The sequence below is a fragment of the Epinephelus fuscoguttatus genome, linkage group LG11 (assembly GCF_011397635.1).
Source record: "Epinephelus fuscoguttatus linkage group LG11, E.fuscoguttatus.final_Chr_v1".
Taxonomy (NCBI): Eukaryota; Metazoa; Chordata; class Actinopteri; order Perciformes; family Serranidae; genus Epinephelus; species Epinephelus fuscoguttatus.
In genome coordinates, this window is record NC_064762.1 from 9,390,454 (window position 1) to 9,506,470 (window position 116,017).

At 42.0% G+C, this 116,017-nt stretch overlaps 9 protein-coding genes and 1 non-coding gene across 13 annotated transcripts; 2 read left to right on the forward strand and 8 right to left on the reverse strand.

Annotated features, from left to right (window-relative positions):
- Positions 1-8,253: 8,253 nt before the first annotated feature.
- LOC125897094 (alpha-1-antitrypsin homolog) lies at positions 8,254-16,820 on the reverse strand. Its single transcript, XM_049590162.1, has 5 exons — positions 16,726-16,820; positions 14,031-14,664; positions 13,529-13,799; positions 13,212-13,359; positions 8,254-8,940 (listed from the first exon to the last, which is right to left on the reverse strand). The coding sequence occupies exons 2-5, from the start codon at positions 14,653-14,655 to the stop codon at positions 8,749-8,751; spliced, it is 1,236 nt and encodes a 411-aa protein (XP_049446119.1). The 5' UTR covers positions 14,656-14,664; positions 16,726-16,820; the 3' UTR covers positions 8,254-8,748.
- A 3,835-nt stretch (positions 16,821-20,655) lies between these two features.
- On the reverse strand, positions 20,656-27,416 carry LOC125897086 (alpha-1-antiproteinase 2-like). Its single transcript, XM_049590150.1, has 4 exons — positions 26,539-27,416; positions 24,640-24,907; positions 21,848-21,992; positions 20,656-21,616 (listed from the first exon to the last, which is right to left on the reverse strand). Exons 1-4 carry the CDS (start codon positions 27,320-27,322, stop codon positions 21,428-21,430), a joined length of 1,386 nt encoding a protein of 461 aa, XP_049446107.1. The 5' UTR covers positions 27,323-27,416; the 3' UTR covers positions 20,656-21,427.
- A 1,599-nt stretch (positions 27,417-29,015) lies between these two features.
- Positions 29,016-40,278, reverse strand: clmnb (calmin b). Its single transcript, XM_049590116.1, has 10 exons — positions 40,069-40,278; positions 39,591-39,652; positions 39,405-39,500; positions 36,935-37,018; positions 36,721-36,813; positions 36,367-36,593; positions 34,438-34,631; positions 34,061-34,143; positions 32,304-33,811; positions 29,016-29,863 (listed from the first exon to the last, which is right to left on the reverse strand). The coding sequence occupies exons 1-10, from the start codon at positions 40,145-40,147 to the stop codon at positions 29,737-29,739; spliced, it is 2,553 nt and encodes an 850-aa protein (XP_049446073.1). The 5' UTR covers positions 40,148-40,278; the 3' UTR covers positions 29,016-29,736.
- A 6,057-nt stretch (positions 40,279-46,335) lies between these two features.
- prkrip1 (PRKR interacting protein 1) lies at positions 46,336-48,515 on the reverse strand. Its single transcript, XM_049590202.1, has one exon. The coding sequence runs from the start codon at positions 48,476-48,478 to the stop codon at positions 47,909-47,911; it is 570 nt and encodes a 189-aa protein (XP_049446159.1). The 5' UTR covers positions 48,479-48,515; the 3' UTR covers positions 46,336-47,908.
- Positions 46,429-46,707, reverse strand: LOC125897647 (small Cajal body-specific RNA 13). Its single transcript, XR_007450453.1, has one exon. It is a non-coding gene; the product is annotated as a small Cajal body-specific RNA 13 (non-coding RNA).
- Positions 48,516-50,269: 1,754 nt separating the features above from the next.
- Positions 50,270-55,720, forward strand: glrx5 (glutaredoxin 5 homolog (S. cerevisiae)). The gene is made up of 2 exons (XM_049590203.1): positions 50,270-50,671; positions 52,993-55,720. The coding sequence occupies exons 1-2, from the start codon at positions 50,374-50,376 to the stop codon at positions 53,163-53,165; spliced, it is 471 nt and encodes a 156-aa protein (XP_049446160.1). The 5' UTR covers positions 50,270-50,373; the 3' UTR covers positions 53,166-55,720.
- A 169-nt stretch (positions 55,721-55,889) lies between these two features.
- Positions 55,890-64,939, reverse strand: ints9 (integrator complex subunit 9). 2 transcript variants are annotated; one of them, XM_049590132.1, is made up of 17 exons: positions 64,788-64,938; positions 64,007-64,134; positions 63,848-63,908; positions 63,590-63,652; positions 63,177-63,316; positions 62,914-63,000; positions 62,520-62,640; positions 62,080-62,214; positions 61,362-61,473; positions 61,092-61,272; positions 60,402-60,462; positions 60,065-60,236; positions 59,839-59,963; positions 57,981-58,148; positions 57,614-57,712; positions 57,389-57,526; positions 55,890-57,084 (listed from the first exon to the last, which is right to left on the reverse strand). In XM_049590132.1, exons 1-17 carry the CDS (start codon positions 64,794-64,796, stop codon positions 56,908-56,910), a joined length of 1,977 nt encoding a protein of 658 aa, XP_049446089.1. In that variant the 5' UTR covers positions 64,797-64,938; the 3' UTR covers positions 55,890-56,907. The 2 variants fall into 2 exon arrangements, 1 of the variants encoding a protein (XP_049446089.1); XR_007450381.1 differs by having other exon boundaries at positions 56,948-57,084; positions 57,614-57,762; positions 64,788-64,939.
- Positions 64,940-65,371: 432 nt separating this feature from the next.
- Positions 65,372-79,696, forward strand: pla2g7 (phospholipase A2, group VII (platelet-activating factor acetylhydrolase, plasma)). 2 transcript variants are annotated; one of them, XM_049590157.1, is made up of 11 exons: positions 65,372-65,519; positions 67,240-67,361; positions 69,675-69,825; positions 70,326-70,419; positions 70,524-70,592; positions 74,092-74,263; positions 75,282-75,395; positions 77,614-77,705; positions 77,982-78,152; positions 78,241-78,389; positions 78,889-79,696. In XM_049590157.1, the coding sequence occupies exons 2-11, from the start codon at positions 67,266-67,268 to the stop codon at positions 78,987-78,989; spliced, it is 1,209 nt and encodes a 402-aa protein (XP_049446114.1). In that variant the 5' UTR covers positions 65,372-65,519; positions 67,240-67,265; the 3' UTR covers positions 78,990-79,696. The 2 variants fall into 2 exon arrangements, with proteins under 2 accessions (XP_049446114.1, XP_049446113.1); XM_049590156.1 differs by lacking the exon at positions 65,372-65,519 and adding an exon at positions 65,539-65,695.
- Positions 79,697-80,320: 624 nt separating this feature from the next.
- Positions 80,321-93,373, reverse strand: tdrd6 (tudor domain containing 6). Of its 2 annotated transcripts, XM_049590085.1 has the most exons (16): positions 87,497-93,373; positions 87,019-87,370; positions 86,702-86,781; positions 86,502-86,582; positions 86,269-86,314; positions 85,205-85,284; positions 84,953-85,007; positions 84,393-84,460; positions 84,243-84,306; positions 83,515-83,618; positions 83,132-83,186; positions 82,918-82,970; positions 82,775-82,829; positions 82,610-82,683; positions 81,079-81,133; positions 80,321-80,853 (listed from the first exon to the last, which is right to left on the reverse strand). In XM_049590085.1, exons 1-16 carry the CDS (start codon positions 93,332-93,334, stop codon positions 80,762-80,764), a joined length of 7,152 nt encoding a protein of 2,383 aa, XP_049446042.1. In that variant the 5' UTR covers positions 93,335-93,373; the 3' UTR covers positions 80,321-80,761. The 2 variants fall into 2 exon arrangements, with proteins under 2 accessions (XP_049446042.1, XP_049446040.1); XM_049590083.1 differs by having other exon boundaries at positions 87,019-93,373.
- A 7,582-nt stretch (positions 93,374-100,955) lies between these two features.
- Positions 100,956-108,862, reverse strand: hey2 (hes-related family bHLH transcription factor with YRPW motif 2). Its single transcript, XM_049590180.1, has 5 exons — positions 107,987-108,862; positions 105,525-105,603; positions 105,339-105,422; positions 103,222-103,303; positions 100,956-102,143 (listed from the first exon to the last, which is right to left on the reverse strand). The coding sequence occupies exons 1-5, from the start codon at positions 108,070-108,072 to the stop codon at positions 101,431-101,433; spliced, it is 1,044 nt and encodes a 347-aa protein (XP_049446137.1). The 5' UTR covers positions 108,073-108,862; the 3' UTR covers positions 100,956-101,430.
- Between the last annotated feature and the right edge of the window lie 7,155 nt (positions 108,863-116,017).

A 116,017-nucleotide genomic window follows, 5' to 3' on the forward strand; every position in this document is an offset into this window, starting at 1 on the left:
AAAAAAACATTTGACACAGTGAACCATAATGTTCTTCTTTCAAAGTTGTCAAATTTTGATTTCTCTGATGATGTAATCAAATGGATGGAGTCCTACCTCACTATGAGAAGACAATGCACCAGAGTTGGGAATAAGCTGTCGTCATTGACTGCTCTGTTGGTGTCCCGCAAGGCTCAATTTTAGGCCCTTTATTATTTAGTTTTTATGTTAATGACTTGCCACTTGTATGTCCTGACGTTGAAACTCAAATGTACGCAGATGACACGGTTATCCTTGCATATGGAAGAGACAGATGTGAAGTGGCAGCCAAATTAACAGCAGCAATGGCCAAAATTTGCACTTGGCTTTCAGAGTCTTGCCTGACACTAAACATCAGTAAAACTGCATGCATGTACTTTTATATAAGAAAAATGGAAATCAGCCAGACATCCTTGTAAAGGGGGAAAAGATCCAGACTGTGTCACATTTTAAATATTTGGGAATTACTGTCGACTCACAGTTGTCCTTTAAGAAACACATAAAGCAGGTGTGTAATATTGTCAAATTGAACCTAACAAATTTTAGATATATCCAAAATCAGCTTCCCTTAGATATCGCCAAACTATATGCACTCAATGATTTTTTCACATATTGCATACTGCATCACAAGCTGGTCACAAGCTGGAAAAACTACACTTACTCAACTACAAACGCTCTATAAACAAACACTCAAGGCACTAGACAAAAAGCCATCAAGTTATCATCATTGTAACATCATACAAAGGCATAAACTCTTGACTTTTGATAGTTTTGTGTGTCTTGCTGATGTTAGTCTAGTGTATAGGGTAATTAATGACTTGGCTCCTCCATTAAAGGAGTTCATATCACCACGTCCAGACAACAGGAGGACAACTAGGATGACCAGCAGAGGTGACTGTGCAGTACAGCACAGATATACTGAGTTTGGCAGATCAGTCTTCTCTGTCAGAGCCACTAATTACTGGAACTCAGTACCAAGTGAGATGAGAGAGAGTAGCACCTTTACTGGCTTTAAATCCAAGATAAAATTATGGCTAAAATCAACCCAATCATGCACCCATCAATCATAAACTGTCAAACACAGGCTCATAATTCACTGGTTTGTAATCTTGTTGTTATTGTCGTGTCTTAACATTGTGATTTTATTGTTGCCGTTGTGTCTTAATAGTATGAAATTTTGTTATTGTTGTTGCCTGAAGATGTCGCTCTGTGACGATGTTTTTATATTTGTTTGTATTCATGTGTGCTTGTTTGTTTTATACTATAGTGTTAGATTTCTGTCTTAACACTATATGTTTTCTGTTCCTGCTCAGGGACTACAGATGAAAATTAGCTAGTAGCTAACTCTGGTATGGCTGAGAGCTGTGCACTGTCCCTGTTAAATAAACAAATAAATAAAATAAAATAAATAACTATGTTCCCCACTTAACCCTGCAAAAAAGGTTCTATGGTTCTAACATAGAACCCTTTTTGTGTAAGCGGGGAACATAGAACCTTTTTTGCAGGGTTAAGTGGGGAACATAGAACCCGGGAAACATAGAACCCCGGAAACATAGGGATGACCCGGCAGAAAAACATTAATTTGCAAAACGTGTGTGGGCGTAAGTAAATGCTACAATTATGGCGACTCTCCCTTTACTGTCAATTAAGGCTGCCCCCTAATAGTCGACAAACGTAAGTCGACCAGAGAGGTCATTATTTGGCAAAATTTCATTGGTTGCTAAAAAAACAAGAAAAAAACAAACAAAAACATGAAACTCTATCAGGAGCTGCGTCTTGTCAGAGTAAATCCAAACCTATATGACTGAACAATGTGGGACTTTAATTTGAAAGGACAGACACAGCAAGTGTCCATGCTCAGCAATTTCCAGGGCTGGCACCTGCCGTTATTCCACAGGCTAGTTAAAAGTTTTGTTTTTTTGGGGGCTTGGTCGTGAGTGCGGTGACCTGTTCCTGGTTTTAACAGCCAACAACATAACATTTATCTTTATTGGATGGCCAAATTATCAAATTAATTTGAACCTAACAATCACATTTCTTACTATAGCCAATATTTACAAAACTAATAAGTGGTCTCATATAATCTCTCTTTGTATTAATGTACAATATGTGTAATCTCAACCCTTTCAAGTACAGTCAAGTAATGAATATCTTTCTTTTTCAGGACAACCTGGAAAATCAGAATATGTATGCTGAAAATTTCAGCATACATATTCATTCAAACAAAAGAAAAAATTTTAAAAAATTAACCGGGAATTGAATTTCACAGAATTTTATTTTTAAAAAACACACATATCAACGGTTATCAATTTATCTTTATTTTATCATGGAGGATTATTAGGCTATTCCTTTCTTTTCAATTCTGGTAGAAAACTATCTTGCCTTAAGTTGATCTTTGGCTGCTCCTGATTGGATGCTACCGTCAAAAAACAAAAGAAGAAGAAATAGTAGCATCTGATTGGTCGAGAGACTGACCAGAAGTCGTCATTGTTTACGTCAAGCCCATAGACTGTTTACATAGACATATATACATAGACGCCGCATTGACTGCCGCTGCCTATTGGAGCCGACGTCCTCGCCGACCGCCATCTTGGATGGGTCTTGCTTCGCCTCCACAGTGCATTCACTTCTACTGAGGAAGGAGCTGCATGCACAAGTAAAATAGAATAACTCACTGAATTTTCAACTGATTTTCACGCGGTTTGGTTTGTTACAAACGGCACACATGTAGTTATGATACAGGATGCTTTCGTACATTAAAAATACGGGATTTCATGCTTTAATACTTTCTGCAGATAGCAACAGCATGTTATTTAGGTCACAACACAGTGCTTTTATTCACCTCAACCCCAGAGTGGGATATATACAGTACAGGCCAAAAGTTTGGACACACCTTCTCATTCAATGCGTTTTCTTTATTTTCATGACTATTTACATTGTAGATTCTCACTGAAGGCATCAAAACTATGAATGAACACATGTGGAGTTATGTACTTAAAAAAAGGTGAAATAACTGAAAACATGTTTTATATTCTAGTTTCTTCAAAATAGCCACCCTTTGCTCTGATTACTGCTTTGCACACTCTTGGCATTCTCTCCATGAGCTTCAAGAGGTAGTCACCTGAAATGGTTTCCACTTCACAGGTGTGCCTTCTCAGGGTTAATTAGTGGAATTTCTTGCTTTATCAATGGGGTTGGGACCATCAGTTGTGTTGTGCAGAAGTCAGGTTAATACACAGCCGACAGCCCTATTGGACAACTGTTAAAATTGATATTATGGCAAGAACCAATCAGCTAACTAAAGAAAAACGAGTGGCCATCATTACTTTAAGAAATGAAGGTCAGTCAGTCCGGAAAATTGCAAAAACTTTAAATGTGTCCTCAAGTGGAGTCGCAAAAAACCATCAAGCGCTACAACGAAACTGGCACACATGAGGACCGACCCAGGAAAGGAAGACCAAGAGTCACCTCTGCTTCTGAGGATAAGTTCATCCGAGTCACCAGCCTCAGAAATCGCAAGTTAACAGCAGCTCAGATCAGAGACCAGATGAATGCCACACAGAGTTCTAGCAGCAGACCCATCTCTAGAACAACTGTTAAGAGGAGACTGCGCGAATCAGGCCTTCATGGTCAAATAGCTGCTAGGAAACCACTGCTAAGGAGAGGCAACAAGCAGAAGAGATTTGTTTGGGCCAAGAAACACAAGGAATGGACATTAGACCAGTGGAAATCTGTGCTTTGGTCTGATGAGTCCAAATTTGAGATCTTTGGTTCCAACTGCCGTGTCTTTGTGAGGCGCAGAAAAGGTGAGCGGATGGATTCCACATGCCTGGTTCCCACTGTGAAGCATGGAGGAGGAGGTGTGTGATGGTGTGGGGGTGTTTTGCTGGTGACACTGTTGGGGATTTATTCAAAATTGAAGGCACACTGAACCAGCATGGCTACCACAGCATCCTGCAGCGACATGCCATCCCATCCGGTTTGCGTTTAGTTGGACGATCATTTATTTTTCAACAGGACAATGACCCCAAACACACCTCCAGGCTGTGTAAGGGCTATTTGACCAAGAAGGAGAGTGATGGAGTGCCGCGGCAGATGACCTGGCCTCCACAGTCACCGGACCTGAACCCAATGGAGATGGTTTGGGGTGAGCTGGACCGCAGAGTGAAGGCAAAGGGGCCAACAAGTGCTAAACACCTCTGGGAACTCCTTCAAGACTGTTGGAAAACCATTTCAGGTGACTACCTCTTGAAGCTCATGGAGAGAATGCCAAGAGTGTGCAAAGCAGTAATCAGAGCAAAGGGTGGCTATTTTGAAGAAACTAGAATATAAAACATGTTTTCAGTTATTTCACCTTTTTTTGTTAAGTACATAACTCCACATGTGTTCATTCATAGTTTTGATGCCTTCAGTGAGAATCTACAATGTAAATAGTCATGAAAATAAAGAAAACGCATTGAATGAGAAGGTGTGTCCAAACTTTTGGCCTGTACTGTATGTATATCTATCCATCCCACTCTGGGGTTGAGGTGAATAAAATAACTGTGTTGTGACCTAAATAACATGCTGTTGCTATCTGCAGGAAGTATTAAAGCATGAAATCCTGCATTTTTAATGTACGAAAGCATCCTGTATCATAACTACATGTGTGCCGTTTGTAACAAACCAAACCACGTGAAAATCAGTTGAAAATTCAGCGAGTTATTCTATTTTACTTGTGCATACAGCTCCTTCCTCAATAGAAGTGAATGCACTGTGGAGGCGAAGCGAGACCCATCCAAGACGCGACCGGCGAGGACGCGCTCAGGCAGTCGATGCGGCATCTGTATATATGTCTATGGACTGTTTATAGACGAATTTGGCGAGCCACTTGTGTATGCCGCCATCTTGCGGCGCCGCCACTGCTGCGGTGACATGTGTCAGTCATCAATTCATTATGCTGTCATTGTGAACTGACTCTCTACAATGATAGCATCATGAATAGCTGGATTGTTAGACAGTGGCCTCCAGTAACTGATGAGGGTATCTTAAATGAGTACCGATATTAATTTAGAAATTAATCATTTGTTTGAGCGATAAGCAGGAAAGATTAGAGTAATAGGGAGATAACAGACTGTATGATTAAACACTGTGTAATATAATGTTGGCATATGTTACGTGTGCTGACGTTTGCAAGCTAGCAGCGTGACATTTAATCATTATGGACAGGCTATGTGACCATCACATCATATTGAAGGTGATCAATATTGATCGCCTTCAATATGATGTGATGGTCGTCTAAAAGGTGGTGTAAAATTTGCCCGACCCATCCGGAGCTCTGGTAATTTTGACCCTCAATCAGAGACCTGTAATTTTTTTTTTGGTCATCGGAGGCCAGGCGATCAATAAAGTATTCTTGAATACCTAAAACAAAACACAAACACGTGTTGTTTTTAGTCACGTAGCCTGTCCATAATGATCACTGAAATCACTGAAAGAAGGTTCATTTGTAGTTCTAAACATATTCAGGGTGTTTTTTACTCAGCTTTTGTCTGTCCCCCAGCGTTATTCCTCTCTCCTATAGCGTCCATTACAATTACATGCATATGGACAATTATGCAAATTAGGTGATGATGTCATTTAGCGTCTTCTAGCGGCTTTTAGGACAGCCAATACTTTTCTTACTGAGGAGTTGGCAACAGCTTGGTCTCTCTGTTAGTTTGGTGCTACAGTATTTACACTGAATCATTCAGCATAACGTTTGCCAACCTTTGTTATCTCTGCCATTACAGATAAGTTCATGAAGCTAAGCTCCAGAAGTTAACGTTAGCTTAACTAGAGCCCTTTGGACAACAGCTAACAATGATGTACCATCACCAAAGTACAAAACTAGAACAAAATAGGCTAATGAACTCCCAGCAAACAAGGTGACATGATGAACAACGCAGCTAGGAGCTAACGTTAGGCTAACTTTAGCTAACGTTAGCTAGAGATGTTAAAGATAACTTTACATTTCTTTCCAGCAAAGTGACAATATGTTGCCTCAAACACGATGTTGACTTACCTTAGAACAGATGTAGACATCATTGTTAATCTTATTCACGTTGAGTTGATGTTGTGGTCTAACGTTACCACACAACTTTATCCAAAGGAGACACTTTTCTCGCTTGAGATGTGGTTTAAAGGGGCAAAAAGCAAATCGTTTCACCGCTAGGTTTGCTGTTGTTCACTGGCTGTCGACCAAAACAAAGTGTGTCTTGAGCCACACCTCCCTCTACCTCTGCTCTCAACCCCCACCCCCCACTTGCCATATTACCTATCTGTGCAGCCGAGCACTGGAGCACCTCCACTGACTACATTCAGACAGTCCCGCTGTTTCCTCCACAGGCTCCACTTAACACAGCTTCACTCAGCTGCCCAATAAACCCGCTGCTTCTTCCCACTTTAACCTGAATAACAAACCAGGGCTCGGTTCTCCGGTTGGATCCAAACAGAGATCCGGGGCTAGCTGGGAAGCTAGTGGAGGCTAACAGACAGTGCTTCCCTCCATCACGCTGCGCTAGCTGCTCCCAGCTAGCCCTGGCTCACCCTTTGGATTCAAACGGAGAGCCGGGGCTAGCTGGGAAGCTAGCGGGGGAGCGTATCTATGTTCCCAGGGTTCTATGTTTCCCGGGTTCTATGTTCCCCACTTAACCTTGCAAAAAAGGTTCTATGTTCCCCGCTTACACAAAAAGGGTTCTATGTTCCCCACTTACACAAACCGCTCAACCAAGCAGGAAACATAGAACCCGGGAAACATAGAACCTTTTTTCTGTAAGCAGGGAACATAGAACCTTTTTTGCAAGGTTAAGTGGGGAACATAGAACCCGGGAAACATAGAACCCTGGGAACATAGGGATGACCCCACTAGCAGAGGCTAACTGGCTGTGCTTCCCTCCAGTCATGCTCCCAGCTAGCTCCAGTTTGTTATTCAGGTTTGAGTGGGAAGAAGCAGCGGATCTGTCAGGCAGCTGAGTGGAGTGGAGCCTGAAGAATGAGCACCGGTTAGCCCCGGTTTCACTACAGGCAGATTCACTCACTACAGGGGCGAGGAAATAAAACCTAAACAGCCAACTTAGTTTGGCTTATTTAGCAGTTAGCGATGTCTTTCACTCACTCTCGGTCTCTGGTGTGTTTAGCTATTCCCCTGCCTACTTCAGTGATGATGGTCCCTGTAATAAATGCAATATATTTGCTGAGATGGAGGCGAGGCTCAGTGACTAGAAGAGCTGGTAGAAGCGCTCCATAACTGTAAGTTACTCCAGTAGCCGGTGGCAGCTGACTCGGCTCAAGCCATTGCCAGATCCCGGCAAGTGCTAACACCGGGAGCTAACGCTAACATTCCTACTCTTCTCCGTGAGTAAGAGCGATGTTGTAGCCTGGCTACATTTTACAATGCTAATTGTAAATGTTAGCTGGGCTGCCGGGCTACTCACCTAACACTGACCCATTGCTGGGACCGAGCCGCTAATAACTCAAGCTCCAAACATTAACCCATGCTACGATTGTAACATTCAATTTAATTGAATCAACATAGCAACATGTGCCTAACGTTGCTGTAGCACTAATTAAAACAGACATTTGACTGACTTTCTGTAATGCATTTCAATGGACATCCAGGCAGAGAATGTCTGAGTGTATGGGAATGGCTATATGCACTGTGATTGGCTCATCGCGTTTGAGGGCGGGACTCAGCCATAGGTCAATTATCACGACTAGAAGCTGTAGTGATTCTTGTTGGTATCATATGCACCAGAACTGTGGTGCTGTCTGCCTTGTGTGTATATCAAGAGAAAGAGGAGTCGCCCAATGACAGTGGACTCCAAAGATGAAAGAAATGTCGATGTGTCAGTGCAAATACCTGAGATTTACATATAAGTTCTCAAAACATGTATAAAATATTCAGTGTATTTCAATAAGGAGCCACTTGCGGTCTGTGTTGTCTTTGCTGCACCTTTGGCAGAAACTTCACCATTAAAAAAAACCTATTGATCCAAGAGTTATCCGACAGTTCTATTAAAAATTAACAAGCCTCGTCTTCTGTCCTGTGCCAAGAGATATTTGGCAGGGTTGCGTTTATTGATGCAACACAAGTCAGTGAACACAACACGGGTACCGCTGGCGCAGAGGGTGTCTAGAAAGAGGGTGTTGCAGAATCAACAGCCTTTGAGGGAGAACTCATTTCAAGTCATTTAAAGAATGACAAACATTGGTGCCTTTTCTCAGTAATTCAGCATTTATTGGTGTTGTGAAAATCATACAGTTAAAATGATTGGATCCATGAACTCAAGATTAAAATATTTCACTCAACATGTTGAAACAGCAATAGCACATTAGCTCAGTGTGTGTGAGCAGATGGTCCGAGTGATATATCTACTAATGCTTTTATTATTTGTATCATATAGTCAGCTGGACACAATATATAATGATGCATGTAGGTATTTATACACCTAGCCAGGCTCAGATGACAGATGGTAATAAATGCCTCACGCTGACAGACTGCAAGCAGATTAATAGACTGACATTTCTGATGATGGATCTGTTGTCTTATCCGTCAAACTATCCCCCATTTATCATTCCCCAATGTTCTTAATATCGCTGTGACATGTCGACAGGGCTCACAGATGCTGAGGTAAAAATGAGCTCTTGTCCCGCAGCTGCTTAAACCGACTACAGTGTGAAAATGTACCCCTCATTATTCCCCCTGCGTCTTTACACAGCTGTGGGGTTATTGATCTTTCCCATGAAGAGGACGCTCCTAGTCGAGTGCTCCAGGATAAAGACCATGAAGGGCCTGTCAAGTCTCATGGTTTCGGGCATGCTCATGGGCATGACCTCAATGGTGGTGGCGGCTGCTGCCTCTGTTCCCTTTTCATCCACGCTCAGCACGGCCTGGTGGGACACCTGGGGGGAAACAAGAGGAGGCAGGCCAAGTTTGAGCGCAGGACTTAGAAAACTGCAGCTAACAAAGGGTCTTTGCAGGTTCCACTCAACACCCTAATATGTAATAATGAAACATTTAGTAAGTGATCAGGTAAAAACATTTTTATCACAACACTTCATTTTAAAATCTTATCAATCAGGTTTTAGACCGGGGCCTAGTGCTGTGATGGGTACATCAGAAGTCTTGAATGATGCTCCAAGTGCATCAGAAAACAAGTAGAGCTGTGCCACCCTTTTTATTGATTTATCTAAGGCTTTCAATACTGTAGATCTGTTGAATCTATTGGATTTGATTAAAAAAGAAAACAAACATGTAATTGTTTTTCAAACGATCTTAGCAGTAGAGCACAAGTTGTTGTTGCCAGTGTTAATTTTGTTGATGAAAACTATGACAAAATGTTTTTGTCAACGACCTTTGTTCTGTGACAAAAACACGATGATGATGAGCTAAAAATAGATATTGATAATAAAAATTAAGATGAAATCTATGTTTCATTTTTGTTGACGGGATGAGGTGTGACAAAAATGTTTGTGGTGGATAAATGGACATTGAAAGCCGAGAACAGCTTTGTTTACACTCATCTTCAAATGCCACATAAGCAACAGGCTGGCAAACTAGCCTGTGCCAAGATAAATCTTTAGCCAGCAAATGCACTCACAGCAGAGCAGATTCAGCCGTTGGTGTGAGTTGTGAGCTGCAATAAACACTGATTGTGGCTTATGGCTATCAGTCTAGTTTTATGGGTGTTAATAAAGGCGTGCCACAAGGTTCTATTCTGGGACCACTTTTATTCACAGTTTTTATTAAACAGTGCAATTCATCTGTATGTGGATGATGCCATTTTATATGCAACAGCACCGTCTGTTGCCCAAGCAGTTAATAACTTGCATCTTGATTTCTGTGCTGTACATCAAACTGAAATTGATCTTAAATTACTGTTAAACTCTGTGACTCAAGTGAATATTAATTGCCTTAATGGGACACTAATTCAAGGAGTATCTTGCCGATAGACCCTTTTACTATTAGAAAAGAGTATGAGGTTTTTTGGTGGGTGGGGCTTAGCTGGAGGCAAAATAATTCTCCACAGACATTAGGTAGCACTAGCTAGCAAGTTCTGTTGTCTTGTTTTTTTCATTCTGAGTGTCGGGTCGCACATTTTTTTTTTTTTTTTTTTTTAAAAACATTTTAAGACTCCTATGTAGCCTACAGCCCTGTGGGGGAGAGGTAGCTTTACCTGCTGATAAAAAAAGTGGCGTCATTGTGACGTCGACCCTATAAGGGTCTATAAAAACCTTGTGTTCTGACCTGATGATGAACTGTGTTTTAAAAAAACCCCATTAATGAACAGTCCTAAAAAGCAAAACATTTCATTTTTATAGAAACAAGGCATGTTAGACTCTGAATTCTAGAGGTAACCTTTCATCAGCTGATGACTGATATAATTTATATGCACTCTCCTGTCTCTACCTCTCATTCCGCCCTTGGGTTTAAAACTGGTGATGGCTTTAGAACGCATGGTTGTTTATTGTATGAGGAAGTTGGGTGGCAGTTGTTGGCGGTGAGAAGAGAACAACACTGCGTGCTATTTATTTATAAATCACTTCTTGGCAATCTACATTAGTATCTCACATGTCTTTAAACTACAGAACAATTTCACACTGCAGCAGGTTCCAAGACTATTTGGTTCTAGAAAATCATCATGTTAATACTGAGACCTGGAAACTGGCTCTTGCATAGCTTTCACCACACCAGTGGAGTAATCTGCAGAAGTCTGTAAAATTCGATCAGCTAATTCTTTTGAATCAATTTAAATCCCATTTGACTGACTTAGAGCAGCGTGAATGCCAACACACTCTCTCTCTGACCTCGTCACATACCAACATTTGGTCATAGACTTTCCACAGTGACATGTGACGTGCAAGGTACCCTGGGTGTGTTGGTTGTTGACCGGTTTTCAATGACTTAAGAGTGAGACCAGGTTGCATTATGATGTCTGATGATCTTTCAGCTCATACAGTTCAAAATAGTTCATGGGGTACATTACAGAAAAGACTTGCAAAGATTGTTGCTCCAAGTTTCTTTTTAATCTCACACATATGTTTTGGTCATGTTTGAGTCTGGGGCAGTCCTGGAAGTCTTAATTCAGAATTATTTCAGTAACATTAGAGCAAGTAATAGAACCTTCCCCGCAGCGATATTTGGTGTACCAAAGGCAGGCAAAGATATGTCCAAAAAACAAGCAAACATAATCTCATTCACATCTTTAATGGCCCGTCAGAGAATACTTTTATTATGGAGGAAATTGTTGCCCCTATCTCCTATTTCATGGCCACTTGATACAAGTTCTTTTTTGGAGTTGGAAAGATCAATTTTTCCATAAGGGGTTTGACAGACAAGTTTTATAGTAACTGGCAGCCCCTGATCAATTATATAAAGAGCCTGCCCTCCCTTTCCCAGAACAAATACCTAGGTGAGAGAATTATTAAATATAGCAGTTGAATCTTAAATTCTGGCAAAATATGCAATGCCCATACCTTTATTTTTATTTTATTTTGTTTTATTATTGATTATTATTTTTTATTAATTTCTGTTATAAATATATTAATCCCTTTTCCCTTCCTTCTTTTTTACACTATGTATCTCATTCATTATTGCTCTTATTAGCTGGTACGTGTTGCTGTTATTATCGTCATTGTTATCATAATTCCTCAACCTTGAAGGAGGGGGATTGGAGGGGATGGGTTCATTATTGGAACAACCTGATAAAAAATAGCAGTGCACACAACTCAAAAAACAATATAAAAAGTTGCATGGTACATAATGGTATATTAACCCGTCACAAATAGGAGTGTCCATAACAATCAAGAAGAAGCCTTTTTTTTTATCTTACTATATTCTTACTATATAATGACGAAAACTCAAGGTCATGGGAGGATGTGAATGAAGCAATATTACATCAACTGGCCAAAGGGGGGCGTGATAGCAACTGATTGAAATTGTAAACTTTGAATGGGCATATCTCATGCCCCATATGTTGTAGAGACATGAAACTTTGCACAGAGGTGCCTCTCCTCATGAGGAACAAATCTGCCTCAAGAAACCATAACTTCCGATTATATAGATTTTCCGCCATTTTGAATTTTTGAAAAACACTTAAAATCGATCTCTTCCTAGGAAGTTTGACCGATCTGCATGAAACTCTGTGAACGTAATCTAGGGACCATTATCTAAAGTTCCCTCTTGGTAAAAGTTGGAAAACTTACTAAAACTGAGCTTCTATAAGGCAATGAATATTGCGGAGGGCGTGGCTCATCACATAAAGGTGTATAACATCTCAAGGGTTTCACCCATCACCACGCAACTTTGTAGGCATATGACCACACATAATCTGAGGGGACCCCTCCATTATTGAGCCCATCAAACAAAATGGGGGTGCTAGAGAGCTAATTTCTTATCTAGGCCTAACCGCCATATCAATTTTTACTAAACTTAGTAGACATGTAGAACAGGATGCCTCAAGGTGACTGGAGAAATTTAACTCTAATTGGCAACTGGGTGGCGTTATAACAACAAAAAAATGCTTAAAAATGGCTAAAATGTGACCGATCGCTGTGGCTCCCCCTGTGGACCAATGTTGTTGTTTTTTTCTAATTTTTGGTATGACTAAGTCATGGTATGGTATGCTGTACTCAATGGGTATGGACCAGTAGAGCATTATTGACAGTTTTTAAGCTTCATTTCTTGGCACCATTTTTCCTGATATTGGTCATAAATATTATATACCAAAAGACTGTTTAAGATGTTTTTTTCATTCGTTTTTTCAACTCCAGGACTTCAAATTGAAATCTTTAACTTTCTAAAATCAGAGCGTAAGTTTTAAAAATCTAATAACTCATTTATGGTGGAGGCAGGGTCATGCATTTTCCGCCAGTGACTTAGGGAGGCTCAAAGAAAACATCTGTAGCTTCAGGGAGGGTCACTAAGAACAGTCATACCCCTGCCACCCCACTTCTCTGATGAATAAAGAACAGTCCCTTACCTGCAATGCTTAAATAAGAAAAACATGATTTGTCAAAAATCTGTAATATTTTGTTCAAAATGATCATGCAAATGTCTTAAGAAGTATTAAATGTGAGTGTCTGATACCCGTGAACACCCTGCCCCATGAGCCACTGTCATTTCAACTCCCACAGCAAACATGTAAAGGGCATGTTTGCTGTGTTGATCCTACCTTTGAGACTTTGAGCTTGATCTCATCAGAGATGCCAGAGAAATCAGCATTGTCTGCAAAAGCGTCAGTTATGCCCATTTCTGTCAGTGTGCTGCCCAGCGAGGCCTCAGCAGAGATGGAAAACTTTGGCAAGGACAGATCCACAGAACTGAGAAACACAGAACATCACCAGTGTCACAATCACTGGAATATACAGCTGACTCAACTGAAGTTGTACATAATAAGGACACCTCATCTATTCAGCATTCCCTCCATTTAGTCCAGTCACTGATTATGCATAAAGGCCCAACATATGACAAATCAAGCTCCTCTCTTACCTCCTGTAGAGTGAGTCATGCCAGTGCCTGATGTAGTCCTTGTTGATGTAGCCCTCCACCTCCTGCATCTTGCCTTCATCGGGCAGGACGATCATCATGGAGGTGTTTCCCTTGTAGGGCAGCATAATGACGGTGGTGTGGTTGTCGAAGTCCTGATAGAAGTCGTAGCGACCCGTCCTCCTCATCATGTCCACCTGAACCTTTGTGGTTTCGTCCACAGTGAAGTCCTCCTTGTGTGTCAGGTTCCCATTGAAGGGTTTCTCCCACTGTCCTGTATGAGACAAATAATGTTAAAATGTTGCACGAAATTGGCCTGACGTTCTTTTAATATCTGTCAGACTGTTTTACATATTCATGGCATGCTTGGTCCTCGAGCTCCTTGAACAGTTTAATGGGTGTCTGAACTTTTGTAAATGCTGCATCTCTATGTGTTGACAGAATGATTGGCTATCTGCATTAACTGCTGTCTTTCAGAACTGATCTGTACTTGCATGCCTCCTACCTCTGAAGAAGACATAGTTGATCAGCACCATGGCCATATCAGGGTCCAGGTCCTTCACCATGTCTTTGATCTTGTCCTGGGTGTTGGTGGCAATGAATCTGTTGATCTCAGCTGCAGCGTCTGCAGGTTTGGTGAAGTCGACCTTGAAGATCTCACCAGAGTAGTGGTGCTTGATGTCGTTCAGGAACTTCTCCAAAGGATTGAAGCCAGAGCGCACAGCCACAGCATTACCGACATTCAGCTGTTGATCTTCCTGGCTGTGTCCCAACATATGGAAGAGATGCTCATATGCTTCGTTGACCTGAGTCTGGGTGAGGGTGCTGTAGCCCAAGCCAGAGAGCAGCTGGCGGTGGGTTTCACCACCGGCCCCTGTAGACAACATGGACAGGGCTGCGGAGATGCCCAGTGGCGAGAAGAAGATGTTCTTTCCAGCAGCAGTGTGGGCATTCAGACTTTTGTAGAGGGCAAAGGCAAAGTCAGCATTGGGAGGAGAGAGCTTGTGGCAGCTCATCTCTCCCTCATGGCTGTGATCAGAGCCATGGTGGTGTTCATGGTGTTGGTGGTCTGCCCAGGCTGCAGCCAGCAGCAGTGCTGCGAGTGCACAACTAGCAAAGATCCCACGCATCTTCACAGCCTGGCCAGGGAAAATCAGAAGAGATTAGTTGAGCTCTGGGGTGTACAAGTTACCCCAGTATTCAAAAAGTATCAACCTGTCCAGCCCAGTAATGTATTGACTATATTCATGCAGTCATAATGCGCATAAAACTGGGCATCGATCAACTTTAACTTTAGCACAACAGTGAACCTCGAATGCAAGAATGCACTGACGTCACATATCTGGGTTCAAATGTTATTGGCCTTTTAAAAACCACCACTGTACTGGGCGACCTCTAGTTTGGGTCGTGGCTAAGCCAGATACCACTTCTGTCAAGACTGTAAAGCAGAAGCTACACAATCCGAAACATTATTTTTATAATATTTTAAAGCTGAACATGGAGGTGACGCTGGGGTGAGCATGGCCTACACTCTACTAATAGGAGTTAACAGTTGACGTTAATTTTTGATTTCTTCAAGTTCAGCACCATATTGACCGATTAATGAAGATAAATTTAAAAAAAAAAAAAGGCAGGTGGATAATATTTTATTAAAAGTCTTCATAGAGGCTTATGTTTTGAACTCAAACCAAAAAACCATTTCAAAACTTATTAGGGGCTTACAACTATCAAATGATATTGTATATAAAACAAAAATGGGAAAAGGAAGGAAACTTAGGTATAACCAAAAAGGAATGGAAGAAATTATGTCAACCAAAAAGTTTTATTGTTGTTGTTCATTGGGGTCTGTATTACTCCAGTTCAAGAGAGTCATATATCAAACTACTGGAGACAATATGACCATCACATATTCTGGTCCTGCCCATTATTAAGTGTACAGTTTTGCAAAAAGTGCACCAGGTGGACGATGCATTTAAATTGAGACCCTATATTTGGACGCTCTACCTTTAGACAATGTTAGCTGTCATGAGAGAGATCTATTTTGAGTCCAAAGTGCAGCCGACAGGAAAGCCATTACTGGAAGATGGCTAAAACCAGTAACACCTACGGTCAGTGATTGGATTGACATTATATGTGACATCTTTAAGGGATTAATTTTTTCTATGAGACTGCAAGTTTTTGAAAATATGGGAAAGTTGGATGGAGCATATCAGGCCTGGATGTTCTTCATTTGTTTAGGGTGAATTCTTGTCTTTTTTTTTTTTTTTTTAAATCCTCTCCATTTTATCTTTTTAATCTTAATGGTTTTCTCATCCTTCTTTTGTAAAATGATTAGAGCAGTGGTTCCCAACTAGTGGGTCATGGTCCAAAAATGGGCCATGGGTCCATTCTGAAGGGACCACCTCTGTAAATAACACAGTACAGTACAGTGAATATCCTTTAGATTAGCCTTTAGATTGAGTGACTAACAGACCGTTACTTGACAGAGACAGCAAAGAAGCTCAACAACACAGCCAAACATGAGTATGAGGCCAAATGTATTAAATGGGACGGACCTTAAACTAATGACAAAATCTGGACCCCATAGCTGGACCAGTTGGGAACCACTGAATTAGAGTATTACAAAGACACATCCATACGTTCTGGTCCTATTTATTAAGTTCAGTTTTCTTTGTTGTATTTGTTTTGCTATCTTCGTACCTGTATCTACATTTACTTTATTGGTCCTTTTTGGCATCTGTATTTTCTACTGTAACCTCTGCTATCACAGTGTCTCACAGAAGGCTTGGAAAGATATAAGGATGATTAAGTTATCTGTTTGGACCTTGGAAATGTCAATAAAGAGAGTTGTTGTTTTTTTGTCAGTGTGTGCACTCAGTCTTCAAAACTTTGGAAACCCCTAATCCAAGATGTGTGTTTCTAAACGTTTAAAATGGTCATTTACTGTTAAGTTTCTAAAAATTAATTCCCTCAAACCTGCCTGGAAGGTTGCATTGCAGAAGGTGTACATTAAAAAGGGTCCCCCCCAATGTTAAATAGGTGATTACGGCCCTGGATGGGCTCAGCAGCATTCTTTTTAAATGGAATTACAAGTGGACAGCGATTTAGCCTCTCAAAAGCTCCACACAATGAATGAAAGTCTAATACATCTAACGTTTCAAGTTATATATTAGTATATTTCAATAAAGTGCCATGCTTACCTTTAACGTCCTCTTTGCTGCAGACAGTTTGCCAGAAACTTGCCCTTTTTATACACAATCTGTGAGAGTCAGCTGACGGTCGGGTCAAATATTAACCAGGATATCTGCACTGATATCTATCTTCACTGATGCAACACAACTGTCTCTGCACAACATGTGGAATGAACCACTGGTGAGATAACAGGCCATTTAAAAAAAAGGGAAGTGTTTAATGAAAAAATAAATGCATCACATGTTAACATTAAAGCTGTGTGACATCATTGGGCAGAAACCCCACAACAACCTTTAGTATATTGTTATTCAAGTGGACTGAGAGAAAACTAGACTTCTCTTAGCTCTGTTTTCAGGATTTAGAAGATCTAACCTGTGAGCCAATCACAGATCATTTCAGAGAGAGGGTGCTCCTATTGGCTGCTCTACAATGCAGATGCACATGCACGTCCCTTCAGATGGTGACAGTCTGATTCAATGGCGGACAATCCTGCAGAGAATGTTACTTTTCCAGCATTAGCAACAACTGCCTACACTGCAAAGAAACCCAAAAAAAAAAAAAAAACCTGCCAACATCAGCTCTTTAATGTCATGGGAAAGGTTACAGTCGGCATTCACTCCCAGGTCAAATGTCTCTGCGGTAATCGGGTATTTATTGGCTCCAGCTGTGATCAGCAGTGATGGTAATACAACATCTGGGTGAACGCACTAATTTGAGCCCCTTTGCCTGCGAGATGCAATGACAAGGCTACTGGCCAAAACTGTGGAGCATGCTCAGAGCGGCTCGGCCAGTTTGGGTCTGATTGACTTTAAACATGCAGGAGGAATTGGTGTGTTAGTCCCACTTTGAGAAATTCAATTTTGTATGATTTCAGTCGGACTGACGTCTTTAAATGTCTATCAAAAGTCCGGTTTTCGTCGGACTGACACAATAAATCCATTCTTTGTAAAGTCATGTAAATGTACTGAGAGCAGAGACGCACCCCCATTCAGCACCCAACCTGAATCCAGCCAGCACAAACCCCAGCTCCTGGACTGGACAGCCCTGACTCCCTGCTGGATCAACAAACTTTCTGTTGCTGCTGTTACACAGGTCAGACCCAGCACTGTCACGTAGAGCGTACAAAGGAAGGTGCTGAGTCAATGCACTGCATGCAACTCTACAATGAAATAAGATGAAATAAATCAGTGTATGGGAAACACTGGGTTACTGTATGAAGTGCATGCATATGCTCGTGGTTGTCCGGTGGGAGGAGCTTAGGACAGAGAGGGCAGAGAGCCCAAATTCGGCCAGTTTTTGCCTTTTGCATATTTCTGCCTACCCCAGCTTTAATCATGACATCCTTTAAGAAATCAAATGACACACCAGAAATCACTGGTCATTCAAACCTGTCAGATCGTAAAGTCATTCTGATCCCTTCAATTCAGTTCTGACAGAAATAAGTGGTAATTTTTTTTTTCTCCGTAAAATAGCATGAACTAGTATTTTAAAATCCTACAGCCATCCATCAGTATTAATGGTTCAGCCATGTGAGGCCTTTCTATGTGGTATTTGTATGTTCTCCCCTGTATCTGTGTGGGTTTCCTCCACATGCACAAACACAACACCACACAATAACATAATAACACCGAACACGGTTCAATGCAAACACAACTTTACTAACTTTACAACATATGAAGTAAACAGTTGAATGAAATATTTAGACTCAGGATGTCCTGATCAAGGTGGTTTTTTTGGCCTTGATTCCTAACTGAGTCCTTCACTCATAATCATCTGCCAATACTGAGTCTGATCTGATAAATAATGATTCAATTTGTATCTGAAACATTGAAAAAAACATCTGCAGTGTCTAAATCTGACATGTCTTATTTTTCACGACATACTTGATTCCAGTACTGAAAGCCTTACTATGAAGTTGATAATGCAAAAGGATCAGCTTCTCTAAGTTCGACCCGTATAGTTTAGTTTATTTGCTCATACATGTAGAGAAAATACAGGAAAAAGAAATCAAATGTTAAAACATTGTGCAGTTGAGAGGCCAAAAATGGCTTATAAAGATACCTCCCGTATTGAATAACGACAAGAAGAAAAAGATAAAGATTGCATAGCTGAACAAGAGTTCCAGACTAAGAAGTAACAGACTAAATTTGACCTGTGAACATCCATTTCTGCTGAAAAAGTCACGCACCTCACCTCTGGGGAGCCTTCAATCCTCCTATCGGCTCTCAAACCTGGGCTTTTAAGGAGTCAGAGGGACCCTTCTTGATTAATAGGCTGACATTTCTGTTACTTGTGATAGATCTGTTGTCCTATTCATCAAACGATCCTCTATTCATCATCTCCTCAGCTCAGCTCAGTATCATCAACAGTACATGATGCTGAGGTAAAAATGTCCTGAAGCTACTTAACTCTCCTGCAGTGTGAAAATGTAACACTTATTTGTCTGAGTTTTCTTCCTGTGTTGGTGAATAAGCCTGGATGGTCTCGCAAAGCAATTTCCGGTAATTGCATAAGACGATAAATTGATGTTAAAGAAGGAAATGAGTTACGGTGTGGAAAAGAAGAAGAGAGGAAATGGATTTGTAATGGAAGAAAAGTGTTTTATGTTTTTGCAAAAATAGCAGACATCCAGTCAGAGGGATAAATTACTGCCATTTGAATGTCTTTTCATCATTTTGCGAAAATGGAAAAATAAACTGTAAATCATCCTATTTGGAGGTAAAACAAAACACACTGAAACTTAAGTGAGATTGCTGGAAATGCATTTCTTTCCTCAAGAATAATCAGCCATACTGGGAAAACAGAAATTATGTTATGTCAACTCAATCACCAGAATAAATGTTGGCATCATACATTTCTGCAAACCACAGATACGTTACATTTGTACATTATTATGTAGCAAATGCAATGAAACTTTATGTTACATTTCAACAATGCAGTGGTTAATGTGTGGTTACATCCATGTTTTGGCTTAAAATCTGCAGTTTTGGGGGCAAACTCCTCACTGGGAATGCAGCACTGGGTTAAAACTGTTTTTCATTGCACTATCCTGGCAGCAACCTGGCGTTGTCTTGGTAAGAAACAACCCATTTTTTTGGTGCTATCTTGGCTGGAAAGGCAGCGACAGCTCGTTACAAAACACCTATGTTAAGTGGATAAAAATCTGCTAGAAAAGCATTAAAGGGATAGTGTACCCAAAAATGAAAATTCAGCCATTATCTACTCACCCATATGTCGACGGAGGCCCTGGTGAAGTTTTAGAGTCCTCACATCCCTTGCGGAGATCCCAGGGGAGAGTGGGTAGCAACACAACTCCACCTAATGGAGGCTGACGGCGCCCCAGATTCAAACATCCAAAAACACATAATTGAAACCACAAAATATCTCCATACTGCTCGTCCGTCATGATCCAAGTGTCCTGAAGCCCGGACATAAAAAGTTGTTTGGAAAAATGTCATTTGAACTCTGATTTTAGCCTCACTGTAGCCTGTAGCTCTAACTAACTCTCTGTGCACCGCACGCTTGCACGCGAGACCAGCGAAAGCACGTGAACACACATGAAGGCGGTGCCCATGTCTCACGGTCTCGTGCAAGCACACACACGAGAGCTCGGTACACAGAGAGGCAGTTAGAGCTGCAGGCTACAATGAGGCTAAAAACAGAGTTCAAATGACATTTTTCCAAACACCTTTTTATGTCGGGGCTTCAGGACACTTGGATCACTACGGACGAGCAGTATGGAGATATTTTCGTGGTTTCAATTATGTGATTTTGGACGTTTTAATCTGGGGCGCCGTCAGCCTGCATTAGGTGGAGTTGTGCTGCTATCCACTCTCCCCTGGGATCTCCGCAAGGGATGTGAGGACTCTAAAACTTCACCAGAGCCTCCATCGACATATGGGGGAGTAGATAATGGATGAATTTTCATTTTTGGGTGCACTATCCCTTTAATGTCTCTGTAAAAAGCGACTGCTTTTCTTGCTACTATCCTTGCTGGAAATGCAGTGAAGGCTCACTACAGAATATCCACCTGTGGTAGCTAAAAATCCGCTAGAAATGCAGTGATATCTCAGTTTAAAAAAAAAAAGAACAAAAAAAAGTTTTCTGTGGCACTATCCCGGCTGGAAGCACAGCAATGTCTTGGCCAGAAACAACCCCTGTTTTTGGTACTATCCTTGCTGGAAATGCAGCGGCGGCTCACTGCAAAACACCCCTGTTTGGTGACTAGAAAGCCATTACAAATGCAGCAGTGTCTCTGCAAAAAGCTTTTTGTGGCACTCTCCCAGCTGGGCCAAAAATGCCTCTAGAAATGCAGCAATGTCTCACTTAAAAAAAAGAAAAAACTTTTTCTGTGGCACTATCCTGGCTGTAAATTTAGGGAAGTTTGATAAAAACAATCGTTTTTAGTGGCACTATCCTCAGCAGAAACACATCAACGACTCAAACAGTGGTCTGCAGCTTGGCAGGTGTCTTACCATCCACTATCTCCTCCACCTCTAGATGACAAAGACGGCTGATATACTACATCACTTCAGAAACACTGATATGACGTGTATTAAACTTACAAAGGTAACATATTCATGGTTAACAGAAATGTACAATGCCAACTTTTTTCTCCTGGAGACTGGGCTGGTAATGTAAGTGAATTCAGTATAAAATCAATAGCAAAAGAAAAAAAGCACAAAAGGAGACTGTGATGCTGACTCCAGTCTAGACATCTGTAGGATCGATAATTCTCCCTATGAGCAGGACGAGCCCTGTGAGGTCGTCATAGATTATGAGCATGAATGGTCTGTTAAAAGTAATTCTCGGAGGGACAAAGAAGTCCAGCGTGATGTCAGGTCTCCCCCCGTCTTCTGACTTGGTCTCTTCCATCTCCAGCATAACCTCATGGGGAGCCTGAGTAATGGCACAGAAACAGGAGTGGTGAGAGAACGGAGACAGAATAAAGACAGTGAATGTGAGCACTGAAGACAGAGAGCTGAGCAAATACAGGACTTCAGCATGCGTGTCCTTTCCACATCATTAATGAAAGTGAAGTTCTGAGGTGTAATAAGGTCCCAGTCACACAATAAGCCTGCAAGTTTCATGCTAATTCATTATGACATAGAAAAAAACTTTTCTCTTAACCTTGATGAGTTTCAGTGTCTTCTGCGATATTCCTGAGAAGTCGGCTGAGTCTGAGAAAACAGACGATACGCCAGAGTTCCTCAGGAGGCTTTCTAAACTGTAGGATTTCCTTAGTTGGAACTTTGGGAAACGGATTTCTGCCCGCCTGTGAAAACAACAATCAATGTTTTAATGGATTTGCTCTAAGTTGTCTTGTTACAACTCGTGGGACCTGTACTGCAGGCTTTCGCTCACTGATGTGTAGAGAGCAGTAATTATTGCTGACTTAGAATCTACTCAGCATCATTCATCATGCTACACAACAACAGAAAGCGAGTGACTGCAGGGGACCAGAGCCGTGACATGGATCGATATACTGTACACTCAGGGGGAAGCAAACACCCTTTATGGAGGGCATGTACTGTTCATGGAGGCACTCAAACCCATATATACCACCACATGCTTCACTACTTGTTCCTCAGCATGCCCAAAACACATCAGTCACCAGAAGAAAATGTTGGCATCGTATATTTCTGCAGCCATGCATACGTTACAATGGTACGTTTCTGAAGTGACGAAGCATATGAGCTGACTTATCTGGTGAGGTAACGTTTCCTGTTGAGATAGTGCCACAAAAGGCAGTTTCTTTTTACCAAGATATTGCTTCATTTCCAATTGGGACTGTGCGATGAAAACAAGGGTTTTTTAAACTAAACATCGCTGCATTTCTGCAGACAGTGTACAAAAAGCACCTGTTTTTTTACTGAGACATCGCTGCATATCCTGTCAGGATAGCGCTACAAAAAGCAGTTGCTTATTACCAAGATATTGCTGTGTTTCCAGCCAGGATAGTGACACAAAATTCTGTTGGTTTTTATGGAGACATTACCGTGTTTCCTATCAAGATAGTGCAACTAAATGCTGTTGTCTTTTTTGATGTGACATCACTGCATTTCCAACCAGAACTGACTTATGGCTAAGTCCCGCCCTCAAACATGATGAGCCAATCACAGTGCATATAGCCATTCTCATACACTCGGACATTCTCTGCCTGGACGTCCATTGAAATGCATTACAGAAAGTCAGTTTTGTTCAGTTTATGAGCTTTTTGAAGATTCGAAGTTTAAAAATGGTCAAACGGTGTGCATGGGGTACATGCAACTCTGACACAAGGTATCCTGAGAGGCTGGGCGACCAGGTGTATTTTTACACTTTAAACCACATCTCAACCGAGAAAAGTGTCTCCTTTGGATAAAGTTGTGTGGTAACGTTAGACCACAACATCAACTCAACGTGAATAAGATTAACAATGATGTCTACATCTGTTCTAAGGTAAGTCAACATCGTGTTTGAGGCAACATATTGTCACTTTGCTGGAAAGAAATATAAAGTTATCTTTAACATCTCTAGCTAACGTTAGCTAAAGTTAGCCTAGCGTTAGCTCCTAGCTGCGTTGTTCATCATGTCACCTTGTTTGCTGGGAGTTCATTAGCCTATTTTGTTCTAGTTTTGTACTTTGGTGATCGTACATCATTGTTAGCTGTTGTCCAAAGGGCTCTAGTTAAGCTAACGTTAACTTCTGGAGCTTAGCTTCATGAACTTATCTGTAATGGCAGAGATAACAAAGGTTGGCAAACGTTATGCTGAATGATTCAGTGTAAATACTGTAGCACCAAACTAACGGAGAGACACTCTTGGTAAAGATGGTAAAAAGGCCGTTATCCTTTTCTCATATTCTGAGCCAAAAACCTTAACTTCAGTGGCACTTTAACTTGTTGTCTTTGATGGTGGCGGCAACGAGATGTGGTTCACAAGCGTACACTGTGACCTGTAAATTTTGGCTTGTAATTTAAGCTTTTCATCGAGCTTCTCAACAATAAAATGATGAATATATCCCTCCAATGCGTAGTTTAGGCCCTTTTGGTTACTTCTCAATGACATCTGATCGTTATGTCCCCAAAAATCATCAATTGCCTCCTGCGAAACTGTGACACCTGCCATAGCGCCGGTCACTGAATGTTGATAGTTTGTCCGAGTGAGTGGAGGGGGGCGTGGCTTAGCCATAGGTCAATTGTGCCATGAAAGCAAGGTCCCCCCCCCCCCAAAACATCGCTGCATTTTTGGGGATAGTGCCACAAAAAAGCACTTGTTTTATACCAAGAAACTGCTGCGTATCCTGTTGGGATAGTGCCATGAAATGCAGTTGTTTTCAACCGAGACGTCACTGCGTTTTCCACTGGAATACTGCTGTGAAAAGCGTCCTATTTTGTACGAAAGCATTGCTTTTTTCTTTTTTTTTTTTTTTACAAAGGCAGTGCTTAGGCTTCATGTCAGGATAGTGCCACGGAAAGGGGTCCTCTTTCTTTACCAAAACATTGCAACATCACTTTTTTTTCTGCCTGGATAGTGCTGCAAAAAGCTGTTTTTTACAAAGACATAAATGTTTCCCTGTTTACTGCTGGTATTGTGCCACTAAAAGCGGGTATTTTAAGCCAAAACATGATCGTTTCCTAACCATAACCAGGTGGTTTTTGTGCCTAAATCTAACCACACTTTAACCACAGCATTGTTGAAATGTAAAGTTTCAGTTTATCTGCTACATAATAATGTACAAATGTAACATATGTGTGGTTGCAGAAACGTACAATGCCAACATTTATTCAGGTGACTGGGTTGCCTGGCCTCACACGTGAATTTTTTCATTTCCACTCATCCTTCAAGCTGCTGAAACAAAAAGTCCATGCAAGAGTGAGAGGATAACTTGACATGGTTTGCAGCTCATTCCAGTTCAACAATTTGGCGTCCCCACCTACCCCGGCTTCAGGTTGCTGAGCCAGAAGCTCATGCGGCTGGCAGAGAGGCAGTCCTCCAGGGGCTGCAACTCGGCTTTAGGGAGCAGGAGCAGTGAGGCCAGCCGCTCTGTGTAAGCCAGCTGCACCACCGTGGCTGAGCAGTTGGTGTCATACAGCATCATCACCTCAGAGGAGTCGTCCCTGAACATCATGGCAACCTCCACGCTGGTCGTGGCATTCAGCTGGAAGCTCCGTGGCACTGTGTGGCGCCGCTCGAACGGCTGACGACCTGATGTATGTGTCATTAATAAAGAGAACAGGTTACGGATGAAATATGACAATAAATTGTCAAAGATAGAGGTCGCACACCTATAAAAAGCACCCGCTGTGTAAATTTACTACCACCAACTGTCACCAGGGAGCATCTGCTCTACATAAAAAACAATGACTGATGAAGAAGCAGGTGCTCAGTATGCTGTGCAGTGGGTGGTCCTGCACTGACACAATGAGCTCGAATTTAGCTGCAGCTCATTTTCATTTGAAGATGTTTTTGACGGTGAATGTTTTTTCTTTTGCAGTGATCTGTATGATTTTTCATACTCTTAAAGCTGGGGTAGGCAGAAATCTGGAAAAGGCAAAAAAAAAAAAAAGCCGTAGAATTAGAGAACACACCGTCCCCTGCAGTCTGCTCTCTCTGTCCTAAGCCCCTCCCACCAGGTGACCACAAGCATATGCACGCGCCTCAGACAGTAAGTATGTATGTGTTTCCCATTTATTGTACAACTGCATTTCACTCATTCACTTAGCCCCTCCTTGCCCCGCTCTCTCTGTTTATCAGAAGACAAATGAGACAAGAATTAGCTGCTAGCCATCCTATGGTTCCTCCACCTTGCTCCCCGCTGCTGTGGACAGCTTCCCTGGGAGGAGAGCGGGCACCAGCACAGAAAAGACAGCTGTAGCAGCTCAACTTTGGCGAGCGTTGGGTGTCACAGTTGGTTGGTGCCCAGCAGCAGTGCATGGTCGTAACTGTGTAACTGCAGCAACAGAAAGTTTGCTGATTTGGCCGGCAGTCGGGGCTGTCTGGTCCCCCGGACCTGGGGTTTGCACTAGCCAGATTCAGGTTGCTGCTGCCGCTGACTGGGGGTCAGTACTGCTGCCTGCTCTCCACCTGGTGAAGTGGTCTGTAGCGCTGGGGAGTAAGGCAGAGAACACTGTGATTTGAGGCTCTCGCTAACATTAGCTACATTAACATAATTGTGAAGCGGCAGCCGTGGGTCAGTCTCTAGAGCTGCTGCCCGCTCTCCTCCCAGCAAGGTGGTCTGTAGCGGAACCCAACTTTCACCATCTAAAGGGACGTCCATGCGGCGGTGAGTGAGGTGGAAGACACACTGTGATTTTAGGCTCTAGCTAATGTTAGCTACAGAAACGTTTACTTGAAGCAGCAGCCAGTAGCCTTGGTTCCAGTTAGCAGATGGCTAAACTATCAGCATCTTTCCATCTCTGAAACACTTCCCCAATACTGACATCTGTTTTGTTTTGTTTATTGACTCTCTATTTGAAAGTCTGTCTCTGTCTGGTTGCTTTGCAGTGTAGGCAGTAGTTGCCAATACTGGAACTTTATGTGAGGGGACGTGCACGCGAATCTGGATTTGTAGAACAGCCATTGGCCATAGTCTACCGCCACAGGCTAGATTTTCTAAAGCCTAAAAACGAAGCCAAGAGGAGGTGCAGAAGCCAATTTTTCTCTCAGATCACTTGAATTTCAATATGCTGAAAGTTTATTGCGGAATTTTTGCCCAGTGACACCAAAATTATACTGCCTTCCCCAGCTTTAAAGTGCAGGAATACTTCGCAACTTGTGTTGACAATACATATGTATAAAAACTGCATTTTTTAATCACCCATACAAGGAGACACTACCTTTGAAATACACATAATTGTTAAGTTCAAGTTTGTCAGAGGCTTCCAAGTCTTTGATCAGCGTGTCAAAGCTGATGTTGAGGGCGGAGGGTTCAGTGTGCTGAGGCCTGGACAAAAAGCTGTCATAGTCTAGTGAGGGTTTTCCATCAATATGTAGGCTGCTCCACACTCTCAGCTGACCCTCAGGATGAACCCCATCCTCAGTTCCATTCCTACCCTCTGGCCCATCATCTACATCAGCTCTGCTTCCAGCATCCGCCCCTCCAGTTTCCACCCCTGGCGTGGCACCAATCTCATCTTCTGTTCCAGGTCCAGCCTCAGACTCTGCCCTTTGGACCCCGCCTCCACCCCCTCCCTCCTGTTCAGTGAAGCTACGTTGCAGATCAGTAAGAGCTGATATGGTGGCCTCAACGCTCTCCTCTGTAGAGTTGGCTGCCAGCCCCAGGGCCTCCAGGGCCTGGCGCCGACTCTCGGACCCAGACACTCGGGACAGCAGGGCCAGAGCTGACGCCAAGCCCAGAGGCGAGAACAAGATGTTGGGCTGTCGCTGGACTTCGGGCTCAGCGGCGGTTCTGGTTGCCAGGTCGCGGTAAAGTTCAAAGGCCAAGGCTGTGTTTAGGGCTGATGTGTTGAAGTGCTGATTGACCTCTTGTTCCTTTTGCAGAGGCCTGCTGAAGAGTTTCTCAGGCTTTGGTGGAAGCAACTCATCTGCTGCGAGACCCGTTAGCAACACCAGACATGTAAAAGAATACATAACAGCCATCGTCGCTTCTTTTCTCGCCATCCTGGATCGGCGCTGCAAGTTGATCTCTCATAAGACCTCCAGATTTGGGGAAGTGTGTTCTTCTCATGGCTTTGTGCGGGGGTTGGTAGTGGTGTTGAAAGCGCATCGATCTCCAGGGGCTGAGCTTTTGACCCATGGGTCGGGCTCCAAGCAAACAACAGCGGCATGTTTTTTAGTTCTTAGAAATTCAGCAATGAATGAGTGTGTGTGTGAGTGTGAGTGTGTATGTGTGGACAGAGAGGACAGGGCACACTCATTCCCCCCCTTTAATACACACTCTGGTCAACATGGATTTTGAACACTTATGCAACGGATTCATACTTCATACTAGATTTTGCTCTAGTTTCACTGTGTGCACACTGGTGATGTAACAAAGACACCGTACATGTGCCTAACATACAGTGAGGGAAAATAAGTGTTCAACATGCCAACATTTTCTTTCATTGAACCTATTTGCAATGCAGCTATTGACATGAAATTTACACCAGACATTTATATTAATTCAGTGAAACTACACAGATAAAGAAGTCCTAACATTTCAATCCAACAACAGAGACGACAGACATCTGGAGATATGAGGAGTCGGACATGTGCTGGAATGGGATTTTGCAAGAGATTACCAATGCAGAGGGATCCACTGTTCTTCCTGTGCGTCTCACCAAGTTATAACTGCACTGAACTGCTGGTGGTGCTGCGAGGTTAATGTTGCACATTAGCATTAAAGTAAATGAGTGTACTCATTACGGGCATTGGCCCAAAGTTCGCTCAGGGTACAGAATGTTCTGTACTGGTCTCTGAGGATGAAAAGGTGTTATGAGGTCAGCATCAGATTGTTTGAACGACATGCGTTAGACCAGTGGTTCCCAACTGGTCCAGATTTCTCCTTAGTCATTCATTCAAGGTCCTCACAGTGTTGTGTTGTCTCTGCCTCCTCTGTGGTCGTCTTGTCCGTGTGTCACTGTCACCACCATGGAGATCCCGTTTCGTCCCACCAAACTCGTATGCTTCTTTGTCCAAATCAGATTCAGAATGTAGATCAAAACAGGAAGTGACAGTGTCCGAGTCCATCAACATCTCCACAGCTTTCCGTCGTCATCCGCATTTTCGTGCAGTCACAAGCTACAACATCTCCTTCCGGTTTCCAGCAGATTGTCTTCTTTATTTGTTTTTGGATACGGGAGTGCTGTTCTATTTTACAAGATGTGTAACAGCGCCCCCATATCTTATAACAGTGAAAACACGGATTGCCGGAATATCTCGTCAATGGTGGGGAAAGAGTCAAAAATAACTGACCCACTTTTGGACCACGACCCACCAGTTGGGAAACACTGAGTTAGAATATCACACCAAATGTATTTAAAGAAAAAAAAAACAAAATGTTGATTTGTACGTCTGTTTTTCTTCTTTATATCATTTCATAAAGTTTCTTTAATACCTGTTTGCTTTATTTAAAGCAGAAATAATGATATAAATGTTTGATTGTTTTAAAAAAAACATTTCAGTTGGTGTGTTCAAAACTTTTTTCCCTATGTTTTTACACTTTATTGCACATATATTTTTATAGTTGGAAATGTTACGATTCCGTTTGCTGTGCAATTTTACTGAGTTAATGTCAATGTTTTGTGTAAATTTCATGTGAATAGCTGCATTGAGAATATGTTTAATGAAAAAAATGTTGACATGTTGAATACTAATTCCCCCATTGCATCTACAGCACCTTCAAACAGAATATTTACAAGGCTGATTTCTGATTTGACCTCATGGAAAGGACCAGAAGATACATGAGAGTACGAATTATTATTTATATCTCATAGTCACAGAAAAGTCAAGTAAAAAGTCAACATTGTTGATCAAAACAATGGCAATGTATACGTTCTGAGTGCGAAATGTCAGAGTGCTCATTAAATATTATCTGCTTAATCTCAGCGTGTCAGTACAGCTTCTAATTAAACAGCAGGTCAGATGGGATTCTCAGCAGTCGACAGAATGCTGCAGAGACGGTCTGTCGTCTGAGACAGTCTCTGCTGTGATGCTGCGCTGCCGCCATGTGGTTGATAAAGTCAACTGAAATTGAAAGGAGGATTTCTGCCAGAAAAAATAAATCAGACAGAATTTTGGAGATGCAGAAAAAATAAAAAACCATGTCTGAAAATTTGAGTTGTGTGAGACCAAGTATCTGACAAACTGAGTCATAATGGAGATAACAGCATTCATGTGTTTTATCTGAAACTATAACCCAAAAGACAAATTATTTCTGCTGGCAGCGAAAAAGCAAACACAATCATTAAATGTTGCCTTGAGGGAAATTTAGTGACACAGATAAAGAGTCAGCCCTGAGTGTCCTTGTTTGGCTCGTTAGTGGGAACTGGGCTAATAAGCATATCTTAATAGGGAGGGAGCACCGCAGGAGGGACTCAGAAGTTCAGCTGAGGTAGGATGAAGCAGCAGAAGAGCAGGATCCACAGGACCACGAGCATTTCCAGCTCTGATGGGGTTATGTCACAAGAGGCGGCTGAAGAGTGAAGAGTGAATCCCTCTGCTCTGTTGGAGAGGAGATAAAACACAGGAGTGATGGATTCAGACTGGAAATAGGCATTTTATTGTCATGTTTATTATGAAGAAATAGAAAGTAATGCAGTCAAACACAGCATGTTAAAGTGTTTTTATGTGATTCTGTAGCTTTCAGAAGTGTTCCTGATGTATTCAAATCCAGAAAATCTGAAGTTTGGCTGAAGTACTTATATTTAAGCACCAAATGCTATTTGCCATGCCCCTCTGAAAACTTTTTCTCCACATGACCTGTGTAGGCTTCTGCATGATGTCGTTGCTGCATATAAACCGACATACTGCTGTGGATGCCACCTTGGCTCTGAAAGTCACTCAATAACACAAACTAAACTAAATTTAAATGCCTTTATTTTATATGGCAATACAGATAAAAAAGACCAGTGCAACCCTAATGAAGACCCGTGAGACACAACGCGTTGGTCTGTTTTTTAAATCTATATTTCCATGTAAAATAAAGGCATTTTAATGTTTTGACAAACCCTACAGTGTGTCTTGTGTTACCAGCTCACCTTTTAAGGGCGGTGTGAGGCTGTGATGTGTGCTTCAGTGTGTGTGTGGAGGAAAGCAGCTCTCTCGGGTGCCGCACACAGCAACGAGTGATGATAGCAGTAGAATAATGTTTACTTTGCAGGGATGACCCCCATGCTTGTGCGCGCGCGCGCGCACACACACACACACACACACACTAACCAGCGGCCAAAATCACCCATTTAGCTCATTTAACCCTGTGTTGCTTGTTCATAAAACGTACAGCCGGTCTTGTGATGAACCGGTCGGAATGTTCGCTCATGTTTTCTGGGGTTAATGTTAGCAAATAAATTAAAAAACAAGTTCCACCAAACCGACCCACTCCCCCACCCCACCCCGTATCGTATCAAGCTAACATTAGCTAACTATCGACTAACCAGATAATGTTAGCTAATTGACAAGCACTTACTGGGCAGAATGGCTCTTCAAATGATGAACAAAGTTTAAAGTTGTCGCCTGGCTGTCCGAGATGTTTAGACGCAAGACGCATGTCTTGCACTGTGCTGTTCGTCTTTTGCCGTAATAATGGTAATTCCAAAAGCCGAAGACAATGACTCTTGGTACCCCTCCTGCTGACATGTTGATGCCTATCTGATATAAGAGGGCCTGTTTCTCCAATAAACACGTAAGGTACGTAGAGAGGGCATGACTGATTGACAGGGTAGTGATCCAATCATGACAACGCCATTCTCAGCCTGTGCTCCTACCGGGTAATCGACATTATTTTTTAAATTAATTTATTAATTTTGTATTCTAACCGAAAACATGATGTGAATAACACTCAAGTCATTCAAGTCGTCATGTCTCAAGTCAAGTCAAGTCCCAAGTCTTTAACTTCCAAGTCCGAGTCAAGTCTCAAGTCTTTTATTTTTTGTCAAGTCAAGTCAAGTCACAAGTCATCAAAACAGCGACTCGAGTCGACTGGAGTCCAAGTCACAATGACTCGAGTCCCCATCTCTGGAATTAAGTGTCTAGATGAGCTCAGGGCATGAACAGCACCCGAATGCCTCGCCATCCTTCCTTTTGCAGACTGGTCCAGACCGCTAGAGGCTAGTTACCAGCTACTGACCAGCAAGGCTTAAATTAATGTTAAAAAGCCAGCCTGTTCCCAACTACGGTCCGGTAAGCTGAGAAAGAGGTTACACTTGGATTGAGGGTCTGGTACTGGCATCTAGAACGGTGGCTCTGAAACTCGCATGTGTGCACGTCTAAAAACGGCAGTTCTCCAGCTCTACAGGTGGATGTTTTCTCTTGTTTGTTGCCAGCCGGCCACCATTGTGTCAGTTCAGCATTACATCACCCACCAGCGGGTGCCTTTCTTTGTCTGGTTTGGTGCAGTGCATTGCCGTAGTTGTTGGTTTTCTACCTATTCAGCAAAAGTGATGCCACAGTCCTCTTTCTCTGTTTCCCCCAGGTAGCACAGATTTCAATTGGGTATGTGTGTCTTTCTACTGCATAGACAGTAGAAAGTGTTTGTTTATGACCTAGCTCCTGGCCTCCTGTCATTAGCCTGAGTGGCCCTTGGGCAAAGCAAGTTAAGTAGATCAGTGGTTCCCAACTGGTGGGCCTTGGGTCCATTCTGAATGGACCGCAAGTGACTCCCAAACGTGTCAAGTTTGTAAAAAACATACTTCATTTTTGAGTACAGTGAATTTCCGGCACTGCACTTTTATTTTGAAGTGCCGTTTCCTGTCGTAGAGTCAGTGACTAATGGACAACTTCTTGACAGAGACAGCAAACTAGCTCGATGACATGGCCGAACACAAGTATGACGCTGAATGTATTAAACTGTGTTGACCTTGAACTAATGGCTAAGGAGAAATCTGGACCTCATGGCTGGACCAGTTGGGAACCACAGGAGTACATCATAAATGCCATGACCTACCTGAATGATGGAGAAGTTGCACCATAGGCAGGAGTCCATCGCTCACCATCATGGACGTTAACACCTCCATTAGTGTCATTTTTTTGGGCTGTTTCATTGGGATGGTCTGTTGTCGCCGTCTTCTCAGTGAGCTTACGTCTTTTAATCCTTAATTCCCCGTCTTTCTCCTCTTCTGTTCTCATTGCTTCAGAGTCCACTGAATTCATGACTTCAGCACCGTATCTGTCCTTGTCTTCATCTTCACAAGTTAAATCTTCCATTTCAGGGGCATCGTCTTTCCCGTCATTTTGTTCTTTTGCATGAGTCGCTCCGGCCCATCTTGCCCCACATACAACCTCGTCAGTTAATATTTTTTCATTTACTCCAACCTTAAAGCTTTCTGAGCTCACAACACTCTGCTGACCATCTTCCTCTTTTACACTATCCTCTTCCTCTTTTTCTCTCCCTAACATTCTGTCCTGGACTTCCTTAAATATCGTCACATTCTCTGCCTCATCTTCTTCGTCCATTGTTCTCTTTTCACTCACTTGTCCACATTTTTCAAAAAGCCCTCTATCAGTGTCATCCTCAACCTCTGTCTTCCAACTAGCTGCTTCAAGAAGCTTTGTGTTCTCGGTTTCATCCACTAGAGCCTCTCTTTCACCACATTTCACCAATCTAGTATTTTCTGTCTTCTCCTCCTCCTCCTTCTCTTCCTCACAATGATTGCCATCATCATTACTCTGTCCTCGAACAACTGTCTCATCTTTACGTTCCTCTGTGCTGTCTTCCTCTGGCTGCACGTCAAACACAGCTATGCCGTTTGCCGTCTCTCTGGAACTACTTTTATCTGTGTCCCTATCAAACGCCCTGTGAAGGACTGACTGAGCCCTGACTTCTGAATCAACATTTTGTTCCAGTGAGCCTTCTTGATGTTTAGATCCGCTGCCGTTTAACGTCTCGAATATCTCCAGATGTTCAGTCTGCTGTCCGTTCAGGAGCATTTCTTCCTCTGTTTCCTCCTCAACTCTTGGCACTTGTCTCTTCAGCTGATTATACGGTGGGAAAACCTCTTTATTCAGATCCAGGATGTAGCTGTAGGCTTCTTCCTCGTCTGAGTCCAGCGCTGACAAGTTGTAGATTCCTTCCTCTGAGCTCAAAGAAAAGTGACTTTCATCCACTCTTGGCTTGCTGTAGCTCTGCTCCGCAGACGCTTTCTCCATCCATGATCGGATCTCCGGGCTGCCAATGCCTGCGTCCAGCGGACTGGGTGGCTGTAAAATGCCTCGACTCCTGCTTGTCTTTTTATTGAACGGTGACGTGGCCTCACTTGCAGAAAGCAGGGTGGTGCGGGGGCTCCCTGAGGATCTTCTGGCCCATCGTTTCCACAGTCCCTGCTCACTGGACTTCTCCATGCCTTGGAGCAAAGCTTGGGCCTCTGGGTCATCAGCGAGGGTCTCTCCAAAGCTGACGGACTCAAGCGATCCAAAATTTGGGATCTCAAGAACTCCAAGATCTGCTGTATGACACTGTAATGTAGAGTTTATTAGTGAGAGTTAGATGGAAGATTGATACATCACCTAGATATTAAAGGACAGGTCCAATATTTCATTTTTTTAAGGTGTTTATATGACTCTGTAGCTCCCCGTCTGTTCCGTCTGGCTGGTGGTAGCTTCATATTCAACTGACTGATATGAGTATTGTATTAATTTTATCATCTAACGCTCAGCAATAAGGATGAAAAGCAACAATGCCAAACTATTCAGAGCCGTACTAACCTTGTCTGTGCCTGAGTAATCCGTCAGGAACATGGACACATAGGTGATGATGGACCGCTCATCTGGTGAAGTGCCCAACACATCTGCGGAAAGAAGAATAGACAGTTTTCACACGCGAGCAAGGTGGACTGTTACTAAAGAGGCCATCCTGCTGTTGGAGGGCCAGTTTGAGCCTCTGTGTGGTACTGAAGATACAATCACACTGGCACACAGCAATGTTGCTCATTTCTGGCAAGATCAACTTCTGAATTGGTTTGCAAGGTGTTTTTGATTAACCTCTAGCACCTACGCTAAGTGGGCGAAGGTGCAGAAGGGTATTTGTCTTTGTGGATGAAAATGGGTCAATGTGAAGTCCTTTCTACTCAGCAAGTCTTTACCTTCAGGCTCCAGCAGAGGTGGAATATCCAAACTGTGACTGGCTATCGTGAAGGCCAGCTGAATGTTTTCTCTTGGCTCTCTGGACAGACTCTCCCTCAGGTCAACCAAGGCTGGGTTTAAAGACTTAATCATGGCCAGGAATGCCAGCCCACTCCTCCAGCTCTTCCCAAAGTCATGCACGTCCACCCCAAACCTGCAGATTGATAATTGCATAAAAGAGAAACATAACTTCAGCACAGTCAGATTATACATTTTGCTTCACGCACTGTGGTTGTATCGAGCAGCGACCTCTGGGGCTAAAAAATGACGCCAATACAGAAATGGCAAAAACTGCAGTTCCTCTAATGTCCACTTGAGGCTGGCTCCAAGAGCAAGTCAATCCTCATAGACCTCTATGTTAAAATGCTTAACTTTACAGCAGAAATAAACATGTTTACAGCCGGGTGCAAAAAACAGTTTGGTCTCTGTGGCTAATTTCAACATTCATGACAACTGTACAGGGGTGAATCTTTAAAGAACTCACCTGTTTAAATGTTGTTAAGGCTTAAAGTTAAGCAATGCGTGGCGGCTTTGAGTGACAGGTGGGTGCCATCCAATGACAAGATGTTGCTACTGCAACAACGTTGGACAGGTAGTGTAGCCTAAACTCATCACGTACAACCACTTTGTCAGTTATTTCATTGTCAGATACCTGCGCACAAAGGCACCTTTCGCGGCAAAATGATATGGCGATGGGCAGTGTCAGCTTGTAACACCGCTGGAAACAATGTCATATAAAGACCAGAAAAGTCCCTGTATAGCGGGGGCGGAGGGGTGTGGGGGGAGGGGGGGTTGGATGGGTCCAACAAAACTTTCACCTGTGAGCCCCGTGTTTACTTTCTGTGTTAAGTCAAAACCATGATGTTTTTTTTCCTAGATCTGACTACACGTTTTTGTTGCACAAGGAAATAAACATAAAAATTAGGTGTTTTGCCAACACTGTAAGTGTATTTTGAAAAAGACTATGCCCCTAATGCAGAATGATACCTAGCGTGTCATATTTAGATATTAATGTCCACTGGCAAAACGATGATATTTGACGAGCTGGGATGCGAATGCATTTGTTAAGCTAAACATTAGCTCGCTAATCACACTTACATTAGCTTTGACTTACTATTCTTTGTGCAAAAGGTCTGCAGAAGATGGAAGACTGTAATTTTTAACCCATACATTTTGTACACTGCAGGTTGTTTTTTGTTGACCATCGTGTAGTTTTTGTATGTCTCTAAAATTATCTTTGGTATAATTTTTTTCCAAATGGCGCTCAGTAGCTTAATGTTACTTCCTTATGGTTCCCTCCTGCAGCTTGACTGGATGCTTTGATTGGTCAAACAAAGTGGATCTGGTAGTTAAGTCTTGCTGGGAATGTTACTTGATTCAGGAAATGAAGGGGTATAAAGTGATCCTTGACACACTTAAAATAGCATACTCTTAAATCTTTAGACTTGGGGTAGGATGTCAAGTGTTGGCTCCAAGTGTAGGCAGAAATCATTGGTGTTAAAGTCCAAGTCAAGTAGCAAATCTTTTTCTGATTTTGTGAAGTCAAATCTAAAGTCATCAAATTTGTGACTTGAGTCCATGTCATGTAACTCAAGTCCACACCTCTGCTATAAATGCACCATGCTAACCAAGCTAGCAGCTAGCAGTGGGGTTATCTCCACCCTCTTGTCCACATATGGACACTTCTAACTCCAAAAAACCAAGATAACGACTGCCAAAATGCCAAGCTTGAGGCTTTAAAATAACAGTCCACAAAGACAAAGGTGACGTCACAGTGGCTACATCCATTATTTTATACAGCCTATGGGATGTAAAGGTATTTGCTTTGGGTTGAGAGATTTTGTTGACAAAGATGGCCCTGTAAGCGCTTGGATCTTTTTCTGACTCACTTTGATGTGCATCTTTGGACCCACTGCAGGAGAGTTTTGATTGCTTTCCCGTGGTACTTTGGCTTTCTGGCAGCCTTTCTGCCTTTGCTTGGCAGGGTGCTGCAGGAGTAGCTGCCAATGTCATTTGGCTGGGGTGAGAGGTCGCCGGAGGAGGGGTAACTGCTCATTGATAAGGAGGAGAGGCTGGAAGACAAATGCCTCTGGAGGTCTCCCGTCACCTCCTTTACCTGCGTTATTAGAGTGAAACAGAGGAGTGTATGTAAGGTCAGTGACAACGACAAACACCCAGGTGAGGTGCGAAATAAAACATGAACACATCAGAATGATAGATGATGGGATAAAAAAAACACCCGCCTGGAAAAATAGGATCATGTTCCAGATTAGGTTCAAAACAACAGCAGGAAGCCCATCAGCAATACCGGAGGCATCGATGCCAAGCAGCTTCACCTGAGGACACAACAGGGAGGAGACATCAGCTGAAATCTAGTCTGTCCAGATTCAAATGTAACACACTGTAATACACGTCAAGGCAGTATCACTGTGTTGACTTGCAAGTTAACAGACTCACATGTCGATCATCCAGGAAAGCCAGGGCCTTGGAAATATTGTTCAGTCTGAAAATGCGGTGAGACGACGCCCTGAACCTGTAAAGCTAATAAAAGATATTACAGAAGGAATGTGTAAGCAGGGGCAGAGATTTCCCCGAAGACATCTGAAAGTAAATGTTCTTCTGTTGGCTGAAAATTCAATTCAGAGCAGTGAAGATTTGCAATTTGATTTGCAATTAAAGCAGCCCAGATTATTATGACTTGAGATTAGCAATGCTTTTTAAGACAAATTACTACTCTACCTATGTTGTGCAATTTAAAAATCAGACAATTTTTGCCTCTTTTTAGGTGGTAGGAGTGAAAATTAGTCATCCTCATTTGTGTTCTGCTCTCAGAATGATGAAGACAGTTGGAGAACAATTGCATACAAAATTGGATGCAGGCTCTTGTCTAAAGGAAGATTTGTTTTCCTTAGAGTGTCCCTAGACACTGTCAGACTTTTTCCCACATCATGTGCAGATTTTTAGGCATCCCATATTCTCAAATGGCTTGAAAAATACTGCATATGTCTGTATAGACAGTATATAAAGATGGACGACACATCTTCACTTCCTCCTGCTGCACGAAAATGAAGCCAAACTATCCTGGATACACTTCCATCCTGCATGGGTGACGTCATTTGGAGTCTGCACAGAAGCGATCGGGAAGTGGAGCTGCAATCAACTTCCTGCCCATTCACAGGTCCAAGCAAACTGACTGATACCCTCAGCTGTGAGTCTTGACCTTAATTCCCTTTTTTATAGCATCAAATAACTAATTAGAACCAAACTTATCAGGACAAATGAACACATGAATTACATAAAATGACCAAGATCATCTTTGGGGAAAATGTATTTCACATCTACTTTGATCTTTCAGTTGGGCCCATGTCCCATCCACAAACATGGAGGGGGCAGGGTTTATGGACTATTTTGCAGCCAGCCACCAGGGGGCATTCCAGATGTTCTTGGCTTCACGTTTATTGAGCTCCATCTTTTTAAACAGCCTAACCTTTGGATGTATAAAGAGAACTGGATACAACGTTGGTGACAGGGCCCTGTTGATTCCTATGAAAGTTAAGAAGCCAAAAAGTTTGACTTTTCTCAGGAGTAAAATCTCCAGATCATCCACATCTTTGGGCTCACAGAGCAGCTGCAGTGGACACTTCCACCATTTGAGAGGCTAACCTCCACCAACCAAGCTGATACTTCTGGTTTAGACCTCTGCTAACTTGAATGGGGATGAAACAAATTTATCCTGCTGCTCTTCTAGACTGAAAATGTTATCTGACCAAATGGATCAAATCCCGACAGTGAAACTGGTCATTTTGCATAGTTGGAGAAACACACTTATTTGCTTAATTGCTGATAGTTAGATGTACTGTCATATACGCAGTAGGCCTATATGAAGCTATACGCCAGCAGCTGGTTAGCACTGTCCAACGTAAAGACAGTGAACAGCTTGGCACTGTCCAAAGGAAACACAAAAAATAGCTATTTTTTAAGTTTTTAAGTTATTTTTTGTTGCTTTTTCTTGGCCGCGCTTTAAAGGGATAGTACACCTAAAAATGAAAATTCAGCCATTATCTACTCACCCATACGCCGAGGGAGGCTCAGGTGAAGTTTTAGAGTACTCACATCCCTTGCGGAGATCACAGGGGAGAGTGGGTAGCAACACGACTGCACCTAATGCAGGATGATGGCGCCCCAGATTAAAACGTCCAAGAACACATAATTGAAACCACAAAATATCTCCATACTGCTTGTCCGTAGTGATCCAAGTGTCCTGAAGCCCCGACATAAAAAGTTGTTTGGAAAAATGTCATCTGAACTCTGTTTTTAGCCTCATTGTAGCCTGTAGCTCTGACTGCCTCTCTGTGCACCATGCGCTTGCACGCGAGACCAGCGAAAGCACATGAACACACATGAAGGCGGTGCCCATGTCTTACGGTCTTGCGCAAGCGCACACACATGAGCTCAGTGCACAGAGAGGCAGTTAGAGCTACAGGCTACAATGAGCCTGAATTAGGTGGAGTTGTGTTGCTACCAACTCTCCCCTTGGATCTCCGCAAGGGATGTGAGGACTCTAAAACTTCACCTGAGCCTCCCTCGGCATATGGGTGAGTAGATAATGGCTGAATTTTCATTTTTTGGTGCACTATCCCTTTAATGGTGCTGGTAGGTGTATTTTGTTACCTACAAACAGAGCCAGACTACTTTTTCAATCTTCTTTCCAGTCTTTGTGCTAAGCTAAGCTAATTGATGCTGACTGTAGCTTCATATTTGCTGTACAGACATGGGAAAGTTATTAATCTCCAACATTATATTTTGGGTGGAAACAGAGTATTATGAGTTTTCCTATAGGCTCACAAACACTTCCAAATGAACCAGGGACACATTGGATAACTTAACAGCACTATATTATATTTCCACTGTGTAACTCGACTCTTACCAGCTTGCATCCGGACAGCTCCTCCAGCAGAGCCATCAGTATCCTGCCATCCTGGATGTCTGTGAACAGGTTGTGCACTTCGACCGGAGGATCACGCTGGAAATAAATGATAAACCTTAGCGATGACTGTATTTATATGAGCTAAAGCATAATGTGACAGTAAATCTGTATTGATTTGTGTCTTACTCTCTGCAAGAACACATTCATCCACCTGGTGAAGGCTCTCGTCCGCACTGCTGTCCTCTCATCTGGGGAGAAACAAGGACACTGAAAATATAGTTCGACAACTGAATGCAGTATTTTCAGTTGATTTAAAAGAGATTTGGTGTTGGATGTGTTGGACAGAATGTAGGAAATGGCACATAAGTGTTAACCCTAAGACTTCATAATTATTTTACTGTCCTTTGTATCATTTATTTTACATGACACACATGAGAATATTTTAGCAGTAAATCATCAACAAGTGAAAAAGAAAAAGTGCATGATTGGGCAATCAGATGCATCAGTGCCAAGAACAGCTACCTGGAGAATGACTCAGGAAATTTAGTTAAGAGACAGACGTTGAATTGTTTAAAACTGTTGTTTAAAACTCTTTTTACAGTACAGTAAAGCGATTTAACATGTTATTAAAAACAGTATCAAACAGAGTTTCTCTTCACAGTACCTTGAGGCTGCTGCACACGTCGATCACTGATCTCTCCCTCTGGTTTGTCTTGTGAATCCGTGTTGGCCTTGTCCTGCATTGTCACATAACTCCAGTCACACGTCTACTGATGATCCAGTGTGGAGATGAGATGGGACAGCAGTTTAAAATGTCAGACGCTTGTGGTAATTAGAGGTGCTCTGAGGTTTCCTCACAGACGGAGGATGAAGCAAAGGCAGAGTGAGGCACTGCGTCCTGCCTCAACACGCTCTGAGCTGTTGATCAACTCTGAGCTTCACTCCACCTGAATCCTATTGGCAGGCTGTGGATCATAAAACTATGTGAAGGCGTTCACGTTAACTGTTCAAATGAAGGAACAGTGTGGTGGGTCACAAGTGTTTGGTTTCCCTGCAGAGGCCTGTTATAAATCTTACTGATTTCTCATAACTCTGACATCAGCATGTTCAGCTCACACTGAAGGAATGAGACATTTGGCAGGAGTGAGCAGATGTAGAAAAATGTTTTTACTAAGAATATTTCACGGTGTTCGCACATAAAAAAACGACTTGTGTTATCTATAGTGATGTCTGAGAGCAGCCAAGTGGACTTTTTTAAATTATAATTATTCTTTTTCAGTTAAATATGGGACTGAAACTGCTTTTAGACCTGCCGCACATCTTGTCCCCACCACCAACAGCTGCTGTGCATCCCAATACCCTCACTACCACACTATACAGTATGCCAGAAATAGATTTAGTATGCCCAAATATATCGTATGTCAATTGCAGTGTGCCAAAAATACCAGGATGTTCTACTACATCCGGTACGATTTTGCAGTCAGGTTGGTTCTGACATTGGGCGAGAGGCAGGGTTCACCCTGGACAGGTCAGCAGACTATCACAGGGCTGACACATAGAGACAGACAACCATTCACACTCACATTCACACCTATGGAGAATTTAGAGTCACCAATTAACCTGCATGTCTTTGGACTGTGGGAGGAAGCTGGAGTACCTGGAGGAAACCCACGTTGACACGGGGAGAACATGTGGGAGCACCTGGAGGAAACCCACACTGACATGGGGAGAACATGTGGGAGCACCTGGAGGAAACCCACACTGACATGGGGAGAACATGTGGGAGCACCTGGAGGAAACCCACGCTGACACGAGGAGAACATGTGGGAGCACCTGGAGGAAACCCACGCTGACATGGGGAGAACATGTAGGAGCACCTGGAGGAAACCCATGCTGACATGGAGAGAACATGTGGGAGCACCTGGAGGAAACCCACACTGACATGGGGAGAACATGTGGGAGCACCTGGAGGAAACCCATGCTGACACGAGGAGAACATGTGGGAGCACCTGGAGGAAACCCATGCTGACATGGGGAGAACATGTGGGAGCACCTGGAGGAAACCCACGCTGACATGGGGAGAACATGTGGGAGCACCTGGAGGAAACCCACACTGACATGGGGAGAACATGTGGGAGCACCTGGAGGAAACCCATGCTGACACGAGGAGAACATGTGGGAGCACCTGGAGGAAACCCATGCTGACATGACACGAGGTCAGGAGCGAGTTAATAAATAAACCTTGATAATTAATACATGAATAATTACCCTGGGCCTCTTTCAGGGGATCTGGAGGAGCCTCCCGTGGCACAAACTCTATTTTGATGCTTATTTTATGCACTATATGCACCTTTTTTATATTCCAGCTCTACGAAATTGCTAAAACACACTCAGTGAAACTGGGATCCACCTGGGGTCTCTGTGTATGTAGGCACACAGCGAGACCTCAAGGAGCTGTACGCCACTTCCCACGCAAAAGTTGTGATCTATAAAAAAAAGACTTGATGGGAGAAACTTTGACCCATGCTTATGAACAGTTTGGAGACGGGAAATTGGCGACACAGATGGTGAGGTGAAAGCCTAACTGTAGAAATTGTCAAACATTTTTTGGCACATGCCATTTTTGACTTTTGTCCATATGTACTTTTTCAGTATGGATCCTACGCAGTTGACGCCCCCGGTCTTGATCACCTAGTACAGCTTTTTCATTAGATTTCACACGTTTTTTCAAAACAGCACAGGCACTGTTGGATTGACTGTGTTGAACAAAAGGAACAAAGGAGGACAAAGACACGTAAATATATAAATAATGGATGTAATAAAAATTAAGAAAATGCCACTTTTTTCTTTTTACAGTATTTCAACAGGAGAATGTGTAAGAGGTGCAGAGTGTAGCAGGCGTCGAGTAAATGATCTTTGGAGAAAAGAATACAGTGAATGCTGTCAGAGATGGGCAAAAATACATCAAAATGTATTTTGATACAAAATACAAAATACTCCTCAAATAAATGTATCAAAATAAAATACATGTATTTTGTATTTTCAAATACAGGAAATACTTTTTTTTCTCTTTTTAGCAGCGACCCGCAGCTCTATAGGTCACTCTGTCGGTCGGTCGACAAAGCTTTTCTTGAATAACTCAAAAAGTCCTTGACCAAAAATGCTCAAAATTTGCACACTGCAATTAGAGACCATGAGTAACTATACCAGAAAGAATGCCCACGATTCGTCCATAGGTGGCGCTATACTAACCAATTCAAATCTTTTTGTGAATAACTCAAAAAGTCCTTGACCAAAAATGCTCAAAATGTACATGCTGCAATTAGAGACCACAAGTAACTATGCCAGAGAGAACAACCATGATTCATCCATTAATGGCAGTAGCAAATCTGGTTGCAGCTATTGCAAATCTGCGCTTGGTGTAGGCTACCCTAAAATATTATTTATTGATTTAGATTTAGATTCAGACAACTTTATTGATCCCACGTGAGGCAATTCATTTGTACCATACTCATCCCAGGCATCAACCACAACAACATACAATGTCCTATGTTATGCACAGTCCAGTAAAACAGACCACTAGGTCAGTGAAGGGCACATTGAATGGCCCAAGTTTAAAAAAACATATAGATAAAAAAAAAAAAATTATAAACAAATAAAAATAAAAAATATTGTTACATCCAATATTATAAGAATGTGTAGCCTGTTATTTTTGTTTTTTGATTCGTGGAGAAAGTATTTTGAGTATTTTAAATACAAAATTACTCCACTCAAAAGTATTTTGTTGCAAATTACATTTGCTTTTTATCGGCCTTATCAAATACAAATTACAAAATACTCAAATGTAATTGAAATACGTATTTTAAATACAAGTAATAGAAATACTGCCCATCCCTGAATGCTGTGATATACCCGCGTGTACTTGTTTGCACATACTATAAGCACGCAGGGCTTATAGGGACCCCATAACTGAAAGAGAAACAACCGGCAGCCATTTTGAATTCGTAAGTCAGGTTTGATGTGGCTGCTCCGAGTTTCCGAGTTGGAAATAAAATTTCAGGGTGCGTTCGAGTTTAAATTTCCGACCTCCGAGTACAAAATGAACGCACCACAACACCTGTCCTCAAGTGCACCCTGAGTTCGGATTTCCAACTCAGAAATTTGGAGCAACAGCATCAAACCCGACTTACGAATTCAAGATGGCTGCCGGTCACATAATAGTAAGTAAACACTCTGCTAAAGTACTGTTTATAGCAATTTTATCGTACAGTACAGGCCAAAAGTTTGGACACACCTTCTCATTCAATGCGTTTTCTTTATTTTCATGACTATTTACATTGTAGATTCTCACTGAAGGCATCAAAACTATGAATGAACACATGTGGAGTTATGTACTTAACAAAAAAAGGTGAAATAACTGAAAACATGTTTTATATTATAGTTTCTTCAAAATAGCCACCCTTTGCTCTGATTACTGCTTTGCACACTCTTGGCATTCTCTCCATGAGCTTCAAGAGGTAGTCACCTGAAATGGTTTTCCAACAGTCTTGAAGGAGTTCCCAGAGGTGTTTAGCACTTGTTGGCCCCTTTGCCTTCACTCTGCGGTCCAGCTCACCCCAAACCATCTCGATTGGGTTCAGGTCCGGTGACTGTGGAGGCCAGGTCATCTGCCGCGGCACTCCATCACTCTCCTTCTTGGTCAAATAGCCCTTACACAGCCTGGAGGTGTGTTTGGGGTCATTGTCCTGTTGAAAAATAAATGATCGTCAACTAAATAAACCGGATGGGATGGCATGTCGCTGCAGGATGCTGTGGTAGCCATGCTGGTTCAGTGTGCCTTCAATTTTGAATAAATCCCCAACAGTGTCACCAGCAAAACACCCCCACACCATCACACCTCCTCCTCCATGCTTCACAGTGGGAACCAGGCATGTGGAATCCATCCGTTCACCTTTTCTGCGTCTCACAAAGACACGGCGGTTGGAACCAAAGATCTCAAATTTGGACTCATCAGACCAAAGCACAGATTTCCACTGGTCTAATGTCCATTCCTTGTGTTTCTTGGCCCAAACAAATCTCTTCTGCTTGTTGCCTCTCCTTAGCAGTGGTTTCCTAGCAGCTATTTGACCATGAAGGCCTGATTCGCGCAGTCTCCTCTTAACAGTTGTTCTAGAGATGGGTCTGCTGCTAGAACTCTGTGTGGCATTCATCTGGTCTCTGATCTGAGCTGCTGTTAACTTGCCATTTCTGAGGCTGGTGACTCGGATGAACTTATCCTCAGAAGCAGAGGTGACTCTTGGTCTTCCTTTCCTGGGTCGGTCCTCATGTGTGCCAGTTTCGTTGTAGCGCTTGATGGTTTTTGCGACTCCACTTGGGGACACATTTAAAGTTTTTGCAATTTTCCGGACTGACTGACCTTCATTTCTTAAAGTAATGACGGCCACTCATTTTTCTTTAGTTAGCTGATTGGTTCTTACCATAATATGAATTTTAACAGTTGTCCAATAGGGCTGTCGGCTGTGTATTAACCTGACTTCTGCGCAACACAACTGATGGTCCCAACCCCATTGATGAAGCAAGAAATTCCACTAATTAACCCTGATAAGGCACACCTGTGAAGTGGAAACCATTTCAGGTGACTACCTCTTGAAGCTCATCGAGAGAATGCCAAGAGTGTGCAAAGCAGTAATCAGAGCAAAGGGTGGCTATTTTGAAGAAACTAGAATATAAAACATGTTTTCAGTTATTTCACCTTTTTTTATTAAGTACATAACTCCACATGTGTTCATTCATAGTTTTGATGCCTTCAGTGAGAATCTACAATGTAAATAGTCATGAAAATAAAGAAAACGCATTGAATGAGAAGGTGTGTCCAAACTTTTGGCCTGTACTGTATTTGTTTTACATTAGGTCAGCCTCATCTGCGGCGCTCATCAGTTGGAGTGCATGATGGTTTTGAAGCTGTCTATACTCTGAAAGTGTAAGGGCAACAAAGGCTTTCTTGCGGGCGTCCATGTTTTTTTTCAACTTGTCCACCGTTGTCAACTAGAAACAAAAACTGTTGTCAACTCGGAGGTGATGTCATTCCCACTTCTGACTTCCAAGTACAAATAAAAAAGGAGAAGAACTTTAACAGTAGTAACCTCGACGTTCTGTGAAATAAACATATACAATGTGCATGTGATTTAAGGCCTGATATTAAGAAAACTTTAAGACTTTTCAAGGACCTATAGACACCCTGCAAGAGCATAAATAAGAGGGATTCCCAGAAATCTGTGGGTGTTAATGACATTAAACAAAACTCTGGATAGAAACAAAAATAAAATGACATTTCCTCATATTTCACTTCCTGTGTGTGTGTGTTTACAAACGGAGTGACACTCCAAGACGCTGTGGGAGAGGGTAGGGTCCAGTTTTGGAAAGACCCCTCTCTCTCTCTGGTTTCTGGCTTTGAGAATGTCTTTCATGATTGCAAATATTTGTAATTTTCCTCGATCATGGAAGTGACATAGTGACACTTTAAAATTCCTCATTTAGGTGTTGTTCCCCTTTAATGTGAGATTTAATTCTTGAAAATAAACCAGTCGGCTGATGGGCTCCCACCTTTCAAACATTTATTAAAGATCACACAGAGAAAGGATTTCAGTCAGTTAAGAAGATCTGTGGAGAGTCTAAATTCTCATTTTGAATCCTTATATGATGTCATGAAATTTGGATAAAACAAGCTGTGGAATGCAGCCTGAGGTTTTTGCAGTGAGCTATATTTTAATACAGTTCAGTCGTATTTGACCTCGGCAGGAAACTTCAGTACGTTTAATGACTGAAATCCTCCATCAGTGAGAAGAATCACTCATGAGAAACGTATTTTTGCTGCGTGTCATTTATAAATCACAACCTGAGCTGATTTCAGCAGAGCAGAAATGTGAAGAAGTTTCAGTAAACGAGTTTAATTTAGGGATGCAAAATATCGACATGTCATCAGTATCATCAGATATCTAATCTAAATGTTGTGTTTGTTAAAGAAAAATGTGACAGTTGACAGTGTTTGACAGGAAGAGCTCCACCTGCCTCAAACAATATCTGACTGCCAGGTGTTTCTCTACCTGCCTCAAGAAAGGTGACGGCTACAGAGCGAGGCCGTCACCGCCGTGGAAAGCAGGAGATGTGTCCAAGGAACATCGCACGTGAATCTCCTGAACCTCCAGGAGCCACGCCTTTTCATTCTTTGAGTTGCTGTCTGCAGCCTCGTTGTGCCCGCGAGCAACAGTCGTCTGCAGGGGGCGGATTCACAAGGCTGCAAAGACTCAAATCAGAATACAGACGGGTGACATGCAAACAGCTGCATTTCTAAAATTACCTCATGACCTCTAACAGTGATGACAAAACAAGGAGGATTTAGTGAACAGACTGCACGACACCCTGATGTCTGTGTGTATTCACAGTTTTATTGAAACTATTCAAATCAATCAGAGTTCTTAATAATTATCACAAATTTTTGACAAACTCGAGAAGCCCTGAAGACGACAGCACACCTGCCCTGCCAGCTGACACATGAAAAACACTGCAGAGAGATCATGGAGAGCATAATCGCAATGACGCACAAAGGGCCCCACCTCTGCTCCTACACACACACAGCACATGTTATGGATCTTTCTGTGAGTTCGTGTCTCTCTGCAGCCCGTTCTGATTCCCAAGTCGTCAAATATTGCCATGTCGTCAGTGATTTCAGCGTCAGACACGAACATAAAAAGGCACCTTTTGCCATCGGGTGGCTTCAGTTTGAAACACTGCTGCTAACAACGTAATATAAGGAGCTGTAAAGTCTCTACAGGGTGTGTGGGAGTGGAGGTGGATGAATCTGACAAGCCCCAGACTTCCACTTGGGAGGCCGCTGTTCACTTCCTGTGTGAATGCTGAGCTAAACCATGATGTTTTTTGCCAGACATAACCACCTTGTGTTTGTTGCACAAGGAGATAAACGTATATATGAAGTGTTTTACTGACAAAGACTGCATGCATCATACGAGCAGAAACTGTCCATTTCCTGTAAAAATGGAGGTGTGATTTGAAAAGAAACAACGCATATAACAAGCGTAATTTGACATGGCCTCACAGAACGGCATCAACAGACACAGACGTGAAAGTGGACTTAGGAAACTTAGGAACATGACACTCTGTGGTCATTTTGAGTCTCTTCCTGGTCAGTCTGTGTGAATTAGACACAATAAGAATAATAAAAAGTGTTAATTTGACATTTTGTAAGTGAAAGTCAGGGGCCCCCTGACACTTCGGGCCGCAGGGCCCCTTCAGAAATCCATCCATCCATTTTTTTCTGGCAGTAAAACAGGAAGCAGATTCTCTTGTACGGGGCTCTTTAACCTGGATGCACATGAGAAGTTGTTGTGTGATCCTGGTCTTCATGTCCGATCATCCACAGTGTCACTAAGAGGCATTAAACCCAGCAGTCCCGGTCCTGGCGTTCACCCTGCAAGACACACAGGACGTCATTTCCTCCCCATGATGAAGCTAGGAGCCTCTGCATCATCCTCAGCCTCTCTCTCCTCCTCTTCCTCCTTGTCCTCCTCGCTGCTGTCCGAGCTCTTGTCCTCTTCGTCCTCCTTGTTCTTGGACTCCAGCTTCGCCTTCTTCGCCATCAGCTTCTTCTGCTTCAGCTTCTCGCGCTTCTTCCGGCGCTTGGCGGTCCGTTCCTCCGCCTCCTGTTTGTTCTTCTCCACCTTGTCCAGGTACTGCTGGTCCTCATCCAGTTTATCTGCTATCTTGTCCAGGAAGTCCTGTCTCTGGTACTCTCTGCGGCGGAGGTGTCGGTAAACGTGGAACTCTCCGCTGCCTGCTCCGGCGCTGGAGCCCATCACGTCCCGGACGAACTCCGGCGGAGCCCGCGGGTTCCACTCTTTGGGCCGGTCCGGGATGGGAGCGGCTTTATCCGGGTTCCGCATCAGCCTCTCCAGCCTCAGACGCTGCTCCTCCGCCGGAGTTTTGGCGATAATCAGAGGCTGAGCCTCTTTTCCTCCGGGTTTCCCCGGCTTGTTATTCTTCTGCGTGTGCGCCGCCATCTTTCAAACTGTCGTCGTCTTCTTCCTCTTTGTCGCCCCGGAAGTTCTTGAAGAGTTCTGTTTTTCTTCTTCTTTGGTTTTTAATGGCGGTTCGCATCCAAAGAGTTGCATTGCTGCCACCTACTGGAATTAAACAAACTATTACTGTACAACAGTAATACAATTAAGGGACTGTTCGTTACTTGTGAGGGGGAGGGTGTTGTAAAAAAAAAAAAAAAAAGAAGGGGGGCATGTTAAATAATTTTTTAAGCGCTGGGGAGGGACTTATTTTTTTGGTTTGGCTTAGGGGAGGGACTACAAATTTAAATGCTTGTATTTTGTATTTATTTTACAGAATCAGAATCAGAAATACTTTATTGATCCCTGAGAGGAAATTATTTACCACAGATTTTTAAAGACAGCATGCCTTTCATGTTGTCTTTAAAAAAAAATGACACTATTTCTCACAGCCTGAAACTGTAAAAAAAAAAAAAAAAAAAAAAAAGAAAAAGAAATTATTGCTGGATATCCAAATACCCAACAGTCCTTGGACACATCATGTGTAACAAACGCTTCCATCAGAAAAAAAAATAGTTAGGGGCGCTGGTGGCTTAGTGGTAGAGCAGGCGCCCCATGTACAAGGCTGTTGCCGCAGCGGCCCGGGTTCAACTCCAGCCTGTGGCCCTTTACTGCATGTCACTCCCTCTCTCTCCCCCTTTCACACTTGTCTGTCCTATTCATTAAAGGCTAAAAATGCCCCAAAAATTATCTTAAAAAAAAAAAAGTTAAAATAGTGATAAATATAGTTTTCAGCTCAAGGAAAAAAATATTTGTGCCTCCGGGGAGGGTTGGGGAAAAAACAGGAAATACAAAAAACAAACACCCCAGCCACCCCCCTTGTTTGATAATTAAAGAGCAGTCCCTTGAAAGACACCCCTCCCCCCTTTATATTTTTAAAGATACTGATTTTAAAAACATGCTTGACTACAGCTGAAAATGTAAAACTCATAAATTGTAAATGGGCAAAAACTACTGGATATTTTGGCCCGTACAGTTTTACTCCATATGTTCAGCAAGCATTTCCTTATTGCAATTGAATTTATTTTTACAGTATTTTTATACCATGAAATATTGTTTCTACAACTTTTGTCACGAAAATTGTGTTAATGTACTGTGCAATTAGTTATTTTTGCATTATTCATTTAGTATAAAACATTTTTCTACAACTTTTATAATTAGAATTGTATTTATTTGTTGTGCAATTACATTTATTTTTACATTATTTTCATACTATTAATTATATTTTCTACATGTTTTATAATGAAAATGTTAATTTGCTGTGCAATTAAATGTATTTTTACATTATTATGTTCATATACATTTTTTCTACAACTTTTACAATTAAAATTGTAATTATTTGTTGTGCAATTAAATATGAAATAATTTTCCAGTATCTTTTATAATGAAAACATAGATATGTTGTTTTTACAACGTTTGTGTTTTGAATTCATTCAATAAAGTTTGGAGAAAAAAAAAAGAAAAAAAAAGCAAATTCGCTTCCTGGAAATAACTTTTTTTTTCATGTCTTTTTCTAAAGAGAAAACATAACTGATTAGATTTGTGATAATGACTGTGATAATGGTGTAAATTATTTTTTAATATTATTTTTTATGAATCGTCACTTTTGACATAATTCCCTTGTGTAACTAAAGTAACTGACGCGTAGCTGAACCAATGAGAAGTCAGATTACATTTTGTTTGGGCGCAGCTGTCCAATCAGCGTTCAGCTCCCGCCTCTTCTCGCGAGGGTTCTGTGTGTTGACGGACTGGTTTCACTCCGGCTCCTTCAGAAACAGGCTCCTGAGTTCCTCCGACATTTTCCTCGCTTTGTTCAAAGACAGAAGTCACCAAAGAGCATGAACAGTTTAATTAGAAGCAGCGCTCGGTGTTTGCGGTCCGGGGCGGCGGTGTACCTGCCCAGACAGGCCGACGGACGCGTGTGGTCGGCCTCGGCCCGGTTCCTGTGCGCGGCGGCGGACCTCCAGAAGGACCTTGGTGAGATGGTGAAGAAGGACAAAGTGGTGGTTTTCATGAAGGGGACTCCGGCTCAGCCCATGTGTGGCTTCAGTAACGCCGTGGTGCAGATCCTCCGGATGCACGGAGTGGACCACTACGCCTCGTACAACGTGTTGGAGGACTCGGAGCTCAGAGAAGGTCAGTTAACTGAGATAACCCGGTCATGACATCACAGCAACAAGTCGCATAACTGTCAGCTGAGCTTCTTCCTCACTGTTAGTGGAGGTGACACTAACTTCAACATGTTGCTTGTAATCAATGTGATCAGATCACTGATCAATCAGCCTCATCAGCTGTCCCAGTTATTTACACCTCTAGTGTTACTGGCACATTTAAACCATCCAATCATATCAGCCTTGTGTCAGCAGCCGTCTCTAACTGCTCTTTATCAGGTCCCTGCAGCAGCACCCCAGGGTGTGGCCCTCCAACACTGTCCCATCAGTTTGAACATGTCTGACTTAAACAGCTAATCCAGACACAACTGGAAGCGCTGCTGCTTTAAACAATGGCAGCACATAGGCCAAGAAACAAGGAAATGTCTGGGTTTGTTCTTTGTATTCTTCGTCACTTGAGTCTTAATGATGTCACAGCAGTGTAAAAATGCACAGTCATGACACACATGCTCAAAAGGGACAGACTGTCTCCCAGCATCAGGTTCATGTGGAGTTCAGAGTGTGTCAGGGCACAACTTCTTTCAGCACATTAGGATGTTAGTGAAGACAATTTACTTAATTAGAGCTGCTGCTGTCAGTTATTTTTATTATCCGTTATTATTTCCTTAATTAATCAATTAGTTGTTCGGTCCATAAAGTGTCAGAACATGGTTAAAAAGGTAGATGAGTGTTTCCCAATGTCCTATGTGACATCCTCAAACCTCTTGTTCAATCAAAGTTTAATATATTAACACACAGGTGACATCATGGTACATATCCAGTGTATTGCTGAGCTTTATAAACACAAGTCGTTCAGTTACAGTCATTCTTGTGGGTTTTAGGGACGTGCGATTTGATTTGGATCGGATTTTTTGCTGATATCCGATATGTCGATATAAACAACCTACTTGGCTGATGACTAATACCAACATCAATATATCCACTCTTTCCCCACACAATTTTAGTGAGCATCACGTCTCTTCTGTAGTGGAATTAACATCATATCATGCATGCTATAACCACTCGGGGCAATTGAACACCGTTTTTGCCACTGACAGGCTTGGGTTGTTATTCCAAGTGTCTGACAATGTTAGGAAATACAGAAGCATATTGCGTTCACTTGACACATAAAAAAAAATCTGTTTTATTGAGTAATTTTTTTATTTTTCTGTTTTTCGTGGTAATTTTGTTTGTTTTTCTGAGTAATTTTTTCTGTTTTTGTGTTTTTCTGAGTATTTCAGACGAAAAGCCCATTCAGATCTGCTGGACATTGCAGTGTTTCTCCAGAATCAGTTGGACACATAACCCAAAACAAAGTAAAACTGGATTAAACTAAACAATGTCATGTTTGCTTCCATTATATCGAGCTCTCAAGAAAGGAATGAAAGCGTCTGCTGAAAAATACTCAGAAAAACAGAAAAAATTACCTTGTAAAAAACAGAAACAAAATTACCACAAAAAAAACAGAAAACTAAAAAAATTACTCCGAAAAACTAAAAAAATTACTCAATAAAACAGATTTTTTTTTTATTTGTCAAGTGAATGCAATAGGCTTCCGTAATGAAAGGATCCCTACAGAGATAGAGCTTTTTGTTAACGAGTAACATCATTTTTGTTTAACCAGAAACAGCCCCGAAATCGATACGTTTGGCGGAGGCGATTTCTAGGCTGTTTCTGGTTAAACAAAAGGATCTTACTCTTTAACACAAAGCTCTATCTCTGTAAGGATCCTTTCATAATGCTGTCCGACACTTAAAATAATGATCTGAGCCTGTCAGTGACAAAAACAAGCACTTTTACGATACTTCAGTCATGATACAATATTATTGGGATGTGTTGCACTATGCTGAGTATTGTGATAAGTTATATTGAGATTTATCACCTTTTCTTTTTTAAACTCTAGATTTATGTCAGTATCTGTTTTATCTAATAAAATAAAGTTTTCTGGCTGTGTTTTTGCAGCAGGAATCTGTTTCTGGTGGACTGAAACAGCAATTAATTATATTATTCTAGTCGGCTATCTAAAGTTTAATTTGTATTTGTAATATTAATAGTTTATATGATAAAAAAAAAGGCACTGTTACAATGAAATATTGCCACACAAAAATACCCCTATACTGTGCTGTATCGAACAGTACTTGCAGTCATTTCCTGGTGCTGGGTGTTAACAGCAGGATATTATGTGACTGGTTTTAAAGTTAAATGTACTCACATTAAACTGTCATGGGTTAGTCTTTCTCCCTCGGTTCCCTAACCCTGACACCTGACTGCTTTTAGTCAATTTCTGACGGCATCTTCCTTCCACAGGAGTCAAGGTGTTCTCCAACTGGCCCACGATCCCTCAGGTGTACTTCAACGGCGAGTTTGTCGGGGGCTGCGACATCCTGCTGCAGATGCACCAGAATGGAGACCTGGTGGAGGAGTTAAAGAAGCTAGGCATCACTTCTGCACTGCTGGAGGCTGAGAAGGAATCCAAGTAGAGGAGGAGGAGAGACTTCAGGACAGAGGACACATTTATCAGGTGTAATCCCCCACTCAGATGATCACACGTGAATATCAACCCTCGAGGCAGCCAAGGGCAAAAGTGACGGCACAGCGAGAGTGCAGAGGACAATGACAATGACACGTTTTGGCTTTACCATGTCCCATACCCACAAAGAGCTCAGAGTGTGATACAGAGCTCCTCTAAATTTGAAAAGATCATGTGACTAACAGGTGAGGACTTAAATTTAGGAAGAAAATAGTGGACAGTGTCTTTACAGTCTGCCCACATTTCTCAGCAAAGATGTTTTTCAGTCTTTTTCAGGGCATCAGAAACAAGTTGCGAACACAACAACATGTTATCACCTTTTAACATTAATTTGGAGTCGCATTTGAGTCCATGTGATGAATGAATTCTGATATTCACTGCCCTGATTTGATCCCCGTCAGCTCCTGAGAAAAGCTCTTGAGGTGCTAAATGCTCCACTGTGTTCACCAGGTAGTTGCAGACTGTCTCGATCAGCTGCTTGGTGCTGGGCAGGTAGCTATACTGGCCTTAGGAGAGCTTTTATCGCTGCCTGCCGCAGCAAAAAAACAAACCAAAACCATGAAGTTGATGCCAAGAAAACCAAAACCAGGAGCTGAAAGCTGCTATAAACCTCTACGTGGTAAACTCTGGTGATCGTTCTCGGTGGGTTTGTCACCAGGAGCGACCTCTTTATCATCACACACAGTCTTTTGATGCATTATTAGAAAAATATTGATTACAGCAGCTTTAATGTTTCCCTGTCACTTAGGACATGGTGGAAAAACTTGTTCCGTAGTTGCTATGTTTTGAATACTTTTCTATTTAAATTCATCAAATTCTAATTACTACCCCTAAAAATATTTGTAAAAAAAAATAAATAAAATGTTTGAACGTCACTTTCACTTCCATGTTGGACACTCACTGCCAGAGGGAGAAGTTGCGATTCCCTCCCTGTCTTTTAATTAGTTTACGCAAAGTATGTCGGCACACCTCGATCATGTTGCCCTCTAAAAGCTCTGCTACCTCTGCTGTCCACCTTTTGTCTGAAGTCACACTCTGACAAGACCAAGCAAGCCTCAGGGTGCACAAAGGGTAACTTAAGGATTTCTTATCCTGGATCCTATATATTGAGGTTTTTGTGTCGAAGTGACAAAGAGGAACAAGACATTTTGAAATTGGTCCAGTATTGAGCGCTGAAATAGAATTCCTACAGGCACTTCACTGTCAGCTGTCAGTGTGCGTCCACTTTAAGTGTTTGTTTTTGTCACTGACAGGCTCAGATTGTTATTCTAAGTGTCTGACAACATTAAGGAATGGATCCCTACAGAGATAGAGATTTTATTTCACCATAAAATGGAGTTTAAATGGAGTCTAGTGGGTTTGGCGACAGTGATTTTCTGGTAAACAAAAAGGCTGTTCTCTGTAGGGATCCTTTCTATAAGATTGTCAGACACTTAGCATAATCTGAGTCTGTCAGTGGCAAAAACAAACACTTTGAGTGGACGTACATTGACAGCACACAATTCATAGATGTTTAATAATGACTAGATACCAGACCCCAAGATGGCACCTATTCAGTCCAGTGGAATTGCTCACCTGGGGCATACCCCATTAATAGTTTTGGAGCCTGTCAGTGACAAAAACAAACTTTTAGTGCACATATATTGGCTCAATACTGGACCAGTTAAAAAAATGTTGCTCCCATTCGTCACGTGGACACAAAGGAGCGGAAAATAGGGTCCAGGTTAAAAAATATTGAAGTTCACCTTTAAGATCTTTTGACCACACCAGGAAACGTCATCAAACTGGAAAGCTTCCAGATGCACACTGCCTGTAAGTACAGATTACTAGAAGGAAGAACAAAGAGGGGGCGATCTGATGTTCATACGTCAGGGATTAATAAAGCTGATGTGGGTTCATAGTAGTAGAAATATATTTTAGTTGAATATCTGGCCAGTTACATCTCGTCGGACCACACCTCACTGACCTCGCAACACTACATGTGCCCTGTCAATATGACTGATGGAACCGACACCAGCGTTCCCTGTTTGTTCTTCCTGCGAGAAACCAGAAGTGTCCCCGTTTTAAAGTCTACACCCGCTGAAACGCAACAAACATACCATGATACCTTTTTCTCTTTTTCCTGAAGACACGTCTTCCCCAAGTAAAACGAGCGAGTGAACGCTTGTGGGTGGAGCATTTGTGCTCTGCAGTTAGGAGGAGGTGTGATACGCAACACATTTGGACAACCAGAGGCAGTTTGTCTGTGTCTGCGTCTGTGTCAGTTCATCACTGAAGGAAGAGTATTTGATTTTATTTTTATTTTTTTGGGAAGAGGCGGGGAGTTTTTGTTCGTCACTGAGCCTGACATTTATCTGTCCCAAATGTTCCTCCTGCTGCACACAGTTGTATTATCACAAGTCATGTAGTACACTGTAAGATATTGTACATTGTAAGCATATGATGAAATGTATTTTAGCTCCATGTGAACCCTGCACCGATTAAATATTTTGTGACACAAATAAACGAGAGTTTTGTTTTGTTTTTTGATTGTTATAACCATCAACATGCAGAGACGTAGAGCGGTTTGTTCAGTTTAATGTGGCACAGAGGCTAATTTAAAAAAAAAAGGCAAAGCTACCACATAAACGTATTCAGACCAGAGAGGAACAGAGTCGTCCAGTGAAGCAGATGGTGACAGTTTACGTTATCTTTTTAATTCTCCATCACCTGACTGAGTTTCACCTATAATACGACTGAACACTGATTTACTGGGTTTGACCAAGGTATATAAATACAGACCAGTTTCTGAATACTCACACTGTCAAAAGTAGCTGAGGATTCGAGCTTTAAATCTTCAAACAGCTTCACTTGCACTTACACTGTTGCCAAGCAACCAGTCCTAAAACCTCAATCCATGTGCTGTCTGGTAGGCTTTTTTGTTTTAAACAGCAGACATTTTGACGTGACCAGCACAGGTGTTACTGGTGACCTTAACGATGGCTCCAGCATGCACAGCACCAGGAGTTTGAAACTGAAACAGCTCAATGAAATTCAGCTGTGTTTTATGCTCTATACTGCGACAAGTCAAAATGTCCTCTGCACAAAAAATACACCCTATTTTCTTTCAATAAGGGAGCAAAGGATGAAACATTTCATTCAGACACATCTCGAAGATTTAGTTCACAGTTAGAAGCACCCCGACCTGTTCTGTTCCAACGCCTGGTTAATCATCACATCTGGAAACTTGCCACGTCTTCAGCTGATGGGTTGATCACAGACTGATCTCATTTAGCCAGACAGTCCTGCCTCAGCGCCAGAGCCAGGTCAGGAAACTTGACCCAGTCACAGTCGTCTGGGGTGGGGCAAAACCCAGGATGCAGTGACAGCGCTCTCACAAAATAGTGTTGGGGGAACTTTTTTTTAGTGGAACATTTGCATGTGGGGAGGTTAGCGCTGCCGCTAAAATGGCTAACTGTCAGCAAAAGTTGCAGTGATAAAAACATAGCTGAGAGGATCTCTGAAAAACATTTTAATACAAAATACTATTTTACAAAATATAACTGGACTTCACAGTAAATCTACAGGCGGAGACAGTCCAGTTCACAGCTATTCGTCCTCAACTCCCCCTCCACCATCCTCTCTTTTTTACAAATCACAGTCCAGTGAAGCAGAAACACCGGAACAGTGAGGAGACGCGAGGAGGACTCGGGTCAGAGTTTCTGCAGGAAGCGCAGCACCAGGTCTCGCAGTGTGGTCCGCAGCGGCTCGTTGTTGTCGCAGACGATGTGTGTCCCGTCCTCCTCCAGCTGAATCAGTGTGTCCTCCGCCTGCAGGTGTAGAATGTGTCCGTCTGCTGTCTCCTCCACTTTGACCTCTGTGATACCGTGCTGCAACGGGAAGACTACATGATGAATACACAATCAAGTTTCATAGATAACTATGTTCTTCTGCTTGTCATTCAGCAATGGACACAAAAATGCAAAAGTAATTTCTGCTAAAAAAAAAAAAAAAAAAAAAAAGTTGTAGTTATTTCTGGAGAATGCTCTACAGACCAATCAGACTGTAGTCACCTCCTTTGGGAACATTAAAGACACCGTGAATGAGGGAGCAATGACGAGAGGGCAGCAAAGCACAGAAATGTCACCACTGGCTGTTTTAAAAACAACACTAAGGTTCCTACAGATGTCTCACCTTCTGCAGTGTGACCAGGAAAGCTTCCAGGGGCACAGCTCCACTCAGCAGGGGTTTGGGGGCCAGCACCACCGGGGGCTCCTCCATTAATCGCTTCCTCTTCTTGCTGGGGGGCACCGGAGGGGGTTTGGGCACCGACTGGCAACACAGGAGAGGAAAAACTTTAATTTAAAAAGACAGCAGGTTCAACAGTGACGTCCTTATTAACACAGTCATGTGACACACCTGGAGTGTGTGTTTGTTGTCCTTGGAGTGCAGCACTGCAGACACAGTGGCCAGTGAGATGCCAGGTTTGATCTCAGACGGCACCAGCGAGTTGGCCAGCTGTGAACGGAAGAATCGACTTTTAGGTTTGATAACTGGCCACCTGGGATCTGACAGGAGACACACAATCTTTAACTCTGACAGGTTTATACACGTCATCGTCTCCTACCAACACAAGACAATCTACAATATGCACTCATCATCTGTTTTCAAAGATTTTATATTTTATTCCACATCGTCTGCTGAGTCTGTTAGGTCTCTCTTAAGCAGAATATACTCACACCGACATGAGTTTAAGCTCGTGAGTTACTGCTCTGATGTGACTCACCTCAGGCAGGATGTAGACGCGCTCATAGCGGCGTCTGAAGGGCAGGTTGAGCACAGAGCAGCGTCTGTAAGGCATCGGAGGAGGCTGCAGCTCCAGCATCAGATCAGAGCGGTGCGACTGGGTCAGTGGAGGCTGGGTGTACTGCTCTGGACACACCACATGGAGGGGCTGCAGGAGGGACAGACAGGAGACAGTGATCGGCTCCTGGTGGCTCATTCAGTCCTCTGAGGTAGGTTAACTGAAGTCTAGACTGAGCATGTTTTTATTGAAGACAGACGGGACTGAAAGGTTTAAATTACGGCTGCAGAGGGAGTTAAACTTCTCATCACTGTTGTTGGTCGATGTCATTGAAGGACAAAGGGACTGAATCACTTTGCATGGGGACAGAAAAATGCGGTTGTGTTTTGTTTGGAAACTGAGACTTGTGGAGATGATGACACGAACATCGGTTATGACGTGTCAACCACAACATTATACAAAGGTCTTCATATCTTCTGTAATTTTTTCCTCATGTCCCATCACCATGTTCCTCTGGTGATGGATAACATGACTGGTAGCACTCTGTTATGATGCCATATTTGTTTTGCAATGACTCCCAATCTCTTTTCCGCCACCTTGACCACCTTAAGGCCCTGACACATCGAGCTAACAGTCGGCCGTTGGTTAATGTTGGCCCACCAGTGAACATCTGTTGCTCTAGTTCGTGCGGTGCGTCCCACTTCGCTGCCCCTCGTTGACTCCTGTCTGCTTTTTTTCCAATCAATTTCAGCATGTTGAATTGGCGAGAATCAGAAGTGAGGAAAGTAAACAAAGAGCTGAAGTCCAGAGGAAGTGAGACCGAAACAAACTTGTTCCATGAGGTCAGATTATTTTTCTTTATCCATTGAGCTCTTTAGCAGAAATGTTTCCTGATGGTTTGTGTTATGGTTCACTGGTGCGCGGCGTTCTTTCAACACTGGATTGTGTTGTTAACATGCTAACTGGCTAACTAGTGGTCTCTTCCAGTTTCCCTTTTTGAATGATAAATACAGATGATCGCAGTCTGCTGGTGCGGAGAGTTGTTTCCTCTCACGCAGGCACAGAATGTACGTGATGGTTAGCTGCTGGCTATAGTCTTTGCGGTGTGTTCATGTGCAACTGCTTGGCTGAGACACGAGGCAACAGGCGGCAAAACAGTCGGCTTTCATTGCCGCGAGTTCTCTGAGGTCAGTTTGGTGTGTCTGGGCCTTTTTAATCTTGATTCGTCGTCGATCCAAGCAAAGAAATCTGGTCTTACTGATTGCTGTCTCTGTAGTAGACAATGTGCTTCCTGTTTACACCTGAATGCCCTGTGAATTTAAACGGCCATTTAAAGTGTTTTCAGGCCTGTAGGTATGGGCGGATATAATTTTTTAAAACTGTGCTAAAATGCTTCTGTGTATGGAGATTGTAGTATTAGTGTGGATGTGGCAAGAATTATAAGGTCAACTGAAAGACTAACCATTAAACGTCCAATTTACCTTCCAGGACTGTTGTGTATTCCCTCCTGCTCTGCTCTGAATGCTGATCTAATATTGTTCTGTTATCTTGTTTGTGCCTTTCCTGTTAGCTTGTAAAATTGTTTCCATCCTTCTCTTTCACCCACAGGACTTCATTATTTGCTTGCTGCACAATTCTCCAGTACTGTGTGTAGAAAACACCCACGAGGCGGCCATTTCTGAGCCACACAATCAGGATATTTTTCCAGTCATTATCTCGTTCAATTTGGCACTTCTCAACCTCACCAAGGAACCCTACACAATGATAAACTCCCTGTTCATATTTGTGCGATCCATTTACTGCTTATTTCTCCCACAACCCAAACAGGTGCAGACCGTACCTGGACTTCTTTGAGCAGCTTTGACACTTGGTGGAAGTTGAGCCGAGTGTCGATGGGACAGTAAACGCACTTCATAGCCAGCGGCTGGTACGGAGCCAGAGCATCCAGGTAAGAAAAGTCCGGCTCTGGTGATGTGAAAGAAAAGTCACAGAGAATTTATAGTTACAGGCTTTTCCTTCATGTTCGGTGTATGATGTGGGAGTGTTCGTGATAGAGTTGTAGTTACCAGTGAAGATGATGGTGTTGAGGCCGGATTTGCCCCACAGCTCCATGAAGTGAACCACGTCCCCGAAGCGCAGGGATGGATGACCGGTGAACACCACACACGGCTGACGGAACTCACTGCTGAAGTCTCCGTGGATGCTCGGGTAGTGCTTCAGCTTGTTGGTCTGGATCAGCTGAAACAACAACGCAGCACATGTAAGACAGAAGTTTGTAAACGTTTAAAGCCCGAAGGAACTTTTTCACAGTTCTACCCCTTTTTTGTTGTGCCCTCGGCGTAAGAACTAGGAACGATCGTAGTGCTTAGAGCGCCGTTTTGAGGAGTCAGCTGCAGAACTCACCTCTGCATGAGGGAACGGAGGCTCTGGAAGATAAACCTTTGTTTGCTTGTTGTGGCAAAGCCTTAAAAAAGAGAGACAAAAAAAAAAGTGAATGCACGTGACGACGGGAAACCACAGCTCTCAACGGCCTCAGCCAATCAAGTAAATAAGCACCATTTACAATTTGTTTCGACTGCATTTATGTGCTTTTAAACCAACATCAAAATCAAGTGACAAAATCAGAATCAAGTTACAATAAAATGTTCTGTTGAGAAAACTTTGGTCCTCGCATTCATGTGGATGCAACTTGACTGGCTCCACCCACCCAAACATCGTTACAGACCAGAGGAATGTGATGAAGAGCTCAAGGTATCAACCTGGCCTTCAAATTCCCCAGGTCCCAGTCTGATCAAGGATTCACGGGAAGTGCCTGTGCCCCCTATCCACATTGGGGCCTTCTTGGATTGGACTTGGTTCTGACCTGTCGAGGTATGGACCCTAACCCTAACCCTGGAACCTATCAGATGGGATCAATGCTAATGCCAGAACTTAAGGTTTCCCAGCATGATGCTGCAGTGTAATGAGATGATCAATATGATTCTCTTCACCTGTCACTGTGTGTGATTCAGTATTACTTCATACATGTGCTGTACGTGTTCTGTATGCTGACAGATTTCTAAAGTTTGGACATTTTGCCGAACAGCTCCTCACCACTCAGCAAAGATCTGAGAAAACTCCAGCGAGCTGTTGGCGACGGGTGAGATGAAGTAGAAGGGCGTGGTCCCCAGGTTGGCGCTCTCTATGAACTGGTACAGACACTCCAGCAGGTCGTATATCACCCCCGACGAGTAGCACGGCACCAGCACATTTCCTCCTGCTCGAATCGTCATGGCTACGTACACAGAGAGAGAATAAATACTTAGAACTAGAATTACCGCCTAAATCTTTAGATTTAACATAATCCAGTACGTTTGGACCTACCGAGGTTGCTGCAGAATTCTCCCAGCATGCCGTCTGGGTTGGCGGTGGGCATCTGGGTGAGGCCTGTCAGAATCAGAACATCACTGTTCTTCAGGGAGCTTTGGTCCATCGGCTGGGAGGAGGGAAGATGAGACTTTACATTATCAGCAGCCCTGTGAAAAGGTTCCTCTAAGTTTGTCATGGTACCAGAGTTCCCACATGTTTTTACCAATGAATTTTCAAAACTTTTTGACAATATTTTACATTTGCAGAATTTAGACTTTATTAAAGTAGTTTGAAGTGACTAGGCCTATACAGCGATATAGCTATACAAGAGATGTCAATGTACTTTGACGTGTTTGGACTCAAAATTTTCAAGTTTGTATGAATTTATTTCTTGTTAAACAAACGTTTGTTTCCTGCTCACTCTGGTCTACGTGTAGTTCTAATAACATTTCACGCGCTCTACAGTATATTGTATATTAGTCACACAAGGAATGAATTTGTGCAATGTTTCATGTGTTTTGGGATTTTTATAAACATATAAACAAAAGCTGACATACAGGACGAGGCTTTGATCATCTTTCAGTTTGAAAAACCATGTTAGAATCTGTGATGTTAATTTAAATGCATTTCACACACAAACACTGAGAGTCAAGTGAAACACTCGTGTCACATTCTGGATCGTGCAGGTTTCGGTCGGCCCCCTTAGTGTAACTTCCTCCATTGTTGGACTGACCTGTGGGTGTGTGGTGAGGAGGGAGGAACCCGACACATAGGAAACTTTCTCATGATGAGACTGGATGATCCAGTTGGAGCTTCCCAAAGAGTAACCAGAGCTCAAGGGGGAGACCTGTACGGCTCCGAACAACTCCTGGAGGGAGAAGGAAGAAGGTTGTTACGATGAGAATACAAGAGGATGTATACGGATATTTAAGATCAAACATAAAAACTAATCCTGACCAAAATCCTCAATTCGAATGAAGTGAATAATCGAATTAAAAGAGTTAGTCATTATTTATTGAATATAACTTGCACTGGCTCAGAGTAACCCCCTCGAATGTCAACATTATGAAAAGAAGCTTCAAACTATTTCAGCTCTGAGTGTTACCTATACAAAAACAACGTATACCAAATAACCCTGATCCTGTGTGGTGTAGGAGGAAAGAAAGTTCTTACCACTTTCTGTGAATATCCCACGAGCTGCACCTTGCTGAGGGCAGAGTTGACCTCCTGCATGCTGTAGCATCGTTTCCACGTCCACACATCTACTGCATCCTTCAGCGGCCCTGGGAGCATCCTAATGTAATAAAATAATGATTTTTAAAAATTTGATTGCATTAGTTAATCTGTTGAAAAGTAACTGACGGTAAAATAAAATAAAATAAAATGGGGCCAATTAAAACCAAATACATGACAAGATCAACAGTGGAAAGGTAAAAAGCTTCTAGGACTGTGTTTGAAATGTCACATTTTATATTTTTACATGATATAATTGTAATGCAAAAATACACAATTATCCACAGCTATATTTTTTTTGTACATTTTCAATTTTTCTCACCAATTTTCTTACCTTTGTATTTCCTTGTTTTTCCAGCAGGTGGCAGACTGGGCTTTGGGAACTCTCTCCATGAAGTTCACCAGTTCCTCCATCAACAGTCTGTGAAAGTGAAATAACAACAGGAAAGAACTGAAACCACAACATCAGCCGGAGTTTATTTTCCTGACGTTACATTTCGTTCTTCAAACTCAACTTTCAAATAACAAAATGCACAGTGTCCTTTAAATTAATATAAAAACAATATGATGAAGTTTGCATCCCTCGTATCTCCTTACCTGCCGATCTGTAGGGTTGGTTCTGTTGCGTACACTGTCCCAGTGAAGCCTGTGTGCTCAGTGATGTAGGGCAGCGCCATCATACAGTGGTAGTTGGAGATCAGGATGACATCGATGGTGGACAGATCCAGCAGTTCCCTCTGTGGTCAATATAAATAATGTGTATTATTACACTGGGAGGAGCATTTATTATAATCTATATTAGAAATACTGGATTGTAAAATAATAACATGAAAAGAGAATGAAATATCTGGGCTGGCAAGTTAATCAAGCCATTCAGTCAAAAGGAAACTGACTGACACACAACTAGAAAAAGGATGTGTTAGGGTTTTAATGTCCCGCAGCACAATCATTCATTTGAAACACTAGACTTCAACTAAATATCCTGCATGTATGGCAGCCATGTTTGCTACCTCAGGGAGACAGAACTCTGGTTGTGAGTCCACAAACGCTCGTCCTGCACACTCCTTCAGCTCCTGCAAAGATGCAAAGAAATAGCTTATTTCCTTTTGTAGCGTCACAGACAAATATCAATGTATTTACATTTTACAGACAGAGCGAGAAACAGACACAACTCTAGGTAACCCTCACAAAGCAACAATCAAACATGAGCTCTAGTTCAGATACGGAATACTCAGTGAATTAAAAGCAACAGAAACAGCTTCTCATACCTTCTCCAAGTTTATCGTTCCGTCTTTCGAGACCCAGCCAGGTAGTTTGGACAGTCGTGGGCTGAAAAGAACAAAAAAAGAAAAACCCATCATGACTAAAAACAAGTTGTCTGTCTATTAATGAATAAATGAAGGCACCACTTGATGTCACTGACTCACCTGTGGACAAGAGGAAGGGGCAGGAAGTTGAGGACAGAGGTGGTGTCCAGCCCACAGTCCAACATGATGGTGGTGGATTTGAATTTGAGCACATTGCAAGGCAATGTGGGATGGCCAGACAGACAATACTGAGAGAAGAAAAGAAAGTGATTAGTAACAAACATGGCTGTGTCAGCAACACAATACATGACAGATACAGAGCAGAATAAAAACATACAGCCACAGTCTGATGCTCTCCTGTCTGGTGTGTCTAGTTTACTGATGTAGGTGACTCACCTTCTGTGCAAGTGTCCCTTAACTTACCTGGTTTTAAAAACTCCTGTGAGATCTGTGTTCTGTTTCAGAGTAGTATTATTTCTGTAGCCTATTACTGCTCTGTACAACACCTCGCCTCTGTTGACAGTTACTTTGAATAACTGTAGCTATAAAGTCATGAAATAATACAATTAAAAACACACATTTAGTGCGGGCAGAGAGTCTATAATCTGTGCAAAAAAACAAACACAAACAGCTGTAAAGTTTGGCTCATTTTAAGAACAAAACGCTCCAACTGTGAGTATTTTCATATTAGCTTTCATAGCTTGGCTGTTAGCCTAGCTGTTAGCCTAGCTGTTAGCTGGCTAGATAACGTTACTGACTGCTAATAGAGGACCACACAGGGCTAATAGCTGCTAAGCTAACAGGATAGAGGAAAGACACCCTGACGGCTTCGTGACCCATTATTATAGCCAGCTGAGGTTGTGTTGGCGACTTTAACTGTGCCAACAGCGTGTTAACTCACCAGCTTCATTTCAACGGTTGATAAATGACTTATTTCGCCGGCTCCGTTAACAAACACTGCATCCTTCTACGGTGTTCTTCGTGACTTCACTCGCCTTGTTTCTATGACACTTGCTCCCTGCTGCCCCCTACAGGCGCGGGGCGTTCATTCAGCCGCAGTAAATAGCGTAAACAGGTAACGTTGGACCAAATATTCAACAAAGCAGCGCGTATTTGTTTGTTTGTTCATGTCCTGGCACAAAAACAACAATATTATTAACCACAGCGGCCATGTTTGCTGTCAACAGATGCAAGTGCACATACTCCAGCGGCTATCCAAAGCAGAGCCATACATAAAGATCAGTTCAGCCAGTGTTAAAAAGGACTTTAGAGGACACACATTACGTAGAATATATGTTCTGTAATCATGATAATAATACGATCTTGGTTTCCAGCCCTGGATCTATTTTTTATATAAGTTATAAAAACTTCAGGGTGTGTTTAGGCAGTGAGAGGCGAGGCGGCTGGTGTGTGACGGTGGAGAAAACAAACCCTCTCCATTCACCACTCTGCTTTAGCCCCTCCCATCATGCTAGCAGTGGCTAGCTAAGCTAACACCGACAGCAGCGACCTGTCAAACCGCTCCCGGGTGACTCACACGGGCACATTTATCGGGACATATTCACGGTAGTTACGCGGTAATGTTGCGAAACTGATGTAGTGACTTCGGCACACGGCTACGCCTGTATCTCCGGTAGGTCTCGTTTCGTTTTGTTAAATAGCTAGCGTTAGTTTTATTGGTGTTTTCGAGGCTAACAGTAGCCTGAAGACACCGAGGGTACTTCGCTCTGACACTACTGACGTCTATGTTGTCTCATGGAGGATTTATACGGTTATTAGTCAAGAGGACAAACGAGTGGGCGAGGACAGGTAGGGGACAGGTAGGGGACAGGTGGGGACCGAAACAGCACAGGTTTTATTAATACACATTTATTCTACAGTCAGCTTGTTGAAAGCAGTCGAAAGGTTACGGGGAGCTGTTACATCAATGGGTGAACTTTGAGTCTGACTCACACTCAGATACATCATGATCTCACTAACATGTTGTCATGATTATTTTATAGTTATTTTAGTTTTCCCGTCAGTAAAACTGAAGCTCACAATCAAACAGTAATCATTCAGTCAAAAATGAAGATGAAAGATTAACAAGTGTTTATTTTTTTTCCACACATTAAAATGTAATGTCTCACACATTAACAAAGATCACTAATAACGCAGAGCATTTTTATACTGTTCAAAGAAAGAATTTAATTTGGAGTTGTATTTATAATCTGCTGACATTTAATATTCACTTCCTGAAGTCTTTATCAGCAGTTTAATTCTGCAGAATTAGTCTGTTTTTTCTGTTAAGTCATCTTACGACATCATGGCTGTCATCCTTTATTTATTTATTTATTTATTTAGCATTTATATTTGTTGTCGAACACATTTTTATTTTATGAACAGTCCTTTTTGTATTTTTTATTTATGTTTTTTTTTAAATTAGAAAAACCTTTTGAGATATATATATATATAAAAAAAAAAAAAAAAAAAACATTTTCAAGGCTGTCCAGGCCCGAAAGTTATATTGAAATGTAATTCCTCATACATTAACAAATATCACTAATAATATGTAAAGAACAACAAAAGCATTTTTATACTGTTCAGTGAAAGAATTAAAATTTGAACTGTATATATAATTAATATAATGACATTTGAAATAGTCTGATTTTGTCAAGTCATCTAATCTCAATCATGACAGTCATCTTTTTTTTTGGCGTGCTGGATTTTTATTTAAGATGTTTATATGCATTTATTCTTCTTAATAACAAATGTTTGTGTTATGAACATGCCTTTTGATTATTATTATTACTACTACTATTATTATTTATTTTTTATTTTTTAGTTAACTTTATTTAACCAGAAAATCTATTCAGATTAAAAATCTCTTTTTCAAGAGTGTCCTGGCCGAGACAGGCAGCAACATAAGTTACAGACAGACAACATGGAACAAAAATACAAAATAAAATATAGACAGCTCTAAAATAAGAGTTGTATTTGTCCACATTAGAATGTAATTTCTCATACATTAACAAAGATCACTAATAATGTAGAGCAAAATAATCATTTTGATACTGTTCATTGAAAGAATTAAAATTGGAGCTGTATTTATAATTTGCTGACATTTGATATTCACTGCCTCAAATCTTTATCAGCGGTTTATTGTGGAGAAGAAGTCTGTGTTTGTTTTTTGTCAAGTCATCTTCTCTCAGTCATGACTGTCATGAGACAAAGCGAGAACAGAAAGAAACTGAAATTATTTAAAATGCACTGGGTTGTTTACACAATACTATCACGTGTACATCAATGTAATATGAACACTCCTACTTCCTGTCAACAGTGTTATATCAGTTAAGTGTGTGTTTGTTTGACAGACCAGAGGAGGTACAAACTCTTCGCCATGGGGAACACCTGCAGTAATCACCTTGGGATCCCTCCAGCTAAGGGCCCTCATGCTGTGGGATGCACAGACTTCATGATGGACCACACTGTAAAGGTAAAAGCAGAAGCCGACACACAGAGGATTCTTTTAGTGTTCATTGTTCAGGAGGTTTTTACTGGTGTCTCTTCCTCTCCAAAACAAACAGGCCAGCTGAATTAAACCAGGAAAAACATTGAATATAGACGTTTTACATTACAAATCAGTGTTTCTGTGACGCTGTTCAGCACTTGCTAATGTGTGCTCACCTTTTTTCTCTGGTAACTTAAGATCCAGATGTTCAAGAGGTTTTTATTTTGTAACATTTTTGTTTTAATTTATCATTGCTGTAAGCCTAAAGTGATTCTTAAATTCAAATGTGTCGCCTCAACAGCGAATTAAAAATTATATTTAACATTTTGTAGACTAAAATGTGCGTCACACGTCTACAGCACGTTGCCTTTTCCCCTAAATTTACCTCAGTAGTTGGGGCTCGTCTTGAGTCTCCCTGGCTAGAGTCGTCATGGATTCCAAATGGGAACCAATAACAAAACGTCTGTGTGAAATTTTGGGTGTTAAGATTGACTGCTCTCCAGCTGTGTTACATGAGGTATGATGTTATTAAGAGAAGGTCAGACAGTGTTTGTGTTAATTTTTTTGGTTACTATGCTCTGTTTTGTTTATCGCACTAATATCTACATGTGCGGTGATACTGACAGCAGTTATATGTTAATGTATACCTGCGAGTATGTGAAATAATTGGTTTACTTTCACTGTCAATGCTGCAAAGTTAAAAGCTACACAGAATGAAATGGAACAATGCAATTACAGAGAGTATGATGTCTTGAACAGGTGGGTTTTGAGTCTAGATTTGAACAGTGGAAAAGAGTCGATGTTACATATGTCTGGTGGGAGTGAGTTTCAGAGTTGGGGAGCAGAGCGACTGAAGGCTCTGCTCCCCATGGTACTGAGGCGGGCGGAGGGCACAGAGAGGTGGATGGAGGAGGAGGAACTGAGGGAGCGGGAGGAGGTGGCAATGTGGAGAAGATCCGACAAATAAGGAGGGGCGAGGTTATGGATGGCCTTGAAGGTATACAGAAGGATTTTGTAATCTATTCTGTGTTTAACCTGGGAGCCAGTGGAGATGCTGTAGGATGGGGGTAATGTGGTGAAATGAAGGGGTTTTGGTGATGATGCGAGCAGCTGAATTCTGGACCATTTGAAACTTATTGAGGGTTTTTTGAGGGAGACTGAAGAGGAGAGAGTTACAGTAATCAATGCGAGATGTGACGAGGCTGTGAACAAGGATCAAAGTGGTGTGGGGGCTGAGGGAGGGGCGGAGACGATTTATGTTGTGTAGATGGAAGTATGCAGACTGGGTAATATTATTGATGTGAGAATGAAATGATAAAGAGCTGTCGAGGATGACACCCAGACTCTTAACCTGAGGGGAGGGGGAAACTGAGGAACTGTCGATTATGAGGGAAAACTATCAGCTTTGGATAATGTAGATTTAGTTCTGATGAGGAGGATTTCGGTTTTTATCACTGTTTAGTTTTAGGAAGTTTGAGGTGAACCGGGATTTTATTTCAGATAAGCAGGTAGTGAGGGAGGAGGGTGGGAGGGTGGAAGTTGGTTTGCTGGATAAGTAGAGCTGGGTGTCATCTGCGAAACAGTGGAAATGGATATTGAATTTGCAGAAGATAGTGCTAAGGGGAAGGAGGTAAGTGATGAAGAGGAGGGGACCCAGGACAGAGCCCTGGGGCACACCTGAAGTGCCCCAGAGCTCTTATTCTGTAATGTCATCGATTACAGTTTGTACAGCTGCTATAAAACTGTTCCGTCAGCAGCAATAAGAAGTTGATAATCAATTCCATCATCAGTCACTCCTGCAGCAGTTCACAGGATAAGAGTTTCAAAGTTCAACGTGAGAGGGAGACAGAATATGTACACAGTAACAATCACACACGTTAGGGACGTACAGTTAGTGTGCTTTATTCTACACATCAGCTAAAAGTGTAATTATCAACGTAGGGCTGATTAATTTATCAATATTATATCGTTACGATATGCGACTATATCGTCTTAGACTTTGAATATTTTAACATGATTTCGTGTCTTTCTCTGGTTGTAAAGGCGGCATTACACTAAAGTGGTGTCATTTTTCTGAACTCTGCCACTTTTCCTTCACCCACTCTCTCATTATATCCACATTACTGATGATTATATATCAAAATTGTGTAAATATTTCATGAATGCACCAGTAGTCAGTCCTACAATATCAAGGTATTTGGTCAAACGTGATAATGATATTTGATTTTCTCCGTATGGCTGAGCCTGAAGTAAGCTAACAACACTTTTCTGTCTCTCCTGTGTGTGTCTCATTTACAGGGCAGCTTCTTCCGGCTTTACTATCCTTGTCTAGAGACTGAGAAAGCCGAAAAACCAGACTGGGTACCATGCAGGGAGTATTTCAACGGGTTGGCAGACTTCATGAAAATCAACAGGAGCCTCAGTGAACGGATTTTCAACTATCTTTTTGGTAACTTCAGTTAATAAAATGCAAAGCATTTCAAATGTGTTTTAAACATGTACTTAAACTAATTTTTCCTGAACCATACCAGTTTTTTCTTGCATGTTTTTGTTCATTAATGACAAATATAATAAGTGTAAGTTTCCAGAGGTTTTAAATTTGAGAAAGTTTTCACTCCTTCCAAGCAAACACTGGTTAACCCTCATTTTACAAAGTGTTTAAATCAGCTTTGAAAACTTTGATAATAGTGAAAGCAGAAATGCCGCCCACTACAATCAGAACTTACCAAACTCTGGTGTGTTTCAATTCTGCAAGTCAATGGTCACACTTTAGAAATATATGGGAACCAGCAGTTGCTTGAAAGGTGGGAGAATGTACAATGTGACTGCAGAGAAATGGCCATCAGTAAAATAAAGTCTCCATAACTCCCAGTAAACTGCCTAAAGTGTCCACAAACACAAACACAAACGGTCCTGTGCTTTAAGATGTTTGTTGATTTGTTGTTTCAGGTTGTTCCAAGATTCCAGCCTCGATGGATGCTCCATTTAAATCAAATGAAAAATGTCCTGTCATTATCTTTTCTCATGGCCTCGGAGCTTTTAGGTACGCACAATCAATTTTAACACAACTACAGTATTTACTCATTATGAACTGGAAGTTCTGATCAGCTGCAGTGGTGTAATTTACATGTCCTTGGTGTTTTCTAGGACTTTGTATTCAGCTATATGTGCAGAATTGGCCTCTCAGGGCTTCATTGTGGCGTCCGTGGAACACAGGTACAAGATTCTTTTTATTACTTACACTTTTTGCTGAATCATGTTGCTGTCTGGATTTATTTAATTAAAAAAGAAGCTTCTAATAGAACACAAATCAGGATCGGAGGGCAGTTATTAAAGGAACACTTCACCCACAAAGTGACCATTTGTGTGTCAGTTACTCACCCCTTATGTGAATTTGTGAAGAACACTAAAAGAATCTAAAAGTGGAGAAAAGTCTTGATGAATTACAGTAAAGGGGGCTGCGTTTAACAACAGGAAAAACTGTATCAAAACATTTACGAACTGTTACACACCTGGTGCAGTATAATCTAAGTCTCATTTGTCCAGTTCTGTGTTCAGTACTTCTAAAGCATGCATTTTCCCCAAAACGTCCCTATTTAAAACATTTCTGCGTAAGAGTAGCATGCCTGGGTAAGTGAGTGTGTTTGAACGCTGCTTGTGTGTTCCACTGAGCAGAGTTCAGATCAAGTGGCAAGCTCTGCGGCTAAATAATGAAGCCAACGTGAAATGAAGCCAAGTGCCAAAACTGCAGTTCCCCTAATGGCCACTTGAGGCTGGCTCCAACAGCGAGTCAGTCCCCACAGATCTCCATGTTAAAGTGTCCAACTTTACAGCAGAAATGAACATGTTTACAGCCTGGTACAAAAACAGTTTGGTCTCTGTAGCTAATTTCAACACACATGCAACTGTACAGAGGCTGAATTTTTATATAATTTACCTGTTTGCATTTTATTAAGGTTTAAAGTTATGCATGATTAGTTCCGTAGCTGCTTTGACTGACAGGTGAGTGCAGTCAGTTGACATTAAAGTTAATTAATTAACGTCTCATTCAGAGTTTGGTTTTACTAAAAGATCCCCTAAGTTGAATATTCCAAAGTTTCCCACTTGTTTGTGTTTATTTGTGGCGATCAGCCATGATTAAAACATTTGACGCCACAAATAGATTTTCAATTTTTGAAGCTGGACCGTTCATTAGGAGCGCCGATTAAACATATATACCGTTTAGTTATGTATAGCACCACACTGTAGGAGCACAGGAGCGTACTCGAGGCACAGATGGAGCAGCAGAATGTCAGGCACATTAAACTGGGTCTGATGCGATCCAATCTAATCTGATCAACACTGAACGGATCGACTGATCAATTACCCACCCTGCGAGTCACAAACTGCCGCAGAGGAAAAAAGAACTCATGCGCGGCGTTCACGGACCCTCAAAGACATTCAAATCCCCCTCTATAGTCAGCTACCACCACACATAGACTCTAATTCTATGGGAAACACTGATAGGTGCTGCTTCCACATCATTGGGCCTATAAAAAAACCTGGATCGGCTACCTCCAGTTTAGCGCTCCGCTAACTTGAATGGGGATAAGAGATTTAATCTTGCAGCTACTCTAGACTTTCCAGATGTTATTGGACCAAATAGATTCAATCCTGATAGTAAGTCTATGGGAAAAGTCTTTTTGGGCCCAATGACATCAAGTGATGGACCCGGTCATTGTAATTTCACTGTTTGGCCACTACGAAAACTGCCTTTTCAGACAGGAGCACTTCCTGGGGGCCTGCAATTCACAAACCGAGTGACGTCACAGTGGCTACACCCATTATGGCATGCAGTCTATGGTTCAAATGCATGCGCCAGGCCAGGCATGTTTCTCGTCCGCGCCTGAGACTGTTTCTGTTTAAGTGTTACTGCTGAGTACTGAGTGTAAGACTCAATAAATGAGACCTGAGTTATACTACTCGAGTTGTGTGAGAGCTTGTAAACTGATGTGTTGATACAGTTTTGCTTTTGTTAAACATGGAAGCTGATTCCTTCAATTCATGAAGCATGTTCGTTTCTTTTTTTATCCTCTGTTCACTGCAGAGGCATGTAAGAAAAACAAAGTTTGGATCATGACTTCCATGTGACACAGGACAAGTAACTGATCTACAGTTGATCATTTTGTGGGTAAAGTGTTCCTTAAAAACAGCTTTAATATTGTAGACTATCATGTTGAATCTTTATTCAAACTGCGGCTGACAACATCAACACTGAACCTTTGAAACGAAGGCCACGTGCGAGTTGGAGGAAATTCTAGTTGAGCGTTGGCCAAGCAAACAATAACAGAGGGCAGTCTCTTCTGCAGGCAGCTGTCTGTTTATCTGTGGAGTAAAAGTGGAAAGGGTGTGCAGACAATAGTACGAATCAACCAGGTCATCACATTTCTTTTCAGTATAGAGACAAGGGGACAGTATGGAGATGAACATAATGGCCACAGCTAGTCCGTCACTCATGTGAGTTAAAGTGGTATTCCACTGAATTTTCGCAGCCGATTAAAGGCTAAAGCCACAGAAAAAGGACGTGCCAGTGTTTGGACCTACTTCATGGCTGTGTGAGGCGAAACGCACTTTGTTTCACGTGCCTCTATTGACGGTCAGAGGTCAAACCAGCTGCTCAGCCGCTGGGGCTTTTGTCACAGTGCCAGACTAGTTTGTTTAGTCTGTCATAGCAAACAAACCAGCGGTCATAAAGAACATTAATTCTCCTCCAGCGTCATGTTGAGTCGCAGCAAAAGCCCGTTCACTTTAACAGCAAGTCTGAACAAGGAGAGCTTCTAACGGACGTGCAGATTACATAATATTTATCAGATAGTCGATTGACAATGTGTTTTCTTGTTCGCTTGAAACAGGATGTATTCTGAGGCGGTGCTGCTTCCTGATAACAAAGGAAGTTATATTCATCTCTGCGGCTGCAACTAATGATCGTTTTTATTAGTGATTTATTTGATCTTTATTTTCAAGATTAAACATTTAGTCTATGAAATGTTTAAAAACAGTGGGTGGTGTTCACAGAGCCATTCTGATATTTTTAATTTGTTTGCTTTGTTCGATTACTGCCTGACGTCCATCGGTACACTTTGAAAAAACACCTTTTGACATTTAAAGACGATGTGAGTTTTCAGTTGCACCCTTTTGCAAAGACTGGGGATCTTACAAAGTCACTACTTGACTACAACTAGACTCCTCTTGAGATTATTTCCCATCCTGCTCCTGGTGGAAAATATTGCACCAAACTCCCTTCAAGAAATATGATAATTTAACAATGTCTTACATGACTGCAAAAACACATATCTCTACAAACACAAGATAAATGGCATCATAGGTCGACAGTATTCTTGTCAATTCAGCATCAAAATAATCCATAAAGATAAACTACATTTGTGTTCAAACAGTTTGGATTTTGTCACCTCAACTCAGCACCAAAATGATAGAGATCGCAGCAGCAACTATCATGATTTTATTCTGACATTTGAAATGTGTCTGCAACAGTAAAATTACTTGAAAAGTCATCTGGTGTAATAACGGTCACAAACTTACATTTTACTGTCATATCTCATAGAGAAAACAGAGAGCCAGAAAATAAACACTGATATAAAACTATATTATTTCAGGGTTTCGTATGTGGTACTCAGCTTTTGATTCATAATAACTATGTGTTTCTTTTCATACGCAGAGACCAGTCAGCCTCAGCTACGTATTATTTTCGTGAGAAGACAGAGTCAGAGAAGGCAAAGGACAAAAAGCCTAAAACGTCGGCCTCAGCCGAAGACAACCTGGTGAAAGAGTGGATGTACTACAGAGCTCTGCGGCACGGAGAGAGTGAATTCGCCCTCAGAAACAAACAGGTACTTTACTATGGGAGGAAGAATCCATGACCTCTAACACACTGACAGCAGCATACATGAGTCAGCAGTCATGTTAAAGGGATAGTGCACCCAACAATGCAAATTCAGCAATTATCTACTCACCCATATGCCGAGGGAGGCTCAGGTGAAGTTTTAGAGTCCTCACAACTCTAAACTCTAAGAGGGGGTAGCAACACAACTCCACCTAATGGAGGCTGACGGCGCCCCAGATTCAAACGTCCAAAAACACATAATTGAAACCACAAAATATCTCCATACTGCTCGTCCGTAGTGATCCAAGTGTCCTGAAGCCCCGACATAAAAAGGTGTTTGGAAAAACGTCATTTGAACTCTGTTTTTAGCCTCATTGTAGCCTGTAGCTCTAACTGCCTCTCTGTACACCGAGCTCACATGTGCGCGCTTGTGCTTTCCGAACAACTTTTTATGTTGGAGCTTCAGGACACTTGGATCACTACGGATGAGCAGTATGGAGATATTTTGTGGTTTCAATTATGTGTTTTTGGATGTTTGAATCTGGGGCGCCGTCAGCCTGTGCTGATGGTGTTGTGTTGCTACCCACTCTCCCCTCGGATCTCCGTAAGTGTTGTGAGCACTCTAAAACTTCACCTGAGCCTCCCTCGGCATATGGGTGAGTAGATAATGGCTGAATTTTCATTGTTGGGTGCACTATCCCTTTAAGGTGGAGGTGGAGGCTGTTTTCCTCCTTTATACAATGTGGCTTCAGCTGGATTGTGCAACATGGTAACCAACATGCTGCATGACTGATGTTCACATCAAAACCACATCCTTGTTTGTACTCTGTTCTCTGATCTTTCATGTGATAGGTCTGTCATTTGATCTCCCCCCCTGTTTATTTTGGCATTTAATCTCTGCTGTGTTTATCATTTTAAATACTGAGCTTTATGTTTGTATTTTAAAAGCTGGAGTTTATGTAAAACTACAGTGATATTTAGTGCATGCTTTTATCCTAACTGTGACTCTTTGCTGTCTCTCCCAGGTGAAGCAGAGAGCAGATGAATGTATTCTGGCTCTGGATAAACTCAATGAAATCAACTCAGGGATTCCAGTGCAGAATGTTTTGCAAACACCGTTTGACTGGACGACGCTGGAGGTAACGTACTCATGACCTTTGAGTTTCTTTCTTTGGAAATGAAAACCAAGGCAGCAGCTGCGCACCGTGACAACATGAGCCGAACACGAAGTGGTGATTATACAAGCTGGAGCACATCAGCAGGCAAAAATGGGAATTTATACAAACATCTGTAGGGTTGGTTTAGTGTTCTTGATTACAGTAGATAAGATTCATTATGTTGAAGTTTTCATTCATGTGTTGTAGTAGTTTGCAAGTCTTCAACAGATTCAAAGGGAAAAAAGAAACTGGAAAAGATCCTTGAAAAGTCTTGAAAGGCACTGAGACACAGGTGGAGACAGAGCAACATTTCCTGGAAATTATTACACCCAACTTCCTTTAAGAAATATGACATCATAACAATTCTTACGCAACTGTGAAAACACATAACTCTACAAACACTAGATAATAGACGCCGTGAGTCGACAGTAGTACTTTTTTGTTTTCACACACAAACACATAAAATGTGTTTATAGGTTAACATATATCAGACATATGTATTGTATATATATTTTCAGTTTTGCTCACTAATTTAATGACCTGTTTTGCGCTACTATTGTTGTTTGTGTAGTATGCTGTAAATTTTATTCACTGTCTTTTAATTGTATTTGTGCTTTGGCAATATGTTAGATGTCATGCTAATAAAGCCTGTTGAATTTAATTGAATCGGAAATTTAAAAATAAGGCTTTAATTGGTATTAAAATGTCGGTGGCTTAGTGGATAGAGCAGGCGCCCCATGTACAAGGCTGTTGCCGCCGCGGCCTGGGTTCAATTCCAGCCTGTGGCCCTTTGCTTCATGTCACTCCCTCTCTCTCCCCACTTCACACACCACTTTCCTATCGATTAAAGACAAAAAAATTGCCCAAAAAATATCTTATTTTTTCTCTAACTTAACATTGGAAAATCTCAAAATAACTGGCAATATCTATTTTTTTAAATAATTAACTAAATGTCTCTCGCATAACGTCACACAGATCAGGTTAGTGGAACCAACAACACACACAAGGCAAATCAAATGGAGCTTTTATGATACAATAGTTTTCTATTTAGTTTGACAATTTTTCAGCATTTGAAATCAATCATTAACTTTTTAACATGACCACAAATACATGTTTAATGTTAGAATTAACATTTGGGAGACCCAAAGCAAGTGATGTCGATTTTTGGCATGTTTTTTTCTTCAGTTTTGTTTATTGTAAAATTGGTGTTAAATTTCACTTAAAAAGTCCTAAATCTAAGTTGCCTTAAAGAGGCAACAGATAGGATTCGGGTTTTTTTTAGCTTGGCGCCGCCTAGCGTCAGCGGTGTTGCTCGCACTGTCGCAACGACCAAATTGGGGATCAGAGATAATCAATAAAATGTAGGCTGTAAAGCCACCAGTATACCTCTGTGTATATGTAGAATGAGAAGGTGTGTGGACACTCTACTGAACAAATGAGTAAAGAGACCGAGCAACAATTATCAGATTTATCTGAAGAAAAAACAAAGAGTAAGAGGTATACACTGTCCAACACTCGCTACCCGGTCTCTGGTTGTGGCGATTTGCGATGCTGGCCAGCTAGGAATGAACTAGCAGCCAGTATAGTACAGTCCTCTCTCGGCTAGCTAACATTTAGCCGTGTTACTTACTGATCCATTAGAAAGAAAGCTAGTTGGACATGGGTTTTGAAGCCTCTTTGGTCATGGAGCTCCCTCCATCTCTTGAACGCCTGACTGAGGTTTACTCTTGTTTTTCTTCTTCTTTCATCACTCTCCTTTTTGCTCTTCTTTGCCTCCTCACACAGAGGAGCTCCTTTTCTTTCGCTAGGCCGTTTTTCACTTGTCTCCAAACTTTGTCCGTCTGCCATTGTGCTCGTGACTCAACTATCTCATGCCCAACTCCTCATAACGACCAGCTCCAGTCCCTGATTGGCTGACCGACCAATTTTGCAATACATGACGCGTTTCCTGCCGTAAAGCAGATTTTTTTCCACGAAATTTCGGCACCAGTGGCAGAAACTTATTGCAAAGCCACTAAGTAACATATGTAAACGCTGATAGTCTGATTTTACTGTGGCCACTACCCTGTGCAACCCACATTATTTTCATAATGATATATTTAGGAAAAAATGTTGTCTCTTCAAGCTGCAGGAATCCCAACCTAACAAAGAAGTGTAATCTGATCTTATAAGTGGTCATGTTTTTCTGGTGTCCTGACAGAACTCCATGGATCTGTGCAGGATCGCAGCGGTGGGACATTCCTTCGGAGGAGCAACAGTGATCGAAGCTCTGTGCAAAGAGGTTAAATTCAAGTACGTGGATTCACAGTTTACATCAGAGTTGCATTTATTATCACATCACCTTGTGTCAGAGAAGCAGGAATATGATTAAACATATGAATTATGTTTTTTAAATGATACAAATGAGTTTCAACCTCTCCTCAAGCAAGGAAGATGGAAATCTGCTACATCATATAGTATGACAGTCGTATAAAAAACAAGATAGTGAAGTAAAGCTAAAGTTAGATATTGAAGTAATCCGCTTTGTATTTTGCAATAACCGTCCCTGGAAACCGTCTCTCCCATCAGGTGTGGCGTAGCGCTGGACGCCTGGATGTTCCCTTTAGATGACGAGATCTTTCCTCGGGTGAAGCAGCCGATATTCTTCATCAACTCAGAGAAGTTTCAGTGGGCAGGAAACATCAGCCGCATGAAGAAGCTGGAGTCGGCGGTCATTCAGAGGAAAATGATCACCATCAGGTACAACAGACTGAAGTTGGGTTATAATCTGGTCGGTTGTTTAGTCCTACTGTTTTCCTGACTTTGTGGTGACGTTTTCCTTCGTCAGAGGAACAGTCCACCAGAGCTTCCCAGACTTCACCTTCCTGACGGGGAACTGGATCGGCAAGCTGATGAAGCTGAAGGGAGAGATCGACCCCGAGATCGCCATAGACCTCTCCAACAAAGCAACACTAGCCTTTCTGCAGCGCCACCTTGGTGAGAATAAGGACACATCCACACTGATGTGTTCTCATTTTGAAACGGAAACAATCTCTGCACACGTGAGCTTTTTAAGAGTTCAGAAATAATCTCCATTTGTACTATAGTGCAGCTCAGACCAAAGATTCACGACTAGATGAAACTGATTAAACACGTTGCAGCAGTGTGAACTGGCCGGTCTGAGCTCAACTCAAACCGGCTGATGGTGTCACCTGCAAGTCAGCTGGTCAAATGGCTAGCGGCTGGTTTTAAAGCACGTCACCTGTTTCAACAGCCAATCAGTGTGTACGAGTAGTAGTACACTAAACGAGTAGTGTGGACGCTCGGTGTAAACGGAGCAGTAGTCATGCATTAAAACAGACAAAAGCAGTGTTGATGTCACCCTAATAAAGCGCTCACAGTCCCCAACAGTCATTTGTAGGAGCTCACAGGTTCATCTTGGAGTTTGTTTGACACTTTTAGCACAAATGCAAATTCTGAATTCTGTGTTTTGCAGGTCTGGATAAGAACTTTGATCAGTGGGACCCTCTGATTGACGGGCTGGATGACAACCTCATTCAAGGAACTAACGTCACTATGCTTCAGTCTGCCATCTGAACCGCCTCACATACTGCTGAATGTACCCGTGACTGCCGCAAGGATTTCACCTCACGCATGGGAGTCAGTCAGTGGAACAGTCCCCAAACGTGAAGCCGGGCCTGCTTGGCATTTCACACAGACTGAGGATAACAATCTGGAGTGGTACCAGACAGCAAGGATCATCTCTACCTCATCAGCAGGACACATCTGTTTTTCTTGACAGATAAACACTCGCTCGGTGTTCCAGTGTTTGTTTCATGAGGCCTGAATGTTGCTGAGCACTTCTTCTTTTCACTGTTGGTGAAATCTTCACCATTTCTCAGAGAAATGCTTTAAATCTTTTTCATCTTTGAGTGTATATAAACTGAGATAATGATGTTAATTTGCATAAATACCGTACATCTCGGAGACGAGCTCTGCAGTGATTGCAGTGTGATTATGGAATAAATCAGATCCAAACGTTGGGCTGGGGATGGACATGGTTAATCTGAGATGAAGTATTAACCCAGCCATGATATTTTTAAAGTAAATGTATCCATCCTGGTTCAACAGAGGGCAGCTACAGAAGCAGATCAGCATCATTAAATACTTTCAAACACTAAGATGTGCCTTAACTCACAGTACTGTTCATCCTGGGTCAGTGACATGTAACAGCCGTCTACTTTTATACATTTACAGACTCCAATCTGCCATAAGACATCAAATAAACCTGGTTTGTATACAAATAGTTTGTGTGGCTTCATTTTCCATGTTTGTTAATTGAGTTTAAACCTTGTAATGCTGTGAGAGGAGAAACTGGTGCGAAGGATAAAACAAGTCCACTAGCAACAGCTGTTAAATTATCACATCACAGAAAAAATACCAGCTAACATTTCTTCACAAACTAGAGCTGCCAACAGGGAAAAACACCCAGATGTAACTTTATATATATTTTTTTTTAAAATTAAAAGACACAGTTTGGATCTTTATAAGTGCATTACCTCCAGTTGATGTCAGTCAGCACGCTTCCAGTTTGGAGAAGCAGGCTGGAGTACCAAGATAGAAGCTAAGCAAATGGGGCAGCAGCAAAACAAATTTTAGCTGCCTAAAAACATCAGTGAAAATATCAATACAGCATACACTTAAACTGTTAGATTTTTGCTGCCCCCGGCCACAGCAGTACGCTGCTTAGCTTCTGTGTCAGTACTCCTGTCTGCTTCTCCAAACTTGGGGCGAGCCGACCTCCATCTACTGAAGGTAACACAATGACTAAAGGTAAATTTCTCATACAGCCCGTTAAAAAAAAAAAATCCTAAGTATCCCTTTAATCTGCACTGCAAGAAGGAAAGAAAACCACGACTCATCTCTAAAGATCTGTAATATTTATTGTGCCAACATAAATACCTTCAACGCATGCATATATTCACACAAAATACAAAAACTGTCCTGAAAACTGTGCGTTTCACATCAACCACTCTAATCTGTGTTTTATATTCAACAAAAGATTCAGCACTTTCAAAGAATTATGTGGCACTTTAACAGAACAGATCATGTGTAACAACAGAGCAACACATGGACACAAACTGTGACTGTGCACAAACACTTTTCACCAGAAGCTTGTGTTTCAACGACAAAATGAGCCGCTGGGCCAAAGGATGAAGACGAGCTGCCGGCTCTATCCAATAAATCAAGACCGCACTGAGCGCGTAGAAGCAAACAGTAAAGAAAGAAACACTGAAGTTGAACCTGTTGGAACTGAAAGCAAACAGTTGATAAATGTGTGTGATAGAGACAAAGGAAACAGGAGGTGGTTACTCCTCTGGCTGCTGCTCAGCCAGCCGCAGATCAGCAGAGCCTTCGTTGATAATCAGAGAGAGATGAGTTCTCTGTGAGAGCTGCGCCTCTGAAACACAACAAAAATACAGTTACTTAACATCACATGAAACTCATCACAGAGCATACACAACATCCTGTAAATGAAACACACACAGGTAACAGAGTCGTGCTTCACACCAGAGAGCAGCTGATGATCCCTGTAATTTTCTTTGATGCATGTGACGACTGCTTCAATGTTGTATTTGACCCAAACTGATAATTATTAATATCAAGTATCCACAGCATCACTCACCAAAACTGTCAGCAGCAGACGATATTTTGTCCTCGAGCACACCGTCACTGAAATCCTGTAAAATCATCAACAAATTATAACCGTAGACAGGGAGTGTGTTTTGATCTTATTACAGGCCACAATGCCTGCGTGAGCAGTGCGTGACGGCGGCCTCGTTGAACTGCTGCAGCTCGCGCGCATGCATTGCTCACACTAACAGAGCTGCCTGCTGCTGTATCTACTGTGTTTTCACAACTAAAAGATGATACTCATCTATGGAGCCATGCAAGCCACTGCAGTGTCAACAACCCGCTCCTGCAAATATTTCATAATAAAAGCCTTTTACAAACGAAGATGCTCAAGAGGGTCAGAGGGTGTTTAATCTGAGACAAAAACAGGAAGTGTTGAGTTCAAAAGAAATGCTTATATATTCAGGAATCTGTGGTGAAAGGTGATATGTCGGTATGATTGTCACTAACAGGCTCCTTGTTGTCCCCTTGTGCCACCGTGACAAAGGTTGAGAAGCTGGCAAAGAAAGAAAAATGGCGACTTGCACTGACAAAACAACCAACATCAGCTTTGCTTTATATGTGAGTGAGTCTACCGCTACATAATACACCTCATCAGACACAAGTAGGTCACTCAGGTCCTGACTCAAGTCCCGGGTCGAAGCTACCAAGTCCCAAGGTGAGTCCCAAGTCCTAAACTTTGAGCGTTGAGTTCTAAACAAGTCACAATGCCCTCGTCACTGAATGTAAACTTAGACAAGAGTAATAAAATCAATTTAAAACTTGTTGTCGTGACGACCACAGAAGGCCTGCCTCTCAAATCATCCCATTGGACATGAGGCGCTTTTCTGCTCTGAGCTGAAGTTTTTTCAACTCAAGGAGCTCAGAGCACTCCGACAAAAACACCAGGTGCCTAGAGCGCAGAAAAACGAGGCTTGTAGCAACGCGAAAAAGCAAAAAAGCTTCATTCTCATTAAAAACTATTTCACAAAGCACCTCCAGCTGCTGAAACACTTCCTGTGTGATCGGGACCTTAACCTTTGACGACTACCGTGTGAATGTTGTTGTAAACTCATCTTATATTAGAAAAAACACTGCAACTTTCTCTTCCCGAATTTGTAAGACATTTTCTGAAAGACTATTCTTTCTTTAAACTAATAATGTATGTTGTTATATGTTTTATATCTAAATAAAATAAAGTGTGTGTCCTCAAAGATTTTTTCCAGCAGAGGTGCTGGCGTGTGTACGTTTTGTTTTGTGTCCCTGGAAGATATTTAGTGCGTCTGCTGACACGGAGGGCTTTAGACACGTATTTGTAGACAGCTGTCGATGACGAATTAAGTGTGAGTTACGTACGAGTCTGACTCGATTCCAAATCATGTGACTCGAGTCCACAGCTCTGCCTCTGATAAACACAAGCTGTTTATCTCCACATCCATAAGGTTTACAAGCATCTGTAAACATTTGGACATCATCTCTGTGGATATTAGAATGAATGTAACCACCCACTGGCTTCATCTGTGTCTCTGAATACAAACAGTTACCTCTTCCTGACTGGTGGCTGTGTTCAGCAGCTGCTCGCTGTCCTCTGTCTCAGCTTCAGACTCATCATCTGTTTCTGCCATCAATAAAATATTGATTTGGAAATTAATTCATGTCTAATTCACCACACGTGGCTCACACATTATTGTGTACATCAGGTCAGATACCTCTGCTGATGTCTGTCGGACCAACGAGACACGTAACCTGTTCATCCAGGTCACTCTGAAGAACAATGAAGACAGAATCATCCGTCAGTGCTGTTATGTTTATGCGTTTCATTTTAGAATGACGTCGACTGATTTTTTATTACCAAATGCTGACAGGGAACTGAGTGGACCTGTGGCTCAGTGTCAGATGGCAGAGCTGCAAACACACACACACACACACACACACACACACATTAATATTAATGTATATATATATATATATATATATATATATATATATACTATAAAGAACGTAAAGAGATTCCAGAGGAAGACCTTTCCAATTTGATATACAAGTAATGAAGATGAGCAACAAACCTGTGGGTGGATCTGGGTGAAGAGCAGAAGTCTCATCTTCAGTCACTGACTGAATCTGAAAGAGAACACAATACGTGGACGCGTCACACTGCAGCTCGTCAATACAACATGCTTTTATTTTTAAAGAATCCCTAGTTTATTCTTAGAATCTTTATGAAGACTTAAATTTATACTTTTTGAGCAATGTACTATTTTTTGTTTAAAATTAATACAGAATCATTTTTGGAGATTTTTTCTGTGGACACTGGATTTTTTTTTGCTGATTTTTGCTCAGCCACCAGAGTTGATATATGGGACAGAGAATACCCACTGCACTGACAGTAACTGATGGTGTTCACCTCTAAACAGCCTCTGAAGATTAAAGTCATCTGTGCTGTACCCACCCTGAGCTGCAGCCACAGAGCCTGAATGTCCTCTGCTGTCATGCTGCTGAGACTTTCTTCTCTCTCACTGCTGACTGTGACATCATCACCTGGCTCGTTTGGATCTGCAGAGCAAAGCAATAAAGAAGCCAAATCACTGATAAGACAGTACATAATCAGAGATAATGTTGCTCCCAATGCAAACAACTGGATCACACTGCCTGCGTGAGCAGCGCGTGACGGCTGCTTCACGGAGTCTATGTTCACATGGACTGCATTGCTGCTGTGGCACTGCTGCCTGCCAGCCTTGTATCTCTACACTGAGTCTGCCTCACACTGCCACAATAAAGGCTGTGTGTTAAAAACATGAAGGGATTCTGTCCACATAAACGCTGGAAAGCTTTCATTTAAAATGGAAATTAAGTGTTGAGTTAAACATGTCTGTTAGTTACTCTACTGATATAAATACTGAAACTGTAGTGACAGGTGTAATGTTGCCAGTATGATGTCCAAATGAATCATTTTCACCGTCTATTTCTGCTGCAAACCACACGTGTCACATGGAAAAAAATAGGTGAGACTCCAAATCTCTAGATCAGCCACACGGTGCCTGAGCAGCTCTGCTTATGCAGGCAGTGTGGCCCAGTGTAAAGCAACACTGTGGTAAGACTGTGAAGTTCCATGGTAATGACACATTCTGCCAGGCACATTGTTTTGCTGTTTATTCAATCACCACTGAGGTTTGATACCTGTGCAGATATCTGTCAAACAGGTTTCTTCAACACAACAGGTCACCTCTTCAACCCCGTCACCCTGAGCAGCAACAAAGACAAAATTCACGTCAGGTGTGATCACTGTTTCCGGTTCACTTCAGAATTCTGTGGGTTTAAATCCTTTACCGAATCCTGAGAGGAAGCTGTGCAGATCTGTGACTCACTGGCTGCAGTGTCAGCGTCAGCTCTCAGGGCTGCAGACACAAAGACAGATTATTCACGATATCAAATGTGACACATAGAGGCTTCCAAGTGCTTCCATGCTTACGAAACAATATCAGATAAACCAAGAAGGCCCTTTAACACAAGCAAATGATTCATTTGGCCTTGTCAGTCAGAGCATGTTTTATCAGCTGAGTGTTTTGCTCACTGCTTTGGAGTCAGTGGAAAAACTTCAAATCAGAGCCGAAAAGCGTCCAATCAGATGAACTGAGAGGTGGGCCTTCTGTGACAAGTGGGGGACAAAGTTACATGACTTTACCACCATAGTTACTATATAGTTATATAGTAGTTACTAGCTAACAGCTAGTCAGATGCTTAAAGGGACATTTCACTCCATGTTCGACTCGTGGTTGTCTTTCTTCATTTTGGATCACACACACAGATGCCAAATGACAATGAATAGGAAATGCCTGAAAGGTGTTTAATCCCAAAATTCAGTTTGACAAATGATGATGTCATCAAACCTGAATCTGTATCCTCATCATGGGCTGAGCTCTCCTCTGCAGTCATCAAGTCACTCTGCAACAGAACAGATGATCCATCACTGACCTGTCTGATGCACTTTACGTCAATGATGTCATGTCATACACAGGAACAGAGATCAACAAGGTGTAACAAGACCCATATTCTTATTGGACCGTTCGGGACGAGGCTTTCAGAAGAACACAAGTACTGGTAAAAACACCATCCAAATCCCTGTATGTCCATAACATTACCTCCACATGTGTGGTAACACATGGCAGCTCTTCCTTTGGCATGTCATCTCCAGCTCCCATTTCACACTTTGTAGGAACATCTATGAAGACAATCACAGTCCATCATCACAATACAGTCATTTCACAGCACACGCAGTGTGACACACTGCACTTACGTTAGCGAACCAAATTTATGTGATTGAGTGTTTTACCTAATTGCCTATAAAGCAAAGATGCACTCCGACTTTCTGTCTTCGTTTTATTTACCTGAAGCTACAGTCAGGGTGTCTCACATCACATACCTCTGTACTAAACACTTAATAGTTGAGTGCATTCACACTGCATAGTACGGGAAAATGCAGTGTACTACTGGCTCACTCAAAACGGTCCAAACATTGAGCATGGAAAGATGTACACTTCTCAACCTCAATGGTCACCATCTTTGCTACATCACAAACTTCTCAACTTCTGACATGGCGGCTGGGGACAACAAGGAGCCTGAGCTGGCTACAGTGAACACCGCCGTGTTATACAGATGTTAGTTATGCATGTTTTTGCACTAAGTACCAAAACTGTTGTCGAATAGGGGCAGTCAGTAATGTTTGTTGGGTCTGTAATGGTTTGGTACAGCAAACAATAATGTGACTACTAACGTTAGCTTGCTGGCTAGCTAAGTTACTCTTGTCTATGGCAGCACATTTTAACCAGCACTGATGTTTGGTTTGTTTCTGGGCAGAGACAGTGGTCAAATGTTGGCGATGATGCTCCACCGTCCGTTTGCAATTTGCAGTTTAAAAAGCAGATGACCAACAAAGAAAAGAAAAAGAAAAGCTGTTGTCACTTTTGTTAAGTGCAAAACATCAGTGCGCGATTTGAGGCAACACTACTTTGTTAAACTCAGTGCACCACGCAAAGTACATAGTGTACTACATTGAAGTGTACTAACAGAAGTATGACATATGAGACACACTCAGCGTGTTGTAGGCTAATCTGATAGCTTGCCTTAAAAATGTCATTTTAGTTCGTACCCTTAGCCCATACTGTATGAGTGTTACATGGTCACAAAAAGAAGAGGAATCACTCACCAAACACAGGAGGCACACAGCAGGGCCGCACCAGTTCAGTCTGAATCTACAAGATGACACAACAAGTAAAACCACAGGTTTATAATAAATCATGTCTTTGCAAGTATTTTACTCCATGACCAGAGTTTTTTGTAACTGTCTTTTTTCAGACACGGATCATCAAAAGATCTAATCTCACTACGTGCTTTGTATGGAGATGAGATACAGCTGAAGATCAGATCGATGTGATGTACCTGCTTCAAGTCTTCAGAAATGCTCTCCTGTGACTCCAGCACATCTTCACTCTCCCTGAGACTGAAAGCTTCACGGGGAACCTTAAAAAGAATACAACACCTAATTAGATATCATCAAGTCTGTTTCACCATATGTACTCAAGTCAGCAGTATACATGTTCATACCTACTATGCACCTATATTAGTGTCACACAATTTACCATTTTCACTGTTGTTGTACTGGTAGGTGGGATCTCCACTGCAGTGGTAACCTCACTGTTGTTTCTTTCCTCGGCTGAATCTGAAAATGCAACCGAAAAAAACAAAAACAAATGTAAAATTATTAACGAGGTTAACTGACCAAACTTTACCATGCACATAAGATATAACCAGAGTACTAAATATGTTTACTGTGCATACTGACATGATTCCCCATGTATTAATTTACGGTCAACTGCTTATTTGATGGTCAGGAAATGCAACATATTGTTTACTAATCCGAAACAAAGATTAAAAGAAAAAAAACTGTGTTGCTTACCAGAAAAATTCATGATGTCATAGCTGCTTTCCATCCTGTTGTTATTAACCTCTTCAATCAGAGACGAGTCAGCTGTTAGGATCTCCACCTCATCTATGGCCTCCATGGGGTTCTCAGACAGAGACTCTAAAGCAACCGTTGCAATCTCTGAATCGTCTGTGGCCTCTGTAGGGTTCTCATCCAGAGTCTCAGAGTCGGTCGTTACTGTCTCTGACTCGTCTGTGGCCTCTGCGGGGTTCTCATTCAGAGTCTCAGAGTGAGTCGCTACTGTGTCTGACTCGTCTGTGGCCTCTGCGGGGTTCTCATTCAGAGTCTCAGAGTGAGTCGCTACTGTGTCTGACTCGTCTGTGGCCTCTGCAGGGTTCTCATCCAGAGTCTCAGAGTCGGTCGTTACTGTCTCTGACTCATCTGTGGCCTCTGTAGGGTTCTCATTCAGAGTCTCAGAGTGAGTCGCTACTGTCTCTGACTCGTCTGTGGCCTCTGCGGGGTTCTCATTCAGAGTCTCAGAGTGAGTCGCTACTGTGTCTGACTCGTCTGTGGCCTCTGCGGGGTTCTCATCCAGAGTCTCAGAGTGAGTCGTTACTGTCTCTGACTCGTCTGTGGTCTCTGTAAGGTTCTCATCCTGAGACTCATATCCAAGAGGTACAATCACTGACTCATTTACAGTCTCCACAGTGTTCTCATCCAGCGACTCCAACACAGTCGTTGCAATCTCTGACTTGTCCGTGGCCTCTGTGGGGTTCTCATCTGGAGACTCAGAGTCAATAGTTACTATCTCTGACTCGTCTGTGGCCTTTACAGGGTTCTCATCCAGAGACTCATATACAAGAGATACAATCACTGACTGATCTACGGCCTCTTTGGGGTTCTCATCCAGTGATTTAAATGCAGCTACTGCAATCTCTAACTCATCTGTGGCCTCAGTAAGGTTCTCATCCAGAGACTCAAAGACGGTTGTTTCAATCTCTGACTCATCTATGGCTTCTGTAGGGTTCTCTTCCAATGGAGGATTTAAATCATCTAGTCCAATAGTGTCAACTAAGGAACCCTCCTCTTCTGTGCCTTCATCAGTTTCACCTGCTCTCTTAACATAGGTGAAGGTCAAACTTCCCTTTCCACCCTTTTTTTCAAGTGATGGATCGATGCCACCATCACATGGCAAAATATCTGCTTGGGGGTCAACAAGCTCACCAGTGCTCTGCTCTTCACTAGGGTCCCTCTGAGGGTGAATGTAGGTATCAGTATTATCCATTTCTTGACTTTTAGGATACTCTGGTTGGTCCTCGGGTGGTGCAGTCTCTTTCAAAATGGTCATTCCAACTGCACCAGGTTCATTTTCCATCTTGGAGCTCTTCCACCAGGTTTTCATTGCCTCATTTATCCCCTGGCCCTCACATTCCATCCACACGAGGCATTTGATTCTTCCTTCTTCTTTTGCTACTCTGGTGATAGTCAGCTGTAACACTTTGTCTGTTGTAAGCGCTGACAGCTCATCTACTGCACCACTGTCCCAGGATCCGTGAGAAGCATCAAAGCCCTCAAGCTCACACAGAAATGCCTGAGGAGTAGTTTCCATCAGATCAGGGGGGATTTCCCTCACATCAGTAATGTTGACTTGGGACTTGTTTCCATAGTCCACGAAGAGAACAAAAAGCTCATCTGCGTTTTTGTCGATGACCTCTGCGCGGTACCAAAACTGATCGTCTGAAAAGAGAGCAACACATGGGCTGCCAGGAGAGACTGAGCCTGGATCAATATGTTTGTGATCAACTGCACTGCCCACTTCTGAGACACCTGATGTTATCTTATCAAGTTCTTCCGAGTCTGCAGACTGACACCAAAAGGTCTGAGCATCATTTATAGATGTGATGTAGACCTCCAACTTTTGTCCCTCTATAAACACTTGCTGGTGGTAGGAGTTCAGTGGTGGTTTTTCTGAATTTTCTGACAGTTTCCTGATGTCAGAATTCTGGGCAGGCTTTTCCTCGACTTGCTGAAGTTTCTCTGAAGCAATTTCAGAAGCATCGGTTGAGCGTCTAGTAGGTACTTTACACATGACATTCACACCACTGTCTTGAAGACTGACTTCCCAAACAGATCCTGACTGGCTGATGAAATGGCACTTGAGAATCTTTTCTCCATTGCCACCAATGTCTTTTTTGAAAGCTGACACCACTTCTGGGTCAGGCACTTCCTCTTTTCCAAGACCTGCAGCCTCCCTCAGCATACAGTGTGTGCTGTACACAGGAAGTTCCAAGAAAGACTTATGGAGTCTGCCTATCTTGGAAATTGGCACCTTTGCTGTGTTTCCAAAATCAACAAACTCAACAAGAGCCATCGTTTCTCCATGAATCTCTCTTACAACTGCTCGATACCACGAGGAATCATCTGCAAACTCTGCTTGAACCAGATCACCTGGATGCAGGTCTTTGATGTCGTTGGTTTGGGGGATGAATTGGGGATCATTTAGCTTTTCCACAAGGGAGAAAATTCCATCCTCCTCTCTGACAAGTTGCACATAGAAACTCAATGGGCTGTTGCAGTGGGAGATATAAATATCTGCTTCCATATCTGATGCGATAGATTTTGAGGGCAGGTCTGCAAGTTTAGGGAATTTTTCAGCATTGCTTTCCTTCTGAGATTTTGTGCCAGGTGATGTGGATTTGATGAGCTGTTCGGTGTCTATGGGAGGACATTTCTTTCTTGGTTTGATTTGGGCACCTCCGGGCTCAGAACCATTTCCTGTATTGCTTGATGTGCTTTTACAGGACTGCCTTTGGTGTGGAGGTATATACAGCTCTAAAGGAGCACTTTTGACCTTGGCATCCCTCACGTGGCGTGCTGGTTTGGGGGCGGAGACATTTTTCTTTGAGATTTGAGTGTGATCTTCCGTTTCAGCAGCTTGTTTTGGGACAACTTTTGGAGTCTTTTGTGCATGGTTTGTGGAAGCCTCAAGTGCTCTCTGACCCTGGTGGACAACATTTGCCTCTGTGTGCATCTTAATCTGAAACATCTTCTTCATCTTTGAATTAACCTGAGTCTTTCCATGATACAGCTCTACCAGGAGTTTCCCATCAGGCTCTCGGGCCACAACTAGTGCTCGAAATTTACATTCTGTCACACTTGCCTCAAACCAGGTGTTTACCTCACTGGGAACATCGGCAGGGAAATCAGAGAGACTACACACAACTGCTTGCACAGGCACAGACATGATGTCTTTAGCCTCTCTGGGAACTGGGAGCAAATCTGATTTTTCCACTTTGATGGTGTCACCATAATCCACAAAGTGAACCAGAATCGCTGGCTTTGTGGCCTTGATCTGTCCCCTGTACCACTGCCCATCAGTGTACTTCGCAAAGCACAAAGTTGCAAAGACTGTTGGGAGCTTTACATTTTCAAGCTGATGACAGAGATTGTTTACTTTCTTCTTGAGATCTTTCATCACATCAGCGTTCCTCTCGAGCTGGCAGTAGAACTGACTGACAGTGTTCACACATGTCACTGTGACCTGCTCCTCTATTCCAGTTTTGATGTTGTGCGTTGAGTAGTAGTACGTGTCCAGACGGAAAGATGGTCCAGCAGCCATGCTGGGAGACACACTTTTGACTAGATTGGCCATAGTGGTGCAGACACTCTCAAAGGGAGTTTCGAGATCCACAATGTTGAAAACAATCTTCTGTTCACTGTACATAACGGCATATATGGTGCACTTCAAAATCACAAAGTTGGATGCTGCAGTTTCCACAAAGTTTTGGAACCTTGCTACTGCTTCTTCGTTCCACTCGTTTATGGCGGATGTTGGGTCAACAGGGTTTAACAGACTGCATCGAAAAGCTTGGCCACGCAGATTGAGGAACTGCGGGCTGATCCTCCTCAGGTCAAAGAGGGAGACGGTCTCCGTCTGGCCATAGTCGACAAACAGCACATCCACATCAGCCGTTTCATGTTTGTGAATTACAAGGGCCCTGTACCACATTCCATTATCAGGGTGGCGAGCAACACAAGCTGTTTCCACAAAGGGCTGAAACTCACTGCCTGCATAGTGAGCCTGTATGTCATGCATGAGCAATTTCAAGTGCCCTGCGTTCTGTACTAGTTGACACCAGAAGTCATTTGGGCTTTCTATGTAGGACACACTGACATCAAGGACACTTCCAATGGGAAACATGTGCTCCTTGAATGCAGTAAATCTTTCATTACTGGCAGAGCCAACTGTGAATGGGGTCTGGAAAGACACTGCTTTGTTCCTGCATACACCTGAGAGCCTGGCATCTGGAAGTTGTGGCAGAATGGCAGGTTGCGTGGTCATGTTGGCTTTGGGTTGTCTCTGTATCTCAGCCCTTTCAGCAAAGCCAGAACTGCACATCAGTGTGCTGAGATCTCTTTCCCCCTGAGCTTTGGGGTCTTTAAGTTGGACAACATAGCCCTCATCATGTTTTGCTGTTACATGTACAGTTAGTTCTTTATCTGTGACTGCTTTGATGAAAAAGTCACAGGCATCTGGACTCCATCTCCCATCTTTCGGCCTGACACCAGCCAGAGAGCACTTGAGTGAAAGACATGGCAGCTTTTTGAGCTCATCAGGAAGGGTCCTGATGTTGCCCCTGTCAACCACTTCAGTGTTTCCATAATCAACAAAGAACACCTTGACCTGTTGCTCGCCAAGTTCAGCCACAGTTGCTCTATAGAACTCACCGTCTTCTGCCTTGGCAGCACAGTAGAGCCCAACTGTCGGATTTCTCACCACATCTTTATTCACTGAATCTGAGTACAGGTGATAAATGCTATCCATCAGTTCGTCCAACTCATTTGCATAGTTCTGGGTTTGGATCCAAAACTCAGATGGGTCAGATACGTGCGGAACAACTGCCACATGTGATGAATTGAGAGCAAGGTCTTCAGCTGGCAACTTCTCTGCCATTCCTTTCTCATCTTTTCTGTCTTCATCCTGTCCTGAAGAGAACATCTTTCTCTGATTCCTCTCTTGCCGAGCTGGATGCTGGCGGCTTCCTGCAGTTCTACAGATGGCATAATCTCCAAGAGTTTTTTCTCCCTCTAGAAAACAGCTCTCTTTGGTACCAAACATGTTGTTAATGTTTGTGTTTTCATCCCCGTAAAGCGTGACATAGTGAACACCCTCAGAGATACTTTGGTACTCAAATTTGGCAATCACTGTCTTTTGCAGGAGAAGCGTCCTAAGATACTCAACCTGGCTTGTTGTCCATCCGACCCCTTTGTCAATGATTCCATGGAGGGAACAGATGTAAGTCACAACAGGCATCCTGAAGAACTCGAGAGCCAGTGGTCTGACATTCTCCACTGGAACAATCTGTTTGGTTCCATAGTCAACATTCAACACTTCCACCACATTGTTGTTTGGGAAAACCTGTTGTAGAACAGAGCGGTACCACCTGCCATCACTTCCTCTTGCAGCGCATGGAAACCCAATCATGTCTTGCCCTACAATGCAATTGGCCATTCTGCCTTCACAGCGCTGTGTCAACTGCCCTGAGAGTTTCTTCAACTCTTGTGAGAAGACCTTCAACTGGCAAAAAATCCGCTGCGGATTTGTCACCTCAGTGACGATGACAGTTTCCACAGTTCCTGCTGGCAGCTCTGGGTACATATAGAGCTCTTTCTTGTGCAGTTGCTCAACTGCTCCCATGGAGATCTGTGCCTCTGGAGACACTAAAGCTCCACTATGGGGCTGCAGTGACTTGAGAACAAAGCCCTGAAATGCATCTGGGGACAGCTTCTTTGCAATTCCCATCTCATACATTTGTTTGGATATGCAGGGGATGTGCAGGAGAAATGTTCTATGTGGCACCAGTACATCCTGCACATGTGCCTTCACAGACCTTCCAGACAGAGATTTCAGAAATTCGAGAGCCACTGGGGACCATCTGTTCTCAGGCGTGAGGGGTAACACGTTAGCTAGCACACAAAATTCCACTTCAGGTGGCAGGTGGAAGTGCTGCTTCTTACCCCATGCCAGCTTACTTGTGGTGGTGTTACATGTCCTTCCTTTGTCAATGAGGAACACACTGCATTTCAGGCCACTTCTTGACACTATGCGGGACCTGTACCAAATACCATCTATCTGAACCAAGCACTGGTCACCAGGATTCCCTTCAAAGTCTTGAAATGTGTTTCCGGGAGACTGAATGTCTTTAGCGAGGTACTCAAAATCTGCTGTCCTCTCCTGGCAAAATTTTCCCCAGAACTCTACGAGCACACACTGGGGATGCAAGTGAGACCTGGTTATGAGAACTGTTACATCTGATCCTCTTGTAGGAAGTCCTTTGATTGAAGACATTTTGGCAGTTTCATGAGATCCAGCTACTCATGATTTGTCACCTCTCGTCAACACAGCTGTGAGCACTGGATGTTATCTGGAAAACACAAGGCACACAGCATACACATACAAAAAAAACACGTTTAAACATGACATTGTCACTCACCAAGAATTACTGTTCCAATGCATTTTAGAGGGCAGATCATCATAAGGGCTGCAACTAACAATTTTCATTCCAGATTAATTTGCCCATCATTTCCTTAGCATATCATTAAGTTTTAGGGTGTTGGTTGGATAAAATAATTTGATGTTTTTGGTTTATGACAGTGTAATCCTAGATGTTATTGATCAAATAACATTTGTTTTATCTAATAAGGTTTCAGTCTGTTTATTTCGTGTCAGTCATTTTTATTGCAGCAACTAATTTTATTATTTAAGTTTTCTATCAAAGTTAAATTTTTAGTTCCAATAATAATATTCGGTAGTAAAAGAATCAATACTTAGCTTTCATGTATTGATACAAAATTGCCACGCAAAATATCTCAATACTATGCTGTATCGATTTTTCCCCCACCCCTAATATTCATATAACTTAAAATAGGCATAAACTTGCCCTAAAACCTGTTTGATAACATAGGTTGCCCAAATTTTATAATGGATATTATATTTTCTTGATCATGCATCTTTCAAATAATACAAACCTTAAAGTGACAACCGTTGACTTCAAAAAAAAAAAAAAACAACTTTCTAGATATTTTTAATTTGCTTACAGATGCCAAAACTTTACAGAACTTTACTTTATGTTTTTTTCTTCACAGGTTGCTCTAACTGCTCATTGACTGGTTCTTAGCAACACAAATAAGGCCGCACTGTAACTGAAAGCCACAGTCACTGTTTTGTGTTTACTGCAACGTGGTGGTGCAGTCGTGCTCACTGGGTTGCTCAATATGCAAAAATAAATCAAACTATAATATTATTTTGACAGATATGGCAAAATGAGTCGCAATTTTGGGAACTGTTAATTTTGCATTTAATTTTCACCGAGAAAAAAAAATGGGGTCACTGGGGTCTACACCAAACTAGCATGTTGCCTTACATCTGGAATATAATTTACAGGCCCACGCATCTCTGTGGCACCACCATGCTTCATTTATAATGTAATAAATGACACATTTTACCTTTGTCAAAATGTTCCAGTTCATGCAATTTGGATATAGCACTTAGACCTATTGAGATGTCAATAATATTTCTGATTAATTGTGCAGCTGTGCTAGTAGCAAATGTACTTAATTAGAGCGACCAATGTTAAACTCAGGCTCTACTTCTGCTCCAAATTATCTAAATGACCAAAGCACAAAGACATTGCCATCGTCATTATCAGTTGCTTCAGACACATGATCAGTCACCATCATCAGACCCCTTCCTTATAAACATACTCTGCAGTGAACCTGACACACCCACACAACACCACCAAACTCCTGTGACAGTAGGCAAACATTCTTACGACATTACGATACGACATTATAAAAGTGACTTGTTTTTCAACCTTATTATCCAGTGATACAAAATGAGCCACAAAGACAAAAACCTGCGACCCTGAAAAACAACAACAGTCTGCCTGGGGGCTCGAAATCTGTTCAACTTTCAAACCTATGACACATTTTATCTTGTCTTAGTGTGTAGTTTGAATTGGATTTTACTTTATCTTGTATTTAATCATACCCTTTTATCATCTTTTTCTCCATCACAGATGTTTTGCGTTTTTTGCATGAATTGTTCTATGTAAAAGTTATTTATTACAACAACAATCCTACACAACTACTATTTCTGAAGACCATATGACGTTTTACAGAAAAAACATGACTTACTAACATAATTTACTTATTCAAAGAAAAACATAACATGACTTTCATTTTTTTTTTAGACTTTGACAATTTGATTGGTTGCAAACAAATATCTGGAGGAATAAAAAGGACTCAATGCCGAGTGAACAACGTGTACATTACAGAAAACTAACTTAGATGAGACTAATTCACAATAACCTAACCGTCACAACCGTTAAAAATGTCGGTTTGCTAAATGACCGGTAACATTTAGCTCACGAATCACTGTCACTTACTTTTATAAATCATAAAAGTACCACAGACCTTCCAGAAAAATAAACCCAACACTGCACAGTGAGATAAATAACGTGCTACAACAGGGACATGTTGAATGTTAGCTAGCCACCTTACAACCGGATGTAGTTAAGCTAACAGTTACTAAAGTTAGCACCTGCCGTTAGCAAACTGCGGCACGGTCAATCGTCTTCAGCGAGCACATTAGCATTATGATTTAATATATAACGTCACTTAGCAGTAACTGGACAGACACACAATAACTCACCTGTTTTATTTCTTGAGATCCCGCCGAGTCTTCTTGAAGTCACGACAATGACGGTTAGCACAGGTTCACCAAATGACCGTGGACCCAGAGAGACTCCGCACAGCCGCGGCGGCGCTCCGACCCCCGAAACTTTTCACCTTCAGCTGCCCGGTGTCGGTCCAGTCCCGGTGTTTTTGCTCCGGTATCCGCTGTTGTGAATGATGGTCCGTTAACTGCCTCCAAAAATTCTTCAGCAGAGCCAAAACGTTAACAAACTCCGCAGCAAACAGACGTTAGTGACCGTTAGACAGAAGCTAACGGCGGTTAGCTCGAAGCACGCGCGTGCCGACTGCCGAGAAACTCCGGAAAAGCCCGATTTTTTTTCCCCACGTTTTTCATCCTTGACCCGGAACTGTCGTTGTTGACCCCGCGCCTTTTTTTGTTCCTACCATCTACACAGTACAGATAATAATGCAATAAAAATACTTAAAAAAGTAGTATTTGAAGACCAAATGTATCACCACATTACTGCATTACTGTAGGTCTCTGTTAAAGTTTATTAAGAAAAAAGACCTTAATCAATTGGTTTCTGCTCTTAGAGTGCACTAGAAAAGTAAAAATAATGATGGAAATGATCAACTGTTAGTTTGTCAGCCAGCCATAAAAAAAACACAGATGGTTGCAAAACAGAAAGATAAACCAAAACATTTATCATTTTAATTTAACATACTGGTCCTTGGGAAATATTCCATACAGAGGCCTACTTGTCAAAAATGGGAGGATTCTCTAGACTGCCTTATACCATGGAAACTGGTTTTTGGTTTGATACAGTATATAAAACAACTGTTGACTCATTCACAAGGTATTTTATAGAGATGCACCGATCCAGCTTTTTCAGTTACCATTCCCGATGCTGTGGCTTTGAGTATCAGTCGATACCAATCCCGTAGCATGGTTGACCTGAAGTTGACCGTAATGTAGAACAGAAAAGACTAGAGGCATCAGGCACTGATGACTACACAGTTCTTTCCTAAGATAAAATGAAACAAGATGAAACAGATTAAAGCAACGATGAACTATTTATTTTTAACAAAAATAAACAATACCTCCACACAGCAGATTCTCTCCTTCACTCCATGATGTTTGACATAGCTCGCGTCGCAATAGATTTAAAGGCAAAGGATCGCCTCAGGTATCGGTTGCATTTTCCAATACCTGATTCATCTATTTTGATGATATCGGGCCAATATTCGATCCAGATATCGGATCAGTGCATCCCTAGTATTTTCATTTAAGAATAATTTATACGTTTCTGGCTCGTAGAAAAATGCTAAATACACGGGGTATTAGAGAATCAGATGAATGCTGATGAGTCAACAGTCTATCTTTTTTGGTATTGTATCTGCATTTTGGGGTAAGGTTCACAAAATGTGCTCAAAAATGAGTTTACACCTGATATTATTGGGGGAAAGGTCCATTTATAAGGCAACCGGAGTAGAGTCTTTAAACACCAACAGATTTAAGAGCTTCCTTAAACACCAATTTATTTTTGAAGAGGATTATACAAATAACCAAGGTTATTAAGATAGATGAGACACGATTATTGAAGCAGAAAAGATATGTGGCCTCATTTAAAACAGTGACTGGTTTCTATTATTATCTCTTCAAGAATGCTTTTTTGGGGCAACTTGTGCCAAAAACAAAAGAATAAAAAAAAAAAGAATAACCAAATTAATCACATTGTCATTTACCACTTGCAGATTAAAGCTGCTGTTTGTGAACACTGAAATGACATGTCTTCCTCTGACTGCTGTAACTCTTAAAAGTCTTGAAAGGAGCAAAACACCGAATGCATTGCTCAAGTCTCTATATGTTTTGTTTCAAAGAAACACTTTTGAAAGGCTGATGGGGAAAGTGTTGCCTCAGTTATTTCACCAGCTCCTTCCCCACACTGACAGGATGGAAACAAAAGGAAACATCACTCAGAGTGCGTTTTATCATCCACTGCGTCACTCATAATGTGTAGACAGGAGCAGCAGCATGATTCAGCACAAAACATTTTGTGTCTTAAAAGTTTTATTTGGTTGATTGTCACCTAAGTAACAGAATCATCTTCTGTCCTGCAGAACCACTAAACCCACAAAAGTGAAGCTGATGGTTTCATCATGATGAGCTCGAGAGCTGCCACACACCCCCGACCACAGGAACCAACATGTTTGTTTGTAGTTTCAGTTGTTATTGTCACCAATGAAGGAGTTATTTGGCACGTCAGAGTGTCTTTGCATAAAAAAAAAGGTTTTAGAGATAGAAAGCAACACGAGAACAAAGTATGGCCTGTAAGGTAGTGCATATTCTGAGAGACTGGACTACTGAAATCTGTGATTATGTCGTAATACCCCAGTATTTTAATGTGAATGTTTTACTCCATGTGGATCTGAAGTAACATTGGACATGAACTGTCACTGATTTATCTTAATTTAATGCTTCTGTTAAAAACAAATGTGCTCCAAGTCTTCAAAGACTGGCATGAAATATACTATTTATGCATTTAAGCTGCATCAGATATGCATTTTTTATATTAAAAGTCGACCAAATGAGTCCCTGCAAAGAGAAAATCAACATCCAACTCAATTGCAACTCAGTAAAAGTAAAGTGAAAGTAAATTAGTAATACAGTTTGACTGACACAAAGTCAAATAGCGGAATGTATGTAGGACTTTAAACTCATGGCAGCAACACGAATCAGTAACATCTGAGCTGTCCAATCAATCTAGATGAACCTCAAGAGAGTAAGAACATAAATACAACACCTTCCCACCCAAACTATAATTTCCCTGGTTGTGTTTCACCACGAGGGGGAGCCAATGCACCACAATGAACCTGAGCACACAAGTGTCAGAACTGCTGGGAAAATGACTTGATGATAAAGTCAGTAAACCACAGATAATAAAAGTGGGAAAAAAAAGGTTTTTAATGAAGTGCAATATTACATTCTCCACTATTATAATGTTGATTTTCATCCCATTTTGCACCAGTCTGAACAAACAGCCATCTGAGGCTGTGCTGGCAGGTCTGCAGTCGCACAGTTTTGTCCTCTTTAACTAAAAAGTTTCCATTCCTGTTAGTTTCAGTGAAGTGATTATCTCAGATGCAAACTTTGGTTCATTGGTTTTTGTCACATAGTCGCCATTTAAGGTCTGAAGGTTTCAAAGGATCAGTCTGCTGTAATCATACTTTTTCTTATTGTCAAAAAATCCCATAAAAAGATCACAACCAACAACATGTTAGTGTGTCTGTAAATATGTTCTGACTTCCTGTCTGTGGCTCTCAGATCTACAAACACAAATTATATAAAAAGAAATTATAGATTTCATCATATTTAAAGAAATTCCCTGAAAATGTTCTTAAAATATTGCGTTCACGAGAATAAGATGGATGCAAGGTCACAGCGACCTTGACCTTTGACCTTTGCCCAGCAAAATCTAATCAGTTCATTGTTGAGTCCAAGTGAACATTTGTGCAAACCTTGAAAAAGAAATCCCTTAAAGCATTCTTAAAATATCGGGTTCACAAGAACAGGACAAATGGGATGAATGGACGGAGGCTTGAGTAATGTTTAATCATTTCCAACATCTGCTCACTGTAGCTTTTATTAAACAGGTGGAAATAATGCATTTGCTGGGGACTATTTTCAGTGGCAGATTAATCCACATTTGGTGCTCTAGTGCAGCAGCTCTAAACCTTTTTAAATAATGTACCCCCTTTGAAATATTTCTCAGCCAAGTTCCCCCTGATGCAGCGCAAAACATTTTTGGTAGTGAACAGTGAACACACATTGATGTGACTGTGTTTGTTGCAGCAATTTACAGTTTATGCCAGTTAATGTTTGCACTGAAATTAGGGCTATTGAATATAAAAATTGGTTTAATAAAATAACATTTATATTTTTTTATTGAAATTTTTGGAGTAATTATTGTTAGAAATTAGTGTGACTGATATTTTTTTTCTCTAAGTGAACTCAGTAAAAGTCCAGTCTCAGCCCAGTTGCCAGAAGAAAATGTTATTGTACGTTACATTTGTACATTTCATACGGATCATATCAACGTCTGTAAAGTGACGTAGTTCTGATTCCATGTATATGAGCTTACTGTCATCGGAGGGTGGAGGGGATGGTGGGCGAGAATGCGAGAAGCCATGGAATGTGTTCTGGCCACAATACCTGATCTACTGTAGTCTGCTGTGCTGACTCTGCTTTACACAGTTACAAGACATTGTATGCATCCTGAAGGATGTGCCAGGGTTTTATTCGTAGATTTTAGTTCACCTTTTAACTCAACAAAGACACATAAACTCCTGCAAAAGCTCATTGACCATAAGATTAACATAGGGTTAGTTTGGTGTCGCATTTGTGAGTTAAAAATTAATGTGGCCAACATTACACATGTTGAAACTGGGGAAAATTTTTAATACCTTGGTACAGTTCAAAACTAATGTACAAAATGTACAAAACTATGGCTGAGAGTGTTTTAACTTTTCACCTCCACGCCTGGTACGGTCACCTTAACTGTATGTCCAAGAATAAATTCTCCTGGATGGTGACAATGGCAAGTTAAACAGTTGGCAAGTCACCACTGTTTGGGACCAACAAACAATAAAAGGGAGTGTGATTAAGGCCCAATCCCAATACCCCCCCTTGTCCAATACCCCTTGGCCCTTGAAATGAAGCAACGAGGGGTAAGGGTTGAAATTTTTTCCTAGGAATTGGGACACCACTCACTACGTCATGCGTCGGTTAGGTTCACGTAGTATACGTAACTATTTTAAACAGGAAGCTGTGAGCCATCTACATTTCCAACCAGCATCTACAATGGAGTCTCATTCATCCTACCGATCGCATTTGCTGTATTCATCATGCTTCGTTTGATGAACGACAGGCGACTTCTGCTAGCTAGCTAACCAGCTAACATTACGAGGCAGCATAGCTATACTAGCTGGCGTGTTATCGTAATGTGAAAAATCCAACAATTTTGCAGAGCAGGACAGATGACAGACACCAGATAGTGCGAGCTAGCTAGCTAGCTAACAAGCAACCTGACGACTGTAACATTAGCTATGTATCAGCTTTTCCCCCCGTCTCTTGCTCAGTGGTAGCCATGGCGACGTCTACCCCTCGCTGGCAAGTCAGCATCTGAAATCCCTCGCTCCAAAGGGCTAGTTTCATACCTATTTAAAGCCAAATCATGATGTTTTCCTAACCAAGTGGCTTTTATGCATAACCACAGATTAACCACAGTGTTGTAGAAATGTAAAGTTTCAACATATCCTCTGTGTAATAGCTAACAAACAAATGTTATCTGTCATTTGCAGAAACAAACAATGCCAACATTTATTCTGGGAACTGGGGTCTCTGAGGATTTAATGTTCTTCAAAAGTAGCTTGGTTAGGTTTTACATTCATGGCAACATTTCAAAGGCAAGTGTCACTTTCTTTTACATCTCATACAGGAACAAAACATCAGCTGAACTTTTAAAACATGTTAAAACAGCTCAGAAAATCTGAGCAGAACGAAGAAAGGCAGCAAGTTTAAAAAAGTTTCAGAACTGGTCACTGTGAAATTAGCAGATGTAAAAAAAGTCAAAACACCTCACAGGTTAACAAGTTAACACTTAAAACCAGACGGTTTATAAATTCACTTTCCAGACTGTTAAACTGTCAGAAGTTAGTCAGCAGCAGCATCACCAGCCAGTTAAAGAGTCAGAACGCTCCGACCTCAGTTCCCCACGGTCTGTAGGGTTTACTGCTGCTGCTGTGAGGAGTCTGGGAGGAAGAGGAGGAGGAAGAGGAGATGGGAGGACTGGTGGTGGCAGCAGTGGAGGTGAAGGAGGAGGGAGGAAGGATGGGGAAACCTCCGTGGAGGGTGATGGGAAACGACGCTGAGAGGGAAAGGAGGGAAGCGGAGAGAGGAGTGGGGGTGCAAGGGAGCACGAGGGATGATGACGAAGAGGAGGAGGAGGAAGGAGAGGAGGAGGAGTCTGCGTGGGAGGCGAAGGAGGCAGCCACACCGTGTTGTGACAACTCCGCCAGCCTCTGGGGGGCTCCACCTCCTCCAGAATCTGGAGAAACAACCAGCCTGCTCAGTCCGTATGGCGTGGCAGTGGCAGCGGCCGGCAGAGGTCGAAATGCTGCCGCAGTGGCGACTGCAGCGGCTGCAGCGGCCCAGTGATGGGGGTGGAAGGGGGGAGGTAAAGGGTGAGGCTGGTGGTGGTGGTGATGCGGCGAGGTCATGGTGAAGGCAGCAGCGTCACGCTGTGAGACACAGGTGGTGAGGTGGGAGAGGAGGCGGGATCGCAGAGGGTCGCCGGAGTCCAGGCCCTCTACGGTGCTGAGGTAGCGGGAAACCTCCGTCACACACTCCCTGAAACCAAGAGACAGGAAGTCCAGGGCCAGAGCGTGGGCATCAAAATAACCTGCAGACAGAGAAAGAAGGAGAGAGAGGTCAAACACTGTGCGTCAGATCAATAGTGAGTGCTTTTCAATGTGCTAACGTGTCTCCTTGTCTCCTTCCCTCAAGTATTTTCCTCGCTTGTTAGCTCCTCCCAGTGTGAGGATGTGAGGAAGAGAGGGATGGAGGAGCCGAGGCTGACAAATGAGAATTCCTTGGTTCCACTTATGGCTCATTTATTCTCCCTTCACGTATGGAAATAGATACATCGGTTTCAAACGTTGTAAACATCACTGCCCTTGTACTTAATGATGGCATAGATACAGCCAATAGATGGCACTAGAAGGCGGAGCTTCAACAAGGGTCGTGGAATGATTTACATTCACACATCTCGACCTCAACAAGATGGCCACACAGTCGTGAATCGCAATGATCCACAGCAGGAACAGGACAGCACCTCACATTGCCACTGTCATACCACTCCTTATTCACCGTAAAGCACACTCCTCCTCTCCCTCTCTCCCAGAGTCCTCTGCTCTGTCGGATCTGAAACATTTGCTTAATATTTTGAATTTATTTATCCATGCACGCTGCTGGTGGTAAACCCAAACAAACATTGCAGAGAGAAGGCCTGTGAACGCAGCCAACACCGACCTCCCCCATCTCCCCCACCCCTGCTGGCTTTATGAAAGCATGCAGCGCTGCTCAGGGTCAAGTGGTGCTTTTATCCCTGCGGCGCTTTCCCATGGACTCACCACCTCCCTCTGTCACACACACACACACACACACTCAGCATGTTGATTGGACGTTGTTGGTGGGCATGCCCTTTTTCTTCACTGGTTTCCTGTGTTTCTTTTCTTTGTACCTCTTCAGGTGTGCACCCTGAAGTGGTTGGACACACCTGTGATCGAATCATCCATTAAGGACGTGGTGGATTAATAACAAAAGTAGTGAGTGGTTGGGGCCGGTGGGCCAGTGTTGTGCTGTGTGTTAAACTGCAGACTGGAGAGAGTCGAGTTGTTGTGCACCGGATTTGGTGATCTTTACCCCCGTCTGTAGGGAGGGTGGGAAACCTTTAGTTTAGTTGTAAATATCGTGGTTACCTTTCCCTGCAGTGGCCTGCAGCACCTTCAGATGGTCCACGGTCATCTGCAGAATCTCTGCCTTCTCCAGTTTAGCTGAACCCTGAGGAAACAAATGAACTGTTAAAGCAGGAACCAGGTTCAGCAGCTTTAATCATGACAGTTACACCTGAGATTGCACTGGTTTTCAGTCCAATCATACAGCAGCTGGATTCACTGGTTCACACACCACTGACTGTACAGTTCCCCAAAATGATATTCCAAAACTAGAATTACTGCCAGTTGTAGGCCTCTGTGCACCAGTCCAGTGTCTCTGACAGTTTCCATCCATGTCTGTGAAAACATGGATGCTTCCATGGCCATAACCAGCTACAAGGTCACTGAGGTCTGGACCTCGGTAAAAATTTCAAAGAGAAAAAAATAGAGGAAGCCCCAAACAGCATGGTAAACATATTAACACACCGGACAGCTTTTATTTTGAAATGACAAGCAGGAAATTAGCTGATGTATTGGCAGAATGCGGAAAACTTGAATTCAGTTGACAGGAAGATGACAATACTGCTAGCTGACAGACGAGGTGAGTGAATGACAGTTTTTTTTATTATTATTTTAATGACGACCAAGCAGCCCACTGTAAGTTAAAGGGGCAATAAGTGGAAATTCATCATTTCTAGATTGAAGGAATTAAGAAATCGCTATGTGAAGAACTAGAGGTGTAATTTCATCTGGAGTACAGCATGACGTCACACACCCTCTCTCTGTGTTGATCTCCAGCCCCTTGTTTACAAGCCGGTCCAGCTGCGCGTTCATGTACGTTCATGTGAATCGCCTCCTCCTCCTCCTCTCGGAGCCCTTGGCCCTCCCTCCCTATAAAAAGCTACAGCCAGTGAGCAATGGCAGCGCGTATTTTCGAAGTGAAATGGCGGAGAGTGAAACGAAACGTTCACCTGAAGACGACCAGTATCCGACATTACCTCTAAAGAAACAACGGTCGTTGGCGAAGAAGTTGTGGGATATAGAAAGGGACAGAACCCGGATTAACACTGGCACAATACAATACTATTACAATCGTAGCATGGGTTAATGTTTGGAGCTTGAGTTATTAGCGGCTCGGTCCCAGCAATGGGTCAGTGTTAGGTGAGTAGCCCGGCAGCCCAGCTAACATTTGCAATTAGCATTGTAAAATGTAGCCTGGCGGGCTCGCAGGCTCACTCACAGAGAAGAGTAGGAACGTTAGCTTTAGCTCCCGGTGTTAGCACTAGCCGGGATCCGGCCAGTGGGGGGGTGGGGCTGGAGAGCAGAGGTAGAGGGAGGTGTGGCTCATGACACACTTTGTTTTGGTCTACAGGCAGTGCATAACAGCAAACCTAGCAGTGAAACGATTTCGCTTTTTGCCCCTTTAAAGTTTAAGAAGAAGTGAAGTAGTTGCTAAGTAACGTTAACGTTAGAAGCTTTAGCTGTGACACAATGGGTTGAAAGCTACTGGCCAATCATGCATGATGTGAGCTCATTAAGTCAGCGCCATGCTCCCGAAGGTAACGTTATTTAACGTTATCCAGGTGGCTGTTCCATGAGCCAATAAAGTTACAAGAGACAAAATGACAATTTGACATATGACAAAAAATATTGAACTTATTATGATATTCTAAATGATGGTGATGCACCAGTATGTTGTACACTAGATTTGATTGAGGTGTGTATTTGATATATAATGCACTGGGCAATAAGAGCACCCCTCTGTCTATCTGAACACTACTCAGTTGCTTGAAGCCTTAAACCACATCAAATAATGTTGTTACATTATGCAGCGCTTTATTCACTTATCTGAAGAGGACATGACCTCATGTGTTTGTGTCATCTGCTATTTATTTGTTGTTGTTGCATTACTCTTGCTAGCCTAGAATTTGATAATAATCATATGCAATAATTCAAACCCAAGCATTATAATGTAATGTAATCAATAAGGTCTAATCAACCTCCTTGAGGTTGCCACAAACAGGTGAAAGGAATCATTAATCAGACAGGTGTGCTGATTAAGATGAAGACTTGATCACAGCAGCATTAAAACAGCACTGGTTATATTTGGATCTTGTGAGAACCCAGAGGAACCTCATGTGGCTCTACAGAAACAGACTCACCTGTTTCTCGAACGCTGTGGGGACGAGCCTCCGCAACTCTGACAGACTGTTGTTGATTCTGTCTCTGCGTCTCTTCTCAATAATCTGACAAACACAAGGAAACAATAAAAACCTCAAACTGTCTGTGAACTGTGAACACAACACCAGAGCCAATACTGTGTTTATTAATACAGTCTATATCTTTACCCCTCTGCGCTTTTTCCTCGCCATCACTTGAGTGGTCGTGGTCGGTGATCCACATCTTATAAAGGACGCCTTCATGTGCCTGAAACAAAATTTTTAACTCAATCAATAATGATATTTGACCTAAGTGAGCAGTTTTATCAGAGACTTAAATCCAGAAGAAAAGTGAAGGAAATGTTTCAGTTTTAAAAGTGACATCAGATCAAGAAAAATGATCCTGCTGCTGCAGAAGTGGACGAATGTCTAAAAGCGGAGACATAAAATAAAGAAAATCTACAGCTGTTGGTAGAGAGGACAAACAGTGAGTCTCACAGAATCAGCAGTACTAAAGCTTTTGTCATTTCAGCCGTCACATCCAGATGTTACCAGCAGCTGTAGCAAAGGTGTCACAGTAATATATTACATTTTGAGAGTAACTTGCTCGACACTGTCAGTTGTGAAAGTACACTGAACTTTTCTGTCAGCTAAATAAGACAATACATAACATATAAATGAGGTCTTTTATACAAAATAAAATGCGCATTTCTAAATTCAATTCACTAATTTTAGAAACACTAATGGCAGCACGGAGAGAATTTGGGACTTGGAAAGAAAAGTCCCAAAAGGATAACTTCATTATGGGCTGTTGGTTATTTATGACGGGAGAGGAGGCATGTCAAATCATTTTTAAACACTGGAAAGGGATTTTTTTTTTATTTCTATTTTGGCTTAGGGGAGAGGCAAACACATTTAAATGGCTGTATTCTGCATTTACTTCACCACTGATTTTTAGAGGCAACATGCCCTCCAAACCTATCGGTATGTTTTATTTGAAAATCCTCAAAATTACACCATTTATCACAGCTGAAAAGTGTAAAAACAGAAATTATCATTGGATTTCCAAATTTCCCACAGTTCTTGGTGTGACGAACACTTCTGTGAGAAAATATATCTGAGCTTAGAATAGTGATATTTCATCAAAATCAGTTTGTTCTATATGTTTCATTTCGAATTTGACAAAATAATAAACCGCTTGCATGAACTAACCAGCGTGCACAACAAATGTGGAAACTCTGAGGCTGTTTTCATCTCCAGGATTTTGTCTTCAACTTTTAACTTTCAAACATCAAAGGCTGAATAAATATTAAATATCTAATAAGTCATTCATGGTGGAGGGAGGGCCGTGAATTTTCTGCCAGTCACTCAAGGAGGATCAAGGAAAAATATTTGTAGCTTCAGGGAGTGTCAAAAAAAGACACCCCTCCTCTGATAAGAACAGGCCCTAAATTTATTTATTTATTTACTATTTCTCATTTCATTTCAATAGTGGCATGCAGTGCAGAACATCTGGTGTGTTTCATCTTTTACCTCTAATTAACGATAAACTGTGGTAAACTGCAGGCTACTTTGAAAAGGTAGAACTTTTTACTGTATATTAAATAAATCTGTGGTTTCAGTTTCTATTTAAATTTGTCTCATACTGTCTGATGTGCAGGGCAATGTTGTACCAACATCATGGTAGCTTTTTGCAGCAGATTAAAAATCTTGGCGTAACAATTAAATCATCTCTGTAACTACATAAATTATTATATTTTTTATATGAAATTAAAAATCTTCAGACCATCAGTTAGAATTTAAATATTTTGAAAGCATACTGTTAAACATATTAAGATTACAGGCTGAGCTCTGCAGACTGCTTTCATGCAAAAACTCCACAAGTTCAAGCAAAAACAACACTTAAACAATTTTTCCTGTAAAATTACAGTAAACAGCTGTAGTTTCAAGCATTCTACAGTGATATTACAGTGTCACTGCCATAATTTACAACAGTATATTACCACTGAATTTATTACAGTATTCTACAGTAGAATGTGAGGTTTACAGTGTAACACTGTGGCTAACCTGCCAGTAATATACTGTATTTTTACAGTGTTGCTATTGTAATATAACAGATTTAACTGTAATTGTTACAGTACACTATTTTTACTTCTAATAAAATGAAAAACATGCTGCCATATAATGATACAGCAGCTTACAGTTTATGTTAAATTGTTTTTGGGCCCAAAAAGCATCAATTTAAGCAATTTGTGTAAAAGTCAAATCTTCCCCTTTAATTTATTTTTAATATAATGAATTAAATAATAATAATAATAATGCATTTTTTATATACACCTTTCAAAGAAGTCAATGACACCTTACAAGACACAGTTAAAAAAAACAAGCAGTAATGTATCCATAGATCATAACGTCAAACAATTCAGTAATATACAATATAAAAATAATTAGACAAAAATCACAGTTTTATAAATAAAGTATAGAATCATCACCATAAAGTCACAATGTGTGTGTCACTATTAAATCAGTTTGAAAAGTGTGTTTCAGATGGGATATTCAATTATTCCTATTGTTAGATATAATCATGAGCATCAGAAGCTTTTCATTGTAAAATACGATGAAGACAGAAATACATTTTGCTCCTGACTCACCCTGGATGAATGCTCTCACTGCCCACATCGATGGTCTCCTCCATGTCACTCTCTGCCGAGCTGCTGTCCTCACACGGCCGCTTCATGGTGCACTGACGGCGGGGAGGGCAGTCCGTGTCGAGGAGTGGAGGAGTGGGGGTTTGTTAAAATAGAAAATAAAGTTTCTTTCTCTCTGAATAAAAATGCACCTTCCTTGATTCCTATGATATATTTTTGTTAAATAACATGTAAAGTCCACCTCAGGAGTGAATCAATATGAAATATAGACACTACAGGAATGTTTTAACAGAGGTCCTGCAGTGACATACAAATAATATTTAACACCACAAAGGCACTGTTGAGAGAGAGAGTGATGAATTAAATAATTTTACAGGAACATTACAGGACATTTAAGAGATTAATCGGTTTATTTAATCCAGGAGCTGATGAGGATTCAGGTGAGTTCCCAAACTTTCTCCTCTAGCAGAGCCGTGACATCAGTGATCCCTCCCCAAAAATAAGTCAAACACGACTTGTTACAAAAAGTTTTCCAACATCAGCAAACGAAGGAAATGGTGAACATAATGCAAATCATCCTGTTAAACTGTTTCAGTCTCAGTAAAAGTCCTGATGTTGAGTGTGAAATCTTTTCTCTTCCAGGAGTTGTTTTCCAGCGGTGTGTGGCCAGTAAATAGTCCGGGGCAGGTGGCCCCTGTGTCGGCTGCAGACTGGACTGGTGACCGGTGTGTACTCCTCCTCCTCTCCCTCCTCTGCTGGAGCTTTCCCACGAAGCCTGACACACACACACACACACACACACACACACACACACTGGGACCGCCCACGTGCTCTCAAACACAATTTTGAGATGGCAGGTTTCTGCAGCTCTGCTCCTCCTCTCCTGATAACACCGCCTGTCTGCTTCAGTCAGTGTGTGTGTGTGTGTGTGTGTGTGGGAATGAGGCCACTTCTGACACTCAGTAAATGGTCATCATATAAGTCAACAGGTTTCAGACTGATGCAGTGAAGCTGAACGCATCCAGAGTGCCAACTCGATTTTGTTTTATTCTATGAAGACTGAATTCTTCATTCAATTCAATTCAACATTTGGTCATGGACTTTCCACGTCCACATATGACGTCCAAGGTACCCTGGGTGTGTTGGTTGTTGACGTTCTGGGACACCGTGTCAACTTCAGCCTGTTACATTGTCTGTTTTCAAAGTACACTTCTGTTTTCACAGGAAATGTACAGTTTGCATACAGTCTCTTTCAAAATAAAAGCACTACGTCTGTACAACAACATGAATTGATGTTTTTCTACCTTTACAACACACACATGTGGTTGGATTTAGAAAAAATACAGGGTTTGGCACATGCTTCTATGGGAGGTGAACACTGACCTCCCAGGTGAAAGTTCTCTAAACTCAGTACGTTTACATGCAGCTTGAGAAAATCGAATTATTGGCTTAGTCTGATTGAAACTTGACTTTTAAATGCATGTAAACAGCTTAGTCCGACTGACATTGGACTATCCGTAACTCGACTTAGTCCGACTGGAGTCGGACTTGGCGTTCTGCACATGCACCGCTTTTTCTTTCACGGGCTTTCACCCAGAAGAAGAAGGATATGACATAGCAGCAGTGGAGTAACTCCCGGAAAAACAAACAAACACACACCATGGTGACCAAGAAGCAGAAGATGTGATTCTGGACAGATGAGGAAACTACATTCACGCTCCACCATCTTCATTCATTAGCTATGTTTCCATCCAAAAGTGATTTGAATCATTGGGAAATGCGCATTAAAAGAAATACGAATCCTGTGTGTTTCCATTAAATGTACAGACTTTGGTGAAAACTATGAACTCGCACAGTTTTCCACAGAACCGGAAACAAAACAAGTCTCGCATTCTTCTTCTTCTACGTTTTCTGGCGGTTGGCAACCAGCTTGTAAATGCATTACTGCCTACCCGACCCGGGGTGTGGATGTCACCATGGAGAGAGGTGCGCTACGTCAGACTTGATTCAAACATAACTGTTTCCATCCCCTGTTTTGCAAGTCAAAATTTTTTTCCAATCAACCAAAACCCGGCTAAAGAGAGCGTATTTTAGTTTGTGTGAATCAGGATTTTAATTCAAATTTTGGCGTTTCCATCATAATTTTCTGATGCGATACTTCTAGATGCGCATCTAAACAGGCTGATGGAACCATGGCTAATGTTAGCTTCCTCTATGGGTCAACCGGAACTAGTTCAATACGCACTGTATCAAAAAGGACATAGCGCCGCCTATCAAAGCCGAGTCAGACGTACTTGGTCAGAAATTTGACTTTCTCTTCTGCACATACGCTCTAATCTCTCAAGACAGATTCTGCAATTTACATTGGAAAATCTGTCGGCAGCCCTGTGTGAAAGATGACTACGGGGGGGGGGGGGAGGGGGGGCTTTGAGTTTGAACGATGCTGTGCTTTGGGGAGGGGAAGGGGTGTGGCCGAGACGTGCAGGTGTCCCCATTAAATGTGTACCTACAGAAACAGCAAGCTCCGCGTCCATAGCGACCGCTCCACCCAAAACGCCGTCTCGTCAACGTGAATTTTTTTTTTTTTTTTTCCAGCGGATGTCTTAGTTACAACATGATTGAGCTAACTGGAGTAGTTTCTTGTCGTATCCGACAACGGGAGGCTTTTAACAGATGACGTCCTGATGTTAGCTTTGCTAACTGTCTCTGTCAGCAGCAGCCACTGATGCTTTCTAGACATTGTGATTTCCCATAACTGAATAAATACCACACATAGCAACACAAAACTGCTTTGCTAGCTCAAACATGTTGTAACTAAGATATCTGCTGGAAAAAATATTTTTTTCATGGACTGTTTATTGAGTTATTAACGTTACCTTATTTTTATACAGTCTATGGTTATTACAGACACCGCTAACGGCTAACGTTAACAGCTAATGGTTTGCCCAGCTAATCTACGATAACCATGTTAATTACAAAAGGTGCACACAGAGATAGTAACGTTTGTTCAGTCATTGTGTTTATAGACTTAACAAACATCAGATTAGTCTACACGGTGATATAGTGATGTGAAAAATGTGATATATAGCTAAACTCTGCTGGTTTTCTACCCGAAGTATTTGTAAACAACACGGCGATTCCTTGGGGGCACCGCCAGAAGTGAAGGGCGTGAGCGATCGCCGAGGCCCCTGCACTTCCATTAGTTGAAAAACTCCGGGCTGTGCCTCCAGAGGTAAAGGAACAAAAAAAAAAGTGGGTTTTTCTGGGGGGTTTTTTTTACCGATGGATTTCCAGATTGTGTACGCTCAGACAAGACAAGAAGTCCGACTTGACTGATTAGCCGAGCTATGAGCTTAGCTCGACTACTGCGTGCATGTAAACATACTGATTGTTGTCCTGCTGTGTTTCCACCTGACACCATTAGTGGTGGCTGGTCCAGACTGAAATATCTTAACATCTGTTTGATGGACTAACAAGAAGTTTTGTTCTGACATTCGTGTTCTCCTGAGGAGGATTCTAATTGATCCTCAGATTTTTCTCTTGTGTCACCACGAGGTAAAAATTCCCACATGTCCAACATAGGATTCCTGAAGCCATCGAGTGAAATGAAGTGATGTCAGTTTAGCATGCTACAGTAGCGATGTTCTCACATAACCGCAGTGTGTGTGTGTGTGTGTGTGTGTGTGTGTGTGTGTGTGTGTGTGTTTTGAGTCTGAAGAAACACAGAGACGAAAATAGAGAGTGTGTGAATGTGTATGTGTGTGTGAGACGTTCCCACAGCTCCTGCCTGTGTGCGTTGAAACCCAATCATCGTGTGAGAGAGGTCACACACACGCACACACACACACACACACACACACACACACACACTTTCTTCTGCCAGCTGATAACTTCAGACCTGTCAGCGGCCTCTCATTGGCTGAACTCTTTCTGTCACTAAAATAAATCAGTGTGTCTTAATCTCAGATTGCTGTTACACATCAGCGAGAACATTTGAACATTTTCTGCTGTAAAACTAAAAAAACTGATATGTTTATTTATATTTTCTTAAGTCTTTAATTTGACTTTCTAAATGTATTTTTATTTCTAATAACAAGAACAATCAAAAACAGATGTTTTTTCATGGTGGACGTGTCAAACTCAGCTGTAACAACATTACTAGTTGTTTTTTTGTTTTTTTTTAATTGAATACCACTCGTCAAAAAAAATGCTTGCTGTGTCTTTTTATTGTTGCCGGACAACCACCCCATCATCTCCTTACCTAACCTTCCCATGTAATCAATCTACTCTTTATTTTTTTATTTATTTCATGGTAATTTGTATCTAGTTCCTGACATGTCGAGGCAGAGGGTACTGTCTGTAGCTCTGGTTGAGGGTGAGAGGCTGTCAGCAGATAAACAGAGATCTGTGTGGGTACATGAGACCCTAAAAACAGAGGCTGGATCATGAGGAGTACCACCAGTTGGTCCAGGAGCTTCTCCTCCATGATGGACGTTTCCAGGCATATTTTAGGATGACTCAGGGGTAGTTTGTAAAGTCATGTAGTAAGTACACCGTAAGTGTAAACTTCTTCTTCTTGGAATAATATGACTAATAATTGCTTTTTGGATATTTGTGTTTGTGATGATGAAGTCATGGCAGGTAGCTGGTAAATGGTATGTGTGTATGTGTGTGTGTGTGTGTGTTGGACGTCCTGTGGGAACAAGGGGCTGAGCGGTGTGAGGTCTGAGGCGTCGTAGTGACGGACGGGTGGCGAGCTCCGTCTAACTGAGAATAATACACCACTTCCTCCCATTCTCTCTGAACACACACACACGCGCACACACACACACACACACACACACACACACACACACACACAAACAGCTTCCAGTCATGTTCTCTTGTTCCCAAAGGATTTCCGACTTACTGGTCGGCGCTCTGGCCCAGCGCACCCCGAGATATTACCCTCCTCACACACACACACACACAAAGATCTTCCTTTCTCCACACTCAGTGTTTCCTGCTATAGGATGGCCCTGCTTGTCCTTCATGACCCCTGACACTAATAAACCTGATATCATCAACACACACTCACACACGCATTAACACACTCACACACACACACATTAACACACACTGGGTTTGTGTTGGCAGCAGCTTCTCACCTCCCCGTAACTATAATAAATTATTTTTTGGCCATTTTAAAGACGCAGAAACAAACTGAGTCCACTTTTCATTGATGTGCCTCAGCACAGTTTTGAGTATTCTTCACTTTGGGAATCGTTACTCAGAAACATTTTTTAAGGCACATCGCTGGTGGACTCACCTGGAGACAGATTTGATCCTTTCTCATTGTATCAGAAATATCTGTACAGCTAATAAACCTTCCAATTGACCTATGGCTAAGCCACGCCCCCCTCAACTCACTCGGACAAACCATCAACATTCAGTGACCGGCGCTATGGCAGGTGTCACAGTACACGGCATTTCACAGGAGGCAATTGATGATTTTTGGGGACATAACGATCAGATGTCATTGAGAAGTAACCAAAAGGGCCTAAACTACGCATTGGAGGGATATATTCATCATTTTATTGTTGAGAAGCTCGATGAAAAGCTTAAATTACAAGCCAAAATTTACAGGTCACAGTGTACGCTTGTGAACCGCATCTCGTTGCCGTCACCATCAAAGACAACAAGTTAAAGTGCCACTGAAGTTAAGGTTTTTGGCTCAGAATATGAGAAAAGGATAACGGCCTTTTTACCATCTTTACCAAGAGTGTCTCTCCGTTAGTTTGGTGCTACAGTATTTACACTGAATCATTCAGCATAACGTTTGCCAACCTTTGTTATCTCTGCCATTACAGATAAGTTAATGAAGCTAAGCTCCAGAAGTTAACGTTAGCTTAACTAGAGCCCTTTGGACAACAGCTAACAATGATGTACGATCACCAAAGTACAAAACTAGAACAAAATAGGCTAATGAACTCCCAGCAAACAAGGTGACATGATGAACAACGCAGCTAGGAGCTAACGTTAGGCTAACTTTAGCTAACGTTAGCTAGAGATGTTAAAGATAACTTTATATTTCTTTCCAGCAAAGTGACAATATGTTGCCTCAAACACAATGTTGACTTACCTTAGAACAGATGTAGACATCATTGTTAATCTTATTCACGTTGAGTTGATGTTGTGGTCTAACGTTACCACACAACTTTATCCAAAGGAGACACTTTTCTCGGTTGAGATGTGGTTTAAAGGGTAAAAAATACACCTGGTCGCTCAGCCTCTCAGGATGCCTTGTGTCAGAGTTGCATGTACCCCATGCACACCGTCTGACCATTTTTAAACTTCAAACCTCAGAAAAAGCTCATAAAACTGAACAAAACTGACTTCCTGTAATGCATTTCAATGGACGTCCAGGCAGAGAATGTCCGAGTGTATGGGAATGGCTATACGCACTGTGATTGGCTCATCGCGTTCGAGGGCGGGGCTTAGTCATAGGTCAGTTCACAAATGTATGACATATCACTGGACTTCTGTACCCGACTGCCTGCTGGGCTTCTATCCGAATAGAGAAGCGTTTCATCCCAGTTTACCCAGTTACTCATTTTTTGGCTGACGTTTCTCTTCCAATAAAAACGTAGCATTTTGATGTGCTGAACTTTAAAGCTACATCTGGTTTTCTGTAATCTGGACAAATCTGGTTCCAGTCTTCTTTGTTTTATGTTCAACAATCCCAGCAGAGCCGTCGTTAGCGATGAAATTCTTTGTTCTCTGGATCTGTCCAACAACACTAGCACACCGTATGTTTTCCTAATTCACAAATTCGTACATATCACACGTATTTTGAAGGGCTGTGATCTTGTGACTAGTGCACTGATGGCTGTGAACAAGGAAGTAGTCCCAAGCACTTGTAAGGAGGCAGGTTGGGACTTTTGCCCGGGACTTTGCCCTGGAGTCACATCTTCAGATCCATGTGAACTTTGAGTCATTTAAGGTACGTCCTCACCATGTTTCTTTTTCCAAATCTAACCATAGTAACTTTACGTTAATTACATAACTGTACGTTAGGGATGTAGGTAACGTCATTTGTGGGGTGCAGATTCGTAGAATATCATACAAACTGTTGGGCATGCCATTTTCGTAGGATATTATATGCAGCGTTCTACGAAAATACGTTGACCACAAAATGTATAAAAGAAAAACGTGCAGTAAAAATAAGAATTCAAGACATAAAAGACAAAATAGTTCAGAAGTTAATTTAGTCTTTTGTTTATCTGATGTCACAAGAAGTGAAGAAGAACCAAATGAACTTGAAGAAGTCACTTGACCTTCAAACTCAGAGAAAATTAAAAATTAACTGGTAAAAAAGTGACAACACAGAATAATAAAATGACAAAAAAATCTAGAATAATAATAATTGTTGCTGATAGAATAAGAGCATGCTGGAGCGTGTAAAGGTCAGTCTGTGTGTGTGTGTGTGTGTGTGTGTGTGTGTGTGTGTGTGTGTGTGTGTGTGTGTGATTGTGTGTGTGTAGACTGGGTGAAGAGAAATTTATGACGTTCACCAGCAGCCTTTAATGCACTCCCACACACTGTATGAATGTCTGTTGTTCGAGGATATAATAGTCTATTGTTGTGATGAAGGAAACCTGCGGACACGTCCTCCGGGATCGTCGTACTACCAACCTGCAGGTGCTGTGCTACTCCACTTCCTTCCTGTCACCTGACACACGCTTCCCACCAGGACACGATGTGGGGGGGAAAGAGCGGAATGTGTGTGTGTGTGTGTGTGTGATCCAGGAGCTCCATTTGATTCATGTCACAGTAAGAGTGTGAAAAGCTCTGGAAAACACTCAGCCAATCTCAGTGCAAAAAATGTAGAATATAATTTTTTTTGAAATTTTGGAACAATTACAAAGAGACGTTAACATCAGACATGACCGACAGAGAACATTTCAACAATGATCCAGAGACAAAAGAATCTTATCGTTATCATTCCAATGTGTCGAGAGTTATTTCACTGCTCACTTGACCTCTGACCCTCCT

What these genes read in the sequence shown, in the direction of transcription:
- LOC125897094 (XM_049590162.1), bottom strand. Translation starts at nt 14,655, where the DNA reads ATGCGTGGGATCTTTGCTAGTTGTGCACTCGCAGCACTGCTGCTGGCT. An exon ending in CATGACTCACTCTACAGGAG is followed by an intron (nt 13,360 to 13,528) that starts GTAAGAGAGGAG and finishes TGTGTTTCTCAG; the next exon opens with TTCTGTGGATCTGTCCTTGC. An exon ending in TCAAGCTCAAAGTCTCAAAG is followed by an intron (nt 8,941 to 13,211) that starts GTAGGATCAACA and finishes GTTTCCCCCCAG; the next exon opens with GTGTCCCACCAGGCCGTGCT.
- glrx5 (XM_049590203.1), top strand. Translation starts at nt 50,374, where the DNA reads ATGAACAGTTTAATTAGAAGCAGCGCTCGGTGTTTGCGGTCCGGGGCG. An exon ending in GGACTCGGAGCTCAGAGAAG is followed by an intron (nt 50,672 to 52,992) that starts GTCAGTTAACTG and finishes TTCCTTCCACAG; the next exon opens with GAGTCAAGGTGTTCTCCAAC.
- hey2 (XM_049590180.1), bottom strand. Translation starts at nt 108,072, where the DNA reads ATGAAGCGGCCGTGTGAGGACAGCAGCTCGGCAGAGAGTGACATGGAG. An exon ending in AGTGAGAGCATTCATCCAGG is followed by an intron (nt 105,604 to 107,986) that starts GTGAGTCAGGAG and finishes ATTTTGTTTCAG; the next exon opens with GCACATGAAGGCGTCCTTTA. An exon ending in CCACAGCGTTCGAGAAACAG is followed by an intron (nt 103,304 to 105,338) that starts GTGAGTCTGTTT and finishes TTGTTTCCTCAG; the next exon opens with GGTTCAGCTAAACTGGAGAA.
- LOC125897086 (XM_049590150.1), bottom strand. Translation starts at nt 27,322, where the DNA reads ATGGCGAGAAAAGAAGCGACGATGGCTGTTATGTATTCTTTTACATGT. An exon ending in CAATTATGTGTATTTCAAAG is followed by an intron (nt 24,908 to 26,538) that starts GTAGTGTCTCCT and finishes CACATACATCAG; the next exon opens with GTCGTCAGCCGTTCGAGCGG. An exon ending in AGACACTGAAACTCATCAAG is followed by an intron (nt 21,617 to 21,847) that starts GTTAAGAGAAAA and finishes GCCATTACTCAG; the next exon opens with GCTCCCCATGAGGTTATGCT.
- pla2g7 (XM_049590156.1), top strand. Translation starts at nt 65,632, where the DNA reads ATGTTGTCTCATGGAGGATTTATACGGTTATTAGTCAAGAGGACAAAC. An exon ending in TCGCCCTCAGAAACAAACAG is followed by an intron (nt 74,264 to 75,281) that starts GTACTTTACTAT and finishes TGTCTCTCCCAG; the next exon opens with GTGAAGCAGAGAGCAGATGA. An exon ending in TTGACTGGACGACGCTGGAG is followed by an intron (nt 75,396 to 77,613) that starts GTAACGTACTCA and finishes GTGTCCTGACAG; the next exon opens with AACTCCATGGATCTGTGCAG.
- prkrip1 (XM_049590202.1), bottom strand. Translation starts at nt 48,478, where the DNA reads ATGGCGGCGCACACGCAGAAGAATAACAAGCCGGGGAAACCCGGAGGA.
- tdrd6 (XM_049590083.1), bottom strand. Translation starts at nt 93,334, where the DNA reads ATGTCTTCAATCAAAGGACTTCCTACAAGAGGATCAGATGTAACAGTT. An exon ending in GTGTTACCACACATGTGGAG is followed by an intron (nt 85,008 to 85,204) that starts GTAATGTTATGG and finishes GTTCTGTTGCAG; the next exon opens with AGTGACTTGATGACTGCAGA. An exon ending in GTCTGCTGCTGACAGTTTTG is followed by an intron (nt 80,854 to 81,078) that starts GTGAGTGATGCT and finishes GTTGTGTTTCAG; the next exon opens with AGGCGCAGCTCTCACAGAGA.
- ints9 (XM_049590132.1), bottom strand. An exon ending in TCTCAGATCTTTGCTGAGTG is followed by an intron (nt 60,463 to 61,091) that starts GTGAGGAGCTGT and finishes CTCTTTTTTAAG; the next exon opens with GCTTTGCCACAACAAGCAAA. An exon ending in GCGTCTACATCCTGCCTGAG is followed by an intron (nt 57,713 to 57,980) that starts GTGAGTCACATC and finishes TTCCGTTCACAG; the next exon opens with CTGGCCAACTCGCTGGTGCC.
- clmnb (XM_049590116.1), bottom strand. Translation starts at nt 40,147, where the DNA reads ATGCAGGACAAGGCCAACACGGATTCACAAGACAAACCAGAGGGAGAG. An exon ending in ACGTGTGCAGCAGCCTCAAG is followed by an intron (nt 39,653 to 40,068) that starts GTACTGTGAAGA and finishes GTTTCTCCCCAG; the next exon opens with ATGAGAGGACAGCAGTGCGG. An exon ending in GTCCAAAGATGCACATCAAA is followed by an intron (nt 34,632 to 36,366) that starts GTGAGTCAGAAA and finishes ATCAATCTGCAG; the next exon opens with GTTTGGGGTGGACGTGCATG.